We start from the raw sequence: 144,179 nt of genomic DNA on the forward strand, positions 1-144,179 counted from the left end.
AGACACCTTGGCTGACTATTTTGAGCAAAGGCTACGAATCGATTACTATGCACCACAGGTCAAATTTTTATACAATACAATAAAAAAAAGAGAACTAGCCGGAATAACCCTGCAACATCGACTTATTAACATTGTGGGCTCAGTTTTTAAATATCTATTTGGCACACTAGATAAAAATGATCGAGTAGAAATACAGAAGAAACTTGAGATCAACGCCCATAGCTCAGTAAAATGACATGAACTTAACGACGCTATGCTATTGACAGATGACGGAATGCAAAGTTCTTTTATTCGAACTAATACAGCTTAAGGAATACGCAGAATATTTGGAAATGGCTATGCAGCTTTCTAGACTCGGACCTTTTAACCCCAAGTTACTAAACTATGGGTGGAGAAAAAGGTTCGTGTCTAACAATACGCACCTGACATAGTGGATAAAGTGAAATTAGTTTTCGCGGTAATAAACTTATGGACAAGTCCAGAATACTGGCACATATCGAAAATAGTGACCCCCCAAGTCACTAACAGTGAAATAATAGTGAAACGAAAACATTTTCATTCAAAAATACAAAGTTAAGTTACTCAAACTGCGGCTCCGCTGCAGCGCTGCCCAGCTGCCACGCGATCGCACAAACAGCTGTTTGCGAGCTTAAAGCTTTTCTATCCCAGGGTTCAAGTTTTGGCTAGAACCCTGGTGATTTCGTGCACACTTCAATATGAACTCTTTAAGTGAAACCGCTGCGGCTGATGAACCATTGGATACTGCGTTTCTCTCGAGCCCCCAATGTGCTGCCCCGCAGCGCTTTCAAAAAATAAAGCGAAAATCTCGTGCTTCTCCGGAGACTGAAAGGAAAAAATCGAAATCAAGCATCGGCACACATGGGGAAAACCCTTCGACTACAGAACCTAGATATGGCGGCAATTCAAACCGATTTGGTTTACTTGCGCATCTCACAGCCGACAAACAAGTAGGCAATGAAATTGGCGATCTGTATGACCAGCCCAGTACCAGTCATCAAGCTGCTATTGCTGCCGCTAAGCGGGATGCAGCCTCCGCTGGTACCACTAGCTCAGCCAAAAAGGCACAGTCCAAACCACCTCCTATAGTAATGGAGGGAGTGGACGACGTATGCCTGATGATGCAGAGCATTGAAAACATAATAGACCTAGAAAAGGTTGAGGCTAGGGCGTCAATGAGCGGTGTCCTAAGGCTTTACGCGGCTGACGCTAATACATTTCGCACCATAGTGAACTGGCTCGAGATCGAAGAGTACGAGTTCCACTGCTACCAGCTTAACGAGGACAGGCCTTACAGGGTATGCGTGAAAGGCCTGCACCATAGTACGCTACATCACCAAATCAAGGATGAGCTGGAAAAGATCGGGCACAAGGTTCTTGATATACACACACCGCTTAGGCGAAACGAACCAGGTACCTCAAAAGCGTCGCCAGTCAACATGTTCTTCCTAAATATTGCTGCTGCGGCAAACAATAAGGAGATCCTGGCGGTAAAGGCACTATGTCATATGAGGGTACTTATTGAGCCTCTCCGCAAGCGTAATGCTATTGTCCAGTGCCATCGTTGTCAGCAGTTTGGCCACACAGCCAAATACTGCCGTAAGGCCCACATATGTGTGAAATGTGCTGGCGAACACCCAGCCAAGGACTGTACTAGGCCACGCATCGAGCTGTGCACTTGCTACAACTGTGGCGGTTAGCATTCTGCAAACTATAAAGGGTGCAGCAAGCTACAAGCGTTCCTGCAGCGATCCAGACCCAGAAGTGGAGTGGCTGGAAGAACAGAAGTAAGCGAGCGACCAACTCCACGGGGCTTAGCTGGAGCTAAGGAGATCCCCTCTTCTCGAGGCGGAATATCTTATGCAGATGTGGCTAGAGGGTCCGTTCACCACAAGCAACCACTGAGCCAACAACAGAAGCAACAGCAACAGCCCAATGATGGAAGTCCCAGTCGTCAAAGGAGCCGCAGCCAGACAAGGGGTACACTTCCGCGCTCGACGGATGCTAGCAGCAGCATTGAAGCCATCCTGCAGACGCTTAACGAAAACATTAATTCTTTGCGCTCGATTCAAGAGAAGCAGATGGAATTAATGATGATGATGATGAAGCAACAGAAACAACAGTCACAGCAGCAGGGGCAGATTCGTGCGACGTCACGAAATCGATGTATTACTGCTCAGCGAGACACACTGCAAGGGGGCAGAGACGCCTAAGCTATTCGGATTTGTAGCCTACTGCCAATGATCCGAGAGGTGGCAACGCCAAAGGCGGAGCAGCTATCTTAATTAAATCTAGCCTTGCCCACTTTCCGCTAACACCAATAGCCACTGCCAAGGTGCAACTTGCGCCGGCGGTTATTGAAACGGCACTTGGTCCTATAAGCTTTGGAGCGGTCTACTGCCCACCGAGATTTGCATGGACTACGGACGAGTTTAAGGACATTTTGGAAGAGTACCAGACGAAATTCATTGTTGCAGGCGATTGGAACGCGTCCCACTGGCTCTGGGGTGCAGGTAGGAGCAACCAAATAGGCATTGCGTTAGCGAATCTCGTCCTAAACTCGGAGGTGGACTCGCTAGCAACTGGAGGACCAACAAGATACCCGTACGGCAGTAGAGGCTCACCAGGGTACATCGATTTTGCACTGACAAAGGGTGTGCTGGGCATCTACGCTAACATAAGTGCGGTTGTTGAGCTTAGCTCCGACCACCTGCCTCTGGTAATAACGCTGGACGCGGGGGCAATATCCTACCCTAAGATGGAGCGGCTTATCACTAGGCGTACTAACCTGGAGGTATTCCAATCGCAACTGGAGTCCACACTGCCCCTCAACACTGCCTTAAACTCTGGACAGGACGTTGATGATGCTATCGAACTGCTCACCAACAATATCAAGGCAGCAGCTAGATTGGCAACTCGCAGAATATCTCGGCAGCCCGCGGCAGATCGAATCCCAATACCCAGGGAGATCCTGATGCTTATAGCTGAGAAGAGGCGCTTACGCACTAGGTGGATGAGGTCTCGTCACCCGTTGGACAAAACGGAATGGAATCGAGCGCTGAGTAGGCTCCGATGCGCGTTGGTGATGCACAAAGCCGCATGGTTCGACGAAAGGCTTGCCAATACTGGAGTCGAAAGCGAAGCGACGCATTCTCTGTGGAAGGCCACGCGCGCAATCAAAAGGCGTTGCACGAGGAAGGCGCCTCTAGTCGATAGCAACGGGACATGGTGTCGGACCGACTTGGGACAAGCGGAGGTATTCGCTGCGCACCTCGCCGAGCGATTTCAACCATTCAAGCTTGCCAGCCTGCAACAGGTTAAAGAAACTCATGACCAGCTGAACCAAGCGCTTCAAATGGATCTGCCAATCACGCCGTTTGAACCCTGCGAGGTAGCCGAAGTCATTGTGCGCCAGAGTAACAACAAAGCACCAGGACATGACGTCATCTGCAACGCCACATTGAAGGCCCTGCCCAGACAAGCGATCCTCTACATAACGTTGGTTTTCAACGCTATTGTGAGGTTGCAATACTTCCCTTATCAGTGGAAGCTCGGGATAATCTCCATGATCCACAAACCTGGCAAGCCGGAAAGGGAGCCCGCCTCCTACCGGCCGATCAGTCTCCTCCCTTCAATTTCGAAGGTGTTTGAGAGACTGATTGCTGTCCGGATTGTAAGGATTATGGAAGCCCAGGGGATTACCCCTGAGCACCAGTTCGGTTTCCGTGCTGGCCACTGTACTGTCGAGCAGCTCCATCGAGTCGTCGAGCAAATTCTGACTGCCTACGACAGTAAGGAATATTGTAACAGCCTCTTCTTGGACATTCGAGAAGCGTTTGATCGAGTGTGGCACATTGGACTTCAACTGAAAATCAAGCAGACGCTGCCTGCTCCATATTTTGGGTTGCTAAAATCGTACCTGGAAGGAAGGAGGTTCGCTGTGCGCTTTCATTCAGCAATTTCCACCGAGCACAACGTGGCAGCTGGTGTTCCACAAGGTAGTGTCCTCGGCCCCCTGCTCTACTGCCTGTATAGCTACGACATGCCGCAGCCGGATGTAAGCCTTTACAGGAAATCTATGCTGGCCACATTTGCCGATGACGTGTGCGTCACCTACAGGTCCCGATGCGAGCACGACGCAGCCGATGGTATCCAGGACTTTGCATACCGGTTCTCGGAATGGGCAAGACGTTGGAACATTGGCATCAATAGCACTAAATCCAACAACGTCTGCTTTACTTTAAAGCGGAGAACGCCACCGCCCGTCTACATCGAGGAAGCCCCCGTACCACAGTCGAACGCAGCAAAGTACCTTGGAGTGCTTCTGGATCGAAGACTCACATTTTCCAAGCATGTGACCGACATCAGAACGCGCCTACGTGCTAAGGTGGCGAAGCACTACTGGCTACTTTGTTCGCGCAGTAAATTGTCGCTATCCAACAAGCTGACAATTTACAAACAGATCTTAGCACCAAACTGGAAGTAAGGGTGCCAGATCTGGGGCTTGGCATGCGATAGCCAAATCAAAAGAATCCAGGCTATTCAAAATAAGGTAGCAAGACTCATCACCGGATGCGAGTGGTTTGTTCGAAACACCACCCTGCACAGAGACCTGAAACTCGCAACGGTATTTGACGAAATAAACAAGCACTCGAGCAGATACCACGGCAGGCTGGAGCGCCACAGAAATCGACTGGCCAGCGCTCTAAACAGATCTCGCCCACCAAGGAGGTTCAATAGAAGGCAACCGAGGGATCTCATTACCCGATCTCCTTTGACAAGGGTCCGCAGAAGCCGACGCTTATCTTAAATCCTATTTGTTATATGTGATTGTTATGTAATTGTAGAAACTACTGTAAATTCGAAAAAGCTAACCATAGTTAGCCGGCGAGCCCAAATGGGCTGAATTAATAGATAGAAGGACACAAAGGGGCTTCAAGACTTCCCCGTATGCCTTAATAAATAAATTAATAAAAAAAAAAAAAAAAAAAACTAAACTATGACCAACTTGAGGATGAAAACAGCCAAAATATTTTAAACATTAAAACATCCACTTGGATTAACTATAATGATAACCAATTAACAATCATATTCCACATACCCATTCACTTTTCGCTAATAAACACAACTAAAATAATCCCTTACCAGACACACAATCATATATTTAAAAAGGAAATAAAGTTTATAATGCCGAAAGAAAAGAAATTAGCAATGAATGTGTCAGCAACACTTAAAAACAATTTGTAATTTAAAGCCAGTGCTCATGAAAGCAATTATAAAATACATAGAAACACAATTGTAACCTGGAACTTAACCCAAACTATTCTTAAACAAAATGGCCAACATTAAAATAAAAATAGAAGGAAACAAAATGATAAGAGTAACGCAATGCAAAATAGAAATCAATAGTATAATTTTAAGTGAAAATCTGTTAAAACCAGAAATAGATTTGACACCACTATACACACCACTTAATATAACAAAAAGATGATTTCAGAGAACAACATTACACTTTACATACTAATGACCATTATAATGATTGTTCTTATTTTGTTGTACTTATATTTAAGATATGGATCATATAATCCATTCATGATGCTGTATGGCGAATTTAAAATAAGATGAAATCATCACCACAACAAATAGAAATGGAAGAAATTTCATTTCCCATACTATATCCATCAATCCGAGCCCAATAATAAGCAATCTTTTCTAGATTCTATCTTCTTGCATAACGCAACCGGGAAGTCATTCTAGCGCAGTTGATCACTGTAATACGGAGATATCTATAGTTTACAAAATACTTCTTTGGCATCTACATGATAAAAAAGTTCCATGTTGTCAAAAACTGGTTTGTAATTAGAGGAATTTATGATGAAACAGAAAGAAAGTACGATTTCATTGGCATCCATATAATATATCACATTAAAAGCGAAACTATATATTTTCGAAAAACTGGTGTATAATATTATTAAGTGGGTTTCTATGTGTACTGCGACCCATTATGATCTATTGTGTGTTTCCTCATATTTACCTCTGGCTATAATGACAATATCGTCAGCATAGCCCTGGCAAAGTATACCTCTGCGGGTCAGTCTGTCCAGCAACTCGTCTACCAGCAAGCTCCACAAGAGAGGCGAGAGGACACCCCCTTGGGGGCAACCCCTTGTGGTAGATACTGTGGACGACTGTCCTCCTATAGTGACCATGGCTCGCCTAGATGCCATGTAATGGATTTGTAGGGCTGGAATGTACCAATTGCCCATCTTAATCTCTCCGTTGTTACTATTAATTTTGCTTTGGCCCATTGCTTTTTCCCATATTGATTCTGCTTTGGTGTATTCCCATCCGTTTGAAGCGTGCTTCCCGGAAAGTGAGTTGCCAGTAGTAGCTCAAGTTTCTCCTTACTTCCTATAGTATATGAGTTATCCTCCGTTCGTAGTGCCTGATTTGATTCTGGCACTCCTTTGGAGATTGCTATGTGAAGTCTTGCGCATTTGTTTACTATTGCCTCACAGAAGGTTCTATAATTCCTTCGTTTGGCATTTCTGATCTCATGGTTATACATGGTCAGTTTATTCCGGTAGGCATCCCAGTTCCCTTCTCTTTTTGCGTTGTTAAAGAGACGCCTGGTCGCTTTCCGTAACTTCTACAATTTGTCGTTACACCATGGAGCATCTTTATCCCTCTTGGCTCGGCCAAGGGAGCAGTTATCCCTACACGCGTTAGTAAGACACGAGTTAATATCTTTTACAGCGGTGATGGTCGCATCTTTTCATTCATTCTGCTTCTAGATCAATTCCATGATCCACTTTGTTGTTTTGTCCCCTGTCCTGGGGCAGAAGATGGTGATGTTGTGTGATGATGGCAAGTCGTCGCCCATCTCTACCTCCAGGGATACACCGCTCCACTTACTGAGGCTGGGGACTGCTGATTGCAGCCACTCAGCAGTGGTTGCGTTGCGGCAGTCCACTATCAGGTGGCCCACCCTGAAGTAGATTCCTCCAAACTTGATTGGACAATCCCAACCGGAGAGGACTATTTCCTCCAGTAGTGCGTCCTCGTGCTGTGAGAGGTTCTCACTGCTGAGGATGACTTTGGGGTACCCCTCTGGTACGACCGCAACCTTAATGGCCCCAGTTACTGTCGCATATGATGACTTGCGTACCTCAGTTGCCTTTGCAGTCCTTGAGGTATTTGGGCCATCGAAAGGGAGCAGTCAGTGGCCTGCTCTTCTCCACCTTCTGCCTCTTAGCCGTTTCCGTCGGAGGTGTCAGGGTGGAGTTTGCCCGCTACAAAGCAGAGTTGGGCCTTTGTTCTAGCGGCTGCGGGGTCTTGGCCAGTGACAAAGCTTCTGCGGGTGACTTGCCCTCCTGAAGGTAACGAAGATACCACTTCGTTCTGGCCCCGCTCAGCCCCTTACGGTTAGGTTATCCCGGGCCCAAGGCTGACCAAGTTGCGGTAATGGGTTTTAAGCACGTCCCGCTTGGCCGGCTTGGACCACATTCGAGTGACTCGGTGTGGCTTGCGACATTTCCCGCAGTCAAGGCCTGCAGTATTTTGAAGTTATTTGGTCTATTGTTCATTTAGTCTATTGTTCATAGTGCCCACGAGTTGCAAAGAAATAAACGGTCCACCCGGGCAGAGATCCGCAGTACCCGGGTAAGGCTAACTAGACCGTGCGGACGCCACCTGCCCGGACTCTCCGTTGGCGACTGGGCTAGTTGTTACACGGGCCCCCAGCCTGGCAGACTTTCGGCACGGGTCGAATGACACCTTAGACCGGCCCGGAGGTGTGGAAATTTTTGAGATTTTCCAGCTCCAGCCCAACTACGATTAGCCAGTACTCTTAGCAGAGACATGACCTAACTAAGAGCCTGTTTCCAGCCGCCCTCGCGTGGAGAGTGTAGTTGCACTTCCAGTAGTGTGTCACAATTACGGCGCGTACCACCGTTGGTGGCGCGTTGATCCACTTGTGATACATACTGGCGTGGCGACTGATGTATATACTTTATGATTAAAAATAACATGGGCACATTTTCCTTTTATCGATTATTTTTATAGTGTTCCGAAAGCGGTTCCAAAATATATACGCAAAACAGCTTTTGGAATCAAACAAGTTTACTGCTACCTATGTGGCAGCTTTACCAGGTTTTACATAAAATTCTACAGCATAGGCAGACCAATATATACATTACTTTACAAATTAAGTTATTCTAACAATATTTAATTGATTTCTTTTCCATGAACAAATAATTATAATAATCTCGACGGGAGATCATGTGGGTGGAATCTTTTCAACCTTCTTTTTCTCGGGGGATGGAGAAGCCTTCTCGCCAGGGTGTTGGGGTGGGTCCTCAATACATCGCCTATCTTTGGAATTTTAAGATCTTTTTGTATATCGCTGGTTCTCATGTACCAGGGGGAGTTACATAGTGATTTAACTACTTTACTTTGAGCAACTCTTATTTTATTCAGATTAGTTCTGGCCGTAATTCCGTATATTTGCAACGCATACTTACAAATTACAAATCAAGATGGATTTATACAGGCGAACTTTATTTGCCAATGAGAGTTTGTTTCTCGGCGATAAGAGTCACGACATTTTTGCAGCCTTTGAAAGTACTGCTCGCTTGATCATAGTCGTATGCCTTTGAAACGTTAGTCCTCTGTCCAAAATCACCCCGAGGTATTTGCGACACTTCGTGTCGAAGTGTGGAGCCGAGCATGGAAATTCCAGAGCAGTTCAAAGGCCTATTTGTAAATGTGACGCAAGCACATTTGCTGAATTAATGCCGATATTCCATTCCGTTGCCCACTTCTCGAAGGCCGTCACATATTCCTATAGGCCCCTGGTTGCATCACTTATGCTTGTACTCCTGACCATTAGCGGTGTCATCCGCGTAGTTTGCAATAAGAACGTTTTCGTCTTCAACTTCTGTACTGCACAAGGAATCCGGCATATCAGAAGTATACAGCGAATAAAGAGTGGGGCCTAAAACACTGCCTTGGGGTACGCCTGCTGAGATTGTACGCGTAGACGATTTGTCGCCATCGACAACCACACTGAACTGTCTGTTCGATAGAAAGCTTTTGATAAGAAGAAATAGCTGTAGCGTCAAAAGGGTCTTAAGCTTACTTAGAAGACCATACTCTATCAAAGGTTTATTGTATATCCATAAATACAGCGGTTGTATTCATCTTGTCCTCCGTTGCCTCCAAAGCAAAGTTTGTCACTCGATGTAGCTGTTCTGGAGTGCCATGACTTTTTTGGAAACCGAACTGCCACTTTGGAATAGCTTGACTCACGCTTGGAAGATTGAGGATGCGTTCTAATATTACCAAAGACACTAGAATAACAAGATGCACACGATTTTTTCGCCGTGGCTCTAGAGGTGGCTCCAGGCTCTCTCGAGTTTTTGTTCGAGAGAGAAAGAGCGGAGAGCGCTACAGCAAACAGCTCTTTTCTACGCATACAGTGATAGCAGACAACTGTATGTGTGCATACGTGTGCTCATGCATTGTAAATTTGACAAAATATGCCCTTCACCTTAGAAGTTCGTTGACTTTAAATCTATATTATTTTTGATCAATTGACACCATGCGAAAAATTCTTGTTTTGCATTGCCTTAACGTTATTATTATTTAAATAAAGCTTAGAAATAGTAATAACCGAATCTATGTACATAATATACCAAAATAAATTTCACAAATGACTTTATATTACAATATTTGTCATTAGAGTATTCAGCTTGCGATGTGAGAAAAATTAATAAGGCAATGATTGTTGAGTGCTTGTGTCCGCACTTCGTGCCTCAAGATATGACTTTTGCAACAAACGGTTTTTTATTTATTTTATAAATTTTTATGACTTAAATTTTTAATACTTCGGAAAACTAAAGGCACCCTCTGATCTTTTTTTTAATATTTGTAAAATTGTAATAAAAAACAAATGTGTATAAAAAAATTTATTGTGGAGCATTAAGTAGTGTGTAAGTGTATATATATTACACATAATTAATTATAAACATAAATATAAATATGTAAAGGGTAGCTAATTCGAGCCGCGATCTTACGAAACGAATTTAAAAAACTTTGAAATTATAATAGTCAGGGCGTACATTTTTATTTTAGTTCATCATATTGCTACGAAATTGGCCAAAACTCCAAAATGTAAATTCGTTTCTTCGATCAGAATTGATTTCGGCCCAAAATCGTCTTCTAGCACAAATACGCACACATATACGCGTTCTCGTCTCTTGTTTTTACTCACACAAGCAAGCAAATTCTATTTTTAGATTTCTTACGCTCTCAGCGTAAGCTAGCGGAAAGAGAGCAAATTTGGCCTTCACTAAAAAAGTGGCGCGGATATCCAGAGCGGCTCGGCTATTGATCCTGATCAAGAATACAACTTAACAACTGAAAAGAACACTCGTTATATCTGAATCGGCAACTAAGTACTTTTACATAAATAATACTCTAGCCCTCCTACGCGGGACAGGGTAACGTATTTTATATATACTTTATATAGTCCGAAACGCTTACTTATACCTGTTATATAATTTTAATGAATCTTATCTATCCTTGGAAAGAGTTTTCAAGAAATGGAAACGGTAAGCGGTAACCGAGTAAGTAACCGATGATGTGACGGAATCGACAGGGAGGATATGACCCCAAGCGACAAGGTCACCTATGAGGGAAAATCAGAAATCAAACATTACCGGTCAAAAAATGGGAGTCGTGTGGACCTTGGACGGTGAAGGAATCTCGTCATACAATGGCAAGGAAGTCGAACGGAAATTCCGCGAACGTTGGACACTAAGAAAGCGCAACAAGGTAATTTTTGTGTAAGAAGGTACAAACGTCGTGGGAACGTCGCCGCTCACCGTAAATCCATAAATCTGGAAACCTTTTGTTCGATATTCAAGCAAATATACATTTTGTAAAACCCATTCTGAGTTATCCGCTAGTTCTATCAGATTATAGTCTTTACTTTAGTTATATCTGTCATTGTCTTTTACTTTTGTTATATCAGCAGGGAAGCAGCAGAGTGTTAGCAGAAAGTCAACACAACATAAGCAGTGTGCAATCTCTGATAGACGAAGACAAGATCGAAAAGAAGTAATGGGAAAGCGGGAGCCATTTAAAATACATGGACTGTCAGTTTCTGCTGAGGTGGCAAATCATTTATTTACTGAGTGGCCTTCAACAAGAGAGATAGGACTAAAAGTGATCTTGTCCAGCTCCCGGCGCATATGAGATGGCCGAAAACAAGTTTAAGAGGCCAATATAGCTAAACATAAACAAGTTCCAATTCTTAAGGAATATCGGTAGAAATTGGGTAAAAAATTAATTTTAATGTTCTAAGGTGTGGACGGGAAATATTTGGTCTGTTTTTATACGTCGAAGTGGGCGTGGACAAAATGTTTTCGGCATATATATATAAATGGGCAAAACAACTGATTTAATCCAAAAAAAGCAAGGACTGACAGACGGACATGGTCAGATCGACTCAGCTATTGATCCTGATCAAGAATATATATACTTTATATGGTCAGAAACGATTTCTTCTGCTTATTACTCAGTTTTCAACGAATCTTTTTTTTTTTAAATGGTCATTCTATTTATTAAGGTTTCAAAAGGAATCGTTCAGTAATTCCTCTGAACTTAACCTAATGTGTGATAAAGATAAATGAGACCAAGTGGTATCTTAATTATAAAGTACAAAAGAAAATGTAATATGTTATGTTATCCTCCGGGTAAGGAGATCGCTGGGGTGTACCCTCTTCAGTCTTCGGAGGGAGATGGGATCAGCTAGGATAGTTGCTAGTTGGTTCGGGTGGGCTATAAGCCTGTCGGCATAACGGCTGCTATGGAAATTAATCTGATCCCCAAGAAGGGTAACTTTCAGATCTCTTTCGATGACTATGTTCGTCACGTACCAGGGGAGCCCAGATGCGTGACGTGCAGCTCTCGACTGGACCACACGGAGCCTATTAAGCTGGTATTTGGCGGCAGTTCCCCACACCTGGATGGCATAACTCCACGTTGGAGCGAGAATGGCTTTGATTAAAAGAGCCTTAGAGCTCATTTGAAGTTTGCTGGAGTGGAAGAGCCAGTCGAGCTTTTTTAACTTCGCCAGTGACTTAGATCTGACCGACGTGATGTGGGCCCTCCAGGTCAGTCTCCGATCTAGATGAACTCCTAGGTAGCAGTGCGAACTAGCATTGGTGATAGGGCTTCCATCGAAGGTCAGATCACTGCAGGTTCCGGGTCGCAGGGAAAAAGTTACACAGGCTGACTTTGAGGAGTTAATGGCCACATTCCATTTGGCAGTCCATTTTTCGATTGCGTGCAGCCATTCCTGGACAGCGTTAGAGGCAGATTGCAGTGAAGGATGAGACGCCAGCATGGCAGTGTCATCGGCGTAAGTGGCCAGAAGCAGCTGAGCCGGGGGGACTTCGGCGTTGTTTGCGGGAGATGGCATGTCAGCAGTGTACAGGGTGTATAGGAAGGGCCCAAGAACACTTCCATGTGGAACTCCTGCGTGAATCTCTTCCAGGCTGGTTCGAGCATCACGCACAGCAACGTCGAACGTCCGATTAGAGATGAACGATCTCAGGATGGCATAGTAGGGAGCAGGAAGGAGAGCTTTCATCTTGTATAGAAGGCCCTCATGCCACACCTTGTCAAACGCTTGCTTCACGTCTAGAAAGACGCCGACCGTGTAGAGTTTGTGCTCGAAGCCATACGTCACCTGGTTTACCAGTCGATGTATTTGTTCAGGGCAGCCGTGGGACTTCCTGAAACCAAATTGGTGTGGAGGTATGTGGTTCACTACTTGCGGCAGTTCCATCAGGCGGGCTAAGAGTATTCTCTCAAAAATCTTAGAGAATGTTGATAGCAGGCTGATTGGGCGATATGCATCGATCTGCGTTGGCGGCTTTCCGGCTTTAGGTATCATGATGATACGTGCTCGCTTCCATTTCCTTGGAAAGTGCCCTAGCCTTAGCATGGCATTAAAAATTTTTACTAAGGCTAGGACTCCTTTGCGTGGCAGAGACTTCGCAGCACGGTTGTCGATGCTATCGTAACCAGGGGTTTTCTTGATGTGTAGCACCTTCAGCTGCATCATGACTTCCTGCGGAGTGGTATGCCTAATGGGGCGAGCCGGTACAGTCGGAGCGTCCAGAAAATTATTGATTTCTACGCGGTTTGAGTCGTCTGTTAGGTTGAAGGGCAAGAAGGTGGAGGTCAGGTGCAAAGCAAATGCCCTCGCTTTTTCATTCAACGAATCTAGTATAGCTTAATACTGTACGAGTAACGAGTATAAGCATTCAGCATAACAACAAGACAGGGGCCCCATTTCCGACCTCACTAGACTCGAGCTAGTAGTATATACATATGCCAGATATTTCTAAAACCCTTAAATTAAATAAGCCTATAAATGTTTTGAATTTTTTTATACACGTTATAAAATATTTGTTGATATATTAATATTATTTTATGTATATAAGCGGTTCACATTAGTTTTAAAGCAATACAAAGTACTAATCTACACTATTTTTACCGCCGTCCTTTATATTCAACATCACGATACTAAACATTTTTTATTTCTTTATGTTGGAAAAAACGCTCAAACTTGAGGTTAGCAAGGGGACTAACTGCCCATATAGGATAGTCACTTTAAATAATTGTGTACTTTATGTATATTGTTTTTCATAAAACACAAGGTGTTATTTTGTATTTCTGTATACGAAATGGATAGTGCACAGCAGTGTATATATATAAATCAAACTAAAGTATTTATAATATTGCAATCAGTTATGGTACTGCGATTTCCAAATAATTTATAATTGAAAACCCATTAATATTAGACGTCAGTAAGCCGTGCCAGTCAACGCATGTGGGAGTAAGAGTAATAACAATTAAATGTGAAGCGATCAATGTTTTTTCAGTCTCAACACAGCAGCTCTTTCCTATCAATGATATCACAGCGCCACGACACAGAATTTACTATAACTATTTTCTAATAGCATCTTTAGGCCACTATAAAATCAGTGCTGGCAACAGAGTTCTTGCTTGATGATTTTTAGACTTACAGTTTTTGCTTACACATCAACGAGCAATTTATACATTATTTTAAACAGTTATTGCATGCGTTTTACTCTGCCAAACATGTTGCGCTTGGCCTGTCTCCCTCTATTCAAATTAGCAACCGTTGAATCAAATATATTTTATAATGAATTTTTTTAACTTATAAAAAGTGTATATTGTGGTGAAAGTTGGTATTAATAATAATAGTTCAAATTCGATCTTTGGTTCAATAAAAACTATGTCACGTAGTCCAAATTCTCCGAAAGAACATCATTTGCTGTCTAAACTAATTTCAGAATTTATTAATTTAACAATTTTTTGTTAAAAAATTTTAAAGTTTATTCGCTGTTAGCAATTTTTTTACAACAATTGTCAAACAACATGGTTATGCTATTTTCATTTGCATCTAATATATAAACATATAAATAAAGAACAGCGTTTGGCGGCTGGGATATGTTTTTAATAATAGAGGGATAAGGGACAACTTAGGCAGTAAAAGGCAAATTTAAACCCATATTCGAAGACTTATGTCTATAATGAAACTAAACTAAAATTTGCACTAATGAAATGTGAATAAATGTGTATTTCTACTTTACGACATTTTAAATTATTTTAATTTTGGTTATGCTAATTTTCAATAAGTTATATCACAACAATAGAGACAAAGTGCGTCGGCGTGTGAAGGCTTGTTTCGAGTCAATCAAACAAAATACAAAGACATTATTTGGGATTGTGCCAATGCGGAAGGTACATTGGTTCAACATGAAAATACTCTCACAACACAACCTATATAATTGGAATATGCATTTGCACTTGTATAAATAGGGGAAGAGAGCAACACAAGCGAGTAGCAGAGTTTCACTGAGATCCAAGACAAAAGATTCGCCGAGCTGCTTATTAGTATTAACTCTTGCTGAGTGCCTTTTTTTTTCTTTGTACCAGGATGTCATAAAACGGATTATGGCTGATGGACTGCGTCAAACGCTTGATCCACTCCTGTTGATCTTCTTCCGTGGCAGCGGACATGCGGTACACCGTATGCTTGCCCTCTACCACCTGAAATATGAAAATATAACTAATTAAGCAGTACATTCTTTTTATCTTATATACTTACTTTGCCCTCAGAGTCAGTCTTGCACGCCTTGATTATATCAGCACCGCCCGTCGCAAACAGCTCAAAGCAGTGCGGTTTGCTGCGATCGTGAATCTCGCGCACCGATATATTCTCCAGCGGTATAATGCCGCGTGGTTCCTTATCCGTTGTGTATTCAAAATAGTATAAGCAATTGTCGTTCAAAATAAACCAACGTCGTTTCCACGATTTGTATCTTAGCCAAAAGAGAAAAAGCAATTCGTTGGTTAGGCAACCATCTTGGCATTATTTATCAACTTACCTGCCGCCTTGCTTCCACAGCCAGCCCTCCTTGTCGGGATTGAAGAAGGTGTGCATCAAATCATTGCCATCATCCTGTGGTATTTTAAATGGCTCTGTTCGAATTGATTCGTAAAGGGATTCCAGCAGGCCACGGGGCAAATCTCCGCCGTTGTTGATGCCACGATTCATCGATATGAATTGATCAACGGTGGGTTTGTCTTTAACCTGTTGAAAACAGAATTGTAGCTTGCATTGAAGTAAAGTTCGGTGATCAAAATCCAATAAAAATTTCGATAATAAGATTAAAAATCTCTTTAACTTTAGTCGCAAACCTGCAGTCGTTGCTGTGCAAAACAGCACGCATTCTAAACTTTGGACTCTGTCTTGCAGAGTCGGCATATGGACAACAACAAACAACAGTGGATAAGGTGCGTTAAACTTGCAATTTGTGCCCATTGGGCCCATCTGCCCATTAGGCTGGTGACTTGTCTCTCACTTTTTATTAACGCACAGGCCGGCGTGAGATAAGAAAATGTTTTCTATTTTTTTCGAGTTATTTTAGTTATTTATTAAATGGATAAAAACACACCTTCTAGTCCACCGCTCTCGGAAGAGCTGAACCGATTCGAGAAGATGAAAAAACTCGCTGGACATACTCCAGCAGAGATACGAGCTATGATTGCCTCAAGGCAATAAGATTCTTTTGGCCTTTCACAAAGAAGTCTTGGTAACACCAGCTCTGCTTCAACAGTAACTAATACAGTTACCACTTCCCTTGTTTGTTCAACAACAACAACGTACACTGTGGGAGCTTCGACAAGAACTGCTTCAGTTATGTCCACAGGTTATACTACTTCACCAGAGGTTTCCCGTCTAGGGTGCTCGTTTCAGACCATCCCCCCTTCTAGACGCAGGAAGCGGAACCCTACCGATTCTGGAAAAGATCCTACAATATTGAAAAAAAGCAAAGAAACCATTTTCCGTGCGTCTATGGGAAAAACAAAACAAGCTTCCCCATCAACTAGTTTGTGCAACAACCGTTTCGCCACTTTAGCTGAAGAAATAAGCCTTACCGAAGATATCGATACTGATGAGGAATCAATTGAATTTACCGCTGACAACTCAAATATTGACCAGCCGCGTCAAACGGCAGCTCCAAAACCTCCTCCCATATGTGTTCCTAATGTTAACAGTATCAGTAAGCTAGAAAGCACCCTCAACCAGGTAATCTCTGAAGAAAAATATGACATACGTACTTCCAGATCAGGAATCTCTCGAATCTACACAGCAGATGCAACGTCATTCAGAAGTGTGGTTCGTAACTTGACTGCCTTGAATTGCCAGTTTTGCCATAATCAACTCCGTGAGGAAAAACCATATAGGCTGGTGCTGAAGAACATACACTCAACTGTCAGAAGAGAAGAAATAGAGCGCTGCTTCACAGACAAGGAAGCTTGGCTGGAATAAAATCTTGGCTGGTGGAAATGACGACGAAGAAGCCATTATCGCACAAACTAGACAAAATCTGTTCTTTGTAAATCTTAAGCCGACTCCGAATGTGGCCGAGTCTCTAAAAGTAAGCCGTATTGGAAGGCACAGGGTTACAGTGGAGAAGGCTACTCGCAACAAGGACATAGCTCAATGTTACAATTGCCAACATTTTGGCCACACCCGCAATCGCGTTCATTTAAGCCCAGTTTGCGGGAATTGTGCGGGTGAGCATCCTACCGGTCCTAAATCATGTGAGACATACCTAAACAATCAATCCGTATGTGCAAACTGCTCGGAGAATCACCCTGCAGTTTGAAAGGCTGCAAAGTCAGAATAGAATTGAGTAAAAAATTAAAGCCAGGGCCTAGACCACCCAACTACACCATTAACAGAAATAATGAAATCCGCCATGTACAATACGAGTCGTCGTCAGCTGTCAGAAATGGAGTCTCCTATGCTGACATAACAAGAACTAAAGCTGAAAAAAACTACAGCTTTCCTGCTAAGAACACAAACACTCTAAATACTGAGGAACAATACAACTCTAACAGGAACCTTGACACTCTCGAGAAGGCAATCTTGGACATTAACGCCAGATTGGATCAACTTTTTAAATTAGTCATGGAAACAATTGAGCCCAACAAAGCTTTTCGTGATCTAGTTCACGTTCTGATTTCTAAAAAATGATAGTCTTAAACTTAAAAATCATGTACAGAAGAATGAAGAACTTCGACTTTTTCTTATTGCCCACTTTACAGACATCATGCTAATTATTGAAACTCATATGCGCCATGGACGAAAAGTATACACTCCTATGAACAATATTATGCCAATCATCCAAGTAACACCGCAAAAGACGGTTCTGCAATCTTCATCAAAGCCAATATTCGCCACAGTCAAAATAAATCAACAATGCGCACTGATTTACAAGTCACCAGTCTCGATGTACCAACGAATGGTGGTATTATCAAAATAGCTTCTCTGTATCTTCCTCCAAATAAGCGTTGGACTAAAAGCGACTGATCACATTGGGCCCCAAGTGTATAGCAGGAGGGGATTACAATGCTAAGCACCAATGGTGGGGCAACCTAAGGGTATGCAGTCGAGTAAAACGACTACAAGAGGCCATCATAACTAGTTCTAGCGAAGTTCTAGCTACAGGTGAACCTACCTTTTACTCATCTAACACTAGACTGACGCCAACAGCTTTGGACTTTTTGATCGTAAATGGGGTGCCAATAAATAAACTTTCAATTGAAACAAAATACGATCTATCTTCTGATCACCTACTTATAGTAGCAACATTAAGGCACACTCCCCAATATAAATTCAGAAAGAAATTCTACTAGCTCCCGGCTCCTCTGTCGAAACATTTAGGAATGTCCTAGACAGAAGCATTAACCTAAACATGGACATAAATTATCCAGAAGACATCGAAGATGCTATAGTGATGTTCATGGACAAAATTCACGTGGCTGCGACACTTGCTACACCAGGAAGCAGAAATTCTCTTACCCAGAGTAGACGCAGTATACTTCCACAAAACGCTTCAGTTCTCATACATCAAACGATGAGCTAGACGAGAATTTTCCAGAACAGGAGACGCACGCGCCCACAACATTTACAAAAGGTTATCAAATCGTCTTAACAAAGTTCTGGTGAAAAACAAACAAGACCACTTTGACCAAATGCTGGAAAATGCAAGTCCTGATGCATCGCCTAATTACTCGCTGTGGAAACTCACGAATAACCTTAAAAGACAAGTTATTCCAAAGGCTTCCATCACAAAATTCGGCTGGTGGATGGTGCGGCTCCAGTCAGGAGAAGGCCGATATCTTTGCAAACAGGTTAAAGGATATATTTAAGCCATCTTACTCCGGCAGAACAATAGCGCTCTAAGGCTTTGCTTTCCAAGCAAATGGAAATCAGCAATCATAACCATGATTCCTGGAAAGCAACCCACTGAAGTAGATGCATATAGGCCCATTAGTCTTCTACCCGCGCTAGGGAAAATGTTAGAAAGGGTAATACTAGAACGCATCCTCAAACTTCCAAGCGTGAGTCAAGCTATTCCAATGTGGCAGTTCGGTTTCCGAAAAAGTCATGGCACTCCAGAACAGCTACACCGAGTGACAAACTTTGCTTTGGAGGCGATGGAGGACAAGATGTATACAACAGCTGTATTCATGGATATACAACAAGCCTTTGATAGAGTTTGGCATGATGGTCTTCTAAGTAAGCTTAAGACCATTTTGACGCCACAGCTATTTCTTCTTATCAAAAGCTTTCTATCGAACAGACAGTTCAGTGTGGTTGTCGATGGCGACAAATCGTCTACGCTTACAATCTCAGCAGGCGTACCCCAAGGCAGTGTTTTAGGCCCCACTCTTTATTCGCTGTATACTTCTGATATGCCGGATTCCTTGTGCTGTGCAGAAGTTGAAGACGAAAACGTTCTTATTGCAAACTACGCGGATGACACCGCTAATGGTCAGGAGTACAAGCATAAGTGATGCAACCAGGGGCCTATAGGAATATGTGACGGCCTTCGAGAAGTGGGCAACGGAATGGAATATCGGCATTAATTGCAGCAAATGTGCTTGCGTCACATTTACAAATAGGCCTTTGAACTGCTCTGGAATTTCCATGCTCGGCTCCACACTTCGACACGAGACCTTCTACAAATACCTCGGGGTGATTTTGGACAGAGGACTAACGTTTCAAAGGCATACGACTATGATCAAGCGAGCAGTACTTTCAAAGGCTGCAAAAATGTCGTGACTCTTATCGCCGAGAAACAAACTCTCATTGGCAAATAAAGTTCGCCTGTATAAATCCATCTTGACCCCAATTTGGAAGTATGCGTTGCAAATATACGGAATTACGGCCAGAACTAATCTGAATAAAATAAGAGTTGCTCAAAGTAAAGTAGTTAAATCACTATGTAACTCCCCCTGGTACATGAGAACCAGAGATATAGAAAGAGATCTTAATATTCCAAAGATAGGCGATGTATTGAGGACCAATGCGAGATTATTATAATTATTTGTTCATGGAAAACAAATCAATTAAATATTGTTAGAATAACTTAATTTGTAAAGTAATGTATATATTGGTATGCCTATGCTGTAAAATTGTATGTAAAACCTGGTAAACTGCTACCTATGTGGCAGCTTGTTGAATTCAATTAATAAAATGTACAAAAAAAAAAAAACATAAAAAAGAAGTCTAGACTAAATTTTATAAATACGAACCGACGGTTCCTATAGGAACAACCAAAAAAATTGTTTAAAAAAACCAATTCCTGGACAACTGCAATTGAAAAAGGATTTGGGGAATTTTAGAAAATAAGGACGAACAGACGACATTTTTACATATATCAACTCGGTTGTTAATACTGGAAAAGAATAAAATACGTTATTGGTTGCCAATGCCAAACTCCTAAATATATTCGATATACTCTGCAAGGGTATAAAAAGCTATATTCCTGATATAAACCTGAATTTGAAAAAAATATAGTGGAGTAAATATTCTGCTTTTTTACTCTTTACTGCGACTCAGTCAAAATGATGATATCCGAATTTTTAAGATTTGAAATATACAAGTTATTCTTGTATCCAAACATATTAAAGTGCTTACAGATGGATTGTGTAGTGAGGTATTTAGCATTATAATTGCGAAGCTGAGCACATAGCATGTGTCCGTGTTGGTGAATATATCTGGATTTAGTTGACAGTAGCGCTGTGCGAAGGTCTCCATCATGCGATCGATCTTTTGTGCCTCGCCGGGCAGGCGAAACGACCACAGAAATTGTCTGTAGCAAGGAAAACGAAGAGAGAAACAATGCTATTAGCGATTGTGGTAATAATGTGGTTGTCACCTACCTGAGGGCTTGTACTAGAATGAGATTGGTAAAATCGTGAAGCGCCACAAAAGCCTTGAGCACATCTTCATTAAAATCGTTTTTTTCGCCGAGGTAATCGCCTAGAAATAAGTATATTTTTAAAGTGTCTAATGGTTTTTTCGTATCGAAGGCCGTAGGGCGTAGGGAATCAATCACTGTTATTTGCAATAATTTACCAATGGCTGTTTTATTCAGTCCCTCTCCCTTATAGAGAAAGTGAGCAACGTCCTGGGGATCATGACGTAGCAGCCTGTTTTCAACGAGATACTCAATGCCTAAAAAAGTAAGACAAAATTGTAAAAATATTAAAATATAAGTTAAGTAACCATGTCCGTCTGTCCATATGAACGTCGAAATATCTATCGATATCCCAGAAAAATTATGAAATTTCGCGTTCGCATTCCTAGTTGCTGAGTAACGGGTATCTGATAGTCGGGCAACTCGATTTCCAATTTTTTAACTTCCTAAGATCTAGACGTTCATACGGACAGACGGAACTGGCTAGATCGACTCGGCTATTGATCCCACATTAGGAATATATATACTTTATATGGTCAATAAATCTTACTTATCATGAATCTTATTTCTTATCAATGAATACTATACTCTTTTACTCTTTTTAATAATTTATTTAAGCTAATATAAATTATTAACTCCACAAGCTAGCATCGCATAATACTTTCCCCACCCTACACAAGGTGATATAAATGGCACATTTGCATCGAACTTTAGCATTCGTGACATAAGAGATACCGGTTTCTCTTTTCAATGAACTTTAATTATACTTTTAAACGATTTTTAACACGTAGATTAATGTTGAATAGCTAAATAAAAACCAGTAACATATTTACGAATGCGTTAATCCAGACTTGAAAACAACTTATTGACGAAACAAGCGTAAATTCCTACAACTAATTCGAAATAATGTTGGTTAGTTTGCAACCATTTATTTACCTTTTTTTGGGTCCATGTTAAACTTTTTACGGCCAATGGACATCTGTTTATCTTTATTGGAATGCTTGCAGTCTTCGGGCACATCCAGCGCCTCCATTTCTGATACAACCTCGCACAACTCATCTTTAATTTGCTGAAATTTTATAATCAAAATTGTACAAATTATAATAATATTTTTAATGAAATTTAGATAGAACTAGGCAATTCAAAGTTAATGAATGTAAAATGTTTTTCATAATGTGCAAGTGTCTGCCGGATGAAGTAAAATAAAAAAAAGGGGAGAATGACATAGTTGAGTTCCCTGACTAATAAAATAATGAAAAAATATACAACGATTTTTCAAAAATGTGGGCGTAGCTGTTTTATGGCGTTAGAGTGGGCGTGGGAATCGATGCAAATCGATAGAAATTTACAATAATAATAAAAATATGAAAAAATATCAACACAACACAGCGTGGCAAGATGGGTCAACAAACTGGCGGTGCGTCTTTGTCTCTAGAACCTGTATGCTGAATCTCAACCTTCTAGCTTTTATAATTTCCTGAGATCAAACGTTTTAAGACCATAAAAGTAGAGGCTTGATCTATATTTTCTTAACGATGTACTATCGAATGTTTTTTACACTTTCCTTAACCACTGGGGGCATGTAACATGTAATTTATTATTTATTTGAATTCAAAGTTTAACATAGTAGTACCAAAGACATTAGAATATTTTAAAAATAATTAAAAATTAGGCACTAAGTGCGGTCATAAGCACCTAAGAATCGAAGTCTACTCTAATTTTTCACACGTCGCAAGCTGAATACTCTCTCTAATGACAATTATTCTAATATAGTCTAATTTTAAATTTATTTTGTGATATTATTTATATAACTTCGGCTATTAATTTTTTCAAGGTTTATTCAAAAAATAATATCATTGCGTTAAGCAATTCAAAACCAGAATATTTTACATGGTACCATTTAATCAAAAATAATATAGAATTAAAGTCTAAGAACTTGTAAAGTTAAGGGCATATTTTGTCAAATTTACAATGCACGAGCATACGCGTGCACAGTTGTCGTCTGTCACTGTTGCGTAGAAGAGAGCTGATGGCTGTAGAGCGCTTCGCTCTCTCGCTCTTAAACAAAAATTCAAAAGAGCCAGGAGACACCTCTAGAGCCGGCCCTAAAAAATCGTGTGCAAAAAAATCGTATGGCGTTACGCATCTTGTTATTCTGGTGTCTTTGGAAGAATCATTTGTTATGGCATTAAAAAGTATAGCCAATAAAATCCAATTTTTAAAATTTAACATTGTGAAGTCTAAATCGGTGTTGTCCCACTTTGCATACCTTTGATGGTCGCCTGAGGATGACTAGATTGTCACTCTGTTCAGTATTGATGTCATTTCGCTCGAGAAGCATGCGGCAACACTCGCACAGATTCGATTGCTGGCTCTCTCGCTTGCTGTCGTTGTTATTATTATTTGAATTACATTTGTTGGTTTTGTGTATGTTAGAGTTCCGCTCGGACTCACTTTGTGAGTTGGAGCTGTCGTCAATGAAGCGCATTTCGCCGATATCGGGTGTAAGCGGTGAACTGTTTCTCGAACTAAGATCCGTTTCCAGAAACAACCCGCCAGTTTCAATTTCATTCTCCACGTCAAGCATGCGACCCAGGGAATTAGAGCGCGATTTGCGGGGGGATCGCCTTGCGATTATTTCGCCATTTTCATTTAAAAGCAGTTCCACGGGTCGCGACACAATTAACGTTCTTGTTGTCGTTGTGATGGTTGTGTGCTTGTACTCCGTTCGCTTGCTTAAGAGTTCCGTGTTGGGTTCATCGCAGGGTAGGCGCTGTACCTCTGTGACTTTCGTGGTTACATCGCTGCAATTTACGGTTTGGGTGCTTAATGTGGGGCTGGCGGGAGGTGGGCTGTCCGGCGCTAATTTCGTGATAGTATATGTGGCCACACTAGTGTAGGGAGCAATGGAAGGGGAGCGGGGCTTGGGTGGAGGTTTCAGCGCGATCACAATGTCCGACTTAGGCGTGGCCTTAGTAGGGCTTTCATTTCTGTCCCCTCTTTTCGTTATAGAATTGCATGAGCATCGAACGCAAACGCTCCTAGGGCTACTATCACTACGGCTGCCCCTTTCACCTAGAGGCCAACGATTTTCTTTAAAAGCGGCAGACGATACATTTCGGGTGTTGACATAGAAAGTGCTGTTGCTTCGCCGACTTTCAGGGAATTCCGATTGAAATAACTCCACACTTAAACCATCGCAACTCACCGGCGTCGTGGATAGGTCAAGGCAGCTCCTTTGCAACGGCTGCTTTCTGACAACACTTTCACTTCCTCCCAAGCCGGAGGAGCATTTCTTGTTTTTGGGCTGCCGACGAAGCGAGGAGAACCAGTTACTTATGCTGGGACGCTTCTGGTGGAGGGATGCCATCCTTCTTGCACAATTTCTCACTTCCTCGGAAAAAAAATGCTGCACTTAAGCATGCCTCTCCATGGTGCCCCGCTGAAAATTTTATAGATCTAAGTTTAAGAGAATCTTTTCGGTCCAATTTCTTGAGGTAGTCAATTTACAAGTACAATTCGGCGTTTTTGGCTTTCATACCCGATACTCATTTAGTAAGGCAAAATTGGCATTTAAATAACCTACCAAAATAAACTAAGAGTAAAAGAAATGGTCCAACTCCTTACGGCAACCTAAAGCATTCGGAGTCTCTTCAGTACAGCAGTTGTATTGCTGCTCGCATATCTCAATCTCTATCGCACTTCCATTAGCTGGGTAACAAATACGTTATTTGTCATTGTTTAATAATTAACCGTCATTCGGTAAGCCAGCTTATCCTTTAAATTACAATAGAGTCTAAAGTATTGCGATCACCATCTATGAACCAAAGCTACTTCAAAATAATGGTCTGGGTGTTCTGGGTGGGTTCAAGATATGTTTCCTGCATTCTTTCTTGGTGAACACTGGTTAAACCGAAGACCCTAGAATATTCTAGTGTCTTTGGTTAAACGAATGTATATTGTTTATTGGACAATTTCATCGACACAATCACAAAGTCATACATCAAATTAATGCGATCAGAGATGGCAAGTGTATTACTTTTGTACCCAAAGGCACCTTGATTTCCGTTAGTTTTGTATATTCTTACAAAAGCAACCTGGTGGCACGTTTGCTTACTTTTTTTCTGCAGACATTTCCCACATCTCATTAAAATGGCAATGGGGAAGGGGGTTCAGCTATGTATTTTTCACTGAAATTTGAGAGTATTGTGACCAATCTACAAAAATATTACCGACCTGAGACTGACTGCGCCCTTTTGCAGATACCTAAATATGTTCTGAGGCTTTTAGTGTATCAACGTGGTAGCAACAGGTACTCCCAAACAACAACTGCGCTTTTAAATAGATCGTGTATCTTATAAAGCCGTTTTTGTATATATTTGCTAATTGTGTATTTCGCTTTCGCGCTCCGTTTTTGACAGCTTATTGTTCTGGCACTTCTCGATTCATAACAATGTAGGTCAATTCAATAGGCTTAATCGTCTACGCGTTGGAAATTCAGCATACCCCTTAAAAATGTAAGATATTTTGGGCGTTAGAGTAAGCGTGGAAAAAAGTATTTTGGCAAAACCTGAACCTATTAGATAAACCGGAATTTTACTGGAAAGCGTGTTAACTAATGCTTGAAATATGCGCCCAGTTTCTAAATTATACAACGATACCATCTACGAAAAATTCATTTTTGTATTAATTAATTACTAATGGATATACATATACATATAATATACATATGTTAGTCGAATATAACATATATTTAGCACTTGACCATATTGATGCTCAATAACTTTTATCGAAAAATGTTTAAATCTCTGCGTATTTTTGCAGAAAACGTTTAGAATTTTTACATTTGAAAGCGATACCAAGACAAAGAGTCGAGACAAGGCAAGACCACATAATCGTAGTACGTCCCGGTCCCCAGCCATCCGCTTCCGCTGGTCGTTTTCCATCTTTCTAGACGTGAGATGTCTGCAAATGCTGTTGGCCGAAGTCATTTGAACTCGGAAAATATACGAACCGGTACCGGTTTTCTTTCCTCCCTTTATAATATCTACCATTCCATTTTTTCGGTGGAATTTCTGCCATTTTCGTTGGTTGGTTGATTCTTGGTTCTTTTGTCTGACTTGTTGTATGTTTCTACATAATGCTCCCTGACTACTGTTTGCTGGAATAGATACCTTAATTCTTTACTTATATTTTAACTCGAATTGTTTATAAATTGAATATTTTCCTAACTAGGAGAGAAAAAACATGAAACCATTGTCTTTTATTAAAGTCAGAACATGTGTGCAGCGTAGGTCCTGGAGATTATACTTGTACGCCGTATTCTCAGGGACCTTCTGCGCATATCTAGCAGGGGCGCATTCGTTTGGCTCCCTCACAAAAAATACATCTTCATTTCGAAGGCAGCTGTTTCCACGTTGACAGCTTGTTCGAAGTTTGTTCTGAAGCATATGTATTGGATTTGGAAACCGCAAGAAGTGTCTGGCATTATTACGGCCTGGAAGGAGCAGCATGAACAGCAGTACTGCGTCGCGAGTTTACCTTTGGGATAACCAACGATCAAGGCCAGTTGGTCTGGGTAATTCCTATTCCCAGGAACCAATACTCCTATTATAGAGATATGTATTCTTATGGCTATACTATACCATAATTCAGTATAAAAATTCTAATTCTAATTCTTTTCTTCGTTACCATCAAATCCATTTTTGTCTTTCTTTTATTTATATATATATATTATATATTATAATACTATTATATTATTTATATTTACGTATTCCAAGCAGCTAAGCTTTCTTTGGTTTAATGGAAACCCGAAATCGAGGACTTTTAGGATGAAAAGCATGGATTTAGTAAAGCGCTCGAAGCCCTAAAAGAACCCTTGACACACAAAACGGCTATTTCGAACGGGGTACAGTAAAAGCCTCTGAGCTTTCTTTCCCTACTACTCTTTATTGGTTATCAATTGTGTAGGGTAAATTAACAAATACGAGTTGGGCAATTTTTTTTTTGTTTAGTTTTTTGTATAAATGCACATTACATAGTTTCAAAGTTAGTTTCAAGTTAGTACCTGTACCTGTTTCCGCTAGACAGCAAAATCAGACAAATGAGAGTATATAAGCTCAAAATGAAACTTTAAATTTAAAAGTAAACAAATAACCAACTTGCATTTCTAAACGGGATAGGATGGGGAACGAGGCAGCAATAGGAAGGAATTGCAAATGCATTTTATAATCTGCAACTAAAATCACACTAACAAACGCCCAATTCGATAACGCTATATGTAATTTTTATTTGCAAAAGGCCGGGAAGTAATTTTAAAATTTAAGATTATACAAAAAATCTTAGCTAGTTTAGTTAGCTAACTTATTTAATTATCTGCAATCGGTAAAAAAGAAAACGTAAGTTGATGTCATGGCACGTGATTTTTCTAAGTGCATATTGAACAACGTTTATTATTTAAAGTTGTGATTACCTCATACAGAATTGTCAAAATTGTAACATGCCTTCGCCTATGCTCACGTACTTAATAGATGTCACTCATCATAAGTACACATGTAAGTAGCGAATACTAAACTTGTTATAGTCAAGCCAATTAACAATTATAGTTCGCAAGATCTGAAAATTTTACTGTTTATGCTGAGTTTCAAACTTGCTATGATAAGACATCAATGTTCTTATTTGGACCATTTACTTTTAGCAGGACAATAGAAAAAGTGAGGTTTACAGTGGACCAGAGTCAGTCGAACAAAAACCAAGATAATATAAAATATTTAATGTATCGTAATTAGTAGATTTGTATATTTCTATTCGTATCCTTTGTATTTGTATATTTATATTAGGAAAGAGAAATGGATATACATATGTAATTTCATTTAATTTTAAATGATATTATTTTCGCTCAAATAAGGGACCCTGCGACCAGGGACAGAATTAACTGAGGAAACAAGGGGCACTTCAACACAATGTAATCGAATTGCTTAAGTTTTTTGACAATTAATGCCCTGTTATTCTCTCTTTCCGAAAAGACCCGAATGCAATTTGAAATAGTTTCCATAGAAGAGAACAGACACACAAAACCGAATGTGATCATTGTAAAAAACAAATAAAACGACACTTAGTTGCGTCTTTCCCTTTAAGGAGGCAAGTTATGGATGTTTCACTGTACGTACAGAGGTGGTAAAATGTATTTAGATAAAATACATAGTAATATACTCCAACTGCCGATGATAACACGTTAATGTTTTTGATTGGACTATTTGCCAGGTACATTCAGTTTACACATTTCAAAACTATTTTCTGCATTGGAAATTTTTGTATTTGGCTCCTTAGTCTTAAGTAAGCCAGCTACATAGCAGTTTCTGTGAATACAGATTTAAAATATTTTGTACATATATACATAAAACAAAAAACGCAAGAGAACATTTTTGACAACGTTTATTACCCGTTTATTACCCGTTACTCGTTCACTAGATTCGTTGAAAGGTATGTAACAGGCAGAAGGAAGCGTTTCCGACTATATAAAGTATATATATTCTTGATCAGTATCAATAGACGAGTCGATTTTGCTATATCTGTCTGCCCGTCTGCATGAACGTCGAGATCTCAGGGACTAGAAGGTTGTTGACCCATATTGCCCACTCTAACGCCCACAAGCCGCACACAAATGCCACGTCCACACTTTTGAAAAATGTGTTTATATTTTTTCACATTTTTATTAGTCTTGTAAATTTCTATCTATTTGCAAAAAACTTTGTCACGCTCACTCTCATTTTCTTATTTTATTCCCCCATATCTATCGATATCCCAGAAAAAATATACAATTTCGCATTCACACTAGCGGAGTCACGGGTATCTGATAGTCGTGGAACTCAAATTTTCTATTTAAGAGTTTCAATAAAACTATAGCATTTGCAATTTTCCTGTCTTTGTATTACCGAGAAACCTTTTTATTATGTACTTCCTGCAGTCCCCTGCATAACAAAATATTTAGTTTATATTATAAAAACGAAGATAAGATTAGCGATTAAGCAAACCATGCGGTAGCATAACTCCACTGTCAACCCAAAAGGCAAGTATTATTTTCGGTTTTCCCTGTAATCGGTGAAAATCAAAGTTCACTCGCCGCACAATTCACACTCCCGACTATTTTAGGTTACATGTACACAATTGCCAGAATACAGGCTGAGTACTGTACAATGGCCCAAAATAAACATAGACACAGGCTGGCCGAGCGCGCCATTTACATTCTTGGCACCATTACCGAGGAGAGCAAAAATGTTTGCAACACCAGGGGACTTTTAACCTCACCATTCCCTTTTCCTGACCGGTCGGTCTGAGTGTTTTTGGCATGCTTTGTTGACAGGCTCGCGTTCAAAAAACAAAAAGGAAGACACCATAAGAAAGTTGCTTCGGCAAGCAGAAGCTTATAAAGCCTTGAAGAAATTATAAAACGAAAACAAATGTTGTGTACCGAAAAATAACACTTTCTAATAAAAAACAAAAGAGATTGCTGCGCTCGAGTTCCCCGACTATCAGATACCCCTTACTCAGCTACTAGGAATGCGAACGCATTCGGTATACCGATAAAATTGGCAAGAATTATAAACTGGGCGTTAGAGTGGACGTGGCAACATGGGTCAACAAACTTGTGCTGCGTCTTTGTCTCTAGAATCTGTATGCTTAGTCTCAACCTTTAAGCTTGTATAGTTCCTGAGATCGAGACGTTCACACGGACTGACAAGAATAATATATACCTTATATGGTCGGAATTGTTTCCTTCTGCATGTTACATACTTTTCAACGAATTGAATATACCCTTTTACTCTACGGGTATAAGGAAACTATATTATTTTTTTTTTTTTAATTCAGTCATTTTATTTTTATCAATATAAAACATAAATTATATGTATGTTGTTAAAAAACTTGTGTATACCATCAGAAACATCGGCCCTAATTTTTCCCATTCATTTTTTGAATATTCCTATCAAAGCTATATGGTATTGTGCTTAGATTCAGCATGAACTATCAGCAATAAGAAGTAGACTTTTAAGAAACTTTCATGCAGATAGCTTTTAATCTAAGGCAAGTTTGTGTACAAACGGAAGGAAATGACTACATCGACTTGGATGTGTAATGATAAAAAAATATCTCCAAATTTACATAAATATATAAAAAAAAATTAATGTGTTAAATAGGACAGAAACTAGTAGTAGTGAATCTTAAATCATCACAGTCATAATATATTTAAGGGTTTGTTTAATGTCTTTGGTTTTTATTAGAGGACGAACAGCTCCTTTGCTTGAAATCAAAGATTGGGTGCACTATCACCACTCCATGGCATCGACTGGATTGGCGGCACAGCAATGTTTGGCAAGTTAAGTGGAATTTTTTGGAATATTGACCTGTTGAAACGTCTAAACAAGTCTCAGTTTAAGACATCACTTTCAAAATTATGATAAATACAGCTGTGTTCATAAAAATAGCAGTGCGAGGGAAACTAATAAATAAAAAGGTATTTTTCCATGTCTCTTTTCTGAATCGACTTTTTATTTTACTTATTTTTGTAAAATGGAATGTGTAAATATGGAACAAAAGAAAATCATTCATGTTATCCTATTTTTATTTACATTCCTGAGCAAATTCACTATTTTTATGCTGTTCATAAAAATATCAGTGTCTGGTTTTGTCCAATATTTTCTAAAAAGTTAGTTTGGTTAAGTTAATTCGCATATTTAAAAGAGCAATAAAATAAAAAAAAAAAATAAATAAAAAAATATATATTTTAGCGGGTAGAGGCTCCAAGGAGAAAAGAATGTTAATTCTTAAGCTAAGAAAGGACGGAAAAACATATAAGGACATTCAAAAAACCCTTGAATGTTCTGCCAAAATGGTATCCAATGCCATTAAATATGAATGGAAGCCCGAAAACTGTGGAACCATACGTAAAACCACATATATAGAGGATCGACGCATAGTTCGTTACAGCAAAGTCTATCCTTTTGCAGCCTTTAGGGACATAATGTCTGAGCTGAACTGGGGAATCAGCGACGTTACAATGCGGAGACTACTGAATCAAAATTTAAGTGCGAGGAGTCCACGAAATGTTCCCCTACTTAGCCCAAGGCATATTAAGGCAAGGTTAAGCTTTGCTAAAACTTATTTTAACTGGCCAGTCCCCAGATGACGTAATATCATTTGGACTGATGGCTCAAAAATAGTTCTATTTGGTGGAACTGGTTCACTACAGTATATCTGACGACATCCAAACACGGAGTACCACCCAAAACACACACTCAAGACTTTCAATCATGGTGGACCTAAAATCCTGGTATGGGCTTGTTTTTATACAATGCATTGTATTGCAACGTATATAGTTAATATATGTGTAGTTGTAATGTTTTTGTGTTGTGTAACATCCAATTTATGTGTATTTTAACAGATAATTCTAAAGTGTCCCCTGAGTTTCGTGGAGTATAACTAATTTTCTGACAAAAGATAAAAACGTCAGATTGTACCTTTAACTATTGTCTTTGACGGTAAAGTAATATCTTTTGTTCATTTTGGCTCGTTTTCTAACAATTTTATTTTATATAATATGCAAGTTCGAGTTCAGACAGCGACCTCCTGGACAGTTGGAGGCGTAAAAATAGGCAAATAAATGATGTTTCAGATTACGTTTATTCCGCAATCAACAACAATAATCTGGAATCGAAAAGACAGAAAAGATTGGCAAAAAATAGTGCATTTTGAACTATTCATTAAAAGAAAACTGCCCGAGTGTAACAGACAACTAGACCGATATACATATATTGCCAAACATACTAAAAGGATGGCGTGTAACATAACAATTCTTGTTAGTGATTTTGAAAACTCAAAGACAGCACAGCAATATATAAGCACCAGGCTTTTAAATAAAAACCATAACAGCGACATATATCCGCCCTATAATGATATAATATGTAGTGATCCAAGCAAAATTACAGTGCCGACCAGAGAGTATAGAAGTAATGGAAAATACTGCTCAAGTACTATTACAAAATCTCTATATCACCAACGATCCATAAAGTACTTGTCCGCGGATTTCAAATCAATAATTCCGCGTTGGTTCTACTTGGATTCCTAGGCGAAAATGCGAATAAGGCCCGAAATAAACTTTACAAAAGGGACCGACTATTACATGCCAGGAAAAATAGTCGAATCAATACGATGAGTGATATTTTCCACAGAGCGATTGATTCCTCGGACCCACTATTATCAACAATTTGTTTAAAAGAAGGAGACCGAAAAAATAGGAAAACACCACTACCGAAGGCAGTATAAGTCTTTTGAAAATACAATCTGATTTTAAACCTGATCCAACAGACAAATATTGGATTCACATTCTGATTTTGATTCGAGTTCAGATTCGGAAATTTATAATGTAGAACTAGAAGAAGAAGAGGGCGATTATTCATAAAACCATATATCTATACACATTTATTATATTTAAAAAACAATAAAATTTCGTTGACTCCTGAGTCATACCAGTAGTTAATATGGGAGGCAAGAGAGGGCGTGGTCGCACAGACTCCAAATTGTACAAACTATTTGCGATTTAACAACAAAATGTACAAACTTTCAATCCTGTAGCTTTATTTTTAGACTTTATGCCAAAAAATTCGAATTCAGGACCACAGTGCAATGGTATGATTCCATAACATATGAGTTAAGGTATTATAGACCAAAACGCATATGTCAGTCAACATACTTAGTGATGTCTTACTGTCATATTCTTAATATATTATGTCCTTAAAATGGTTATTCCAACAGGATAATGATCCAAAACTAAGAATTGGTTCATCCAAAATAGAATAGATGTAATGCCGTGGCCAGCACCATCTTCCGATTTAAACCCGATTGAAAACCTCCCCCCACACGTTAAACAATATGTGTCGAAGAACTCACCGACGTCTAAGGCTCAGATTTGGCAAGTTGTGCAGGATGGATGGATGATAGTCGAAAATTCCCCCCAAACGTTGGCAGGACCTGGTGGACTCCATGCCGCGTGGATGTAAGGTTGTGCTGGCTAACAAAGGCTATCGAACCGAGTATTAGGCTCTAATTAACACATTAAAAAGAAATACTAAGTTCGTTCTAGGTAAAGTTGAATTTTGTTAGTATTATTTTATAGCACTGCTATTTCAGTGAACACCAGAATTTCTGACTATTATGTTGTTTTAATCTATATTTTCGAAACTATTGAAGAAATAAAAATTAAACATTTGTTGAATTGCTTGAAATTAAATACCTAATGATATTATGAAAAAAAAAAATGTCCATTAAAACTGAAAATCATAGGAATTTTTTATCCTAAGCTTGCAGGTCCCAAGCACTGCAATTTATATGAACACAGCTGTAGATAACGATCTGGGATGGTTTTGACTCTATATTATGAAAATGTGCCCCAAATCATAATTGATGAACCACTGTGCTCTACCATTCACATTCCCCAGGTATTATTAAAATTTTTTTAGCTGAATTAAAGTATGTATATCTTAGTAAGCCTAAATGCGTTTAAAATTTACATTAATTTCTGTGACGACGCTCCGGCGCACATGGACACTGTAAATGATCATGAGGCTTACATTACTTGCCATTATACATATTTGCGAGGAAACGACTGCTTTAAAGTATATATGTATGTTTATTCTTGATTAGGATCACTAGCCGAGGCTATTCGACCATGACTGTCTGTCTGTGCGTATAACGCTGTGATCTCGGGAACTAGAATAGCAAGAAAGTTGGGACTATGTATGAAACGTTCTAGAAACGTTATTTTCTTTCAAAACTGCCAACAATTTAAACTACCACGCCCACACTTTTAAAAAATGTTTTAATTTGTTTGATTTTTATCCTTTGTGAGTCCATTTCCAAAAAACAGACAAGAACGTGAACTTGGGAAAAACCGGTTGCCATCAAATCAGCGAACAAAACGAGTTGTATGTACAGATAAATTACACAGTAGCGACATCACGGATTGAAGATTCACATTGTCAACACACAAAGAATGAGAAAAACAAAATACATTAGTATGTATGTATCTGGTTGTGTAGCGGGCATTTGAACATATCAATCTATATATATACATATGTCATGAGTAATATGTGACGCGCATTGTTTTGTACTTGTAAATTGCTTGGACAAGATAAAGAGGTGAAACTTTTGTATGCATATTTACATGGAATATTCCGATGATTCAAATGGCAGTCTCCAAATTATTGCATTTTGCGCTGTCAAGCGACTTCTGGGTAAAAATTATTAGTTATTCTCTTAAAGTTTAATGACGTGTTTTTTCCACTATCAGCACACAAAATAAGATAAGATAAGGTGACACTTTTATCCGCTAGCTCTTAATATTTCCATATCAGCAAACTTATTTATTACAAATGGCCAGCGAAAACAAACCAAAGGTTATTATTAAATATTAATATTAGATTATTTTTGCAGCAAAGCCTTGGAATTTCATCACTACAAACAACAGAATCTGCGTGCTACAATATATTTTTCATTCCACGTTTTGTGTGTGTGATTCATGAAATTGTTGGCACTTGAGAAGTGGAAAGAATGCGAACGAAAAGAGCAAAGAAATTAATATTCAGGTTTAGTTTAAAAGGCCGCGCACTCCGACGGTCCCGTATCCGTCACCTCAACATGTTGCGAAGGCTCTCAGACTCAGACTGAGGGAGACCTCGAACAAGTTGTTTTGGTTCGGTCGTATAGGAGTTGCATATAAGAGTTCGATGCAAACTACTAGCCCGCAATTTTTATTGATCTAAAAGAAAGAGAGAAAAATGTTCTCATTTCAAATTGTGTGCTTTAAAACGACGCCGCTCACAACAAGTGTCTTTAAGAGTATAAAAGAGCAAGACGGGCGTAACGTATGTACATATATACATACATACATACATATGTGCTTTCCCCCGGCTTAAATATTTGCCCAAAACAGCAACTTATCAGCGCACTAGCGCCATTGGCTTGATGCAACTTATCATGATGCAACTAAGGCGAAGAAGAGAAGTGCACTCGCATTCAAATCAAAAAATGTTTTACCTACATCCAGCCTTATTACATTAATGCACTATCAGCTATGAGTCACACAAATCAAAGTAATTAGAAAATATTTGTCTATCACACAAAAATATAAATAAATAAAAATAATAACCATAATCAAAATACACAGAAATGTGATTTTTGTTGATTTCAGTCAGAAGATTGCACGCAGTGAAGAAGACATTTGCGTATTTTCCTTTCGCAATTTCTGCGCACACAAACGATACATTCAAAGTGTAAACACAAAACATATCATTGCAATCCATTAGTTTAAAGGCTTTGATTACAAATATACTAATTATTCTAAAGGGGATAAGACAGTTTTAATGACATAAATTGTTAGAAAAACTATATTAGGATATAAAAGTAATGCAGCGTTTCCGACCCTATAAAATATACATATAGTGACGTATTTGGGTGGTCCAAACCAGCCACTTCTATTATTTCAAAGAAAACAGTAATGCACTCTAGTAATTTTCCATAATGTATCCCAGCTGCGCAGTAGTGTTGTGTCGTTCGTGAACGAACGAACTAAATTGAACTATTCACCAAACTGAACGAACGAACTAGGTCTGCCTTTATAGTTCAATATAGTTCGATAGTTCAATTTAGTTCACTTAGTTCAATATAGTTCACTTAGTTCACGTCGTTCATTTTGATCTCTTACCCTGATCGTTCGTTCGTTGTTCACTTAGTTCGATAGGTCGGTCTGAGTTCACTTAGTTCGATAGGTCGGTCTGAGTTCACTTAGTTCGATAGGTCGGTCTGAGTTCACTTAGTTCGATAGGTCGGTCTGAGTTCACTTAGTTCGATAGGTTGGTCTTAGTTCATTTAGTTCGAAAGTTCGCTTATCGAATAAGCTGATTAATTTTCGCATACATTTAAAACTACGGTTTACAAGTTTGTGCGTATCTATGGCTTCAAAACGAAAGCATAGCAAAGTTTGGAATTTCTTTGATTCAGTGGATGAGAAGAGTGCTAAATGCAAATACTGCAAAACTGTGCTTAGTGTGGCTGGTGGATCGCAAGGAAACTTATCGCGTCACCTTAAAAATAAGCACCCAGCAGCTTTGGAGGAAACAAAGCGCCAAACCAATGAAAGCCGACAGGAAGCAAATGTAAACATAATATTTTGATTTATTCATTTAAGTAGGCTTACTAAATTCTTGATTTCTTTTAACATAGACTCCTCAGATAATTGGACCCCAACAGCAAGTAATAACTTCGTTCATTCAACGACCACCGGCTGCCGGGAAAGCTGAGAAAATTGATAGGCAACTAGTTCGTATGATTGCAAAAGGTCATCATGCATTGCGAATTGTAGAAGAGCCTGATTTCAAGCAGCTCATAGATGATGTGTCTAATTGCCCCGGATACAAGATGCCCACTCGAAAAACGCTGTCCAACGTGCTTCTTCCAAAGCTTCGGGACGAAATTGTTGGTAGCGTCAAAGAAAAAATGGAGCTGGCATCTGCAGTTTGTTTGACAACGGATTGTTGGACCTCTCTTGCAAATGAAAGTTATATTGCTGTAACAGCTCATTTTATTGAGAGTAAGGCAACTGTTATGAGCTCACATATGATTGCATGCGAGGCATTCGTTGAGCAGCACAGTGGTCAAAATCTGTGCGCATTTTTTCAAAAAATAGCAGAAAGATGGAGTATAGAGAACAAAATATCTGCTGTGGTTTCCGATAATGCTGCAAATATTGTCAATGCCATTAAAACAGGATATTGGCCACATATACCATGTTTTGCACATAGCTTGAACCTAATTGTGTAAAAAGGACTCCGCGAAATCAGCGTTGTACAAAACAAAGTCAAACTCATTGTGGAGTTTTTCAATCGTAGCACTTTCGGCCTTAAGAAGCTGAAGTCAACTCAAACCCAATTGAACTTGCCCGATCTCAAATTGATTCAAGATGTGTCAACTCGTTGGAATTCAACTTTTAAAATGCTAGAAAGGCTTGTTGTGTTGAAAGATGCTCTTATATTAACACTTTCTACTCTGCGTTCTGAATTAAACTTATCTCAGAATGAGTGGGCGATAGTAGAAGAGTTACTGCCTATATTAAAACCATTCATGGAGGTAACAGAAGAAATATCAGCAGAAAAGAATGTAACCCTTTCAAAGGTTATAGTTCTTGCGATTTTGCTACAGAACTGTTTGAATAACAAAACGCCTAAGGATAAATGTGTTGCTGCACTTGTTGCAGTTCTAAAAGCTGAGATGAATCGACGATTTTGCAAGCTGGAAAGTAACGAACTCTACGCAGAGAGTAACATTTTAGATCCTCGATTTAAAGGTCGTTGGTTCAAGTCAAAAGAAGAATACGAAAAGGCTGTTTGTAATCTTAAAAGGAAAGTAACTCCAATTCGTCTCAACAGCGAAAATTATGAATTCGAATCACCTGCGTTTGAAACTAATTCAGCCAATCAGAGTTCGGTTTGGTGTGATTTTGACAGTGAGTTCAAGAACACGACAAAGGCTGCAAACACTACCGGTTCTGCCGAGAAAGAGATGGAAAAATACCTCGAAGAGGAATTTATACCGAGGACTGCTGACCCTTTGGTTTGGTGGGAACAAAGAAAGAAATTGTATCCGCATCTATATTCTTACAGCCTTAAGCGACTATGCCTTATGGCTACATCAGTTCCTTGCGAACGCCTATTTTCAAGTGCTGGGGAAATCATCCGAAAAAGACGGATGCTACTAAAACCTAATAAAGTGGAAAATCTAATGTTCCTTCATAGCAACATGTAGATGGATCACAGGTATAAACATAATTTTATCATATGTTATTGAAAATGTTCCCTAATAAACTTCTCTATTCTCTTTTCAAAAATCAAATAAATGCATTAAAAATAATATATTATCTGTTTGTAAACTCTTTATTATTTCTTATTATTATTATGTATAAGTGTTTTTGACATAAATTGAATAAATAATATTAATTTTCAATGACAGCATTGTATGAAATAAATTCATAACATTTTTTTTTTTTTGAAGCACCTTTAAGCAAGTTTAAAAAATGAACGATTGAACTAAATGAACGACCTAGTTCATTGATTTTAAACGAACGAACGAACTTATTCCTCAAATTGAACTAGGATTACCCAACTCTACTGCGCAGCATTCGTTTATCTTTGGCAGCGCAGCCGTTCTTGTAAACATCCTAAAGCCTGACCTAAGCAGATTTGACTGCCCTCTTTCAACGCTACCTAATCTTAAGAACCCAAGAGCGAGGCTCTCCCGAAATACAAATATTGTTCAAATACTGAGGCTTCTCCTCATTCCAATTTGCATTTGATTTTTAGTCTTAAGCTGAGATCCAAAGAATAAAGTCGTGAAACTATTTCTCCTAAAAACTATTTTTTATTTCTTGGCGTTGTCCTTAGTCAACTGACGGGACATTAGTTCGACTCAAAAATAAAACAACAATTTTACTTGCGCAGCCGGTAGGATACAAAAGTATACGAAAAAAGAACCTTCGAGTGGAAAATAAGTTAAATTTTATAGTCCAGTGCTCGAAACATCTCCCAAAATAAATTCGTGAAAACTCTTCAACTTGGATTATAATTCCAATTCGGTTATCCAATAATAAGTGGAAGTGAAATACGAAACAAAAACATTAAGTCCAAAGGCAACTAAGTTTTAAAACAAACATATAAAAATAAAAAATAAAACACAAAATTTAAAAATTTTACAATAAAAATGTCACAACCAATTATTGCGCTGAGCGACAACAACCTTGCCGAAGCCCGTCGGCAGCTTAAAGACATTATGCCATTCAAGGGTGATCCAGAAACCCTTCACACCTTTATCAGCAGAGTGGATTACGTAATTTCGCTCTACCAAACAAATGATGTCCGACAACAGAGGATTCTACTGGGAGCCATCGAAAGGAACTTGGACGGACAGATTACACGATCTTTGGGACTTCCGAACATCGAAGATTGGCCTACCCTTAAAGCAAGACTCATCGCGGAATTTAAAATTCAAACACCAAACTACAAACTTCTGGAGAACTTCAGGGAGACACCATACAGAGGAAGCCTAAGAGCATTCTGGGAAGAAGCGGAAAGACGACGTCAATTACTAATTTCGAAACTACACCTGGAAGGTAACCAATCGGATTTTCTTATTTATATTCAGGCTATTAAAGAATCTATTAAGATACTGATAAGGAAACTACCAATACAATTATTCACTATTTTAGCCCATCACGATATTACAGACTTAAGATCCTTAATTACCATTGCACAAAATGAGGGAATTTATGAAGAACACATTAATTTTGAATTTTATAAAAACCCAGAATATCGTAATAAAAATTCAAATTCTAATCAGAATTCGAAAGCACAAAAATTCAATACAAATGTTCAAACTCAAAATCGACCAAGTTACTCACAATATTCCCAACCCTTCCAACCTAATTTTAATCAATACATTCAACCATTTAGACCTAGCTATACACGGCAGATGACTAATAACCCACCAATGTGGCACGCACCTAATTATTTCAGACCCAACCAATACATAAACACACAACCCATTATTCAAAAAAATCCTTTCCAACAATATCCCAACAAAGCCCAAAATCCCCAAACAACGCATTTTAGAGGAAATACAGTTGCGGTAACAATAATAGCACCATAAGCACATTTCGTGTTTGCCCCATCGTTTCTCTATTTTCTGACATTTTTTCATAATTTTTTTAACTAATCTTAAATACTGCAATGATTTTCAATCGTAATAATAAAATTGGTAAAAGATCTAATGGATATTTTAAAAATAGTTGGTAAAACAAAAAAAACCTTCAAGTTTAGGCGGTAACAAAAATAGCACTGTTTCTCGTATTTTGCTAAAACTAAATCAAAAAATAAAATAAGAGTTCAACAAATGGATTATATCTTAAGAACTATGCTTAAAGAATATTAATATTTGGTTGCGTGACCATTGTAGGCAATGACAGCTGCGCATCCTCTTGGCATGGAGTCCACCAAGTCCTGGTACCGTTTTTGAGGAATTTTGCTCCATGAATCCTTGATCCTCGATCTCCCATGAAACCAAAGTTCCTCGTTATTGTTGGGTTTGGCTTCAGAAACCTTTTTTTTACGTCCGCACAAAGTTTTTCGATTGGATTCAAGTCGGGTGACTGAGCAGGCCATTTCATTACTCGGATCGATTTCTGCTCAAATCACTTTCGAGCTCTCTTGCTCGTGTGTTTTCGGTCGTTATCCTGTTGAAATGTCCCAAAAAAACGGCATTTCATCCTCGGCATATAGTGCCATCACATTTTCCAGGATATCTGTGTAAATGTGCTGATCCATGATGCCTTGAATCATATGAATCGGATCTACTCCATAGTATGAAAAGCACGCCCATACCATGATGTGTGATCCCCCGTGCTTTACCCTCTTAAATGTGAAGCGAGGATTATATTCAGCTCATGGTGGACGCCGAACATAAGACCGAGAGCCTTTCCAACCAAAAAACACAATTTTGCTCTCATCTGACCACAAAAATGTGGCGCCACTTCTCCACAGGCCAGTCCTTGCGTATCTTGGCATATTCGATTCGCTTTGCCACATGCTTAGCAGTCAAAAGCGGGACTTTTCTGGGACTGCACACATTAAGGTTGTTTTGTCTTAAGTGTTTGCGAACTGTTTCCACGCTGGCAGCTATCTGGAGCTCCTTCTTCAGTTCCGTCGCCGGCTTAAAAGGCTCCTTCTTGCTTTGCCGAACCAAGCGCTTGATCTCCACGTTGGACATAGAGGACTTTCTTCCACGTTTTTCGTTATTTTCGACAAACAGAAGTGCGTTGCGGATCATTTTGTTTGAAAAACCAACAAACCGTCCCATTTTAGCGTAGGTTTTACCTTCAGAGATAATGTTTTTAATCAAATTCCTTTTTTCGACGGTAGAATGCTTTCCCCGACCCCATAACTAGAAAATTTTTGGGCTTCTTTCGAAAAAAATTCAATTAAAACCTTTAATGCAACTCCTTTTTTCAAAATTTGTCGAAAAAAAACCCAAAGCAACCACTCCTATTAATTTTATTCAGCAAAAACGTGGTCAGTGCTATTTTTGTTACCGCCTCATTTAGCGCCCTTTTGCAGAAAGTGCCCAAAAACAAAAAAAACCGTTACATTGAGAGAGTCAAAATTTCTTGCATAGAGAGACAATATATGGTACTTATTATTCATGCAATCAGACTTTAAAAAAAATAAACATCCAATACCTTTTTTTAGGAAATCAACTTTCCACCTGCAGTAGTGCTATTATTTTAACCGCAGCTGTACATACCCTCGACTACAACAAACCTCTACATATAAAAATACTAACTTCCCGATTACTAAACGACTAAGACCATCGGACAGTGACCATCAACCTCTTAGATGGCTTCATAACTTAAAGGAACCGAATGCTAAGTTAGAAAGATGGAGAGTTAGATTAAGCGAATACCAATTTAAAATAGATTATATTAAAGGGAAAGAAAATTCAGTTGCCGATGCATTATCAAGAATTAAAATTGAAGAAAATCATCATAGTGAAGCTACTCAACATAGTGCAGAAGAGGACAATAGCAACCTTATTCATTTAACAGAAAAAACAATAAATTATTTCAAAAAACAAATAATCTTTATTAAATCCGATAAAAATAAAGTAGAGCATTCAAAAATATTCGGTAACTCCATTACCACAATTCAATATGATGTAATGACACTTGAAAAGGCCAAACAAATTTTACTCGATCACTTTATCCATAGAAACATTACCATTTATATTGAGAGCGATGTAGATTTTGAAATTCTTCAAAGAGCACACATAGAATTTGTTATTACCACCTACACAAAAGTAATTCGCAGTCTTTTCCTATTAAAGAACGTTGGTTCATACGCCGAATTCAAAGAAATCATACTTCAATCACATGAAAAACTTTTACACCCTGGTATACAGAAAATGACAAAATTATTTAAAGAAAATCACTCCTTTCCAAATAGCCAACTATTAATTCAGAATATAATAAACGAATGCAACATATGCAATTTGGCCAAAACAGAACATAGAAACACCAAAATGCCTTTAAAAATCACACCCAACCCGGAACATTGCCGAGAAAAATTTGTAGTAGATATTTATTCATCTGAGGGAAAACATTACATCAGTTGCATTGATATTTATTCTAAATTCGCTACACTTGAGCAAATTAAAACTAAGGATTGGATAGAATGCAGAAACGCATTAATGCGCATTTTTAATCAACTAGGTAAACCCAAATTACTAAAGGCAGACAGAGACGGAGCTTTCTCCAGTTTATCTTTGAAGCGATGGCTTGAGGAAGAAGAAGTCGAATTACAGCTCAATACAGCAAAAAACGGGGTAGCAGACGTCGAAAGATTACACAAAACAATAAATGAAAAAATTCGTATAATCAATTCATCTGATGATGAAGAAGTAAAATTAAGCAAGATAGAAACAATCCTCTACACATACAACCATAAAATTAAACATGACACTACTGGACAGACACCTGCTCAAATTTTCTTATACGCTGGGCATCCAATATTAGACACTCAAAAAATTAAAGAAAAGAAAATAGACAAAATAAATGAAGACAGACAGGAATTTAATATTGACACTAATTACAGAAAAGGTCCACTACAGAAAGGCAAATTAGAAAACCCATTTAAACCAACCAAAAATGTAGAACAGACAGACCCTGACCATTACAAAATCACTAATAGAAATAGAGTTACGCACTACTACAAAACGCAATTCAAAAAACAAAAGAAAATTAATAAACTCTCAAATAAAATGTGAACAGCCAAAACATTTTAAACATTAAAACATCCACTTGGATTAACTACAATGATAACCAAGTATTAATCATATCCCACATACCCATTTACCTTTCACTAATAAACACAATTAAAATAATCCCTTACCCAGACTCCAACGGCTATCAGCTAGATTACAAAGACACACAATCATATTTTGAAAAAGAAAATAAAGTTTATAATACCGAAAATAAAGAAGTAAAAAATGAATGTGTCACCAATATTATTAAACACTTAAATCCAATTTGTAATTTTAAGCCAGTACACACGAACGAAATAATAAAATACATAGAACCAAACACAATTGTAACCTGGAACTTAACCCAAACAATTCTTAACCAAAATAGCCAAAATTCAATTAATAAAATAAAAATAGAAGGAAACAAAATGATAAGACTAACGCAATGCAAAATAGAAATCAATAGTATAATTTTAAGTGAAAATCTGTTAAAACCAGAAATAGATTTGACACCACTTAATATAATAAAAATAAATATTGTAAAACACGACATTGTTGAGATGATTTCAGAGAACAATATTACACTTTACATACAAATGATCATTGTAATAATCGCACTAATTTTGTTGTACTCATATTTAAGATATGTATCATTTAAACCATTTATGATGCTGTATGCAAAACTTAAAATAAGAAAAAATCAAAATCAAAACACACCACAACAAACAGAAATAGAAGAAACTCCATTTCCCACACTATATCCATCAATCCCAGCCCAAGTATAGGCTTCTCTTTAAGGGAAGGGGAGTGACGTATTTGGGTGGTCCAAACCAGCCACTTCTATTATTTCAAAGAAATCAGTAATGCACTCTAGTAATTTTCCATAATGTATCCCAGCTGCGCAGCATTCGTTTATCTTTGGCGCAGCGCAGCCGTTCTTGTAAACATCCTAAAGCCTGACCTAAGCAGATTTGACTGCCCTCTTTCAACGCTACCTAATCTTAAGAACCCAAGAGCGAGGCTCTCCCGAAATACAAATATTGTTCAAATACTGAGGCTTCTCCTCAATCCAATTTGCATTTGATTTTTAGTCTTAAGCTGAGATCCAAAGAATAAAGTCGTGAAACTATTTCTCCTAAAAACTATTTTTTATTTCTTGGCGTTGTCCTTAGTCAACTGACGGGACATTAGTTCGACTCAAAAATAAAATAAATAAAAAATAAAATAAATAAAATAAAAATGGCTTGGTATTTCCTTTGGGGTTTACATACTTTTAGTGTTCTACTGTCTGGTTTTGAAAGTCGATTCTATTTATTTGCCCATTATTTATAGAATTGTTTGCCTTTTACTCGTAAACTCGTTGGAAACTCGTACATCTATTGTCATAAAACCCGAAAACGAATTTAACTTTTCTTTCCGTCTGGATTTTCCCATTCTTAGCCGACGCGAACGAAATCAAACTTCACAGCACCCAAATATCTTTACCCAAGTTAACCCGAATGCTAAACTCGGCTAATTGTCGAAAAATTAAAACTGAATCGGATGTGTAGAACAAAATAAATAGGTAATTTTGCGCTGAGCTAAAAATTATTATTCCTGGCAGTCGGGGAACAAAAGAGGGAAAGGTAGGGGACGATGTGTTAATTGCATATCTAGAATAAAATAATAAATTCCAATAGTTAGGAGAATAAATAAAAGTGTAGCAACGGGAATTTGGTGGAATCAGAAAAAAATATTACAAGATTTCCACTTACGTGCAGATGTGCATAGTAAAATTTTGACGGTTAACAACACATTACACTAAAAGTAGTTTAACATTATTAAGGTAGATCAAGTTTTATCATTATCCATAAATAAAGCCGGTTAACAAGGACTCGCACTAGAAAAAGTTTAATTTCAATAATTTCATCAAATGTTTATTGTAACCATTAATAATTTAATTGAAAGAATCGGAACACACACAAATTTATAAATGACTTTTCAGCACACTCACCTTTGCGTTTTCTCACAATCTGACGATACAAGCACTTGCATCAGTACAATGACAAAAAGGCAACTGTTTAAAAGCCAATAAATAAAAATTCGTGCCCTTTAGATCACGATTCTTGGCACACCTCGAAGAACCATAATCATAGCACGCGAAAAAATCGTTCATTCGCTGTTGGAAGACGCAGTTTTCTTGTTCTGGCGAACCGATCGTTACAGGAGCGATGACTTTAATATTCTAAGTGAATTCCAAAGGGACAGGATTAAAGGATTGTTGGTTTCGACTGACCAAACCTTTTTTTTTATTTTGTGATGACCTGTATTTGTATATTTGGAAATCGAGTGATTGAAACATTATGTCTTGACAAGACTTTAAATATACTACCAAAATTATCACTGTGTACGGCAGTCCAAGTACAAGTAACAACTTGTAATGAGGCTGGTGAGGTGTAACATCAACCACAAAAAATATTAAGAAGTTCTTGCTAAAAATTATTGACACCTTTGTTAAAATCATAGCAAGTATTTTGAGAATTTTTTCGAAATAATATTTTTTGTCGGGTCCTCTATCAGCAAGAACATGTTTAGTAAGAGAACTTTAGTTCTATCTCATTTAAAAAATTATTCTACAGCCATAACTGTATTTATGTTGTTTCGATATTTAAATTTGTAAATTTCTATCGATAAAAATACGTTTTGCCACGTTTACCAAACATACTTTCTATAAATGTTTTAATATTTGTTCGTTTTAATAGGAATACTGAAAACATTTAGTCTACACCTTTTCTCAAACCTTTTTATTCATTTGTTAGACTAGTTCGCAATTCCACTACCCGCGTAAAGGGTATCTGTTAGCCGAGAAACTGGTCTATGGCGTGCTCTCTTATTTTCAATTTCAAAGCAGTTTGGTCCATGAAATTCCATAACTTTTGATGCAACGCTATAAAAATGAACGTTTGAAAGTTATTAGGCAACTAAAAACACTCCTTCCCCAATGCAGAACAATTAACGCTTTTCAGTAATAGTTCTTGTATGAAGCGTATCCAAACGCAAAATAGCTTGATAGAAGAAACTTTAGTTCTACCACATTTGGAAAAGTCCTCTAGTTTATCTTGAAAATTTCACACTCCTACAACTTCAGAACACATGGCACCAGAGAAGCCTTTATCAAAGACACTAGAATATTCTAGTGTCTTTGCCTATACATATGTATGTCGTTAAAAACTCATTTTCAAATGCTTTTTTTCAATCGTACAAGATCGTGGGGGTGAAAAACATGGTCATTGTATTCAGGTACACTGATATGACCACTAAAATATATATATATTTTTTAAAACTTCTGATATTAAACATAAAGAAGTCTTAAGAAGTCACGATCGCAACACCAACATAAAATAGCTAGAATTGCCACTAGCCGCCAGATCACATGACTTCCCGCATTAAGCCGTTAAAAACAACCCAAGTAGAAACAAAACTTAATTGGTATCGCTTGTAGGTATTCATAAAATGGTATAAATACATATATATGCACATATGATGATTTTTGGGATATTTACTTTCGATCATTTGCCAGTGTTGTCAATGCAGTATTTCCCAAATTAATTTCAGCTACATACATAAGGGATTTTTCTGAGCCCCAAAAAGACTTTTTATCCTTTTCTTTATCGGTTTATTAGAATTTATATATTTTAAGGATGTGTCTTGTAGTAAATTCAAAGCCTGCCAAGCCCTCCTTGACGCCAAATGACTCAAAAAGAAGCTGGCAAAAACTCGACAAAAGAACACCCAACATCACGTAATTGTTTTTCTGCATACTACTAGTGTATGCGAATATGTTTTTAAATCGTGGTTTCCAAAATCAAAAATGTATGTATATATTGATGGTCAATTACCTGTATTTCGAGTAAAAGTTCCTGCTTCTTGCGTCGCAGCTCAATCAGCAGTTTTTGCTGCTCCGGTGTAAGTTCTGCAAGAACGAGGCGAATCAATAATAATTCATATATTTGTTTCTGGGCATTTTGTAAATTGTATCGCAGCAACAACAGTAAAAAAAACACCAGAGCAGCATTCCAGGCATACGCACCCAACACACATACACACGTGCATGCACGAGCTGTTTGCGATGCGATGAAAGCATCTTGTGGGCTACGTCACAAGCTTAGGCCGATAAATAAACAATTTTCGGTTGTCGAAACCACAATGGCTTGCTAATTGTGCAAATTGGCTTATTAGCGTTACCAAAGCTCTTCGGACTCAATTCTGATGAAGGCCAAAAACGAGAACACATGCATATGCACACTAACATTTCACCTAGCACACAAGTCCATACATACAAATGTTGCTTGTTGCTTCTCTTATTTTGTAGTTGTGGGTATCCCCATTTGTGAGCTTAATAAAATTATCATCAATACAAATATTCGTATTCTGTTCATGCTAGGCAATATCCTTCGGGCAAGCAAAAGTATCTGCTGTTTACCTGGCATTGAGAATTCACTTCGCCCCTTTGAAATGGCTCCGTACGATCTGTTGTCGAAATTGTCCATTGCGCTAATCATCGCGGAGCTACTGAGCTACTACACACACTCTCGCGCACACGACACACACTCTAGTTGTACATTTTTCACCAGCAGTTGGCTAATTTTTAGGGCTTTTCATTGAACAATCAAAGACGAACGGATAATAAACAAATCAACACCAAAAAAATTCTATCGCCATTTTCTTTCAGGTCTCCACTAGCGATGTGCTGAATCCAGCTATCGGTTGAGTGAACAACTGAAAAATATGAAGTGCATGCTGTCTTAAGCTGGGTGTTACGCGAGCTCCGTGTGGCAACTCTTAAAATATCCTGATTCCACTGCATCTTGTACCCTAACTTGAGAACTGTTTAATCAGTAGAATCACGGGCTATTCATTTACTTACAACAGAACATTAAATATATTTTAGGGATACACTTTTTCAGAGACTAGAGCTGGGCATTTTCTTATCTATTTCAAGACAAATAGGTTGAAAAGCGACCATTTGTTACATCCATTTTTTGGTGTCAAATTGCAATCGTCTACCTAGAAATTATTGAATAAATAAAAAAAATAGGTCAGACCTGATCGATTCGTCAAGTAAAAATATATGCTGTATAGGGTAGGTATAAATAATATAAGATAGTAATAAGCTGAGTAATTTTATTATGGTGTTATTTGCGGGAATCGGCTATAATTTAAAATTCTTAAAAAAAAAAAAACAATACCACCAATACTTACTGACCATTTTAAATCTGTTAAAAATTTCCCTGAACGAATACGTATTTCGTCATAACTCCATTGAAAATATCGTCAGGAAATTTCCACATCATTTGGTTTTTTAACGTCACAAACACTTTGGACTTGGTGGCAACGCTGCCAGCATATGTGTGCGATAATTTTTACATCCCTATTTTAAACCGCAGAATTCTAGAAAATTCCACTCGCTAGCCATAGGAATTGCCCGAATTAGTGCAAGCTAAGACTGCTGGATCAAAAGTAAACCAACATCTTCCAGCTTTTCATACAATTAAAGACAGTTTCATACAATTATACAGTAAGAAAGCGATGGCCAAGTGGGGAGAAGGAGATCCGCGCTGGATTGTGGAGGAGCGGCCCGACGCCACCAACGTGAACAACTGGCACTGGACGGAAAAGAACGCCACGCCATGGTCCAAGGACCGCCTGCATCAGCTATTTCAGGGTTTCAAAATAGGCGAGTATATAAGAATTTGTAGTAGTGTAGAACATACATAGTATTTATATCCTAACCTAAAAGTAAACTTCTCAAAACGCAGGCCAAAGCGACATTGAGTGCGCCGTGGACTCCGTGGACAAATGCTCCGGGGAGGCCACCGTGAACAATCGCAAGGGCAAGCTCATATTTTTTTACGAGTGGGAGCTGGTGCTCAAGTGGTCTGGAAAGCTCCTAAAAAACAGCAAGCTGAGCCACAAGGGCAAGTTAACCATTCCCAATCTCTCCGAGGAGAACGAACTGGCGGACGTGGAGATCACGGTGACAATCGACGAGTCCAACGACGAGTCGGAGACCCTGAAACAGTTCATGTACAACGTGGGGCGAGACCGCGTGAGGCAGCAGCTGGCCTCCTACATACGAGAGTTGAAGGAGGAGTACTCCAAGAACCTGATCCTACCAAAGAAGGGCGACGAGGCCAGAGCGGGAAATCCTGTGGCGAATTTTAAGGATGCCAACAATATCCGTAATGCAGCCCATAATATCGGTTCAAACACCTCGGTAGCGGCTTCTAGGCTCAAGAACTCTGGCATCGGCTGTAAACTGGACGTTCGCACTCTTTCGATGACCGAAGAATTCCACTGCAGCGCCAATGACCTTTACAACGCTCTCACAAAGCCGGAGATGGTCACTGCCTTTACGAGGTCACCTGCCAAAGTAGATGCCTCGCGCGGTGGCGAGTAAGTTTTTGTCCCTGGTCGTTTAATTAAACGATCGTTTGTGTCTTGATTTAGTAATCTTGTTATGAATAACCATACATTTCGCCCCTGACCCTTGTCTTCACTTCTTTATGGTAACTAATCTTTTGTCTTTCATTGTAGATTCATTCTTTACGGAGGCAATGTGCTCGGAAAATTCGAAGAGCTCGTCCCGGAAAAAAAAATACAGCAGAGCTGGCGTCTGAAAAACTGGACATCTGGTCACTACTCACACGTTGTCATAGACCTGGAAGAAACTGTAAGTTACTACGACAACGAAAACTAGATTTATTACTACACGAGTAATAGACTTTTCAATTTTCTCAGATTGACCCGCATAATGTAGTACTCCCTATCAGTCAATAAATAACGAGTATAAGACAATATTCCTAACGGGCCTCTCAATTTGATTTATATAAAAAATTCCTTTTGTGGAATTTATTATTATGCAAAAATGTAAACCCTGTGATTTGTCTATTCGTTATTTATTGGTTAAGACAATAATTAAATTCTTTACAATACGTCGGACTGAAACTTATAAGTGGAATGATTTTAGTTAAATACATTTTTGAAATGTACATTCAGTTATACTATGCTACAGAATAAAACCTGAATTACGTTTAGTGATGGAAACCAACAAATTTGGTTAAACACGATGTAAAAGCTCGAATCTAATCTAAAAATGAATTCCTAAAGTAAGGGCTCTGCGAAAAAGGATGAAAAGAATGAAAAACTCCCGTAGAGAAATATGGTCTACTAGATTCGTTGAAGAGTGTGTATCACGATGAAGTGAACTTTTCCGACCCTTTATGTATAATTGATCGGTATCAGGACGTCGAGATTTTGACCACTCTAAAACCCACAAAACTGTCTGGCATTTTGAAAAATGTTTTGATTTTTCTCTTGTTACTATTTGCCTTGCCAATTTCTATCGAACATCAAATATATATAATTAAGAAATGCACTTTTTTACCTCTACTAGTAAAGCTAATGCACGATGTCCGTTTGTCAACCGTCTGTTCGGAGGCCATGCAGCTTATTGATCTTTACCTTTCTCATTTTTAAAATATATTATTAATACTCCCAGAGTAACGACCACACTTTTGAACAATTTTGGAATTTGTTCTCAATTCATAGAACTCTCTCTTGTTAAATTTTGAGCTCTTCGATCCCTTCTTTAGCTTCATTTTTGTGACCTGACTAACCAATGATGGATTTTTTGACGTTCGGCAGTTGCTATTTTACATTCTGTATGCATTTTTTTAAATTTGCAAGCGTTCTCGTTATAGATTCCTGGAATAATGCTTTCAGTGCTATCACAAAATAATATTTGCTTTGAAAATACCTCACATATAACGCTTCGTCCTTCCAGTCATCCAGCACAATGATGTCGCTTAAGCAGACCGGGATACCAGCGTCCGAATTTGATGCGATGAAGACAAACTGGTACCGATACTATTGGCATAGCATCAAACAGACCTTTGGATTCGGTACCTCAATATCTGATGCCTTATAAGAGGACGCTTCTAGTGCGGATTGCACAGAATGATTGAGGGCTTGGTGGATGGCGGATTATCGAAGGATTATTATTTGTATTCACCATAGAGTACTGCGAGAACTTCATTTCCAATCATAGCTGTAATTTCTGTTAGACCTTGGAGGCTTTTTCAAATCCTCTTAGGTAATGCTTTATAACGATCGAACTGGAAAGTCGGCGGCTCGCTTTAAAAACACATTACTTACAAAAAATCAAATACAATTCAGGCATTCGACATTGATTTCACACATTGAGAAACAATAAACGAAAATTTAAAACAAAATGTTTATAATTTTGAATTGAATATTAATAATAAACTTGTTCTATTTTTAAGGATATAAAGCTTTATAAGCTTTAAAAGCCTGAAATTCAAAAAGTTATATTTTTATGATCGATTTTCATACCATTTCGTATTCCAAAGAGGAAAGCATGGCGTAGGTGGGAATGAGTATAAAAGGAAGAAATTTGCTGAGAATATATAGAGGCCACATAATGAAAGAGTTTTCCATTCATAGCGCTATAAAATAGACATATATATTTTTTATCATGTTCACTTGCCAAGTGGATTCGTTTATGTCCGTCTGCCTGTCCGTATGCACGCCACATTCATACATTCCGAAACTGAATGTATTCAGAATCAGTATCAACGGCCGAATAAATATAGCCATGCCCATTTTAGACATATATATAATATATATACTTGACTTTAGAATTCTCTTGTTTTTTTTTATTTTAATAGAACATTATTAGGTGGCGCAACTAACAAGAACTTATTATCAAACTGAAAATCGGGAATTTTTAATATTTAACCGAGCGAGACTAAACTGCCTCTCGCTTGGAGCATTCTGTTAAGCTCCAAACTAAAGGCCAAACTAAAGGACTTCAAAAAATGTTTATTAAAATTAAGATCGAACTTAAGCTGATACGTATGAGTCTTCCTATTATCCAAATGCACGTGTGATATGCATTTATTTACAACCAATGACGTTCTTGATAAAGCCATGCCTTTTAATCGGCATCTTTTTATTAATTTTTTATAAGGGTTGCATAATTCCAAGATTTCTGGGATTTTTCCCAACGTGCATAAATGAATCTCTTCCTGTATGTTTTTTAACAGTTCTGTATTGAAACGAATAATCCAGAATTAACATCAATTCATGTTTTAGTTTAAGGAAAGGATATCTGGGGAAACGTTATAAACTTTAAACTGGGTTTATAAGTTTATTAATTTGATCAGAATGTTGACAAAATATATTATAACTTATATTTAAAAATAATACTTCGGAACAACGTTCCCTAAAATATTTTCTCAACCGGCCTGTGAGTCTCCAAGTGGTACTGGTACTCTTTGTAGCTGTTGCTCTTGAATATTTCACCGGCTGCATCATCGGAGCACTTAACGCACTGGTAAATGAACATTCCAGGATGCTTTCCCGTCTTGATGATGTGCTTACGTAGGTTATCTATGGTGCTGCACTGGAAGTCGCAGTGGGGGCATTGGTGGGGTTTCTGGCCCGAGTGGCGCAACGAGTGCCGTCGGAGGTGACCCTTGATGCGGGCTCTGAAATCGCATTGATCGCACGAAAACCACTGCTCACTACTCTTCTCCGTGGAATGAGCCGACTTGAGGTGCCTGCGGGAAAAGAGAGGATAAACTTGAGCGAAGCCATATTTAAAATCTTAACGCTTGATTAGGCAGTAAATTCCAGTGGCGGCTTGTCCCGCCACCGCAGTCAGAACTAATTGCTAATTTCGCATTCGAATCACACGCTCGAAATCAAAATACGAGTAAGTTGGCAATTGCCAATTGCCTTTCGACTCAAGAAGGAGAAAAGGAAGGCTCATCCAATCCGGTTGTCTTAGATGTTGATCAGTTTTTCGGTTAGAAGCGGAAGCCTATATTGGCCAATCGAGAGGTCTGGTCAGGACGACTAGCCAAGGAGCTACATCTGAGAGGGCATTCGTATTTCTTATCTTTATTTTCTTATTCTATGGCTGTGAATGGATGGCGTTTAAAAAAGGAAGAAACGTCATCCAATATCCGTAAAATAGCTAATAACATTAGCTGTAGGAAACGTTATTTAAAATGATAGTTAAACATTTTACATTATTTTAAAATTATTTAATCGATTAGTTTTAAATTATTTTATTTTAAAAATAAAAATACAAATATAGTGATTCGAAAATTTAACGTATCTAAAGGACCAATTATCCTAAAGCATTAATCATTTTGTTTGCAATAACTAAAATATTACAATTATTTTTCCTGAAAGATTGTCCGGGTAGTAATGTACCAATAGGCTCTACAAGGAAAGAAGAGATTCCCGCACTCACACGACTTTAGTTACGCACCTTCAATTATGCCCAATACTGTAGCTGTTTCCCCAGAAGCCCACTAAAGCGGCGTCCTTGCAATTGTGTGTGTTGGATGTCCACTCCACTTATCAGCTACTGTCCAAACCGAGGTCTCACAATTAATTGCCAATGTTTTTTGTGGGCCCGCGCTGCTGGAATCGGAATCTGTGTGAAATCTCAAGCTTCGACTGAATAAACTGAAGTCCGAAGACCAAGGGAAACAGATGAACGCGACTCGGTAGGCTTAATTAGCGGCGAGTAATGGAGCCTGAAGATCGAACCGCCAGTTGTAGGAGGCTTTCTACCACGATCTGCCCTCATCCTTCCCTATATACCACTGTCGAATGTCGACAAAGCCGCGAAACGCGTCTTGCAAATCCAAGGCGGGACTGCAGACCGATCGCTTTTTTGGTTGCGCTTTGAAATTCCAGGATTACCACCGCTGCCTTTTGATAGCTAATTGAAGATCTCGGATGTGAGTTAAGCACATCACAACAGTTTTCTGTCCCAGTGACTGGATTCCTGGGCAAGATTTATGCAAGACCCGATTTTCGGCCGAGGACAACCTTTAATACAATTAATACAGTATGTAACAAGTGAAGCGTTTTCGTTTCTTAAAAAAAAAAACAAAATTATAATATATTTATAATCTACATACATATAGAGTACACTCGTACTTCCACTAGCTATTGGATAGTCGAGAAACTCGACTGTTTTCTTTTGTTTTTATCTCGTAAAAGGTGTTTTTATTTGATTAACTTTATTTTAACTTTTTAAGTTAGCAAAACGCATTACCTTTTTAATAAGAACTTCCAAAACTCGCTAGTATTCAGTCAACAGTATTTTTTATACCTAATAATAACTATGGTAATCTTGAACATTCTTTAGAAGTCATGTCGGTACAATAGCGAGAGCTTGCTTATCGATCTATTGCTTTGGAAACTAATGTATATAATTATGATAATATTTTATAACGATCAGATTGTTAAGCAATTTGGCCGAACATTACAAGACATCCATAATAAATACACCATGATTAACTCCCGGAAGCTCAAAAAGTAATATCAAGCGGTATTAGAAAAGTCAATTAAGGAAAAGTGCGGGCCATTGTAGACCAAAAGTCGTGCGAAGAGTTCATCAACTACAAGTACCTTGTTCAAAGCAGGAAAGATGTTATTCATGAAAATGTTGCGAAAAATTTAAATTTTAGATAACGACTACACAAAGCATTCCTACAAGTTGAGGCAGCGTGTGCAATAATTTGAATTTCCAAAATATTGCTAGCACACCAATTGAGCTAATGTCGGACGAAGCACTCGAAGCACCACACACGATATAAGGAAGGATACAGCACAACTATAAATTCCAATCCACGCCTATGTAATATATTCAATGCGCTCTTTTTCAAAAAGTGGTACTTTGCACCTGTTATAGACTTTTTACCGAATCTGGTATATCCTATATTCAATATTTGAATAAGCCTTTTCGACCACTGTGCAGCGGTGGCATATAAGAGAAGTCATCGTCCCCATCAAAACGATCGGAAAGCCGACGACTACCATCCCCTTCACCTTGGCCTTTGTCCAAAACGCCTTACAACCTGCAATCTGCAGACCTTTTCGGTTCGTCCCTTTCCTCCTTTCTCGGTCATCTCTGGGACGGCCAACTGAACAGTGGCTTGCCAACAGTGGCACTACCATATTGCCGGCAATTCGACCCTGAGCTGATCGTCGCAGATGATGGCCGCAGGCAAACGGGGAGCAGTAGAAATATAAAAGAATTCAATGTGCATATCAAAGGCGATCGATAAGTCACGATTATGTAGGGAAGGAAGGAGCTGCGACTTTGGCGACTGTCCTCCTTCAACGGATCGCCACACACCCGTTCCCCTGCCAACTGAAAATGCACCCTTCCAGTTTCCATCAGTTTATGCAATTGCTGTTCAAAGTCCAAAGTCCGCAATTATAGATGACATTCTTGCGCTTGTTGCTATTTCTAACCCCAGGCTCCTTCTTGTTTAATAAATGCAAATTCGTGCGGATAATGTCGCTCGTTTATTTTGATACCTGCAATTGCCTTCAGCCAGCTTTTTCGGATCGGAAGATTAGTACTCGCAATAGAACGACTCTCGTATAGTGCGTTTGTAGGGCATATTGTGGGAATAATAGATATGCAGGTGGAACATCAAGTTTGCGGGGTAAAACCTTTAAAATTCCTAGCTTCACATTTTACAAAATACTTCAGCATCACCCTGTTACCGTGTTAACAAAACTTAAAATCGGCAAGCTGAGCCATGTTTTCTATATGTTATACTAGTATGTATGCAGAATGGATGGAATCATTTAAACCAATCACTTACCTTTTTAGGTGCAGCTCGCTCTTTCCCACATAGCTGCAGTTCATCCGCGCACATTTGTGACTTTCCTGGGAGTGGGAGACCAAGTGGGTTTTCAGGCTTTCCGGCGTTCGCCCTGCATATGAGCAGTCCGCAAAATGGCAGCGATAATTGCGCTGAACTGCCTTCGTGTGGCTGATCTCATGAAGTTTAAGGGAATACCTGAAAAGTTTAAAATGCAGATTAGGGACCAAATCACCTTAATTCAGACCATAAGCAGTAGTCTGTCAGATTTTTAGGCCCTTCCCACTGTTTTGTAGAAGCCGGAAATTTTTTAATTACATTAAATCAAGGAAAAGTAATTCGCACCAAAGTCACGTTTTATGGACGGCAAAGACAAAAGGCACGTTCGAATCCAAATCCAAAAGCCACCCAGACGAGTTTCATGCCACGTCCACGATTGTCCAGCCGCAGCCAAGTCAAAAGGATCCGCAAAACAAAAATGCAAACTTTCGTAGGCAAAAGTTTCTGCACATCAATTACGCCTAATTAATCGAAACAGCTAAGGGTAGCCCTGGTTCCTAGTGAGCGCTTCGAAATGGAGCAACATCAGGATTCAAATAAGCCGGCACAGAATTTTTGGGTAAAGTGGCTGTGCTGCAGTTGAAGTGCTTTCATTTTTAAAAAGCTTGTACACTTCACGGTTTTGAGTGCTTTTAAATAGCCACTCTTAGCTATTACTAGTATAAAAATATGAAAATGTATTTTTTCAAATGTGTTGCCTCGTCTCGGCATGCATTGTGGTAATTTCCTTAGATCATTTCGTATTCAAGGAGAAAACAGATTTCTCTTAATAAGGCGCGACATTAACAAAGTTTCAATCTTTAATCTAAGTTCTCGTTTCGAGACAAACCCCGAGCTACGGATTTGGGAGTATGCGGCCTTCTCTTGAAGGGGGACGGACAACATTGTCATGCATTTGTAATGATGCCATCGCGAGTTTGAAAGGAAGGGGAAGACAGGGCCGTCGGTGATATGTGAAATGTCACTTTGTATGGAGTTTGAATAGCAACGACAATGACAACGACTCTGGCACAACAGGATGACTAGGAGGCAGAGCTGTGGAGCTTGGTTGTGCAGTTGGATGAGATGCCAGATGGTGGGAGGCCACTACTCCTCGAAGGTTGTGCCAGACTTGACAAAAGGATGCCATTTTACCTGCACGGTTTGCCGTAAATTGGTCTTGTTTCTGTTGCTACCGCTGCAGGGATAATGGGAGGAGCAAAGCGGACTCGGGGAGGGAATAGCCCCAACATAATGCTGAACGAACAAAATTATCTTTTGCTGGGTTCGTTTTCCCAGCTTCCATTTGTGTTTTCACCTCCGACATTAACTTTTATTTCCTCAAATGCATTTTCTTCTCGGGAAGTTCTTGAGTTTCCCTAGCCATAACCGTCTGTCTCGTTAATACGTGTGTCCGCCCACAGAAAAACAGAATAAATGTTCTCGGGTACAGACCGTTCAACATAACGGTCTCAACTGGATTGCAGCATTTGGATTAGCTCATTGTTCTCGAAACAATTCAATTATGGCTTACTCCACATATCAGGCTATCAGCGGAGCGAACAAAATAAATCGTTAGATACTCGTATTTATGTAATCTAAGTATCTAAAGATTTCCGCCGTCCTTCCAATGAAACCTTAAAATAATTTACACATTAAATGCCTGCAGTTTGGTGTGCACATATAATGCGCATATATTTACAAGCCAGCTTCGTTGCCAGGCTTAATTTCCAAAAGCTGTTCAGAGGCGAATCTCCCAGAGATAGGACACCATATCCTGCAGCTTCGTTGCCGATTAGTTGACGAGAACGTCTTGCGATGAAAACTTTGCCCTTTTCAGCGCTCTTTTCCAGGCGTGGCACGGGCTGGAGTTGAGCTGTCATCAACACCCCCGCAAAGTGCCGAGGAGGAGTCGGAGCACAGCATCTGCAAGCTAGGACAAAGCGTTGGCTCTGTCCGGGTGTTGTGTCAACTTTTGCACGCCATCCATTAGAGAGATGCTCATGCCCTCAGCGGATGCTCCTCTCGTCGCCAACGAAATCGCTGAGCCAACATGTCACGGGTGCGGCAGGTGCGAAATGTATCCTGCTGCTCATTGTCGGCTGCACGAAGATGCAGGATGTTTGTGGTGGCAGATGGAGGCGGTGGAGCCACAGGAAGCCTCCAAGAAGGACTCCTGTCTTTGGCTGTCTTAGACAATCGCATGTGTAGTTTGGCGCAGCTGAATGTTTGCCCAGGCGCGCTCGCATTGTTGTTCCCCAAACTCGCATAAATATTTATGACAGCGTCTTTCTTGTCTTGTCTTGTCTTTTGGGCGAAAACTTCTGGGCCGCGGGGCGCTAGTCGAGCCATGGGGTGAAGGCTTCCGGTGTCAGTCACCGGGAAGTGGGCACACACTAGTTGTGCCCACATGAAATTTTCGGCGAAAAACGAAAACCAAGGGCTTATAAAATGCATAATTTTTTAAACCAAAAGTTTTCAGAATTTAAATTTTGGCCATAATTTTTTTTGGCCATTTGGATACTTTGCTGAAATCAGAACCTATTGAGTCATGTTGTATTTGTGCAATTTTCCTAAAATCATCAAGCATCACTGGCAGACGGCCACCCACGCCCACCATAGCCTTTCTTGGCTGTTCTCATGTAATGGGTACGTAAGTCCTTTCTTGACTCTTGTCCTGGCTCACTGAAGCTGAGAGTTGTTTCTCGCTGGCGCGATATTAGCCGGATTTGATGCCTCGGCCGTGCTGCATGTGGAATTAGTTGCCACGTTGCACCCCCAGCGCACTCGTGAGGGCGTGGCAACATGTATATACCATGTGTAATTAGGGAAGTGCTTTCCTTTCTATTCCCTCATTTGGAAGACCCTTCGGCGCTTATCTGGCAAACTTGAGCGAAACGAAATTCTTTGCAGGAAATTAGCGTTAAATGTCACCCTTGCACTTGTCTAGCACCACACCTCCGGCTCCATATTAACCCCTTTTAGCGCTACATGTGTGTATTTTCTTGACTTTCTTTGGCTTTATTATTGCGTTGTTTTATGCCTCCAAGTTTTAAATGTTCATTTTGTTCGTCTACTTGGATTAGTACGGTGGCGCGGGCAATGGTTATGGATTTGCGAATTGTCGGCAATAAACGGGGTAATTGCTAAGATATACTGACTATTCAGTAATACCCTTTTATGAATTCTTATTATGTTTTAACTAGGCACAGTGATCCTACAAAGCTAATACATTTTTGGTCTGTATCACTAACCGCACTCTCAGTTAAAACAAGAGAGAATGACTACTTACAAGAATAAACAGAGAGAAATTATGAGAGAAACATGAGAGAAATTCGTTAGAAATTATGAAAAAATTACCAAAAATTTTTCAAAAATGTGGGCGTGGCAGTTTTGGTCGATTTTAGGGCGATAGAGTGGGCGTGGCAACATGGGTCAACAAACTTGACCTGCGTCTTTGTCTCTAAAATCTGTATGCTGAATCTCAACCTTTAAGTAGCTTTTAAAGTTCCTGAGGTTTCGACTCGGCTGTTGATCCTGATAAAGAATACTTTACTTTATATGGTTTGAAACGCTTCCTTCTACTTTTCAACGAATATAGTATACCCTTTTAGTCTACGAGTAACTGGTTTAAGTATGCAGCCAAGAGAGAACTTGTATAAAGGAATGCATCGACAACTTGAATGTATGGTGGATTACTTATCTTTCAATTTTGGACTTAGACCGATGCGAGTTTTTAAATTCCCGCATGATACGTTAGACTAGCACCAACAATCAGTTAGGACTAAAAACAAATGCTGAAAGAGCCAGCTCACAACACTTGCCAATGGCCATCAACAACTAGCTGGAATCCACAGTGAGGTGGGTGATTGGGACTGAGACATCAGACCGAGGACTCGAACAACACGTTCCAGTGCCAACCGACCGCAAACCGAACAATGTCCGACTCAATTTCGCAGATTCATAAAAATGAATGAATGCAATGTGGCAGCAGAATCCCTAAATCCTCGAATGGAGCGGGCTGGCGTCATTGGAAATGGAAAATCAAGTTTGTAAAATTGACTCTCAAGTGATGGAAGTTGGGGAGAGCACGGGTCGTGGGTGGTGGCGGTCGGGATCACTGGAGAACGACGGCACCCATTAAAATGAATTGCACTGCACTTTGTGCCATCAACAGAATCAACTGCCGGCAAACGAATGATGCACCATAGGAATGACGTAAAATACAAAAATAAACCGAATGGAAAAAGGAGGAAGGACCAACTGAAGAATAGCGCACACTGAGGAAGAAGGAAGCGGACAGAGCGGCGAGGGACACGACGACGAGGGAGATGGAAGAAACCGACTCCAAATCCGAATTCGAGTCCGACTCACAGAGGCAGCCAACAGAACATTGCACGCTATTTCAATAAAAGTGAATTGCCCGACGCGGCGATGGCGACGACGTCGTCAGCGGACGCCTCAAACTTCAGCCGCCGCCTCCTGGAGGACCATCCCAACTCGGAACTGGAGAAAGAAGTCGCAAAGGATATCAACCAGCGATGGAAACGTGACACGAGGAGGACACAAGTGCATATTTTAGTAATAGAGTACAAGTTTTCAACTAGTCGCATTTGAAAATCTTTGGGCAATTAGAAAAAAATTCATGTTGGAACCAGGGCTATTTACAAAATCAACAAATTAAATTTTAGAACATCATTATGAAATTGAAATGTGTTTGTACTTGTATATGTAAAAGCAAGAAGTAACTTGGAAAATTGAAATTCGACTTCGAATTTTTGTCAGTCTATTCAGAATTGTGATATACCATCCTTAGGGCTTTTATCTCCAAGAGTTGCCAGCTAAAAGGAACGACCGTAAAAGTTGAGTTAGCTGGAGTCTGAAATTCCGGAAGCGTGTGTAGCGCTCCACTGTTGACATGACTGACGATGTCGTCGTCGTCCTTCCTCTCCCCGTGGCCTCCCTTTGCATTCGGCACTGGCGTACTGAAAGTTTCAGAGCTCAGAGGCTCCACTCCGCGACACCATCCGGCAGCTTTGCTGGCCACTTGGTCTCGTTAGTCGTAAAAGCAAAGTATCTACATCAAGCGAGCACAACAATAACTTCAAATGAGCATTTTAATAAATTTTTCAAATAATCGCTTGAAAAGTGGAAAATTCTCAACCCCAGCGGAGAGGTTGCACTTCAACTTAATGTTTGCTTAAGGAATTAGTTGGCAAAGGCGAAGTGCACAACTTCGAAAGTTATGAGTAGTTATGAAGAGCAGCGGAATTTGACGATCCGATTAGGATTTGCCAGTCGCAATAGGTTCCTTTGAGATCCCATTACAAGAGGGAAAAATAAGTGTATGCGAGAACTAAAAGAGAGCATAATGTTTTCCGGTGTTGTGATACAATCTGAAACCGCTCTTAAAAAACACATGCGGGACAGAATACACGCTTGATGAGAATGTTAAGAGCAAATGTCATTGTATTAGCATTAGACAGTTATATAATTCTAAAAAACACGCCTTAACATTAATCATAGTAAGAATTCGTGCGTATGGGGAAAACGTAAATACAATCATACTCGTAAAAAAACAGAGAGAACGCTGTAATCATTCGGTCGACTTTCAGATACGCGTTGATGAGTTCAAACAGCGTCATGATTATTACGAAATTTAACAATTAACAAATCCAAACTTAGGTATTCAAATTACCCGTAGATGCAGCCATTCTAATAATGTTGTTTGAGCGCCCTAGGGGATTAGTTCGGGATTACAACCGACCAAAAATGTTGTTCCTTCCGCTCCCTTAGTTCCTTAACCGTAAAATATGAATTTCTTGGAGTGGGGATATTGCAGTTTTTGGTGAAATAGCCGCAAGCTTGATTTGCAAGCGCAGGGCATACCAATACCATGTGGCTGCTCTCCACGCATGGAGTGTCCTCGCGCTTTTTGGCCGGAATGCCCAGCACTTAATGAGTTATATTTTGTTGTATTATTTCGGATACTTACTCTCACATACTGCAACAAGGAATTTTTAATTACTCCAACGCAACCCATTCGCTTGCAGGGTTTTCATTTGCAGGCGTTTACTAACGGACTTTTCTCGACTTTCTTGTTGTTTATTTAGGACTTATTTGAATGCAAACTATTTGGTCGGGTTTTGGAAAATACTAAAATTTGTGACATTTTCATACATATGACCAGCAATTTCCGTAGCAGCGTGTCAGCTTGTTACAAGCCTGTGCTCTTACGAATTTCTAATTAGCGGTCTTAATTAGGGTTGCCAAAGTGCAGGAATATACCAAAAAGTTGGCGAACAGTTTAAGTAAAGTTAAAGTGAAGCCACTTTATTAATACTTACTTTTTGGCCAGTAATTTTCCACATGTCCCACACTGATATTTGGGTGTTGATTGTTCAACATCTTTCTCAGCATATTTTTTCTTGTCCTTGTCACCTACTTCGGCATGCTTCGCGATTACGTGGTTCTTAAGGTTGTGTCTTCTAGCAAATTTCTGAAGGCACTCCGTGCATTCAAAAATTTTTTCATTTGTATGGTTCCTTAGGTGAGCGCGAAGAGAGTGCTTTTTGAAATTCTTCGGGCACAAGGGGCACTGAAGAACCTCGTTTTTTCCAATTGTTCCGGATCGTGTGTGAAAAATTCGGTGATAAACTAGATCGGACTCATATTGAGATTGGAAGCGACATTGATCGCAGGAGTACATTGATTTCTTTTGAGCTTGGGATGGATCAGCGGAGGTTGATGTGCTGGCCAGGGGTTGACAGCTGCGGGCGTGACGTCCGAGTGCCTGAGCTGACTCAAAGCTTATTCCACAGCTCAAACACAAATGATTATCCGAGGAATGAACTTCTGCTTGATGTTGGGCTAATCTTTGAGGCGATTCAAACGTTTTTCTGCAGTTCGAGCACTTTGCGTTAACATTCCCACTTCTCTTGGAGGGTGGACTAGGAACTGTTTCTTCTAGGACTTCTCTTAGCATATGTTCTATTTCGTTTTCAGGTTGTGGAATAGACTTTTGGGGTCGGGCTTTTTGCCTATGTACCACCAAGCTTCTATGACGACGCGCATCCAAAGAGTTGTCGAATTCCAAACGGCAAATGGCACAAAAATACCTTGCCAAGTGGTGTTTGTGCTTTTTATGACGTTGAAGAGCTAAGCGAGATTTCTGTGAAGATCCACACAAATTGCATCGAAACCTACTCTGGTATTCATCGGCTGCAGTCCCTGTAAGAGCAAAACCTGGATGCTCAGAGATCAAGTGTTGACGTAGTTGTATGTTGTACAAAAATTCCATTCCACACCTAGAGCACTGGATTCGTCTTCTTTGGGCGATACATATGGGAACTGATCTATTAAGGGCTAAAAGCACCTCTTTATGGGAGGAACCCAACAAATGCAGCAACATGGAATTATTGGTGTTCGAGTTAAACTGGCAAAAGGAGCACCAAAAAGTCCCCCCCAGTCTCTTGGTCAGCTCCAAGTGCTCTTGGGATTGCCAATGATGAAGAAAGGTCTCCTCAGTGTTGGCATAGAATCGACAAGGCATGCACTGAAATGGAGATTGCCTCACTATGCTTCCCATTTGCTTAAGTATTTCCTGCAAGCAAGTTTGCCTTCTAGTTCGACTCTGCTGCTGGAGTCTTCTGAAATGATAATGGGAGATTAAATGCTTGCCAATCAAATGTCTTGCCATCGTGTGCCGGCATAGATCGCATCGCAGAAGATTTGCTCTCCTCTGTCGTTTTGGTGGCTCTGGTTCTTTTTTGTCAGCATCGTCTTTTATTGAGAAGTCGTTGCTTAGGGTAAGTTCCCTGCCCAGTGTAGCCTGCTCTAATTCGCACTCTGCTTCAGCTCTTTTGATGTGGTAGCCACTCCTCAAATGTTGGTCATAATATAAGCGACTTTTCAGTCGCCTGCAGCAAATGTTGCACCAATAACTAGCTCCCGGTTGGTCCAGCTTGGTAAGATCCAAATTTTCGCGGTACTCCAACTGTTTGCTACCCGGAACCCATTTGCCCTTGGTATGGTTTGCTGGAGGGTGAGTGAAGTTTTCTTCGGGGGGCTCATCCCAACTTGGCGAAAGGCGTTCTATATGCGGGTGTCGTAGCTGCGGCCGCTGTTCTGGTTTCCACTTACCACCTGTGTGACTGGCGGGCACAATGGGCGGTGAGTGACGCCTTGCATCGTACTCTTCCTCATCTTCTTCCGCATCGAATTCCTCGTGTTCATCCTCAACATCCTCCTCATCACTCGCTTCTGGGTACTCATGGTCAAAGTGAAGCGGCTTGAACACAGTTTCATCGTTCTCCCTCACTGCTTTCAGTAGGGGATCGCCAGCTGGCGCGGACCAGGACTCATTTTTGGTTCGCTCTTGACGGGCCACCGATCCTATTTTCCCACCCGTGGCAACGCTCTGCAGTTGTAGGGACGAAAAGAAGAGATCGGCTCCAAGTTCGTACGGGAGATCATAGGCTTCAGTCAAGGACTTTGAGGCCTTTCCGCCATGACTGGCGGCAGTTTTGTGGAGGTAACTACTTGGAGCCTCCGGTTCCGTGAAATGGAACCCATCATATGTATGATCCAAATTACTGCTACTGATAATCGTCGCCGAAACATGAGTGTCAGTGGAGATTCTTGTTCGTCCATCGCTTTTTGGCGAAGCATTTTGCTTTCCTGTTATAAGACAGTTCCGTTTTCTATGCTCAATATATTTTGAGAGTCCGAGTATAGTTGCGTTGCACCTGATGCACAGATGAGTGTCCTCGAGATGGTCTTCGTTCATGGTTATCTGAGGAAACAAAATACAATATTCTGAATCAAAAATCTGCACACCGTTACTCAGCTGGTGGAAATGCGAACACGAAGTTTCATCATTTTTTGGGGTATCGATAGATATTGGGGAATGAAACAGGAAACAATTTTAAAATTGTTTAAAAGTGTGGGCGTAGCAGTTTGTGGGCGGCTTGTGGGCGTTAGAGTGGGCGTGGCGAAAAGTTCTCTGCTAAATAGATGAAAATTTTCAAGACTGAAAAAAAAATTTTAAAATATTGAAAAAAAATTTTAAAAATGTGGGTGTGGCAGTTTTCCGTTTTGTGGGCCGGCAACATTGTCTATGTCTATTTCTGATTGTTCAATCTCAACTATCTAGCTCTAGCTAGGACGAACAGGGCCATATTGATCCTGATGAAGAATATCTTTTTACTTTACTTTATTTGGTCGAAAACGCTCCTTTCTGCCTGATAAATTATTTTCAACGAAAATAGTAACGGGCTTAAAAAGCAATGGTAAAGAATTTTTGTTATGCTACATGGTTTACATGTGTATTTTCGGATATTATTTGAAAGTTTAAATACGTAACGCGTAAGCTTTTTATGCTTTTAGAGTACGCCTTATAATTTTAAAATGTTACAAAATAATCTAGAATCTACGGCCGTTTTTGAGGCCCGGCTTTGCCGAATATGTAATCATTTTTCGACCGATTTGCAGTGATCCAGTCCAGTCCCAAGCTTTCTACCCAACTCCTCTTCAAGGGAGCATTAAATGAACTCGCAGTATTTTCAATCCGCTTCATTCATTGGCTCGAGACCTTGCGTCACTACAACAGTCATGGCCACCGCAGCGTTGACATGGCCGTGTCCGTAACTCACGTCCTGTTCTGCGAGCTCCACGTTACGTATCCGACAGTCGTCCGCTTGTCCTGTGTGTTGCGGCCTGTCAGAAACGAAGTTTATGGCGTCTGTGCTGCATTCGTGTAAGCGCTCTGCCGCTGTCTCTCTCTCTTCGTGTCCTGCTGTCCCTTTCCGGCCCTTCAGAGATGCTAAATGTAAAAGTGTCATTTCCGCCACATGTGAGCGCGATGAACGATGCGTCGAAGTCGACGTTGACGCCAGGAACGAAACTCCAATGTTGCCGCTGTCCTGCTGCTGTGTTGTCGTCTCGGTTGTTAATAATTTTAGCGCACAATTGCAGCGACACCAATCGCTGGCAGCAGTTGGCGGGAATTTATCCAAACGAGGCCCATGTCTGAGGTTAAATACGAAAAACATAACAGTTCCGACGCAGAGCCTCGTTCCCATTACCGTTTCTACGGCCGGGCGAAATGGATTCATGTGGGAATGCGGGACATGCGATAGGGCTTATATGGGGTGGGCCATACCGAACATCCGCGATTGTCGCCCTCATCCGTCTAGCAAGAAAGGGCCATATTGGCCACATCCACCATCCATGATGGTGCTGTGAGTGATAAGCGAACATTTGCTTAACAATTAACATGCTGGCAGGCAGCAGCACATGAGGCGCCCAAAAATATTGCCTATGTAGCTTTGACAGCAGTGGCAATTTTATGGCGATAATTAGTTGAAGGTGTGGCGCCTGAAACTTCTAACTGCGAATATTCGTTGGTTAATCGTGTGTTAAGCATTTTGTTTTTAAATTGATGTTCATTAGCGGGGAGTAGATTGTATCCTCTAAGCGATACTGATAATGGTGGCAGTCGCCATGGCTATATTTAGGAATTAAATCATAAAAGCAGTGCCAGTGCTGAAAAGCAACATCCCATTATTTGCATTTGTGACAACGTACAACACGGACGACGCCAATTCAAACGCCAGCCATAACCCTAACCCAAACCCAAGCCCAAAACCAACCCAGATCCAAGGAAATCCGCACCAGAAACATCGCCAGCCTCTGCGTCATGAACAACAATAAAAGCAATGGGGAATAGCAAAACAACAAATAACATGACAATATTGTTGCTGTTGTTACACTAATGCTGTTGTTGTTCGAGGACGTCATCGGCAAACACTGCACAACACAGTTCAGGAAGAAAATCGTACGCGACGATGCCAATGGGAGCCACGAGGAATCCTCGTGGTTGTTTGATTCGAAAATTGAGTTTAAGCGGGACAAATAAAAATAAAAATAGAAAAGATCGTTGAACAACAGCAACAGCCAGCAAGGCAAAGCGCAGCCATTAAAAAGGAGTTATCACCCAATTTGGTACCACAAGCGCGAAATAACGCACACATATGTATATATGAAAAGGGGGACCAAATGGCTGTTTGAATGTACAGCCTTCGATGTCAGTTGGAACGGAAAAAAATGTAGACATACTGTACAACAGCGTTTGCTGTCAAATCCAAACAGTCTGCACCGTGAGTGGACAAGTTGGTCCAAGTGGGCTGGTGGACTTGATAGGGACGTTCCTTTTAAGTGGATAGCAAAGTCTCTAATTAATAGTATGAGTATTGGCATACAAATCGTGATGCATTGAAACAGTTTTTTTCATAATTGTTAAAAGATACCCCCTGCGCAAAAAAATATTTTAAAAATCTTATAATTCAATTCTAAACGTTAAAAACGTGGCAGATCTTTTTTGCGAATCGAATAAATGGGGAAAATGAACGCCTTTGTTAATTTGCTTAACTCAAATGTATAGTATGAATGCTTGCAAATAAAAAATTACGGCCCTTAATCCGAATGATTCTTTTTGGCGTCACTCAACCGAAGTGTAAAAATAAACCACAAAACGAAAACAGGTCAAAAATACTTAATTTGATGGAGCTTAAGTGGAGTGTCATAAATATATCGATTTAATGGTACAAAATGCAAAAATTCATTACCATACAGGCAGCCTTGCTGCTTGACAAACGTCATCAAAAAATTTTACGACCACTCTTTCATGAACGGACCAAATAAAAAAATTATATGCCACATAAGCCTGATGACCGTCCAGCGAATCGCTATGCACTCAACAGGTACCGCCTGACCAACCCAGATTCATGATACCTGGCTCCAGATCCTGAGTCCTCGTGGCATCTGCGATGATGTCGCATCTCTTTGCCGGCGACTGTAAAACAGCGAGGGGGAAACTCGATTGGAAATTAAAAATGCCTGGCAGCTGACGAGGAGAAATACGGAGATGCTAATAATAATAAATTCGGAGTCGTAAATTATGGCACATCGTAAACGAGAACATGCTAATCGATTGCATTAATCCGATAATGACGGTAATTAGTTCCTTGTTTCGGTCGCGGAAGAGTCTTTGGATCTTTTTACATATTAAAAGAATATTTAAAAAAAAGGGAAATTACTTAATATTATAGAATAAAAACCATTTCCGATACTCACTTGAGTAGAAAAACAATCCAATCGCATCAATATCATCCTGATATACATATCGAATCTATCCTCGATCGAGCCATTGGCGATGTCAAGACCAGACAAACGAAATCGAACCACATGTACGACTGGATTTAAGTGCAAATCGTTAACAATAATTTAGCTAGTTTGCATTTAAGGCAAGAATGATCGTACATTTAAACGCTCATATTTCACGCCGCTCGTTCGATCTGTGCGAAGCAGCAACTCTGAACGGATTCATAAAGTATCTTACGCTTTTATTGGTTTCTGAGTTACAAGCTGGCCGAGTGGGATCTTTAAATCTGATTTCCCTGCGTCTCGCAGCAGGTACAATGCAACAATTTGGCGGCAACTTATGACAGAAAACCCGTCGCAAATAAACTCAAATGGCACCACACTAAAAACTGATCTTGGCAGCGAGAAGTTATTTAGCTTTTGGTGCTGAACAACCAGGCGGCTTGGACGAAGCGGCTTGGACGAAGCGGCTTTCGTACGTACCTAAATTATGAATATTACCAAATGGGTCAATTCGAAATAAATATGCAATGGTCTTGGCGATCCCTAGTCTCTCGAACGAGCCTCTGCGAATTGGCCAAATAGAGTTGTCTCTGTCGCAATTTCTCAGTGGGCTGATTCCTGGACAACACTCCCGCGCTCCCTTGCTGGCCAAGTTCCTCGGATACTTCGTCTTGCAATGGGGCGGCTTCGCCTCTAGTATCGAGCATGCATCTTGTAATCTATGCGCAATTAGCGGAGTACATCAGATTTAGAGTTCTGATTGCTTTTGCCTCTTCTTTATCTGCCAGTGAGTCCGACCGATATTGGCCGTAAATATGATATCGAATTTGTTATTATTCTCTTCCCTAATCTGTCGGAGTGGCTCATCATCCGAATGTTTGGGAGACAGTCAGGAAATGCATTATATTAAATGTCACTGGCACGGCGGTGAAATTGTAAAGGGAGTAATTATTTAATGGACGCATGGCACATTTGTAATCGCTGTAGACTTTAATTCATGAGATGAGCACAAGAATACTACAGAATATTAGCACTACAGAATAAAGGTGTAGCTTACGACTACTTTTTATACCCGTTAGTCGTACAGAAAAAGGTATGCTAGATTCGTTGAAAAGTATGTAAAAGGCAGAAGGAAGCGTTTCCGACTATATAAAGTATATATATTCGTGATTAGGATCAATAGCCGATTCGATTTAGCCATGTGCGTCTGTCCGTATGAACGTCGAGATCTCAGGAACTATAAAAGCTTGAAGGTTGAGATTCAGCATACATGTTCTAGAGACAAAGACGCAGCACAAGTTTGTTGACCCATGTTGCCACGCCCACTCTAACGCCCACAAATCGCTCGACTATAGCATTCTCTCTTGTTTTACCTGTTTCGGCAGAGCTATTTGCTTTCCTTCTGGTATTCCGTAATTTAAAAATACCGCAGTTTTTGGGATGACCTCTGCCAAAGGCGCGCCACCATACAGCCGTAGCGATTAGCATCCAATTCATATAATAATATAACTATATGCTATATCCATTCATTAATGGGCACGGAAGTAAGTCTATGCATCCGGCACGTTTCCTCAGGCTTCGGTTTCGATTGTGGCGATCTTATGTCACCATGACTGTTCCGTGGGCATAGATGATAACTCCATGTTAAGAGGCTAAAACGCGTGGGTTCATTTTTAACTTTAAACTGCTGATAGTACTTCGGAGGCTTTGTTTTTCAGTAGCATAACTGGGCGAGTGTGATATATTTTTACTTCAATTATGTTTGTTCGCAATATTTATTGTCGTCCTATTGTCGGATGTCACAAAATCCTCGATGATGACGCCTTTTAAACTCGCCTGGCAAACCACAAGGGAAATCGCAACCATAACGTGTTTCATTGTTCATTAATTGCAGTGTTTCTCCGACTTGGAACGCGTAGTGTTCATAAAATTAAATTTTATGTTTCGACAACCATCTGAAGGAACATTTGAAATAGGGAAGTCAATTAAAGCCCAGTGACCCGCTGGCTTTTAGTAAGAAAATCACTTAAGCGCGTTTACCGAATTTACGACTCAATGGCGACTTTTAGGAGTGGGTGGGGATCGTTTCCGTTTTTACGACCTGACAGCTCTTAGAGACCTATAAATATGATTTAGGGACGTAAGAATAAGGAATGCCCTTATTTTTTACCCTTGCGGAGGGTATATCGATATCAGCCAGTATTTTGCAACGCACTAAAGAAGACTGCTGCGATGTAGTCTCTCATTTTTAAAGTTATCTGAAGAAAACCTTTTCTTTCTATTGGCGGTACTTTTAGCATTCACCGGATTTTTACTTAAAGGCTTTGATAGACTGCTTTAGACTAGACTGGAAAAGGGCTTTTGTTGTTTGATCGCCAAAATAAAACATTTCGAAAATTTTTGTAAATAAAGGTGTTCTGAAATACCCGAATATAAATTTTTGTACACTTTATATGTTAGCTTATGCATATGTTAATAAGGTAATCTCCCAGGTGAAGAACAGAAACTTATGGTATGATTTGCGTACTGGCCAAAAGGGCCACAAATCAGTCCCAAAAACATTTTAAAGAATCTATAAATTTTTGTTTAGTTGACGCCGGCTGCACATAAAAGAGGAATTAAAAAGACGTAAAATCTTTACCCATCTATGGAGAGTCAGCACCACAAACACAACTAGGCCGATAAGGTACTGACCTGGCTGGAGCGGGGAGCGGTGCCATCATAAAAAGCATAATTACGGGCATTTGTGCTAATGTGACTCTCTGACCGCAGGCGTTGGCTGAACACTTCTTATCACGGCGGTAGGTTGTGATGTGAGGAAGGACGTGGCGGTCTGGGAAGGGAATACTGCACGCTGATGCCAGACGCCGCACAAGGCTGAGCTCTCGCATAAATCACTCATTATGAGGCGTAATTAATGCGACTATATGGGAGCTTCATTTTGTATAAATCATTAGATTAAAACCAATGCCTAGCATTCATGGATTCTGTAAGGAACAGATGTTGGGAAATACTCAGTATCGGCAATTTGACTGAGCTTCGCCCATGTTCACCCAGATGGGCTAATGATGTCATTCCAAGGAAGCGGATAATGTTAATGGGGATAAATAAGACAGAAAGGAGTTAGGACCGAAACAAAAGCCACAAAAAGCCTATTTCTATCGATTTTAATGCGTAAACACGTTAGGGAATACATTTTAATGTAAATATATGTAATACCGATCGTCATCCGCAAAGAGAGAGAACTAGATAGAATGCTAGGATGGACAGAAGGCATGGCCAGTTAGACTCAGCTATTGACCCTGATCAAGAATATATACATATACCTTGTACGATGCAAACATTAGAGATTAAACTCTATGTAAAAACAATCGATGTAAATAGCCGAGAGTTTTTCAAGATGAGCCCTGCACTATCGGCCGGCTTTAAATATTTTGCTGGCTCAAAAACTAAAAATTGGGAAATGGCAATATAGTTTCCTCAGCCTTGGCAACCACCCACCATTCTGCTTAACCACGCAATTTCTGCCCATTCTGTTCACATGCTCATTTTGAAGACTGATACTTTTACCTCACGGTTAGAGGATGGCCATTACCCATTACTGGCAAAACCATCACTAACTAATTAGTTGTCGATTCTTGCGTGTGCGTTTACTGCGAGCCGCTTCCGCTGGTGGATCAGTCGAATTTCCCATTCCAAAACTGAGATTCGGAAAACCATTAGAGCAATTGATTTTAGATTACACATGTAGAGTCCACTAACGCAAATTTAAATGAACATATATTAAGCCGACTTTAACGCCAAGTAACAATAAAGCTTAAACAATCGATCTATTGGCGATTTATTTTATATTTTAACTCAACTATATTGCCAAAAACTATTAATGTAATATTAGTTTACAAGTTATAAATATGAGAATTTTAAATAAGGTGAGTAAGTGGTGGCTTAAGGACAAAAGCAATACCTTTCAATCAAGTAGTTCCTAATACACTGCGAGCCATTTCTATGGTCATTAACGCGTGTTATATGCCCGTCTACAGCTAGCTTATATCCTGTATACCTAACGATTCCTTCAAACTGACCCTCGCCCGGAGTAGCTATCAGTCGCACCCTAAATTCCGACTGATGATCATCTGCGATGCGTCTCCACTTATCGGCAGTCAATACCCGGTCCAGGTATAAAGTTTTGCAAGGCGGAGTGTGTGTGTGTATCATCTTATTGAGGTTTCGAATAATGAGACGGGCTGCCCGCAGAACATAGCCATCTGAAGTCGAGACATTTCTAGGCTGCTGACACAGGCAGTTCGCCGTGGGTATGGCGGCCAAGAAACAGTCTCTATGGTCTGGAATTGGCAAGAAAAGACTTATTCCCCGCGGAATGTCTTTGCCCATTGTCCATATATCCACTCTGCGCTGCTGCAGTTGCTCATCTTCCAGGGAGGTCAGGTTGGGTAAGTTGTGGAGAGTGGCGTGTAAATCAAACGCGGTGACCAGACGACGATTGTTACTCTTTAAATTGCCTATGGCTTGCGGATATCGTTCTTCCAGCCACCTGGGGTAGCAAAGTATCGCAAGGGGCTGACTCTCCTCCACTTTGCCCTGCACGGTTTTGTAAAACCGGCCCTTATTTAACCCGTGGTTGGAAACCACCAAGAGCACCGTGTTCTTAAGCAGACCACTCCGTCCTATGGCTTTGAACATTTTCAGGAACGGTTGGTCCAGCTTCCGTCCATAGTTAAACAAGTGATCGATGCCCTGGGTCCACCAAAGGAACGTAAAGAATCTGTGCTCTGTATGATGAGGAAGCATCTTGAATAAGAACTCCCTAAGCACCATTGCGTAATTGTCCTTCTCGTTGCAGTGCGTGCCAAATAGTCCGTCCGTTCTCGTTTTCAGCCACATCTCTAGAAGAGCAGGCCGTAGGTAAAAGTCTGTTGGCGGCTTCCGAAACCCCTTCACGAACAGACTCTTGTCTATGTTATCCTCTCCCAGGCCCGTTTCGTAGCCGGCTTTTTGAAAAACCTTCCAGATAAAAGGACAGCTGTCCAGGCTGGTGAGGTTCGCCGAAACGTCCTTCAATTCCTGCCCACTTAGACCGCTAAGCAACGGCATTAGACTATCGAAGCCGTCGTCACCCAACCGATGGAACCCCCTAAGTTCCACGTGCGGAAGGGATAGCAGAAAGTTGGCTGTGCGAGCCATGCTCCTGTGGAAATGCATTTGGGAAATGGAATCTAGGCCCACGATCAACACTGACAAACTGCCGACGTCGGAAGCCAGCTTCAGAGGGGGGAGACCCTGCGCGGTGCGCAGCCATTCGTCGGTCGGATGAACGTAAAAATGAACTCCGTTGTAGATGCTCGTAGCGTTGATAAAGCACTCGGCCCTTATGATATCCGCATGGGGCTCAATTGTATTGTTACCATCCGTTAGCAACTCGAATTCTCGACTGTACAAGTAGCGATTGTCGAAATCGGTGTGTCGCTCCATGGCATAATACATGCACTTAAAACTTTCTAAAGTCTCGACGCCGTACCTCGCTTTAGCAAACTCCATATTCACTTCTGTCCTGAGGTAGTTGTAGGTGCAATTGCTAAAGGACGTCAGGTTTAGGTTGCTGCGGCAAAAGTCTCTACGAAGGCCGCGCCACAGGAACATTAGGTCGTGGTCATTGGGAACCATAGTCAGCATACGACAACCCTTAGTGTCCACAGAGTATTTCTCCACAAGATGGTGCTCCTCGAAGACTATGTTATCGACCACTACATCGTTATAGTAGTAAATGAAGGAGAATATAATCAAGCTATACAAGAAGCAGCAACGTATACTGCAGGAGCACATTTCGCTTATTCCATAGAAAACACATCGAACTATTGGATACAATATTAACAGCACATTTTTTAGGAAATATTTGTTCTGGGCACGCCTACTCTAATGCCCACAAACCGCCCAAAATTTCCAAGCCCACTATTTTTTAAATTCCTTTTTTTTCCATTTTAACATTGTTCTTGCTAACTTGTATTAAAACGCCAGCTGGTGTTAAACTTTTCGTTTTCACTCCCACAAGATAAGGAGCGGATATCTGATAGTTCAGTCTATATTAGTTGTATGCATTATATGAAAAATAACAAAGGGAGACGCATCCTTATTTTGTGATGTATGTTTTTACGGACATTTTTTTTGTAATACTCCGTAGGCTCGGACAATAAGTATAGCCATGAATAGAACGTATTACCATACATTGGTTTTATGTCAGAGCTTCCTTTCGTAATTACTCGATTCAAGCTGAGCTTCATTTTAGTCACCCGTTTCTTTTTAAAAGAACAATAAACTTAAAAGTGCACCGTGCACAAGGCATTCCCCTTCGCATTCTAAGCTACAGTCCACTCCAATCCAATCCTAGCTATAAGCAAAAAACGTTGCTAGCGGAGACCGGGGCAGTGGCGTTAATTTATCACTTAACCTTCTTTAACAGCCAAGTTTATAATTTCGATGGCGTCCAGGGCCGACCAAAGCGAGAATGACGATGAAGCTGGCAACTGCGGCACTTCAACGACGACTGCCCATCAGCGAAGCTCCGGTGGGGGACATGGAGCGGGGCACTGGGAGAAACAACATGGCCAGGAAAGCAAAGACGTTCTGGAGGACAATGAAAGCTTTTGATTTGTAATAAGTAGCCAAAAAAGCATTAATGTCTATGATTGGTTCATCGAGGAAAGCCTGTATTTACTCTCCTTCCCTGCAGATTATGTATAATGCCTTTTTTAATGATTTTTTACAGTGTAGTGGACCCAACTCCAATAAAATAAAATAACAAACGATTGCCGGGATATATATATTTTTCCCATTGTACACTTAGCCGACTGCTTCACCCTGCATCTGTTTTTCCGACCTCACAACCCCAGCACGTGTTTCCCTTAGTGACGTCGTCGTATTTCTTTGGCTTACGCATTTGCTGAAAAATCCCACTCCTACACCGTCTCTGAAACTCTGCTCCTGGTATTGTCCTTTTTTGATGGCTTACGCTTTGGCCAGTCCTTTTTGGAAAATGAAAATGCAAACGGAATATTCATGAGTAGATTACAATTATTTTCGGTGCTGTCATTTTCATTTTGTTCACAACTTCTGCCCATTTCATCTCGGAGTTCTCTTAATAGGTATCATCAGGCTTTAAAATCTGGAAACAAGGCGAAACTTGAATACCGTTGATATCTATAATCAGATATTTAAAATATTAATATAACCATATGTAAATTATATATACATACAGATATAACAACAGAGAACGCTACATTCGATTTCTCAGACTATCAGATACCCATTACTCAGCTAGTGGGAACGCAAGCACGAACATGTATCACTTTTATTGGGTACAGATAGATATTGGGGAATGAGAAAATGATAAAGAAATGAGAAACGAGAAACAAATTGAAAATTGTTTAGAACTGTGGGCGTGATCGTTTTCGGTGTTTTTTAGGAGTGAGAAGGGGCGTGTCCAAAGTATTTGTGTTACCGATATAAATTGGAGAAGAAATATCGAAACATTTTTCGTAAGTGTGGGCGTGACAGTTTGGCGCGTTAGAGTGGGAGTGGCAAAACGTTTTTTGGCAAATCGATATAAATTTACAAGACTAATAAAAATATGAAAAAATATCAAAACATTTTTCAAAAGTTTTCTTCAAAGTAACGTAAGTAAGTGCAAGTAGGTAAGTACACCTTTCCTAGATCAAAAGGATTGCTAACTAAACACTTTGATGAAATTTAAAAACTTCCGACGCTGTAATTTCGGAAATTGTCCCGAAACTGCGGAGCCCACACTTTTAAATATTATCTAGCCAATTTTTTTCGGTACACCAAAAACATTTTGGCTACGTTCCCCTCTAAAGTCCACAAATCTTCCAAAACTGTCACGGCCACACTTTTGAAAAATTCTTTTTTTTTTATATTATTCTTCTTTCTTTCAAATTTCTATAGACATAACAAAAGTTGAAATTTCTCGTTCGCACCTCCACTATTTGGGTAACGGGTATCTGATATTTGGGGAACTCGACTACAGAGTTCACTCTTGATTTTTCTACGAACTAGATCAAGATCTTTCTGCCAAAAGGGATTAAGACCATGCTCGTTTGTCGTGCTTATCATGCGTGTTGTTTTCTGCTGCTCCTGTATAAATTGTCCTGCTTTCTTGCATAAAAATTTAATGATACAAACACTCCGGCACCGACATGAATCAACCGATGGCAGGCAGACAGCATCCCGGAGAGGGATGCTTGCAAATACGAATGGATACCCCCGTCCACGTCGCCATAGCATTTTAAACATTTTCGAAATGTTATAAAAACGCGTAAAGGGATTTAATAAATAACTGTTACTGCTCCGGCCCCGACCATTCGCCTCTCGACCCCGCTACCCCCTTTCGATGGTGCTCATTTGCCTTTTCCCGCCATTGTACCGTATTTCAAAATGTTGTTTTTTCGACTTTTCATGCAGACTTTTCCTTTTTCTTGTGCATCTGCGTGGGATATGTCCATCCCACTCACGCTCAGGCTCTCGCTCTCCCTTTCTCTTTCTGAGCGGAATTATGTTTTATCCTGAATTATGGATTTTGTTTTGTTGTTTTCTGTCAAAATCATATTTTCTTCACTACCAACCACCCCCACACTCTCTTGCTAACCCAAGCCCGGACTCATTTACATACTGAAAATTTCGCTGAGGGCAGACTGAAAGAAATCAGTCTAAGCGGTCAGCCAAATAGATTTTTAAATTGGGGCTATGGTAGGCATCGAAGAAAGATATGTGTATTCCTGGGAATTAAATTTCAATTATATTGCATCTTAAATAATTAATCTTTCTATTTTAGATTAAAACCCTTTCAGAGTTTCAGTGTAATATTTTTGGGCGAGCTCAGACCTCAGTTCAGTTTTCATCTACAGCAGCCTTCTCTCGCCATTAATGAGAATTTGTTTGTATCGACGTAAGTCGGTGGTCGAAGGGGGTTGAAGGGTGTTGGGGTGGTAGGTGGTGGTCGGCAGGGGATTCCTTTCCTGCTTCGGGTTTCCGAAGGCCCGCCTACTCAGCTTAGTTGTAAATTTAGAACAACAAGCAATTGGAGCTAAAAGTTTTGCAAATAATTTCTACTTAACATTTAGAATTATTTTCAGCCGGATATTAGAAATTATGAAAAATATATCACAAAGGACAAGAAAGACAGTGGCGGACTCTCGAAAACAGTGAAATGAATACGTATCTACACTTTTGTGCTTCCCGTGCCATTTTCATTTTCAACGAATCTAGTGTATGTACCATTTAATTTCACAAGAGGTACAGCCCGATCCGAGGTATTTTAACAGAATATATTAGAACAGAAGGCAAAATAGAAGTACTCGGCTGTTGATTCAGATCAATAATCTATATCAAAAACAGAGAGAATGCTATAGTCGAGTACCTCGACAATCAGATACCCGTTACTTACCGTAAATTTCACGGAGTTTTAGGGCGTTAGAGTGGTCGTGGCAAAGAGTTTATTTGTAAATCGATAGAAAATTAAAAGGCTAGTAGAAAAATTAAATAATATCGCATTTTTCTAAAGTGTGGGCGTGGCAGTTTTGGGCGGTTTGTGGGCGTTAGAGTGGGCGTGGCAACATGGGTCGACAAATTTGTGCTGCGTCTTTGTCTCTAGAATCTGTATGCTTTATCTCAACCTTTTAGCTATAGCTTTATAGCTTTAGCTTTTTAGCTTTAAAGTTCCTGAGATCTCGACGGACCTCTGGATCGACTCGGCTGTTGATCCTGATCAATAATATATATAATTTATATAGCCGGAAACGCCTCCTTCAGCCTGTTACATACTTTTCAAAGAATCTATCCCCTTTTACTCTACGAGTATCTTTTCGAAATTTTGCGTTCACATTCACACTAGCTGAGTAACGAGTATCTGATAGTCGGGGAACTCGACTATAATAGCGTTCTGTCTTGTTTTCTATTGTAGCGTGGAGAATGATTAAGTTCAATATATTGTTTTTATGGAATAAGAGCAATATAATAAGAGCAAGCTCAAATTAATTTAAAAATTTTATTTAAACTTCTCAATAACTTCTCTTCTATAAATAAAAACAGTTCGAATAAACTAAAAAATAATAATTACCAACATAATAATAATATAAAAATAATGGTTGGGGAATCTAAGAAGTGGCATAGTTCGAAATTTAAATTATACTGCAATTGTATTATTACTTTGGCCAAAAACTAAACAGTATTTTTGTGTGAAGTGGTTTTGTTTCATAAAAAATGAGATAAACAAGTATAGCCTCCTCTACCAAATGACGCCCTATTCACAGAATTGAATGTCGCAAAACCTACATTTATTCACCCGCGCAGATCCAGCTTAACAACAGCTTCCAGTTGCACAATTCGATTGAGGGCTTGGGGACATAAACAAAATATCAGGTGAGCCTTTGTGGACGACAAATTAATGAGAAGCTCATTAACGTACTGAGTACGGATTACTGATTTGATTGAAGGTCCTTTGGGCTCAAGTACGCCCACAGACGCAGTCAGGTTAAATAATCTGACAAGTTACACACATCGCCACTGGCTGAATACATTCATGTATATATATATCTCGCCCCTATTTGCAGTGCGCAACGCCAACAACAGAGCGGGAATATTCAGCGAAAAGTGTCATTATGTGTACACACAACGTAAAACGACTCCACCTACAAAAACTCCTCCTTCCAGAACATCCTGATCCGAAAGCCAAAAACGGCAACGAACCGACGGCGCAAACAAGGAGAAAATGTGTACATACAACAATCTCGTTATGTCGGCATTATCCTGAAGAATTCTGGTTCGTCCTCGTCACTTGCAGCGCTATAAATCACTCACACGCTTGGCCCATTTCCCCCTGTCGCTCTGTCCCTTTCACCCGCTATGTCTGTCTTTTTCTGGCCTGCTCTGTCTATCACATTGTTGCTTGTTTTGTGTCCCAGTGTGTTTGTGTGCGTTTGTATGTGAGAGGCGTGTGCCCCGCTCTGATGTCGTCCTGCTTACACATAGACGTAGTGCCTTTGTTTTAGGGAAATCTTTCCAGCGATTAAAAACTTGAAAACACTGAAAATAAACTCAGGTAGATTATGTAGGGATTAGATGATGATATTATTACTGATAATAGCTGATAGTCAGCTTATTTGGCTCACATATTATTAAAAATTTAAGGGAAACTTAAGGGTATTCCCAAGCCCAACTGGATTTTTCCAGCATTCACACATTTTTGTTGTTCAGCATTTTTGTCCCTTGGTTTGCCAGTAATTCACCCCGCGGTGACATTTTGGTGTGACAGACAAGACGTGTCCTTCGTCCTTTTTGCATTTTTCTCTGTCGGGTGTCTGTGTATGTGGTAAGTTTATCGTTTTAAATGTTGATACAAGCCCGGGTCGTGGTCCGCTGCCTGTCCTTATCCCAGTCCGCATGGGGATAATAGGATGTTGAGTAAATATTTAAAAACTCCCCTCGCACACTCGGTTCTAACGGCACATGCCCCTCGGTCTATTGAGGAATCGTAGGCGACCTCCAAAGTTTGGGGCAAAAACTTTGCCGGCTGTGTCCGCTCTCTTGCGATGGGTGAAAAAGTTTAGGGTGTGTGAAGCGAAACGACCCGGCGCTGGCACCCTCTAATCCAGTCTTTGGCCCCGACTCTTCGGCCAGGACACTTTCTGGCATAAATCATTTGCATTCAAAATGAGACCAATGAGGAAAGCCTGCGAATGAGCGTCGAAGATGAATGCCGCAGAAACAACAACAGCACCACCAAGGGGCCGGAAAATCCTTTCAATTTTCGCACACATTCAATTTTATTAATTAAAACAATTTTTTCTCCCTTCTTCTTTTTCTGTTTGTGATTGGAGGAGCTTGGGCAATTAATTCCAAACATTCAGGACGCTTTTTCTTTGTTAAGTTTCGGCATTTTTTGTGGTGTTGTTTGTTGTGGGCGCAAATTATCCTCCGCTTGCCTTGCGCGAAATAAAATATCACAAACAGGGGCAGCCCCCATAAATAATGGGAATTTATGCCAGCTGCAAAAATACGCACCCGAACAGCATCATAGACCTGAAACAGAAAAGGCAAAAAAAAAACTGTTCCTCCGAAATTACCATTCAATCATTTTGTAATTACCAGCTCCAGAAAGGAAAAGAAATAGGTTGCAGATATCTTACTTCATTTATTTGTGCCAGTTCTTAATTTCGCCCATCTGTCCTAATAAGCCTTTCATTCCATTTCATTTTGCATTTAAATTGGATTCTTTTTCATTACGGTTATTTGAGAAGTGGCCCAGAGGAGATTCAAGTTCATTGATGTTAATACCTGTTACTCGTAGAGTTAAAGGGTACACTAACATCGTTGAGTTGGAGCGATTCCCTGTAAGGTGTGTATAATTATGGATCAGGATCAGTAACCGAGATGTCGGGAACAATTAAAACCAAAAGCATCCAGATTCTAGATGCTCGTTTTAGAAGGAAGTGCCACACGCAATCTAACGCCCACTTACCGCGCAAAAATGTCACGACCACACGTTGAAAAAATTGTATGATATTTTGCAATTTTATTGTTTGTCTTGTCCATTTCTATCATTACAAAAAAAGGTATGCACTTTATTTTCACATGGCCAATTTTTAAATTTCTCGCTCTGCCTCCCACTATCTAAGTAACGGGTATCGGAAAGTCGAGCAACTCGACTGTAGAGTTTTCACTTGCCTCGTATAAAAAAAGGAATGAGTCGGCTGTTAAATACCCAGTACTCTTCCAAAAGTACTAATCCTATGTCTAGAGGTTTGCTTAAATTATGTTTTGATTTTATTTGGATAATTTTTGGGGCTTAGGCAACAATGAGCATCAATTAGTAAGTGTGAGAATTGGTGTAGCCTTACCAGTATATGCACGCTCTCTTAACAAAATTGTTGTATATATTTGAGTAATAGGCTTGGAAGATATCATATTAATTCTGATTAAATCAAGATATAATTATAATCTTAAAGCTAATCGTAAAAATATGGAAGTATTAAAATGTATGCGGCAACCAAATATTAATCGCTGACATTTTACAGAATATCCACTGGGCGCCAAATCTCATTCGGACAATTTTGCAATTTTAATCAGCTATCTTTATATCGTTACGGGGGTTGGCCTGACAGACCCCATTCAGGCACTTTCGCTTTGTTTTTGTACGGCTCCTTTGCTGCTGTCTGTCATAAATCTATCAAGTTTAATGGCCGCCTCAGCGCTGCACATAATTTTATGTATTTTATGCTGCAAATTGTTAGCCAGCGCGCACACAAACACAAATCAGGAGGAACAACCCTCGGAGAGCCACACAGCCCAAGGAAAACCCACCAGCCACCCACCGAACGGATCCACCCCAGAGGAAAGGCGAAGACGAGAACACGAATTTCCACGCACATCTCCGAAGACTCACAAATTTCATAAAGTGGCAATTCAATCAATCAATTCTGACAGGGGGTGGCCATTGGGGTGGACTGCACCCAGTCTTGGCCATCTTAACCGCTATGCTCACGTACACAATCACACAACTCAAACTGATTTTGCTACGGATTGGAGAAGTTGGAGGGGGTGAAGCCGAAAAAAGAAAGAAAACGAGAGCTATGGAGGAAAAAACAAAAAAGGCGAGGGAAGTATTCTTAAAATTCCTTTTGTCTTGTTTTTAACAGCCGCGCTTTTTCCAGTATTTTGCTTCGAAGGCAACGGACTTCTCAGTCATTTAGTAGGTTTAGACCTCTGGCAGTTTAAATATATTTTAAATTGTCTGCCGAGGGGCGCCCTCATCCACCCGTATGAAAACACCACCCTTTTTGTAGGCACTTGCAGGACTCGCACCTCTCCTGTTGTCCTAAATTATTTGTGTTTCTAATTCGCTTCTGCTTTGTTATCCGCTTTTCGTCCTTGCTATTGGGGTATTGGTTTTGGGCATGGGATACATTTTGAAAATGGAAAAGGCCATGAAGGACATGGCTGACAGAATCGTTTAAACAGATATGTCCTTTGCAAAGTACATGGAAAATAACATCATGGTACAACAAAATTTCTAAGGCAAGCTTTTAATACAATTTTTATTAATTTTCTATTCTATTTTTCAACAAATTAATTTTATACTCATTACGCGTAGAGTAAAAGGGTATACTAGAATCGTTGAAAAATGTAGAAGGAAGCATTTCCGACCATATACAGTATATATATACAGTATATATATTCTTGATCAGGATCAATAGCTAAGTCGATCTGGCCTGTCCCTCTGTCTGTCCATTCGTATTGATATTTGATATTTTTTTATATTTTTATTAGGCTTGTAAATTTCTTAGCTGAGTAACGGGTGTCCCTTGTTATTTTCTATATTCCATTTCTGAAATGCTTTTAAAACAAAAACCATTTTTAGCAAAAAATCGAAATCGAAAGATACATTTATTTGTAAGAGTCGCAGACGAACCATACTCACGACCCTAAACCCTAATAAATGACCAAATTGTTGAACTACAATTCGCAGTATGGATCGCAGTCGATACATTTTCGTCCGCAGGTATATTAACAAAAGAATCAACAAACCACAGCCGTTGCTGTTCCGTGCGTTTTCCTTTATATATACTTTCAGAACACTTCCCGTTTCTGTGAGGAACGATGGCCAGCGAGCGTGGCCAATCTGACACGGAATTGATTGACATTCCAATGGAGTTTGGTGAGTGAGTGAGACAAGGAGTAGCCATATCCTCTGTGTTGCATTCACTTTGGTTCGAAAACTGGCCTTGCGCAGAAGTTTCGTAAATATTCTGCTCTACAAAAAAATAAATCATTGACAAACTTTACAATGTAGAATTTATAAGTAATCGGCTTACAGGGAACCTTCCCTTCCTATTTTTATATATGTTTTTATGACCATATTATTTTCTATCAGATCTTAGGTTAATATTCTTACCTGTTACTACTTAGTTGGCCTGTATGTATGGAAACGTGATATGCGCGTTTGTTCACGTGGTTAATCAAATTCCTCAAAACATTTTATGTTGTTTATGTTTCATAAAAAACTTGTTTTTGCATATTGATACAAGTTGGAGAGAGAAAAAAGAAAATGAAAACAAAAGAAAATGCTATAGTCGAGTTCCGCTACTATCAGATGAAATGTCATCATTTTTGTGTCTTAGCGATATTTATTATAACGATATTGGGGAATAAAATGAGAACAAATTACAGAATTGGCCTGACCATTTTGGGCGTTTTGAAGGGTTAGGACGGGCGGGGCATAGACAAAGTGTTTTTGGTATATACTTGTAGAATAAATAGAAATTGGCAAACAAAGACATTTCTATGTCTATGCTTAACTTTCATAGTTCCTGAGATCTCAACGTTTATAAAGACGGACATACATGGCCAGATCGACTTGGCTATTGATCTTGACTAAGAATATATATTATATATATATACTATATATATATATATATATTAGTGGGTAGAAAACAGCACTGCTCCCAGGAGAAAAGAATGTTAATTCATAAGCTAAGAAAGGAAGGAAAAACATATAAGGACATTCAAAAATCCCTTGAATGTTCTGCCAAAATGGTATCCAATGCCATTAAATATGAATGGAAGCCCGAAAACCGTGGTACCTTACGTAAAACCACAGATATAGAGGATCGGCGCATAGTTCGTTACAGGAAAGTCTATCCTTTTGCATCCTTTGGGGACATAAAGTCTGAGCTGAACTTGGGAATAAGTGACGTTACTATTCAGAGATGACTACTGAATCAAAATTTATGTGAGAGGAGTCCACAAAAGGATCCCCTACTTAGCCCAAGGCATATTAAGGCAAGGTTAAGCTTTGCTAAAACCTATTTTAACTGGCCAGTCCCCAGATGACGTAATATCCTTTGGACTGATGGCTCAAAAATAGTTCTATTTGGTGGAACTGGTTCACTACAGTATATCTGACGACATCCAAACACGGAGTACCACCCAAAACACACACTCAAGACTTTCAATCATGGTGGACCTAAAATCCTGGTATGGGCTTGTTTTTATACAATGCATTGTATTGCAACGTATATAGTTAATATATGTGTAGTTGTACAGTTTTTGTGTTGTGTAACATCCAATTTATGTGTATTTTAACAGATAATTCTAAAGTGTCCCCTGAGTTTCGTGGAGTATAACTAATTTTCTGACAAAAGATAAAAACGTCAGATTGTACCTTTAACTATTGTCTTTGAAGGTAAAGTAATATCTTTTGTTCATTTTGGCTCGTTTTCTAACAATTTTATTTTATATAATATGCAAGTTCGAGTTCAGACAGCGACCTCCTGGACAGTTGGAGGCGTAAAAATAGGCAAATAAATGATGTTTCAGATTACGTTTATTCCGCAATCAACAACAATAATCTGGAATCGAAAAGACAGAAAAGATTGGCAAAAAATAGTGCATTTTGAACTATTCATTAAAAGAAAACTGGCCGAGTGTAACAGACAACTAGACCGATATACATATATTGCCAAACATACTAAAAGGATGGCGTGTAACATAACAATTCTTGTTAGTGATTTTGAAAACTCAAAGACAGCACAGCAATATATAAGCACCAGGCTTTTAAATAAAAACCATAACAGCGACATATATCCGCCCTATAATGATATAATATGTAGTGATCCAAGCAAAATTACAGTGCCGACCAGAGAGTATAGAAGTAATGGAAAATACTGCTCAAGTACTATTACAAAATCTCTATATCACCAACGATCCATAAAGTACTTGTCCGCGGATTTCAAATCAATAATTCCGCGTTGGTTCTACTTGGATTCCTAGGCGAAAATGCGAATAAGGCCCGAAATAAACTTTACAAAAGGGACCGACTATTACATGCCAGGAAAAATAGTCGAATCAATACGATGAGTGATATTTTCCACAGAGCGATTGATTCCTCGGACCCACTATTATCAACAATTTGTTTAAAAGAAGGAGACTGAAAAAATAGGAAAACACCACTACCGAAGGCAGTATAAGTCTTTTGAAAATACAATCTGATTTTAAACCTGATCCAACAGACAAATATTGGATTCACATTCTGATTTTGATTCGAGTTCAGATTCGGAAATTTATAATGTAGAACTAGAAGAAGAAGAGGGCGATTATTCATAAAACCATATATCTATACACATTTATTATATTTCAAAAACAATAAAATTTCGTTGACTCCTGAGTCATACCAGTAGTTAATATGGGAGGCAAGAGAGGGCGTGGTCGCACAGACTCCAAATTGTACAAACTATTTGCGATTTAACAACAAAATGTACAAACTTTCAATCCTGTAGCTTTATTTTTAGACTTTATGCCAAAAAATTCGAATTCAGGACCACAGTGCAATGGTATGATTCCATAACATATGAGTTAAGGTATTATAGACCAAAACGCATATGTCAGTCAACATACTTAGTGATGTCTTACTGTCATATTCTTAATATATTATGTCCTTAAAATGGTTATTCCAACAGGATAATGATCCAAAACTAAGAATTGGTTCATCCAAAATAGAATAGATGTAATGCCGTGGCCAGCACCATCTTCCGATTTAAACCCGATTGAAAACCTCCCCCCACACGTTAAACAATATGTGTCGAAGAACTCACCGACGTCTAAGGCTCAGATTTGGCAAGTTGTGCAGGATGGATGGATGATAGTCGAAAATTCCCCCCAAACGTTGGCAGGACCTGGTGGACTCCATGCCGCGTGGATGTAAGGTTGTGCTGGCTAACAAAGGCTATCGAGCCGAGTATTAGGCTCTAATTAACACATTAAAAAGAAATACTAAGTTCGTTCTAGGTAAAGTTGAATTTTGTTAGTATTATTTCATAGCACAGCTATAATAGGATATCTGCCTATTATGTTGTTTTAATCTATATTTTTAAAATTATTGAAGACAAATTTGTTGAATTGTTTGAAAGTAAATACCTAATGATATTATAAAAAAAATTTTACCATTAAAACTGTAAATCATAAGAATTTTTTATCTTAAACTCGCAGGTCCCAAGCACTGCTATTTTGATGAACAAAGCTGTATATACATATATATATATATTGATATATATATATCAAAATTTTTTTTAAATTAATCTAGTATACCATTTTACTATACGGATATATATTTAAAAACTTTTTGTAAAATTGTGGGAATACATTTTTAAGCGGTTTTGTGTACGTTGAAGTGGGCAACATTCAGCAAAAACCCTGAAAGCTCAATAATTCAACTTTTTTAGTTTCCGAGATCTCGACCATCAAACGGACCAACGGGGTCTCTCTATGTACCTGTAACATACTTTGCAACTAACGAATTGTATCCTTTTAATCAACATGTAATAGGTATAGAAAAAAACAAGATTTTCCGTTTAATTATTTATTTAATAAAAATAATATATTTAGGGAGATGCAAGCCTAGTAACATTTTGTGAATATCAAATAATAATATGTTAAATCATGTACATGTACGTTAAATGTTCGAAAAAACTTAACAAAGGTGAAATTTTTTCGTTTCTCTGTATTCCTGGACGCATTGCCGATTTACCTATATTTTTTATTCTTAATATTTTTTTCCGATTTAATTTGTTAAATAAAATTTTTTTCAGAAATGGCGACATAAGAACAAATTTCACAATTGCAATTTGTCTCACCAATAAAATTCGAAGTCACTCATTCACCATTCGAAATCACTCAAACGGGCGAGAGCGAAAATAAAAACCAGTCGCTCTCTCGTGCTCACGAGACAATAACTGTTCTTGCTCTTTCCCTTGTCGAATTTTCGAAAACAGACAGAGGCGTTCGGATTAGGTTTTCGAACTAGAAAACTATTACTTACAAATGTGATAAAATTTTGCAGTAATTAACAACGAAATATTTATTTATTAGTTCTAAACGTACTCACAAAATATAGGTACAATATTAACCACTCATAGATCCCTTCAAATGGTTAGGCTAAAATGTTTCAACCCCTTCTTGAGATGTACGCCACTGACCTTACAACCAACCAGAACAGCTGATTTTTGTTGGCATGCAAGCCAGCCATGAATTTAATAGATAAAAGCAACCAAAATGGATTTACCGAACAATAATTCAATAGTATTTACCTTAGTTCAAGTCGAAACATAAATATGTTCATTTTATTTTATAATTTTGGGGTATATATTACTAACCTGTGGATCGGATTGCCAGTTGAAAGGTTGGATTAAAGGAAATAGTTTCTACTCATTAGTGCAGAGCTCTAACGCTGTTGGTGACGCGTATTTTCATTTCAATTCGATAGAACAAACTGTACAAATATACTGTATAATAAAAATTAATTCACAGCGCACTTTTCACCAGCAAGCGTACGACGCACGCGACGAGATGCTTCTCTCCCACAAAAAGTTCGAAATTTAAAATCGTCTGTGCAACTGAGCTCTCTCGCTCTTCTCTCTCTAGAAGTTCGAATATTTGAGTGGTTTTTAAGTTCGAAACACACCAGAGATTTGCTATTTTTCTTTTGATTGCACTTAGTGACCTTTTTCATATATATGTACATTTATTGAGCTATAATACTTAACGGTTAAGATCTATTGGGGTCTCGAGGTTAATACGGACGGAAAGATTGAGATGGCTATTGATCCTAATAAAGAATATTCGGATCGCTTCTGTCTAGCTTTTTTACTCTACTCTTTTTACTCATTTTACTCTCTTTTTAAAATATTTGAAACTGAAGAATATGTTTTGTAGTTGCCACTCCGTTTATGTCCCAGATATGTATTTATATACATATGGACATACAATATTATTTTGTAACGAAATCCGTTAGTAACGGTAAAACGACCAGATTTGGAAAAGGACTCTCCTCTGTAATGAATAACGTTAACATAACGTTACTATATGTACATATGTCTTAATCGTGTAATCACAGGAAAACATTTCCCACATATTCTGTATTATCAGCATTCAGTTGTGCGAATAGAAATCGGGGATATCGGGCAAATCCATTTATATTGCGAAATCAAAACCATTTTTCCGTGTCATTGGAATCCTCCACTAGGGGAGAACTAATTGCGTGTTCAGCGCAAAAATCTTTTCGATTTATCGCCTCAGGTTGATTTCATGCCTCACAAAGACACCACACAGTCGCTGCACATCCACATATTGATGCAGTATCCAAAGGACCGAAATGAGAGGTTGGCTCCGGAGGGGAACGGAGCGAATACCCGCTGATTTATACGCTTCAATCCCACATTTTTGTTTCTTTGGCTGCCATTTAGCTAAAATATTTCATATCCGAACTGCATCGCAGTCTCGAGCCTTCGCTCCTTCGTCTTCGTTTGGCTGCCAGGCATAAGAGTAGAGCGGGACGCACTAATGGCAGAGAGTGGGAGCGAGAGAGTACGCAATGGACAGCCGCTTCCCCGTAATTATGCGATTTGTTATTCGAGATTTGAGGCGACTGTGACTGGGCACCATGTAGGCGAGGAGGCGCTGAAGAAGCAGCAGTTCCACCGAGAATGATTTAAACTGCGATTTCAATTCTGGCATTTCTGATTCGCCCAGTGTCTGGTGCAACTTGAGGCCCCCCATTCCATCTCCTCAATCCCCCGCGCGACCCCTGGACACCGCGAGCTGAATTCGAACCGCCGAGATCTGAGTATCCCAAATGATAATGCTGCGGCCATTGCATGTGCGATGGGCAGTCAGAGTCGGACGGGCGGACTGACTCCGGACCAATGGACAACATTCATTCGCTGACTGACTGACGTACTTGGGGGCTGACTGATATGGGTGGAACCAAAAGGCTCCCAGAGCGGCGGAGTCTTCTTGCTGGACGCCCTGCAGCAGTCATTATAGCCAACGAAAAATATTGGTTATATATTACAGTTTCTCAATATTTTACTCAGATTCCGAAACCAAGCGTGAAACACGAGTCATCGCTACCCTACCTTACATCAGGAGCATTAGGACAGTGAATATACATATGTACATAAGTATACTAGATTGTAAAAGTACTAGATCAAATGAAGCATATCCGTTGCCCTTCGTATTCCCACTTGCTCATCAACGAGTATCTGATAGTCGAGCAGCTCGACTACAGCGTTATAACCGTTACTCGTAGAGTAAAAGGGTATACTAGATTCGTTGAAAAGTATGTAACAGGCAAAAGGAAGCGTTTCCGACTTTATAAAGTATATATATTCTTAATCAGGATCAATAGCCGAGTCGATCTAGCCATGTCCGCCTGTCCGTATGAAGTCGAGATCTCAGGAACTATAAAATCTAGAAGGTTGAGATTCAGCATACAGATTCTAGAGCCAAAGACGCAGCGCAAGTTTGTTGACCCATGTTGCCACGCCCACTTTAACGCCCAAAAACCTCACAAGACTGCCGCGCCCACACTATTGAACCAATTTTCGAAATTTTTTCATAATTTTGTTTGTCGGTTAAATTTCTATCGATTTGCAAAAAAAATGTTGGCACGCTCACTAAATTCGCCCAACCGGTCACGCCCACACTTTGGAACAATTTTTAAATGTTTTCTCATTTTATTCTCCAATATCTATCGAAATGACAGAAAAATTATGAAATTTCGCGTTCGCATTCACACTAGCTGAGTAACGGGTATCTAATAGCCAGAACTCGACTATAGCTTTCTCTCTTGTTTTGAATTGATATCTGCTAATTAAAGGCAATGTGGAAAGTCCTCGTTTCAAGAATGTGAAAGTACCCAAAATGGCGAATAAAAGCAATGGACGTTTTAATCTGTCAAAATGAGTCGCTTCAAATGATTTTAAGGCTAAGTATTCAAAAAATATATAAAAAAAATTAAAATTAAATTAAAAATCAAGCACCAGCATTTTTGCTTGAGTGCTTGACCTTGTATGCGATCTGTTGGCCGGGCATGATTGCATGGCCTTCGTCTTCGTCTTGACTTTGGGCTTAGTCTTCATCTCCATCGCCGTCCATCGGCATCGTCCATCTTGGCCGGAACATTGTCAGTTGGTTTCGGTCTGGCATTGGGTTTTGGATAGGGGCTGGCCTTCTGAGATTCGTTAGCTCTGGGAGCAGGGATTGAGGGCATAAATCACTCCCGCGGCTGGACGATCGCGGATCGAGCGTTGAAGGGGAGGGTGACGGTCCCCCTTCCTTCAGAGTCTTCTCCCGTTGATTAATAATTAATTTGTGTTGCCTGTTGCCAGTGATTGCCTGCGGTTGCGTTGTCTCTCGCTCAGCTCACCTGACGACCTGACTCCTTTATAATGAACGGTTTGCGCACCAGTGTGTGTGAGTGTGTGTGTGTGCGACTGTAGCAGGACATTCGTCGTACATCATCCCATCCCAAAATGCGCGCCCAGTGCTCGTCGTTCGATGCCCGGCATGATTGCTTTAGCTCACTGATTGCTCCTCCAGTGCATAAATTCGCTGACTCCGAGCTGGTTCAAAGGAAATACAAAAGGAAGGAACACTCAGACGGCAGCGGCATAAATTAAGCGAGTGGTGTTTATACACTCGACAATAAATCAATTAGCAAATTTGTTATTATTATGTCCATAAATCTTCACATCCACTAAAATCCTGATTAAAATATTTTGAAATGCTCGAACGACACCAGAGGATCACTATTTAGTAATCGCATCGCGGATCTTCATTGTGCAGGCTTCTAAAAAGATGAGAACTGGTGGGCGTGGACCGACTATTTGTATTTGATTGCATGCATGTCGAAAATCGCGGATTTACTTCGCAAAAAGGGCCTGATTATTACTAAAGCGTCCATTTAAATGAAAAAAGCATTTGCTGTCCCTTTTCATTTCCAATACCATAATTTATTTTGAAATATAAGTTATTTAGGTAATTGAAGTTGGTAATATTTTTTTCTGTCAATTATATTTAATTCTGTCAATTTTTAGTTGTGTGGCTTACTCAGTTCCTGATTATCAACCAACCAATTTGGGGGGCGCCATCTGTTGCTGCTCCGATAAATAAATCGACCTTCGGCCTCGAATGCGTCACTTAAATTCTGACAGGTGACGCCCACAACTTCTGTGCTTATGCGCCATTATTAACACGTCATAACTTAGCACCAGCCGCAGCCATAAAGGTTATCGAGGGAGGAAACCATCGGGCCACTTAGTCTGCGCCAGGCTCCAAAAGTTGCCATCAATCAACGCCGAAAGTCCGTCCAAAGGATAAGCAAATGACGGGATGCAAGTGAGTCCTCCAAAGGGACGACAGGTGCCTGGTGGCGGGATGGGAGGGGCAAGTCGAACCTCACCCCTCAACCTCAATGCCGCTTATTTATGCAGAGCGCGCGGGCAGGGCGAAGCCGCAAAGTGATTTTAAATGGGGCCCATACACCAAAACACCGAAACACCGAATCACCGAAGCTCTGAAACCCTGAATCCGGAGCCGGAGTCACAGGCCGTCAAAGTTCTGTTGATGTAGTCGTTCTCGGGATGTTGGCCATGGGAGCTCGGCAGACTGGGTGAGCTCCCGTTGCCGAGCCATTAAAACACGTTGTCTAAAAAGAAAACAAAGGGCAGCCACATGGTTTACTTTACCATGCCATTGGAAAAGACTGTTAATTGAAAAGATTGGCAAAGAAAGAAAAAAGGGATGTGCATTAATTTATGAAATTGAGACGGTGTACATTTTAGCATTATTGATTAACGAATTGATCTTTTCAATAGAATATGAATATTCCACACAAATCTAAGACACTTGATAGTGGTACAAGCGTGCTATGTAGGCCAATATATGAAGCATGCCTGAATCTGGCGCCGAATCTATTGTAACACAGACAAAAATCCATATTAGCAGTTGAACATATTCAAAAAATGTCCCCAGGAACCGTGCTTCCAAATAAGATGCTCTCCCACGATATGTGCAATTTTCTCAGCCAAAATAGCAAAGGAAGAGATACAATGAAATCATAACGCTACAAAGGACGTTTGCCTGGCAAAATTAAGCGAGGTATGTTTTGTCTTCCGCTAGCTGGATTCAATTCAAATTCAATTTTAACGCAGCCGTTTCCCCGTTGCAAAAGGGTCCGACCATCGAATTCAATTCGCAAATGCTGCAACTATACTGCGGACCAGGATGAAATTATGGCCAGATCCTTTAGCAGTTTTTCCAATTTCGTCGCTTGGGAATTGTCCTCTTCTGTTGTCGCTCGCCTCCGCCGCACTCCACTGCACTGGCCCATAAAGCGCTGAAAATGCTCCATGGAGTAAATCTAATTTTGCAGGACAAGTGACTGTCATTGATTGTCGATATTTAGGAGCACGGCAACGCAGCCGCCATGATGACCAGAGGAGTGTCCTGGCCTACCCCATGTGTGTGTTGTGGCTCACAGGATTGTTCCAATCGTCAATCGTGTTGCGCGCCGGCCAGCTGCACTCAATTGGTGACTTTGCGGAGACCACAGCAAATGAAGCACGGTGGGTCGTGAATTATGCAAGTCATTAAGCTCTAAGGTATGGGGTATATATAAATTTATAACTTCGAATAAATCTTAATAAAGATCTGATGAACTGCCTCGTGTTCTGTGAGCTTTGATTCAGTTGTGTATAACAGTATTTCTTCCAATTCCACTTGATAAGTTCTTGATTACACCCACCGTACCAAACCAATCCGACTTTGCCGATTAGTCGTCCTGGCTTAAAACGCATAATTTCATACCCGATTGGACAACAGCGGTGTTGGTCAACCCAACAACTAAGCCACCCAACTCAATCCAATCCAATTCTGCATCCGATCCGATTCGCACTCCCGGCCAGGAGGACACCTTCTGAAGGCTGTACACTGTGGGCGGCATGTGTTCAGCCGTCCGAGTGCGCTGGAATGTGCGTCTATGTTTTTAGAAAATAAAATTGCATTTTCATGAACCTTTTGGGCTTGGAATTTATCTGGCGCACAGATTTCTCAACGGCGACCAAATGGGCAGGACACGCACGATGCATAAAGCGCATAAATAGCTGCTCCCGGTACGGCCTGCCCGCCCCCACACCACTGCAGTCCACCGAAAGTCGCCCAACCCCCCTGGAACATGGGTCCGGACATGCGTGCATATTTACGAGTCGACTGCGGCAGCATCAGCTGCACCAAAAACTCGATTGCCCGGTCAAAGGACTGAACATAGTCCTGTGGCCAGGAGGCCGGGGGTTTCAGGAGGGAGTCCGTGGCCGTTAGCCTCCCATTTGGCGTCACAAAATAATTACCAGAGCCAGGGTGATTGAGTTGGTAAAACGTTGCACTCGATTTTGATTTTTTGGTCAAGGGTTGGGGCATGCGGGGAGAATTTATGTGGATGCCATTGGTAGCTCCAAAGTCTCCGTAGTCGGCTTTTAAGCTAATTTCTGCAGCATCCTTTGGGCACGGACCGAAAAACCAGACCGAAACACATTTGAGTGAGTGAGCAAGATTTAGTGGCATGCATAAATGCCAAAAACAAAATGCACCAATGACACACCCCCAATGCGTTTTGCGGCATGGCCATGAGTGGTATATGTGTGTTTGGACTTTTTGGGAACCACATCCAAACAGACCATTTACCATGGAACAACTCTGGCTCCTGAGCAAGTGCAGCAGGGAACCTCATGATTTTCCCATAAATGCCACGGCAACAAAGATACGACGAGCACCAGAGAAGACAAACGAAATGTAGCGCGTTTTGGCAAAGCAACAAATAGATTTAACTATGGTAGTATTACGTCATTTTTAATTTCCACAAAATCATTTTTTATCTTTTATAGATCAACTTTTCTTCCTACATGTTTGTTGGGACATTAATATGTTGGAGAAGAGGTGCATTCTATTTATACCTTGGGAGTCTAGTTTGGTATAGAAAAGTTACCCACAGTTTTACCCAGCAACCATAAGAACTGTCAGACACTGATATTGAAACTGTAATTGGAACAACAGAGTTTTCAAACCTATATAGACTGTCCATCAGATCTATAAAACTTAAAATGCTAGAAAGTTCAGATAAAGCATGCTGAAAGGTTTTGATGTTTTTGTGTGGTTAATTGTATTGCCGATTTTACCATATATACCCGATACTAGATTCGTTGAAAAGTATGTAACAGGTAGGAAGAAGCGTTTTCGACCATATGAATCCCTATATAGCCGTTTTGGTTCGCTCCGCTGCCTCACACCTACTATATGGAAATCACTTTTCAGTATCATTTGTCAGCTGTCCAACCGACGTCATTCCGTTCAGTTCAACTCGACCATTTAGTGGTTGTAGATGTGTCACCATCAACCTGCCAGCCTTCGAAGCAATTTAATCAGTCAACGTGCTTATTGTCGCCAACCAATTCGGCAAGTGCATCCTGCAGTTGGCTTGTCAGGTCCCCTAGTGACGTTGCTCCGCTGTCCGTCCACCTCTCATTTGATTTGTCACGCGTGGACTTCCCACCATATTGACACCCCTTTTTTCAATAGTGCCATTGTTTCGAGCCCGTTGGACTCCTCAAGTGACTATAAATCAGTTTGATTTATTTACCTCGGCTGCTCATCCATTTCTCGATTGTTGTCGTAGTTGTCGCTGCTTGTGGTTTCTCGGTTGTTGCTTGTTGATGTTTCATTGCTGGATGACGCTAGTTGTCCCTTTTATGCGTGCTTCCAGCTCTACCAGCTCTTTTCAGAACTCCCAGATATCAGAGAATCATCTTCCATCTTGCAGTGCCAAAAGAGCGCATGAATACTTCTAATCCAATTTAGCCGCCAGTCTCTGCAAGTGCCTGTATCGTGACTTTTGATTTCAAATTAAGATTATTCCCTGTGGATCGCTGTGGAAGTCACAGTTTCGTGTTTCGGATCGATGCAAGACTATGGTTAATTCGTTGGGGTTCAGCTTGAGCTATGAGCTGCCTTCAATTATATTTTTTGAATAACTATTAATATATATTGATTTGATGACACTAATAAGCAAAGTTAGTATGGCTTATAGAAGTTATAAACATGCTTTGAACAAAGCGTCGAAAGAAGAAAGCATTTGTAAAGTTATATATTATATTGTGCTATTTTTTGCCATTCTTCTATTTAATTGTTGATATACCATATATGTAAAAATCGAAATTGTTTGTAAATTTATTAACTTTTTTGTATTTAACTGGATGCGTTGCCAACTCAGTTGCAATCTTTTTAAGCAAGGTTTATCCTGACCCGCAATTTTGAAAGCTATGGCATGCGCGTCAAAATACTCAGCCCCTTTGTCCGAGGCTGCAGAGTTAGTGACATAATTAAAAAGTGTCAGAGTCGTCTATGACTTCAATTACACAGGCGGACTACTCGACCGTTCCATGAATGAGAATGCTCGACATTAACAAGCCCCCGCCGATCCCCATTTTCAGATTCTTCTTAATGAATTGCGAAAACTATCTGCGCAAAAAGACGGGAGATGGGGAGAGTCTGCCAACTGGGTCACTGCCTTGTGAGTTAAAATGCATAGAAAGAGAGGGAAACACCACCGAGAGCTTGACGGAAGAGCGGGATGGCTGGCAATGGAGACGAGTGGATTGAATGATTTATTTTTGACAGGTTTTTAACTTGAAATTAAAACGGTAAATCAATTTTTGACAGCGGAGGCTGCGACAAAGCTGCCAACAGCTCTTTTGCTAATGACGATGCTACCAACACCAGCACCACCGTGTGTGTGAGTCCGTGTCTTTTGAGTGGCGTTTGACTGTACCGAAATAAAGCGACAACTTTATGCCAGAGCGTTGTGGATGAGAGGACTGTTCGGGACGAGTGCCAAAAGTTGGCGACAGTCGCTGACGAACAAGAAAGAAAGAAGCTGTCGCAACAAATGTTGCTGTCTCTGAATGGCCTCCTCACGCTTTCTCTGTCTCCGGAACCGAGTAGCTCTTGTCCTTGTCGCATCTTGACTGATATGCTTTATGGCTGTGGTGTGGCCTGGCAAAATAAATAAATTCACTCAGCGTTAAGCAAATGATGGGTCGGGGAAAGAGGCGCACATGATATGGATATTTACATAAATGATTCTCTGCCCCATACCCACATTTTGGCCCGCTTTATACGATGGCATCAAGGCCATAAATTGTCTGACGCTTAATTCTCTGTCATCTGAACTGTAATAAATTAATATAAATTTCTTGTCAACCAGCTGCGAAAAAAGAATTGATCAGAGAAGGGCCTGTAGGAAGAGTTCTATGTATTCTTCCTCTTGTATCTGTAATGGCAGAATATTTGAAGACAAGTCAAGTAGAAGTTGACAGAGGGAACAATCAATCAACGCAATATATTAGAAGTTTTACTTTTTATTTAACAAATTGCCCAAATATGCATTGAAGAACACCCAGTAACTGTGGGCAGACAAGCCCATTCTGATTAAAAGGTTCCTGCAAGTATATTAAAAATTATTGACAAATTATGATTTCTCAATTTAGCAATTAAAAAAACGTACTTTCTTAGTTTATCAGGCTGAATCTTAGTGTAAGCCATTATACCCGAACTGGTTCAGGTTTTAAGTACATGTAAGTGTACTTGATACCTGTGCGGAGACGGAGTCCATCAATAGTTACAACTCGAATTCCGGATGAGACAAGTTGAAGCGGAGTGTAAGTCAAGAGATTGTTCACACGGTCCAGCTCGAAATGATAATTGATGCATTCAAATCGCGGTGCGAGCTGTGATTGATTATGACAGGTGTGCCCAGTCATGTGGAATCAGAAGTTGAAGTCGAAGTCGGTGGTGAAGCGAATTCCGATGTCTGCCAATGTGATCGGACTTGATTGACAAGCAGGTCAAGTCAATCTGGTATCGGCATTAAGACTTCCGATCCGACATGGTCGTGGGGAGCAGACGATAGGAATACTGGACCGACTGGCGACAAATTTACGCTAGGTACGACAGATCCATTAATTGATGTAAACGCAGCCGCCCCATGAGCTCCATAGAACTCCAAATCAAGCGACTTCGTTGCGTGCGGTGGACTGCCACTTTTGGTCGATATCGAATATAGAAGTGATTTATGTTTATGTTTCGCACACACTGCCATTTGCATATATGTATGAACAAACATTCAGACGGGTAGATCGCGGCTTTTCCTTTCACGTAAGCCTAGCTTTCTAGCCTTCAGTCTTCGGCCACTGGATGTCAGTTTCCCAAACGAGACAATTTATAAATGCAGCTGCGACTTGCAAACGCATCTCTGAATGTATTTTGTGGTTGCATAAAATCGAGGTTTTCAGGCAAATAATGTATTCTAACAAAGAATGAACGTTAAGAAGTGAATTTGATTTAAGCACATGTACCACGAGGGACACAAAAACGTACCTTCTAATTTCAATGCATCATAAAAATTGATAACGATATTGGTGTATTAATTTTTTAATAGGTAACACTAGGTAAAATAGTGACACAAAATATCGTAATATATCATGTAATAATCGAAACATGCGTACACAATTATGTAAAATAATTATGTTGTAATTTGCAAGCATTGTTTTTTTTTATTAGCATTACTATTACCGAATCGGTTTTTTGCTTATCTATAAGAAGTTCCTACTGTCGGTCTGTTCTTAAAAACTCCATTTTCCAAAAGGCTAAAACTCTCGGCTAATTTTGAATTGTGTTCATCCATATTATGCTGAATCTCTCCTCTTTCTGGTGACAGCAATCCATCAGCTTTTGGGGGTTGTTTTACTGGGGTCGAAGTTTTTTCTATAGCAACCCTTAAAAAGTTATTGATTGTTGTCTGCCAGTAGAACAGAAGTGTATATTTTCAGGCCATAGCAAACATACATTTTGCTTTTTTTTTGGAAATATTGTGCAAACCACGTGTCTCTCTACTGCAGCAATTAAAAATGAAAACGTGTTGGCTTAAGGACAGGAGTAAGTATGGGTGCCTCAATTATGTGGAATAAAATGTTGAAACCCATTATGGACCCAAATCCAAATTTATGAGGACCATATCGCCCCGTATCCAGTTCCTAATTACTGCACATGTGATGCGCCTCATTCCCAACTCTGTCACATAGTCCCGCTGATCCCGCTTGCAAAGCTTTACAACTTGCCATTGCTTTCAGAACGCTCCTCGTTGGCCCACCCCTGGGAAGACATCCCCGGATTCACTGGCGATGGTCCAATCCTGAAAACCCGAAACCCCGATTCTCGGCAGCTCAACGCATTTCTGGCTGGCACTCGTCTCATGTGCGGGTGTTGCGGACATATTTATGTCGCATTTGGGAACATTTCATCCTCATAAATATTATTCATGCTCTCGTTCATTTTTTCGAGGGTTGTGGTGCTGTGGGCCCCAACCGGTCTCTAAAGCCCAACACCCCACATGGATTGCTGAGCTTTCAAAAGTGGAAAGGCGCGAAAAGTTAGTTATTGTTGTCGACTGAGCATGTGAGGAAAATATCGAGGATCGTACGAAGGCCTTTTCTTTCTGGTGTACCACTCGAATGGTACTCCCTCGGCGTTTCGGCCAGTAAATTGTCAAAGCGACAGCTACGAGGTAAGCGCAGGAAAAGAAAAAAGAAATAAGGCGATTTTCGACCATCATCGGTTTTTTGTAGTCCTCGGCATTGGCATTGGCATCGGCAATTCCTCGGGATTGATATAGTGTTGCGTGTGATATATCGCGGTCCCCTCGACATCTTGGCTTTACTTCACGCTTATCGAAGTTGCTCTTTTGGCCTGGATCGGTTCCCTCTTCTTCCACTTTGGCGTTTCAATTTTTTGCATTTATCCCCACATCTGTTGAGATGGCATCAGTTTGGCACTCACTCAGTCAGCCTTACACATCGTGTTCACTCGCGAAATGTCTCCTTCACCCTCACTCCGAAGTTCAGACTTTGCCATCAACTTGGATTCATTTTTCGCAGCCAATAAATCACCTGTCTCAAGTTCAGCTAAAAGTTTCACACACGTCATGTGCGTCGGAGAGAAATCATACATTCTGGAAGTATATACAAATTTAAATACTTAAATAATTTTAATAATTACTTAGCACTTAGAGCGTTTTCTGCCCCTCTATGTGTGAACTACAATCATAAATATGCATTCCTTTGAACAAGTTATAAGCATTTTAAACGGAAAACGTAGTGTATCTTAATTTGTAGAATTGACTTCTATACTGCTGCGAGTTAGAGGTTTTTTAATAGTCACACCCACTGTGGCCATGTCAAAGTCAGTCCCAGCATCAATGTGGGCCCAGTCCAGCTAGAGACTCAAATTGGATTAGGTTTGGGGTTCGTTCGGTCTCCGGAGATTCGGTTCGATTTCGACATTTCGGCAGAAGTTGTGCTTTAAATTGCACTGACGTCAAGTTGGCAGCCTTCATGATTGTGTCCCTTTCACTGTTGCCTCTCTGAAAGAATCACTGCTCATCTTCTTGGGCTTGGGTTCCGCCCCGCGCTTCGTCGTCGCTTCCTTTGGTTGGCTTGCAGGCCCGGGTTGATTGTAAAAAGTGCGAAAGCGAGACGAAAGGCTTCTTATCTGGCGGGGCCCATCGATAGATGTCATCTTGAGTGATTTACCGTCAACTGGGAATGTTGTCGTCAATGAATCTTCCCTTACCCCACTTCGAGGCCTGCTCTTCTTGTGATTTATGTATGTATGTATATATTTACTTTTCGCTTGGCCCGAGTATCTCTTACATCAAATACATACATGTACATACGTGCACATACATGCGCAGAAAGCTATTAAGCGGAGTCAAACGCCTGGCGCAGGGCGATGCGACACTAGCTCGGACTTCAAATGAATATAAATTAGGAGAAGGAGAAAGTGCAATTTCGGAATTTATTGAACAATAGTGGTTTCGGGGCTTATATACGGATCTAGATCTAAAAGAATCAATTTTAATCTTTTATAATAATATATATATAATATTTGATATAATATATTTAATTATATTTAATTATAATATATGCAAATATATGCAGCAAGGGGATGCCAAGTGGCGGTGAAGCCGTAGGATTTACCGTGCTCAAGCCTCGCCAAAAAGGCTCCGGCAATCGGACCATCGATTCAAGAACCAGTTCGGTGCCCAACGAACCCATAAATACGACTAAGTCGCATTGTTTAGTCTACCGATGTATTGTAAATGTCCGAGGAAATAAGTGGGGGCACAAGCCAGATGAAAGCAATTTACATGACGATTATTGTTATTAGCATTGACATTCCGCTTAACTGCAGTACTGGACCCCAGACAATTGCAAACAGAATCAATTAGACGCCTATATGCCCGATAGAAACACATGTCAGGGGTAGGCACTACCCCTGCAGATATAAGTACGAGTGTGCAATTATTCATATTTGCGCAGATGAATAAATTTAAGACGCTTGGTGGCGCTGTAATAGAATACCTTGAAGGACTACCAACACCAAAAAAATATTCTTATACTTGTACTTGTAAGTATACTTATAGATTGATTAACGATATTATTTTTTGATGATAAGTACAGCCCATTCACATTTTGGTTTGGAATGGCAAATGTTGCATGACTGTCGAGCCGCCAGCTGAGGAAATATCTGCACTTCCTGCAGCTATTGCCCAGCTCCCGCGCCTGTTGCAATTACTCATAATATCGTTTAAATTATCGGCACTCACATTGGCCGGACTTTGTTGTACGTGTTGTTTTGTTGTTTTCTAGTTTGTGCGCTTGTAGGTTTTGTACCCCTGCTGATGAGGTTGTTGTGGCTCTTGTTTTAGCTGTTGCAGTTTCAACCCAGAAGCGTTTTACCATCAGAGAGATCCAGAGGTGCAGTGAAGCCACCTTCACATCACGAGCACGCAATCACGGTGCCGCCATACGATGTCAGCCACATGCAATGCGAATAGCAGAAGGCACCACATGTGGCCACTTGGGCTCAGGGCTCGGTGCAGATCTGCGCATGTGAATATCTGAATCCTTGGGACTAGATCAGAAAGACAGCAGCGATCCATTGGTTGTGGGATTGGTTCTACGAGACACCAATAAGGGGTCTTCTATGCAGTATTTATTCAAATTGAACTTCTTGAATAACGATAATAAAATACCTAACCAAAATGTTAGATAACCCAACTTAAATTGGTCAACGTACATGTCAAATTAATACGAGCATTCACAAGCCTGGATATCCATTATACCGTTTATCTGTATGACTCAGTTGGCCAGTTGTCAAAATCAGAAGACCAAACACGGATTCGAATTAGGCCCACGTTCGGAAATCTGGACAACATACCTTAAACCTCTACCTCCAACTCTCGACTTGCATGAATTACGCAGAGGTAAATTTTAGCCGAGGATGCAACTTGCGAAACGCCGTCACTTGCAAAGTCAATTTAATGCAAAATGTGAAATGTTTTCCATCTTTTTTGATTAGCTCTAAGCTAATCTTCTCGACGATGCTTCCTGCGCTGCAGTGACGCTGGCCTGACAATGGGGAGCAACGGAAGGAAAGCTATTCAGAAGGATTCTTTAATACGAGTCTGTATATTTTTCAGCACAGAGTCCTATCAATGGCCAGCTACAACAATGGTAACAACGATGATTGCCCAGTGTGTGGTCAGGCGCCAAGACGAATCCGTTCCAGCACACCCACTTTGAGATTTCGGAGAAAAAGTGTGTTTATTTAGAATATGAAAAACCGAAAGTAATCGATTTAATAAACTGTCATCAGCATGCGACCCACCGGGTAATATTGTATTACCGCTTGTCTGGTCCTCGGTCAGGTCATCTCAAGTCACGATAATTGCACATGTATTTCAAAACGAGCAAGTCGAACAGCTAGACAATCTGATACCCATACCGACATCTGTTGGTATTTTTATAAACTTTTAATTCAAAGTGCTAAGTTCGCTTTTAAAAGTTCTGATTTCAGAAGTTCCCAAGATCAAATCGGCTAGTTATCTCTATGAATAATATATATACTTATGCTATAGTCAAGTACACTATTGTATCCCACGAGTTATGAGTATTAACATTGACTTGCTTTGGACAACAAATTATGTAGTGTCTTTCCTCTGCAGATAGCGCACAACCATGGTAAAGGAATGTTTTATGTTTTATTTGAACTACAGGCAGCATCAGAAATTTTTAAAATTTTATTGCTTGGCGGAAAATTGTTAAATTTTTAAGCGATTGCCTTTTGGAATTAGCTTGTGCCACTGTGCAGCTCAGTAAGATGAGGAGGAGGTGGACATCTTCAATGATATCTACGTGGTATCTCGTTAAGCGTTTCCATGCTAGCATCAGCAGCAGAAAATTTCATGTATGCTCTGTGAAATCCTTTATGTTGATTACATTTCTGGGTTTATTTTATTAAAAATACTCTCGCATCGCATCGCATCGCAATGCAAGGATAACACACACGCCCACTCACACCGCTATATGTGGAGAAGAAAGAAGGGAACTGAAGCGAGAACTCTGGCTCAGTCAATATTGGCAGCGTCTGGGCCCCTCTCAGGACATCCTGGCCGTCGTCCTTTCCATCGCACTGTTCCGACTGCCAAATGCACGTTGCGTGTTCGGCTGCAAAAATTTGCAATGCAGCCATCCCCCGGTCAGGTGGGCATCGATAAAACCCCAGCTCAACGGTTGCAAGTATGATGAGTGCACACAACCGCACGAAATGTTGCCTTGGAAGTTGAAAACCGGGGAAGGCGGGAATGGGAAAGAAGTGGAAGCGTCGGTCGAAGAACAGGATTGCACTCTGAAAAGAATTAGTTCGCTGAGCAATGGCATTCAGCATGACATAAATGCATATATTGTGACCATTGTTTTATTACAGGGTCAAAACGCTTTCTACAATTTTACAATTCAATTTTTATTTTTCAATTTTCCAATGTCAAAGAACTTTTGCAGCCAGCCATTCCGTGTGTGCGCGGCGAAAAAGGAAGAAGCCCTGTCAGCTGCCACGCACTCAACACTTCCCGCATCAATTACGTCATGTTAATCCAAGTGTCCACTATATGTCCGCAAAGTGACCGACCATACATCACCCACCAACGTGGGTCGTGGTTGGTGCAACATTTTCTGTTGCAATGAGCACAAAAAAACAGAATGCCAACCCGCCGACATTTCAACTGTTTTGAAGACCCCTTCCGCTTTCTCCGCATCATTGCTGCACTGCTGCACTGCTGCACTGCTGCAGTGCCAGACAACATTTCAATCAAAGGGGCAGCGATGGGGCTTGTGGCGCCCGCTGTGAAGCGTCCAATTCGCAGCGTCAGCGTAAAATGCGTTTGTGTCCACATCCTGTCCATGGCCATGTCGACGTCCACTTCCCCATCCGCCATCAGTTGCGATTCACTCACTCTCACTCACTCACTTCATTTCAGTCCTGCCTCATTCGCATGCAAAGGCGGGTGCGAATGAAGAGCAGCCACGCCAACGACAGAAAGTGCGGCGTGGAGGGAGTAGCAAACGAAAAACGGAAAAAACTGAGTTCGATTTAATTAAAACCAATTTTCGACTTTGAGCACTCCTTACCTTGTTTTGGCTTTATACGAAGACTACCAGATACGCTTTTTGACTAATGGAGGTGGAACGTTAAATGCTTTTTAAATGGTGTATTATTCAAAGACTCGCAACTCATGCTTTTACTAAGCGGTGTTCGAGTGAACTTTTAAATGAAATTGATTGATTACTAACTCCAGTTGATAGTGAATCCATTGTCTAGCGCAGCTCCGTGTTGTCGTTGCTAATGGACCCAACAGCAGTTGAGTCCGGAGTCGTTTCTGTGCAAACTGTCGGCATTGCACTTCGTTGTTTGCTCCGGATAAAAATAACATGTTTTACATACTGATATATGTTGATTTAACCAAATCCTACGTTTTTTGCTATGTAAGGCAGATCCAGGGAGCAAACGCCTTTATTAGTCAGAATGATTAAGTCGATGAAACGTGTCTAGAAAGTTTCATCAACCAACAACAATAATGCGGATTATAAAGAGCGACCAATGAAAATGCAAGCAAAATGTTTCTTCGGGGAAATTTCGGAAAAATCCTACTCCGTTAGCTAATTTCTAATTCGCCTCAGAACTTGATTGCTCATCTATGTGCAACGTCTTTAGAAATGCTATTTCTAAAATTATATGTTCTATCGCTAAATAATTTAAAATATGCTCACAAATGTACGCACACAAAATTTCATCAATTAGAGTTCGTTGTATCGTTTTACTTTCCCAATAATGCTTTAAAATATTCAAGTTGTTTGCAAACACTTTTCCATATTAGGGCGTTAGGGTGGGCGTGGCAAAATTTTTTCAAGACAAATAAAAATGAAAAAATATTAATATTAAATATTAGTATACCCTTTTAGCAAAGCCATTATTTTAGTGTTTCTTTGCTTTTACTCTACGAGTAACGGGTATAAAAATATCAAAACCTTTTTCAAATTAGTTGTCGAGACAGCTTTGGGACTCTTTGTGTGTTTTTTGGCAAAACGAATAAGAAAATAAAAAAAAAAACATTTTTCAAAAGTGTGGGCATGCTACATTGTGCTGTATTTAATTACTTTAAGGTAATTCTGATCGTTACTCAAAACTTAAAGGGTATAGTATGTAACAAGTAGTAACAAGTAACAGGACAAGTAACAAGTAGAAGGAAGCGTTTCCGACTATTTAAAGTATAAATATTCTTGATCAGGATCACTATTTAGCCATATTCGTCTGTCCATCCGCCCGCATGAACTTGGAGATTCCTTAAACTATAAAAGCAAAAAATATGCAGATGCTAATAATATCTAGCCTGCGCATGTTTGTTTTAGTACACTCTTTAACAAGTTTTCATTTTTTTATTTTATCAATTGTGTTGCTTCTTGCTATTGAAATGACAAGAGCATTTTGAACACAATGCTCTAGATATTTTATTTTATTATTTGTTTTGCCAGCTTTTGTCAAACACTTTTTAAATTTACATTTGAAATTTCTACGGAGCCCACTAGGTGAGTAACGGGTATCTGATAGTCGAGGAACTCTACTATAGCATTCTTGCCTTTTCGGAACCGTACCACTATAAGAGTAATTATTTTTTTAACAGAGCTGCAATACCGAAAACAAACGGGCTTTGCTTAATCGAACTTTTCGCCCAATTCGCATATTATTTCATGCACTTCGCCTTTCCCATCCGCCCGCTGTCCACGCACCCGCTCAGTTTCAGTCTCTCCGCAGGCCATGCTGACTTGGCCGTGCAGTGCATTGAAATCCACTTCATTTGGGTGCGATGGCAGATCCGATTGGCAATGGGCAAAATCAGAGTGACTGCCTCGGCCGTAGAGGGAGACGGGAAATGGATGGGCGAAAGAGACGGACGGAGCGACATGCACAGAGCCCGAGCACATTGAAGGGTATTAACAGTCATTATTCAATGATATCTGACTGCGGACACTGCAGGACAGGGACATCATCATTCGTGCGGAATGTTCGGATTCGCATTCGCAGTTGAAAATGGATCGATTTACCACCCACCCCTGGCCACCACCGTTCCACGAGAGGATCAACAGACACTGGAGAAAAGGATGAAAAGCGCGGATGAACTATTTTTTGAGTGACCCGCTGATTCTATTAGTCTGCTAAGTTTGTAATGCTGCCTAATTAAACGTAGTAATTTGTAAAACGAAAAGTTGTAATACTTGAAATTCGATATTAATGGTAGAGTAGCGTGTATCTCAGACGACTTTTATAGTTTCGTGTCAAAAAAATAATACTAATTTATATTTAATTTTAAGGGAGTTGTATAGAAATATTATTTTGTTTATACCCAATTCGATTTTTTTGCGTGCAGGACTCAAAGTTGGATGTCCTGGAATGTGCATATGCATATCCTTAATTATGATTATTGTTATTTTCGACTCCAAACGTCGCATTTAATGCAAGCTGAATCTCTCACCACCTCTCCCGCTTCCCACCGATTTGCAACACCCCCCGCCGGCCAACGTCTGGCTCGTTATGTTGTCATAAATTTGGCGCTTTGGTGGCGGCCAGGATCCAAATGGCGGGCCCAAAATGACGTCTGGCCCATTAAAATATCGAACGCAGTCAGTCGACTGTCAGTCGACCCTTCGGCCGTCAGTGGCCCGCACCACCCTTTTCTTGGTGAAGTGCAATATGGGGCCATTTCAAAAATACCATTATTTCCCCCACTCAGTCCTTCGCCATCGCGTCAGATGTTTTTCGCGCAGAGCTCGCCATTTCGTGTGATTTGTGTCCCTTTTCAGAAGCGGCAAAACCAACAGCCTTAGCATCGGCAACTACAGCTTCCAGTCACTAGTGGGCCGATGCTGACAGACACGGTAATCTACTAATTTTTGAAACCATCTGTCTGTGCAAGCGAGCAAAGTAGAGCTATTTACATATGTCGATAGCATCAGCTGATATCGAAAACTAGGATTGGACTCAACGACGCTAAACACTGAACATTTGCCCTTTCAGAAGGACAACTTTTCGGCCCCAAGTCTCTGTTGTGAAAAACTGGCTGTACTTAGATTAAAAGGGTTGTTGGCTCAAGCAAACGTTTTAATTCTCCCCAATTTATATGCACTCGTAATTCTCCTCCCAATAGGTGCACTGGCATCAGGGAGATGCTGTGTTGAATGGTTTCGGGAGGGCTTTGATGCTTGCTTGCACGACTCATTGAACAAACATATAAAAAATCATTAGTTTTTAGTGCGGCTGCCAAACAATCAGAAAATTGCCACTGGGAGGGGAGGAGAACCCTTTTATCCCGGGGATCCGGTTGCGGAATTGTTGCTTTCAAGCCATGTTCGATTTCGGCTTTATTTTTACGGTTCTTCCGAATTGTTTGCACTCTGTTCCTTTTATTTTGCGCCTCATAACGTATTCAAAATCAAATTGCCTTCACCATTCGTAAAACACAATACTCTTACATGCACTTTCGAACTGAGCAGAAAATTGAAAATAAAAAATCATTTTCGCCCAATAAAATACTGTGCAGCTCTAACGCCCCAGCTGAAATGGTTGGGGTCCAGTTCCTGTAGTTGGACTTTCTTATGGGGCTGGAGTGTGGTAATGCGTTTCGCGTGAATTGGCGGCCACTCTCTCCCCACCGACGATATGTTCCCTTTGTTTTTTTCTATCAAAAACAATGTTTTCTCGCCTGTTTTGCGTTTGATTTTATTCGATTTTCATTCCAAAAGCGAACCTTTTTCCGATTTCCCAGTTGTACGGACGGTGGTAACCACCCTGTTAAGTGAAACGCTTATAATATGGGAATTAAACATATGCCAACCGATCCCCAATTTCCAATTTCCAAGTGTAAGATTGAAGTGTCCGCAAACATATCCCAAAGTCAAATTCCGATAGTTTATTTATGATGAACCGAACCCATGGTTGAAGAAGATGGGTTTTTATACCTAATATTTAGAGATGCTGCATTTTTAATTGTTTAATTCGCAACAAACCATCTTATTGGTATTTCTATTAGTAGAAAATGAGAGTTTATATTTCATTGATTTCTGTTGAGCTCTGCAATCCGAAAAACTTGTGCATATGCATGCATGTGTACTATGTCCGACCTTAACTCTCTGCTCGGATCGTGCTGTCAGCTCCAGTCAGTCGTCATATAAACTTTCATTGTCCTTCTGTGTGCGCTTTTCTTCGCGTTTTCCGGGCAGCAGCTACATATTCTTGCTACGTTATTTGACTAACTGCCTGACGTGTTTTCCTCACGCCGGCAATATCATAAAATTTTACTATTATGCGTTTTAGCTGCCTTCCAGCATTTTAATACAATATTTGTTTTCCTCCGTGCCCGAACACAGCGAAGGGTACGCTAGAGGTCCTGTGGCAGGACGGGCGGGCCTCTGGAATTCATGGACATGCAACGGCGTCTGAGCAAATTTACATTCAAATGTGTTACGCTCAGATGCGAAAAGCGTCTCCTCGTCGCTGGAAAAGTACCTCAGTGCAGCCAATTCCCCGGAGCAGCATATGTTTGAGAAATGCGGCAAATGGGGAAATAGCCCGTGTGGAAGGAGCGGGTTTTGATGAAATTTCAAAAAATTTCCCACTTAGCAGCGAAATGACTGACATTAAATTGATTTGCAAGCGATCTACATGACGAACGGAATTGTGGAGGGGAAAATTCCTATTGCGACGTGAGGGAGGATATTTAGCAAAAATCAGAATTCCTTGCACATTTGAGCATTTCATTTAGAAAGCAAATGGGAGTTGTGGAGGGTGGTGGTGCGCCGGATTGGGGAGCTTGGGAGTTGGAAAGCGTGGAAAATATTCACGTTTCCTTTGTTGCTGCTCCTCATTGGGCTCTGGGTGGTAATACAAATTTAAAATTATGCTCCTCCTTGTTGCGCAAGCCCTCCCTGCTCATTTATTCATTCCATCAGTCAGGTGGTGTGCGTGTGTTTAGTCCTTGTTTCCTCTCCACTTCTCTCCTATACTTTCATAAATTGTTCCTTTGCATTTTAAGTGGACCGAAACAAAAAAAAAATAAAATAATTTTTTATTTTATGTGTGCAACATGGGAAATTATTCTCACCGTTTCAAATATGTATTTAACATTTTCCGATTCATTTATTTTGAGGGGCCCTTTAAGGCTTGACATTACCAGGTGTAACCTTTGTTAGCTTAAACGCGAATTGCTGTGGGTGAAACTGTTGACCAAAATGACACGTCCCGTTGGGATTTGATGTTATTAATTGATGGTTGTTCCAAACTGGCAATACCTATAATAAAATGAAAAAGGTTAAAACATTATTCAAAGTTGTAGGCCTGAAAGTTGTCGGATTGTGGCGGTTAAAATAAATGCCAGATCACAACACAATAGCATTTTTAGATCATAATCACCATTCTTTAAAATAGTCTAGAATACTCGACAACGGGCACACTGAAAACGGACTGAGCTGTAGCTTTTACGCCACACTCTCCTCCTATCACGGAAAAAAGTAAGGCGCTCAAAAAAGAACTCAGCTCTCTGTTTTGATGTTTCAACTGATGGAGGTGATTGATCGATCGGTCGACAGTTGGCCAAATGTCGGGGGGCCTCCGACTGATTATGCCGCGAACCTACGCCGGCAACTGCGCTGCGTCATCCAAACACACGCAACGGGAAAGGAGCCAGCTAACCAGTCAGTCACTTGGAAATGCGGCAGCACTTTTGATTGATGGATGGTGACGATTGCGGCTAAGCGCACACCGCTCACCGACCCACAGATTCAGATAGCCACCTAAGTGGGTCGACGAACCACTTCATCACAGAAATCAAGAGGCAGTGTGCCAACTAGGGTATTTGGGGATTTGTGATGGGGTCAGTGTTAGAGCAATTCTCGAATGCTCGTTTGTGGTATTTAATTTAGCGGATCGATTTTTAAAGTTACGATTTTATTGGTTTCCTTATATGGAGTAAGAAAGTCGCCAGTTCTAAGGCGCATTAACGACAACAACATGAGTAAGCTTGTTGATTCCAGTTGCTTTTTTGCCTCGATCATTTGCCAAAAACAAAGTCGTGCTCCTCAAATCCTCGATAAAAACGCAAAACGGTCAGTGTCAGTCCTTATCCATGTACCAGTGAAGACTATCACTCGGCAACTGCGATGATTTCATTTGGAGTGGTAGAGGTTTTAAACTATGACTTCACACATAGTGAATCCCAGAACTGAAAATCAACGTTCCCATTGCCATTGTGCACATCTTTTTTCGTTGAATTTTTATATATTAATCAACAGAAATGCAGCTTATCTATATCAGAATTTTAAGTTTGGTGCGATTAGCAATCAGATCACAGAATACTCCTTATTGGCACTCTCGTCCATTTAACAGTGTGACTTCCTTACACATTAGTTACATAATTGCTGGACCTGGAACTCAAAACTGGAATTAGGACCACATATGTGTGTACATCGAGGTTTCAGGGCCGAGAGTACGATAGCTCAGTGTTGACGCATATATCGTCTAATACCTGATAAATCTGTCAGTTTAATGTTTAAATTGAAATCTCTCACCACGAGATCGTCCGGCTTGAAATGCCAGCACTGAGTAATTGCTGGAGATCGGGAAGTTAGAGTGGAAAATGGAAAGCCACGCGACGGGGCACAGCAAACTCAGCGCTGGGCCAATCAAGAAGTCATCGTCTGCGTGGAGAAGTGGTAGGGGAGAAGACGGGAGAGGAAAATCCAAGCAAATCCATGTAGAAACAAACAAACAAATCCACCAGATGCATTTGCTCTGTACAGATACAATTTAGATAATTTGTATCTCAACATTGTTGTCAGGCTGCGAGCGCTGACTGACAGATGTTTTGATTTGTGGGGGCCAAGAACACATTTGCCCCATTTCTTGGTATGCGAATGAAGTGTATTTGTATGCGGTAAATGGTGAATGCTAGCTGGTATATAATATCCCCGAGATGCGCACCAGTGCCTCTTGAAATCAAAACAAATATCGAAAGATGCCAAGCACCCAATTAAACCGCTAGCCAGCGAAATCAGTGAGAGATTTATGAGCAATGCTCCTGGTATTTATGGCCCACTCTTGAATTCCATCTCCAGAAAGGATGGGGCCACTCGCCTGGGAGTCACTAGAGCTCAAGCCCATTAAAAGCGCATAAAACTCGAAGCTAACTAAAACTTTAAACACTTGCATGTTTGTTCTTTTCGCAAGCGGGTGAAAATAAATATATCCCCAAGGGGGGAATCAGATCAGCAATCAATACCTGGCGGGCACTCTCCGAGAAGATTGGGATTCTGCCTGGCCAATTAACGCCATTAAATCTTCGAACACCCATCGCGATCCATTTGGGGGCAGCCAATTGAAATGCCGCACGGCAATCGGCATCGCTTTTTTTATAATGCCCGCAATCGATTTGAGGTAGGGAAATCCCATTACGAGCTGATGTATCACAAGTGCGTTCAATTTCAGAAACTATTAGATTCTGAAATAGAAAACTGCTCTCTTCGCCCTGTCGAGTTTGTTATTAGGTCATCAACAAAATAATAAAAGAATTAATTAAAAATAATAAAAACAAGGATATAGTCGATTTCTTCGACCACAAGATGCCCATTACTCAGCCGATCGCACAATAAAATTAGGGAAAAGGTAAAAATCAAAAAACATTTTATTGTCTTGGGGGACTCGGCTAGTGATCCTGGTCAAGAATATATGTTTATACCCTGTATGGTCGGAAACTCTTCTATCCTATATGTACACATGTATATGTTTTTATGCGTTATATCGGTAATTAGGTATATGTGTAGGCGTATGTGCTTGATCATATATTTAAATCTGTAAATTGATTGTTCTAGTTAAGCATTTTATTATTCAAAGCGGAAATCTGAAAACGAAAGAACGCATAAATCTATGGAGAACGCCAGCATGGGTACAGCAGTAAATAACACCACTGGTTAATACCTCCGATTTCAATTGTGTTTGAATGGCCCAGGTCAATTGATCACTGCCACCACCACCACCCACTTAGAGCTCCGTGTTTATATGTGCGCCCACAAATCAAGGTATAACCTTAAAACAATAACCCATTCATACATCTGCGTCACAGCGAGACAGTTTATTTGCTTAATTTTGTTTTATAAACTCACCTGCCTCGGCACTTGCCTTTTTTGTGGAGACATCAATCAAGCAGGAAGCAGGGGAACGCCGGCCGCAGAAATCGAAATACTAGCGCCGCTTTTTGTGGAAGCCCAGAATATCACCTGCGAAAAGGAGAACGCGTGGCTCAATCAATTTTCCGAGCGGTCGCAAACCAAAGCTCGCTGAATGAAAGAGCGATCGTCGGTGATCCATCCATATACCATCCATCATAATGCGAGTTAGGCCCGAATCGAGAATTAATCCGTCAAAACCGGCCTGCGCGCGGCATATTGCCAAATTCACAATTGATCAATGGGCCTTTGCTGGCGGCAAAGCGCGGTCAGCAGCGGTAAACCTTCGCCAGGCTTTGGCCACTGGTCAGCAAAGGCAAAGAAACGGCTGATGGTCGGAGCCCCAAAACAAACGAGGCAAATTAAGTGGTTTAAGGCGCTAAGACCGTTGATGGATGTGCCGCTGGCAAATGCCATATAAAGATATACCAGTGCATGTTATCAATTACAAAGAGGCAGCGCCCACAATCGGACCAATTAGCCAGTCAGGGCAGTCAGGCCAGTCAGCGGTGATCAAAGGGTTTCGCGCCGCTTTCAAATTTGAGCCGTTGCCGCTCCGCTGGCGCCCACCACCCACAACCCACCCACCCAGCGCTCGAGGAATTGCGAAAATGGGGTGGCCACCTATACCCTTTCTATCCAATCTGACCTTCGATCCGGCAGCCACTGGATTTGCATCTGGCGGCGCTATTGGCACATTGACCGAACAGCCCGAAAATGAATGGCACCGGCTGACGTCATAGTTATGAACGGCGGTATCGGGTCAACCTGATAGTTTTCCCCTTGCTCGACATCGTCGTATCGATAATTGGCGGCGCTATTGGGGGATTTGGATTTGGATCCCCGACTCCCACCCGACTGGGGGTGTCCAAATTACAGCCAATAAGTATGGTGTATTATTGGAGCATCGAAGGGAAAGAATTTGTTAATTAATACAACCGTGAAATAAGCACAGAATTAATATTCCTGGAAAAAGAATTAATTATTTGTTATTTATTGCAACGATCTATGATCATTGTAATCCTTAAATCACAAAAGAAAATGAATGCAATCAGCAGCTCTTACCAATTTCGTGCTACAAAATGGTGTACATTCTTTCAAGTTCTAGAACTTTTTGAATATTTATTTTTCTGTTCATTTTTATTTTATTAAGAGCGCAAGAAAAGTACTCGTACTAAATAAACCACACTATACATTCATATTTAGTCCCTTCATATATGTTTTTCTCTTTCAATGTCTCAGGCATTGACAACTAACTTTTTGAATGCTGCTGATCTATCTACCATAAAATATTTATGTTTCATTCTGCGTGTTGAGCAACTTTGGTCGACGAACCGGGCCAAGACGGTTATCGCATAAAACATACTCAGTTCGGAGGAGGGAACACATCATAAAGTCGAGCGAGCACTAAATAAAATCATATCACAAATTTCATTTCAGGCTTGTCCAAGCAGATTGAACGCGATCGTAAAGATCGGACCTGCATATGTCGATGATCATTTGTACAGGCGTAGCAAGCCCCATTCTGGGGCGTAACCAGATGGGCTTTGATAAAAAGCCAAACATATTGGAGACATTTTGAGATTTTACGACCACACTAAACACGACATCGGGCAGCGTCAGAATCGAGGGGGAAATACTTTCCCAAGACTTTCACATAAATAAACAGCAGGCCGAAGATGCACAGGAAGGGCTCGATCGCCGAAAGTGACGAGCGATTGCCGCCTGCGAGTGTCAATATAAAGTAACAACTTTATTGAACCTTATTTATTCGAGGGCGACCCAATAAAATGGGCGACTTTATAATGAAGCTCATAAATAACGCTTGGCCCAATAACAATGCCATCCAAATCGAGTCCCGAAAGAAACCTGACTGAAAGCCAACTTACTTCAAACCCCGAAGAAAGGCGCAGGCGCAGCACGCAGCCGACATCGTCATCCCATCGACGCTTCAAATCGAGGATGTGGATGTCCATGGGATGGGATGCTGCTTTTTCCTTGGTGTGAGTTCTAGCAGAGGAGGGGGAACATACCAGTTTGGCGAACATACCATTGTGTTGATATTTCACAATGTTACCATGAGGTATTATAATATTGTAATAGAATATTGTAACTAAGTAAGGTTTTCACTATCCCCAGCTTCACATTAGCATTTGAACCTGAAAATTGAATTTTGGCAATGCCAGAGTCAACAGCGGTCCATAACTTTCAAGGCCACTTTTAAATGAAACGTCGGAATGTCCTAAACTCCCCTTCCCTGTTGCGGCGACCTCCCCCTTTAAGAGCCATCGGCTTTGATGCCGTTTAATAGTGGAGCTTAACAGAACCGCTCATAAGTTTGCAGCGCCTGGCTTTTTGTTGATTACGGCTTAACTATTTTCCGGAAGCGTCGATACCATATTTTGCCCTAGAGCCGTTAGTCCAAGCTGTAAACCATATGAAAAGGCCCGTACTATTTTATCCTCACTTTTTGGTTGCAAATCGTGGCAGTATTGGCTGGTGTTTTGCCGATTATTTAGAGGCCACTTAAAGCTAAGTGGTGCATTCTATGTGTCAAATCAGCCTATTGCCTGATAGGAATCCATGTGACACTTTCGCTTTCGTTATAATTTGAACAAATGTGTAAGGGAGCAAACGTTGTTCTTTGTGTTCCATTCAAAATTTTGATTAAGACGACGCGGGAGGAGAAACCAGATTTCGATTTCGATTTCGAGTTGTCATCAAGAGCCGCTCTAAGATCTCTAGTGATCAATTTGTGGAATTTTTCTGGCAGAGAGTGGCGGTATAAATTTCACATTTATAATTAACAACTTCTGAAGCTTTAATGTGTTTCTCTTTCGATTGTCTTCTTCTTGCTTGGGCTTTTTGATTTCTCACATTTGTATTAAATTTATTCGTTGCCGCTCTGTGCTATTCAGTTTTATGATCTTTGCTAATTATAATTTATTTGATTGATTTATGGAATGAATAAATATTGGCACTGGCAGTCGCAGACGGGTTTCGCAATAAAATCGATACATACAAAAGTTTATCAAGTGACCGAAAATGTTTTCGGCCATTCCACACGTGGCTCGCTCTATGGATAATTATAATAAATTTTGTGAATTCCGAATATTTCGTAGCTCATCAAAGTAATATGCAAGCTTAAGCTGATATTTCTTGGCCGAGACTTACATCTCTTAATAGTTCAAAATTGGCGTTGGCTGAATTGGGCGAATTATCTTATATCTTTGTGCATGTGCACATATGTATGTACATAAGTATATCTTGTAGGTCCGTAGGTGTATTTGGGATCATCTGCTTTGTTGTCCGCACATCCGCTCGCTCAGCCACCGAAAAGAACGGAAACAAAAACGTTGACACTCGGACTCTGATGACTGCCGCTCGCCACCTACTTCGATAATTTAAAATAATATTCATAAAATAATATTTGCAGTTTTAAGCTTTCTTTGCACCTTTCAGAACATCCTTATTGAGTGGCTAAGCTGATGATGCCTGTTCACGCTATATATACATACATATATACATATTGCAGGACATTCTGCGTGACAATTGTCTCGGATGATGTAGCTTTAGTGAATTCGAATTCCAAATAATAATTTATCCAACGAATTTTAATGATCGAAAGCATAAAAAATTAATGTGGCGCAGCAAAATCAATAGATGACCCATCGCGAAGAGATCTCTCTCACAGTGAAGGCAGGAAAAGGAATATTAAATAAAAATTCCCAAATCAAATTATAGAATCGTAAAAGTATTTATTACCACGGGGACCACGAGGACTCAGATGGGGATGATACTGGAGCCCCAGAAGCAATGCTCCCGCCCCAGCACCTCTCTTTTAGGCTTGAGTGGGTCCACGTGATTTCATTATTATCGGTTAATTGGTGGATCGTTAAATCTTTTACGATTCGTTTCTCAGCCTTTAACGGAGCCCGTTCTGGAAGCAACAAGTGCAGCGAGGATTCCCATTGGATGAAGACTCAGTAAACAATAAAAACAGCGGCAAAAACAGAAAAAAACGAACGAGTTTTTCGCCATTTTTGTGTTTTATGGCTCCACCAGGCATTCGTCAAATATTGGTAGATTTTAAGTGTGGATTTTGATAATGTGGGCATTTCGTCCACTAATGGATCTTAGCCACAAATATGCGAAACATATTATCATGTCATCATTAAACAAATTAACGAATAGAATGAGCACCCTTTATAATAGAAGTCATACCTAGAAACAAAAATTGGTATGGTTTAATAGATGCTAAACGGTTTTTGGGCGTCTGATTTTCAGACCAGCAATAGAAAGAGGAATTCCAAAGATGGGAGAGTACTTTTCGAAGAATCGGGCAGACGAACACAATAGGACATAAGAACCGATAAACATGGGTATATCGAGTCGGCTGTTAATATCAAGAAGATATTTGTACATACATATGTACAAATGTACTTTACACTAATGCATGTCTCCCTCACTGAGATGCTAACTTCTGACAATACAATATACATATCCTCTGCATGTTGATCAAGGGAAGATTCGGTTTCCTCTTGATTATTTTATTGAAAAGGTGTTAAAATTGAAACGAAAGTTACTAAATTATACGTATGGACATGTATATAAAAATATACATGCAATAAGGTCTATACAAAGAAAAATATTGTTGATGAACTAGTATTTAAATAATATTCAATGTTGACATCGTTTAGACAATATAAAGGCACTTATTAAACCAAATGTACTCAATTCGCCTTTATACTTATGTACATCAATGTTCTAGACAGTCTTACATTCACGCATACACTAACATTGACACCTTGGCATGGAAACTAATATAATCGCGTCATTTTGGCATATTTTCAGAGGACAGAACGGCCGGAGTGTCGCTAATTCAATTGTTTTCGCAGCCAAAAAGAAAAATGGAATAGGTTGATTCCAAGTGTAAATTGCCCCAAGCCACTTTTCCACGTTTTCACTCTCCTTCTCGCTCGCACAGCAATGCAACGAAACAAAAGAAGCGAGATCCACGAAGGAGTTGCAGAAAGGCGAACAAAAGTTGACAGCAGATGGCATGATGAAGGAGAGCGAGTGGGAAGAGGCTAAAAGTGACGAGGGCGAGAAGCTCAGAGAGCAACAACTACTGTTTATTTTGAAAAAAAATAAAAACAGAGCAGGGACAGACACAGTTTGAGTGGCTGCGAGTAGGACGGCGCATGCGAGTGAGAGCATTTCTGTTAAACTGTCATAAATCTCAATTGTGATGGAATCGGATTCGGAATAGGGACAAAAGAAGGGTGCCGAAACGACAAAACAGATTTCACACACTTTCGGAGCAAGCGAGACGGAGAGGTCCAACAAAGCTATCTCTTTCCCTGGCGATTTCCCCTGTTTCAGTTCCAAGCGTTCACTTGCCAGCACAGGGGAAAGTCTGCAACTGCGCTCTTGTCCCTCTCTCTCTCTCTTCTCTCTCGCGCTCTCTTGTGCCTAGCCATCGGTTTCGGTTTCTTTTCGCCAAGAGTCAGTCAGTCGACAAGAAACCGTTACTGCGTACGATCGTGCGAAAAAGCTCGGCGCACTTGGAAAAATCGTACGGTAATTAGTTAGCCGAGTGCCGGCGAGTGCGAGCGAGAGAGTAGCACATTTAATCACGCTGACAGCCAGCTTGTCCTGCAAGGGTGTGGGTGGCACACACGGCACACACAACACACACACAACTGCGCAGCCGTCGCCTGAACGCAAAATCGAATCAGAAATTGCCGTCGCCAAAACGCGGGCTTCGTGTTTGCTCGTCAACAGCAGCGCAGCTTCCAATCGCTGCGCGTCCGTCGCGTAGCTTCATTTTTTCATCCGTATCAATCAGTGACGGCAGAGCAGCAGCGCCCCGTTGTTGTTGTTTGTCAGCTTGACAGCGGCGGCAGCGCAGCAGCAGCGCACCGGCAGAGCGCCGTAGCAGAGCCTAGTGACGAAGGAACCCGGCCAGCGGGATTCAATCGCCTTTGGACTTTCGTTCGAGTAGTGACGACGAATCCGGATGAGAAGACGCACGCATCGCGACCCGCGGTTCCGCCAGAACAGTGAATTCTCAGTTTAAAACGCGTTTTTGGGGGAGGATAGAACGAGTGTTTTCCAGGGCGCCATCATATCTAGTCAAAGAAGCAGAGGTTTAAAACTCTCGAACGCAGATGCTCGATCAAGACTGAAACATACGAGAAACATACAACTACAAATGGTTCAACAAAGTATACGTAAAACTACCACAAGTTAAGCAAAATATACCACAAAAATATATTTATTACCAAAACTAAAGATAAACTATTACAAATATTTACATTAAACGGTATTTAACTCACCAAAATTACACTACATACATAATGTAAAGCCAGTTACTTAAATCAACAAACCTTAACGAAGTATACGATTCAATGCAATTAATAAATTAAATTTAAATCAACACAAATTAGGAATTAAAAATACAAACGCCTCGAAACGTCATTTTTTGTCTGACATACGAAAGTTTCGAAATTACAAAATCCAAAAAATACAAATTAATCAGTTATACGCTGCAACAACAACAAGTTCTATACTACAACGTACCAAGTGCAAAACAATAGATTATATGATCATTGTGTCAAACTTAAGTTAAGTTTCAAAATCCAACTGAAATCCTCGTTGTTTGCTCCAAAAAGAGCAAACCATCCAAGTTCCAGCAAATCGTCAAAATTCAGCAAAATTTAAACATGTTACACGAGGCTCTGATGCTCGAGATCTACAGACAGGCTCTAAATGCCGGGTAAGTGTTATATGGAAGATTATTTGCATAGAACAGTGAAAGATATAGAATTAAGAAACAGATTCACATGGTCTTATTCAGGGCATTCAAAAAAGTGACTATTCTGGGTATGACGGATGAATGTGCTGAACTGACTGAGATTTAACTACCGAAGGGCATCAAAGTTTTCCTCATTATGACAGTGAAATATTGAATTCTCAACTAAAAGTGCCAATGCTCGAAATATTCGCATATGAAATGATTACATTCATCTTATTCAGTTAATTTTATTTTTTTGCAAGTGCTTTCAAGTATCTGGTTAAATAGAATGGTATATACCAAATATATACGGCATACACATATTGAAAATAGAACGGCTTCAATCAAAATCAAAAACCATTGTCATTGTGAGCTGATAGCCGAACTTGTTCAAATAGTATTTCAGACTCTCAACCAAATCGGCCAAATAAATATATCAAGAAACTATGATTTCAGGGCAGTTGATGATTGGCATTGGCGGTTCGGCGTAGTCGCACACCTGTCGTTATAAATTCAGCACCTCGCCAATAGCGCGCCCATATATCACAACACCCACCCGCAAATCGAACACTACTGACTACGAGTCCGAAAACGCTGATGTGCAGACCCTCGGATCGGGAAAAGCAGAACTTGATTTAAAAAAGGGTGGTAACAGAAAAATTGCCATAGTTCGATGATGGGATACTAACTTGGGTGAGCGTTTGGGTATCTGTATCTGGGTGACTCTGAAATTATGAGTAAACAAGTTCAAGATATCTTTTCGCACTCGCTCTCGAACAGTCACTCGAGTGAGTCTGAGTCTGAGCAAATTAACTGAAGGCTGAAAACGGGTTTTATGACACTATATTTGCGGGGGCGAGGGTATTTAGGGGTGCATCTGGAGTATTAATAATAAAGTGCGACAAATTGTCTCGCTCTCGTTTGATTTGCATGCAGATACACACGAATTTTCAAGATTTTCCAAGGCGATGACGTAGCCGAATTGAATAAATCATGCGAAAAAGTGAAAAACTCAAAATGCGCTACGCTCTGCTTGCCATCTTTTCCATTCTCCACCCCCTTCCCATTTCCCCGTGTGCGCCTATTACCAAAGAGATTTATGTTCACAATTTGCCGCTGGCGTGTGCGTATGCGTGTGGTTGTATCTCCGGGTGCATGTGTGTGTTTAGTAATATTTACTCTGTTACCTTAACGGATGCGTCGTGCCTCAGATTTGGTTCAAGAGGGACAGTGTGTTGATTTCGGCACAAAAAGATATGCTGTTATTAGTAACCTTATAGTATAGTATAGAAACGAAAGAATATGGCAAAAAACACTTTCTTTTTTGTGAAATACTGTCCTAGAAACTTAGAAAAAAGTATTCCAGCTCCAGAGTTAAGCATTCGCTATAAAAATATACTAAACAATAATTCTACTATTGAAGTGCTTGTCTTTTAATATACAAAATTCAGATTGGTCAGCTCACATTTACTTATATTCTCACCTGAGGTCCAACCAACTCTACAATATCATACCAATGGGCGTACTCCCACAGTTTCAGTTTTAGTTTTAGCCAGAGCGTTACGGGGGCATATCAATATGCAACTCTCTCGATTATTAATGAGACATTTCAACTTGTAATTAACTGCACTTGCTGGAGTTGCGTATAAATCATTTTGATTTAAGCTTAATCGAATAACGAGATTTCAGATTATGATATGCTGGCGGAGAAAACTCGTTGCCAAGTATTTCATACTAGTCAAGCAAAATAATGGGGAAACGAGCCGCTGAATGGGTTGTATGCGGGCTTAATCGCCCCTTGCAGTCCGGATAGCTAATTAGCGGTGAGTGATTGCGCGGTGTGTGTAATAACTATCTTTGATATGCTGTCACCTGGCAGGTGACTGAGTTCAAAATAAGCTGCACATGAATCAGATTTTGTTCCGACGCACCTTAAGATACCATCAATATTGCGCTAGGCCGGATTTGTTAGTAAACAATCCATCAATTAAACACTGACTTTCTGATAGGGCCCAGTGACAAAACTCCCCCGAATAAAACAACTTAATGCCGGTTAAGAATTTCATTTTTCGGTAAACGATCGCTCATCGCACAATAGCACATGACAATTACTTGATATTGGAATCTTTGACCAAAATAGGCAGATTTTACAGGCTGATTTTCACGTTCAAATATTGATTAAGGTTATTGATTAAGTTCGGTCATTTCCGCCCGCCTCAAATGCAAACCCAATCAGCAAAGCACAATGCGCCCACACACAAATATATAGTTCTTATATAGAGCTATCATCAAAAATTTATAACCTTTGCATATACTTCAAAGTTAATCAGACAATCATTCAAAATAAGCTAAACGGAATCGGCTGAATTATGTTTTTGTGAAATATTTTCTAAGCAAACAATCGGTGCTATAAAAGTTATAAGTGGTTTTGATTTGAATGTTACACACTTGAACACATGTAGGAAATAAAGTTTAGAGATTCGGTTTCTCTGCTGGCAAATTATTTTCCCTATTCTTTTTTTGTTTTTTCTGCTATGAGGGCAATAAAATTTGTTTATTCCATCTCTATTTATGCACATTTTTCAGCAGCCCAATTAATTTATTCAAACCATTAGGAATTTGTGGCCGGTCAGCCAAACGATAATTGCCTCCAAGATTGTCAAATACTTGAATCTCTTCTCGGATTCCGATTTTTGATTATGATCGGCATTGCTCATAACGCACGCTAAAGTCTCGAATTAATCGCCATTGTTTCATTTGGATTTTTACAACCCACGATGGTGGCGGAGGTGGGGGGCGGGCGGTTGGGTTGGGCGCGAGAGTTTTATTTTTTCTATCCGCGTTTGCCTTATGGCGCTCAGAAATTTGAATAACAAATCGAAATGTTGACATATGTTTGCCATTGATGGCATTGTAGGTTCCCCTGGCGGCGAATGATTTAGCACAGAGCGAAGCCAAATAAAAAGTAAGCCGGGCCATAACGATTTCCAATGCTTTTGATTGCTTATCTACCGGTCTCATCCGGAGAAATGTTTGGCCTGCGAAGTCAGTCGGTTGCCGAAAAGGGGCGAGATAGCTTTGTCGTTCAAATTGTTTTCTAACTAAACGATCAGCTTATTATATTTTATCAATATCAATATTTTTCAACCTAACACACCGTATAGTGCAACCAATATCAAGGCACTTACTGCAATGATAAGCATCTATTGTTCTTAGGAGTTCTTATTTTGGTATAATCAATCGTGGGTGCGCGGACTTAAATCTGTACTATAGTCCTTAGCTTTTATTTAAGCAATTGCTATTGCAATAAAATAATTTAATTTATTTTCAGTTATATTTTTAAAGTGAAATTTAATAACTAATCTTCAAATTAATTATTAAAATGACCATCTTTGTATTTGCAGAGCTCTGCCCACAGCTCGACCACGTTCCACTGAGTCGGCGAATTCCAGCGAACGGTGTCCGTCACACGACTCAAACTCCTCGGAAAATGGGGGTGGTGCTGGCAGCGGAGGAGTAGGTCATAGGTTAGACGCAGCCGCTCTATCCACCGGGGTGATGCCCGGAGAAGGGCCCACCACTCTGCACTCATCATTTCCGGCAGTTCCGCAGTCCCTGCCCGCCCAGCCGCCCTCAATGGAGGCGTACCTGCACATGGTGGCAGCAGCCGCCCAGCAGTATGGATTCCCTTTGGCCGCTGCTGCAGCGGCTGGGGCGGGTCCACGGGTACCACTCCCACTGGCTAATGAGGCGGCGGCTCCATTTAAGCTTCCCCCACAGGCTTCGCCCACAGCATCGAGTAATAACTCGGAGGCTCTGGACTTTCGCACCAATCTGTATGGAAGGGCGGAATCGGCTGAGCCACCTGCCTCCGAGGGCGAGGAGGAGGACTTCGATGACGGTGCCAACAATCCACTCGATCTCTCTGTAGGTACCCGGAAACGGGGTCACGAATCGGAGCCTCAACTTGGTCACATTCAGGTTAAGAAGATGTTCAAGTCAGACAGCCCACCCGTGAATTCGGTGGCTTCACCCTCAGCCAGTCAACTGTTGCCAGGAGTTAATCCTTATCTTGCCGCTGTGGCAGCTGCCAATATTTTTCGAGCGGGTCAGTTCCCTGACTGGAATAGCAAAAATGATTTGGTTGTGGATCCGCTGGAAAAGATGTCTGATATTGTAAAGGGTGGAGCGAGTGGAATGTGTACCAAGGAAAAAATGCACTCATCCAAGGCCACAACACCACAGGCAGCATCTCAGCCGCCAAAAAGTCCGGTTCAACCAACACCCAACCAAAATTCCGAATCCGGAGGAGGGTCCGGAGGCGGTGGTGCTGGTAGTGGCGCAGTGACCAAAGCGAGGCATAACATTTGGCAATCGCACTGGCAAAACAAAGGTGTGGCCAGTTCGGTGTTCAGATGTGTGTGGTGCAAGCAGAGCTTCCCCACCCTGGAAGCCCTGACCACCCACATGAAGGACAGCAAGCATTGCGGCGTGAATGTACCACCTTTTGGTAATCTGCCAAGTAACAATCCCCAGCCGCAGCACCACCATCCAACTCCACCGCCACCGCCCCAGAATCATAACCTCCGAAAGCACAGTTCAGGAAGCACTTCCAATCACTCACCATCGGCAAATGTGAAGAATGCATTCCAGTATCGAGGGGATCCACCGACGCCACTACCACGAAAATTGGTTAGAGGCCAGAACGTTTGGCTTGGCAAGGGTGTGGAGCAGGCCATGCAGATCCTTAAGTGCATGCGGTGTGGAGAGAGCTTCCGATCTCTTGGCGAAATGACAAAGCACATGCAGGAGACCCAGCACTACACGAATATCCTATCCCAGGAGCAGAGTATATCTATCAAATCAGGGAATGCCAATGCCAACTCAGATGCCAAGGAGAGCCACAACAGTCTGAGTTCCGAAGAAAGTCGCACTCTCAGTGCTGTCCTCACCTGTAAAGTGTGCGACAAGGCCTTTAATTCTTTGGGTGATTTGAGCAACCACATGGCCAAGAACAACCACTATGCAGAACCGCTCTTACAGTCTGCGGGACCACGAAAGCGACCAGCTCCTAAAAAGCGCGAGAAGTCCTTGCCAGTACGGAAACTTTTGGAAATGAAGGGCGGATCAGGAACGACGCAAGAAGATCATTCAAACGAAAAATCCTCGGTGCAAGGAAAACCAGGCTTGGGACCTGGTGGAGGCGACAAAAACGATGCTGCCCTTTTTGCCGAACGCATGCGACAGTATATTACAGGGGTAAAGGCCCCAGAAGAAATTGCCAAAGTAGCTGCTGCCCAACTCCTAGCGAAAAACAAGTCCCCAGAGTTAGTGGAGCAGAAAAACGGCGGCAGCGCAAAGGCTGCCGGTGCCTCGTCTGTTTTGAGTGCCATTGAGCAGATGTTTACAACCAGCTTTGACACCCCACCCAGACACGCCAGCCTGCCAGCTAGTAGTCCATCCAACTCATCCACCAAAAACACCTCGCCCGTAGCCTCCAGCATACTGAAACGATTGGGGATCGATGAAAGTGTGGACTACAACAAGCCATTGATTGATACCAATGATCCCTACTATCAGCACTACAGATATACAAGCAGCGAAAGGAGTGGCAGTGAGTGCAGTGCAGAAGCCAGGCCTAGATTAGATGCACCGACTCCCGAAAAACAGCAGCAAGGGGGAGGGCATGAGGAGGAATCTTTAAAGCCAGCAATAAAACAAGAAAGGGAAGCGGAGTCGAAACCTATTAAAATGGAGATCAAGTCTGAGTTTGTTGATGAGCAAATTGAAGCCGAGGAGTCATCCAAAATGGATGCAGCTGTGGTGAATGGAAGTGCCACCAATAATAACAATAATATTGTGGAAAGGAGTTCCCCGAAAACGCCGTCTTCGGCAGCAAGTCCTCAGACAAGGTTGCTACCTCCCCGAAGCCCTGCCGAGAGTCAGAGATCAGTTACTCCTAAATCACCCGCTTCTAGCCACAAATCGTACGATGGGAGTTCGGAAGGCACAAAGAAGTTTCCAAGTGATTCGCTTAACGCATTGTCATCTATGTTCGATTCCTTGGGTAGCAGTGGGGCCGGTGCTAACTCCAGAGCTAAGCTAGCAGCCGCAGCTGCTGCTGGAGGATCAGAATCCCCAGAGAACCTCACCGCCGGGGGGAACTCCTTGGCGGCCTTGCGACAATTCTGCGTAAAGAAGGAGAAGACCGCCTAAGTCCGCGAGCTGAGACGAAAAGCGAAACCGAATCATTTGCCTTGTTTTCGTTGTTTCGAGCAAAACGCATTTTCAACATTTTTTGGTTTGTCAGCGCCTTGCCTTCGCCCCGAACCTAAATACCCTCCCCCAGCGCCAGTCGGGGTTTTGAGCTCAGGGTGGCTGTGGCCTGGTGAACCGAGATTCAAGTCAAAGTGCCACGGATAGAGCCACTGGATGCATCTGTCTGTAAAACTATGGCGGGCATGATTTGTTTTAACTGGACAAAGGTACAATTATAAACAGAAGAATCCGCCTTGGAATCTAGGAGATTTTGCGATGATTGTGACGATTGTGTTAACGACTGTACAGAATGGTAATACAGCGAGTATTAGCTGCAGTGGGGGTGCTATCCTGGCCCAACACGATTCCTGCCGCGTTCAGTTCCACTGGCCCTTCAGCAAGCCCTTAGGCCTACTTTTTCAAGGTAAGTGTTACAGAAGTTTTAATGGTAGTTGTTTCATTTTAATCGAGGTTTTAATGTTTGTAGATTTTTTTGGGAGTTTAAAATCAAATTTATTCAAAATTAGACACGGATAAAAACGATTTACTAAGAATTCCTTTCTGTTTTACCATTTTAGGATAGAAATCAGAAAGCGCCATTTGAATTCCTTGAAAGACTGGTTCTATCTGCTGATCGGAGGTTGAGTGGAAACTGGACGAACCTTACACCCGAAAACACGAGTCCTTGTTGGGGCTGTCACATGATAAGGCAAAAAGATATAAAATTGGATAAGAAAACATTGTGATCAAATACAAGATAAAAGTTTTTATGCACTTATTAAGAGATTATGTATTGGTGGGGCAAAACGGGCCAGTCAGATCAATGGAAACAGTCCTCCTTCGCCTCGGGGTCTTTGGGAACTTTTGGAACTACCAGCATAAGCAAAAGCGGAACTACCACAATCACAGCCAGGGGATAGAAAGAACATCGAGAACATCGCCATTATTCCCGCTTTCTGAACTATTCTCGACGGTTGAGGGGCTGAAGACGCAGTGGAAAGGGTGCTTGATTGAGCAGTGTTGGCTGAATATAGTGTAAATTGCTGGCCCGGTCCTTTTCCTCATGAGCTATTTTCACATTCTGTGGCTGAACGTTAATATCCGGGTGCCGGATGTGGCTCCCGATGGGCACCCCAGATATCAAAATGTCTTGATACTTACGTTGTTGATCTACAGTGTATATATCGCCCTTTTCAGGTTCAGTTTTGTATCGGGTACCAAGATTCTTCTCTCAATACTGCAAATTAGAGCGTGTTCTTTTTCCCCAACTTACTAGTTTCTGTGTACCTGTGTACCTACAACAACAATATTATATATATTTAGAGCTTGAAATATTAAAGTTTAAATATTATGATTTCCTATTTAAATGTGGATTAGTTAATTTAAACGCGTTCATTACGGATTATAGAACACCAACATATTAATTGGTAAATCAATAGTAATTGCATACTCTATTCCATGTGTTAAAAACTTCGAAAATTCTCCAGTGTTTGAATGGCCGAACGAAGGCAAAATTTAAAATGCCGCCGGCAAATGATCGTTGTTATGACACAGAAGTCGAAATGCATAGTCTAATAATCTATACGTAGAATGGTCTCGAAGAACCCCAAGCTTTCATTCAGGGTCCCTTTCTGAATGAAAGCACATGTGGACACATCGAGCGGATTCTCCAGCTAGGTCGTAACTCCTTAGCTGCAGGAGCCAAGCCACATTTCCAAGAGCTCCTACAAATTTGCACTTGAGATGAACGTTTTCGGCTTCTGTGCCGCTCCAATCACGGCAAGCAAGTGCAATAATTTTGGATGGCAAGATGGTAATTTTGCAAGTAGCCCGCGAGACCTCAACAAATGTTCATCGGCTTGGAGCGTGCGCTAGCAATTTACCAATATAATTTGAGTCGGCCCATGGGACTCCCAAATCCAGATCCCGCACAGCAATGCCGCTGGTGTCGTCATTATGCAATTTCGTGTTCATCGCTTGATTTAGCGCCATTGCATCGCTCTCGTATCGCCCCCGTCGCATTTGTTGTATTAAATTTTAAATTTCCCTACCGCCCGATCTTCCTTTCTCTGGACTTGGGTCTTTGTGGTTGCCATGAAAAAGACTTGTTGCTGTTGTGATCTGGATGTTGCTGCTCCTGACTGCGCTGAATTGACAGCGCATGCGCATGAACACTTAAATTATAGTTTGCTACGACTTTGGCCATGTGTATTATAACGCGATCGGGATCGGGGCTGGTGAGCTTGCAGAAGCTCGGCTGATTCGGATTAAGATGCTAGGATTACTTCAAAATCAAAGTGATACGGAAGAACAAAGCGGTGCCAATGATTAAAAGGAGATCTCAACGGGGTGCGCAAGTGCGGATTCACTTGACTTGACGTGGTTGACGTGATTACTTGCTATCGAGCTTCAAAAAAATAAAGAAAGCCTAAAAACTCTCAGAATCCAAAAAATAAAAAAATTCGAACATGTTTCGGTTACTAAAATCGGATGTGCGGTTCAACTATGAGTTGCATCTGGTTCTTTATGTAAAGACGACCTTCCGCAAGGCCTTTCTGCAGCCTAATGAAATTCGTACTAAATTTACTGATTGGCTGACGAAGTGAAACTAACCTGATCTAATATAGAGCTTTTATCAATATTTCTTCTAAGTTCTATAAATAATATTAATCTAATCTATATGAAAAAAAGACGAACACAATGTGATCAATAACGATCAAAAACAATTTGTAAATCAATCATAGGATTTGATAGCTGATGACTGATTTACGATGTAAGACTCATGTCTGTGCCGTAAATCCGCATGCGCAATTATTATCCACATCATTATTGTCGCTATCAGAAGGAAGAATTGTGGAATGACATATAACTGGCTAATCCTTATCCGTATCGCCAAATGGGCCTACGTATTGACTGGAAGAGCTTTGGACAGTAAAACAATTTTAGCGATTGCAAGGTAATCGTTTAACGACTTCGTCGCCGATAGGACATCGATATACAGTACACCTATCTGCAGTAAATCACAGCGAACGTGCCGAACTTTCAAGCAAATGACCTCGAATGCACGCTTCCCTGAAGACCCTTCATAACTGATTTGCTAGGAATTGTAATGTGCCCTGCTGACCACACAATTCATTCTACAAAATCGGGGTCCAGTGACGCCCATAAATTTAAAAGAACCTTTGTGTTTTATGCGGAAAAAAGATACTTTTAAATATTCATGCGTGATATTTGTCGCAGCGACAGGATCGCTTTCAGACCCAACGATCGATTGTTTCTTCCCAAATCGCAACAGAACAACGACAGCATCCCAACCCCATGTCAGTCAGGCAGAACAATTGTTCAGGGGCCAGCGAGGCAGCTACACAATGGGTCATTTAGGCCGGACTCACTCTTGCTCCTGCCTCTTTTGCTTGGCTAACCGAAAACGTTGCCCATCATGACAGCCAACAAGTATTGCACGATCCCCACATGCGAATGCGAATCCGACTCCGATTCCGATTCCGAATACGGGGTGGATCCCCTCTGGCACCTGGGGGTGTTGTCCTTCTGAGTGATTTATTTAGTTTGTATCCATTCCTGAAATTATTGGCCCCCAACTGCAAAATTGTTTTAGCTCTGGTCGAGATGACTTATCCCTACATGTCCTAACACATTTCGGTCTTCCGTGAAAGATCATTTCACAGAATGTTAAACCGCAAAGGCAAAGGCTTTTATGCTGATTTTGACTGGGACTAATTTAAGTGAGATCTTCACAATCAATACTTCACAAAGATCGGATTTCTTGAAATAGTTCGATCATCGTATAGTATTTCATAGAAGGAATACTCCTATGATCCACGGGATCATTAGATCCCGACACGGGTAATGTTTTCCGCACAGAAATAACTTTTATTTAAGCGATCTGATGTAAAATCCAAGTATTTCGGCACTTATTTCGGCCACTAGGAGCTCCAGATATGGTCGACGCGTTGACGATGATGAGGCAGCCAAAAAACAAGATGGAGCGGAGTGAATACTCGCGTGGTTCCACGGACTGGCTGCATTTTAAACAAGTTCAGGATGCAAACAATGGATCATTATCCGGGCACGAATACTAAAATAAAACCAAAGGCGAAGCAGATACAATCGAGCGCAATCGCCACGGCATTCCCATAGGTTACACGGCCAGATGGGAGATGCCATAGGTCCAGGCCATCCCATCCTGTCCAAAGATCCCGAAGAAGCCGGACGCCCAGATAGTGCGACAGAGAGAGAAGCTCCGATGGCGATGGCTCTCGTTGTTTATTGATTACACGCTTTTGGGGAATGTGCATTGCATTGGGCCACGGTGGGCTACTTCCAGCTCGCGACTCTTGGCCATTATGGTGCGGATGCCAGCGGCTGCAACATGCGCCTGTCATGCGATCGCCGCCAAGAACATAACATCCATTACACAGCAATCGACTGCAGAAGCGGACCGGCGACGAGGACGCATACGATTGTGAATGCAATTTGGAGATCGCTCCTGCCAGGGTCCCAGCATTGGGCTGGAGCTGCGATATGAAATTCAATGCCACATTTGCCCCATGAACTAGAATATACTGAAGCGTTTGGCAAGGTGTTCAATCGATGAAAGCTGGATACTCTTCCTGGGGTGATAATTTAAGAAAAAGCGCTTAGTTTCGAAATGTATTAAAGTTTTAAGGCATTAAAAAGGCGTCAATAGATAGATACGCATATACATGTAAGTATCAAAAGATTTCACCAAACAATCTCAGGAAAATGTGCGGACATTATCACAAAGTACAATAACAAAAATATCAATGCAGGAAAAACCCTAAAAACCCTAGGCGGAGTTGTATTTAAGTGGCTATTCGAACAACAGCACTTGAACCTTCTGCGTCATACAGGTTATGATATTAAAAGATAGAGTTTTATCCACGCTGTGGCAGAAACAGCTGCTGATGCTGAAGCTGCTGATCTCAGCGCCTGCCTCCCGTTCATTTAAATACAAAAATATCAAAATTAGCATTTGTAACAATGGCGAATTGGCCAGAAAGTAATGGCACTGACCTGCCCGACGTTCATGACCAAGGCATCGGTACTGGCATCGCAGCAGTAGTTGCCAGTTCGGCTCGTAAATCAGTCGCTGGGCGGGGCAGTGGGACGGACCAGGCGAAGGCGGGAGTTGGGAGTTGGGAGTCGGGAGCCGGGAGCCGGGTGTCGGGGATCAGGGCCACTTGGGCCGTGCAGACGACGAGGACTACGAGAATAAGCGAAATTCCTGCTGCACCCGGGTCCGGTGATCAAAAACGAAACTCAGCTAGCAAGAGTGTGTGACGATAGGAACATTGGCAACAGAAGCAGCTACAGGTCAACTGGCGACGACAAGCGAGCAGCGACAGATCTTGGCCATTTTTATTTAACCGGCAAAAGGCCAATCCGGGCCGCGACTGCTCCTACAACCACTGACATTCAGCCGCAGACTTACTGATCGTCGTAATCGAATATGAATTCTAGCCATATCTGTGCATGGGCACCATGGATCTGGGATATCCATCCCCATTTGTATGTAGAGGCACATGCAACTTGTTTTGGCCTGCTTGCATAACTGTAAATCGAATTAATACGAGATGGAATTAACAACATATATACCAACATACAACCGCAAGCTGCAAAGTGAAGGTACTCCACTTCCGTCCACTGTTAGAAAATAAACAATTGCTCAGTTCTTCTGCGAGCCTAGGAGAAGTATTCCATAGGCAACCAGCGAGCTAAGACAATAATCCATAAGTATTGACATTATAAGCCGGCAAGTTATGATCGCGCAATCGATGCATTGACTTGCAGTACCGCTTATGCGAGAGATGCCCTTGGGTGGGGAGGGGAGTGCATTCGATTCGGGGTTTGGGGGCTTGGGGGGTTGGGGGTTTGGGGCGAATTGCATACATAAGAGGGGGCATGGAGGACCGTAATGGACCCCACTGGTGTCCGTTCGAGCATTTTGCACTTCATTTAATTTGTAAGGCAAACAAACAGGGGCCTATGCTACAAGTGGTAGGGGGGTTTTTTGGGCGGTGGTGGGGAGAGGGAGTGCTATGTGAGGTTGCTGAAACGGGATGTGGGGGCGCCACATCAAGCGCACTGGCCGCTGGGGGCGTGGCAGCCGCGGCCAACGCCGCAAAGGCTGCTGCTCGATATCAGTTTCATGGAACTACAGTCACGATTTACCAATAACGTTGCTTAAATGCGCTCACCATTCGGTCTGCAACTGCAACTGCAACCGCAACTCCGTCTGCTTACTTTGAATCGGGGGCGCACTGTGAAAGGGATGTGGCGGTACAGTGGGACCCGGCTGGCGGGGGCACCAATTGTAAAATATTCGCTTGCAAGATTTGTTAGCGGGATAAAAATAAGATTGTTCGTTTAAAGTAGCTGCTTCTGTGCTGGCATTATCCCCTTTCCGCGTCGATTGCATTTTTTGTTCGATCTCTGGCCGCCTCGAAATTGGCTTTGTTTATGGTATTGTTTTATCGTGGAGCTAAAGGACCAGCGGGTTAATTTCTAAGCGCTACTTAATTCTCGGTTCTCGATTGCCAGCCAGCATGTACGAATTGCAGCCGAAAGCTTATCAATCCCGTTTTGATTTGGATTCTTTGATTAGATGTTTGTGTTACGGTTGTAACGAAATTGTGTTGTGTGTTTCTGGAGCCGAACAAGCATTGCGAATTGTTTTTTGAGAGTGTCACGAACAGAAGGAGTTGTCGATACGCTCGATCGCCGATAGTTGGCGCAACCAGGAGAGATAGTAAGCTGGCCAGGGAAAGGCATTTACATTCATTACAAATTGGGAAACTGGTGAAAGTTTGGCATTTGGGCCTGGAATGCAAAGCAAAATCTGACAGAACCGCATAAGGTGTAATCCCAACTCAATCAATTGTATAACTTATGAAGGGACTATCTATGGACGTTAAAATTTCATCTCGCGGCCATATCGGCGGGGATGTTTCGACCCCATTTAGTGCAGAAATCATAAAAACCAGCTGCAACTGAATCGTATGGAAGCCTCAAGTGTCTCAGATATGTTAGCGAACTAAAAACGACAAGGACGAAAAATAATCAAAAAATATAAGCGAAAGGAAGGCCAAGACATCCTTTCTTCCTGTCCTGCGCTCGAGGACTGTCGACGGCTGAGAGCTGCCAAAACCCAATCCGAATGTGTGTGCGGTGAATTGTTTCAGAACGGCAGGAGGCTGTTTTCCAAAACGGAAAGCAATGCCAAGCGAAGGCACACCGCAGCGAAGTGAAGCGAGAGAAAACGAATTTTTCGTCTATTTCGATGGCAATAATTCAAAATCTGAAGACGGCTCGATAGTCATAAATCTGTCAAAAATCCATTTCTTTCATTTTATCCCAAAAGCAGCACCGCCTGGCGTTTCCTTGCCTTGATTGTGTGAGCGCCTGCTTGCTAAGCGTATCTTTCAGATACACAAACTGGCACTTCAAAAACGGGCAGAGGGAAAAGAAAATGAAATAGTGTCCGCCTGTCGCCGTCTCTTTTGGGTTCTGTTTTCAAAAGATCCACTTGAGCCAGCAGCCTTTCCTCCACCCGGTATGATTTTTCCGAAATACGAAGACGAGAAGAAAACCCATCTATCCAATCAACTCGAGCTGAAACGCAACTGAACTGAAAGTGCACCAAAGTATCTGGTAAGATGCTCGTTTGCTCACTTCAATCCAAAAGATTCCACCCCTCCCGCCACTCACACAGACCGAAGCAGTTCAAGATGACGGAAAACAGCCATCGCACCATATTTCAGTCAATTAGAACTGTCATAATTCATTCCTCGGAGCTATTTTGTTTTACTGTGCTGCCGATCTTGCTTTTGGGTTATTTCCTAAGAACGGCGCAATAGTGATCTCTGCTCGTAAATTCAAACATTTTCGATCTCGCTGAACCCCAAAAATATAAGAAAACTGTTCTAAATGGCTACGTATAAGCACAAATGATGTTGGAGATGGCGTTCCACCAAGTGGACTGTATGATGATGTGAAACAGTACGTCCAATTACGGAAAAAGGTAAATATAATCTGAGTAACGCTTTAGTCAATTGCCTCGACGTGACTACATACACATACACTACATACACGACGTGACTACATACATATTTATGTACATTCATTTGTGGTACTATGTACATATGTTCCTATCTACTGGCCAATGACCTTGCAAGCCTTGCCTTTCAATCCGAAACTTTATGAACTGAATTACATTTTTGCTTAATCCTTGTTTTGACGTACAAAAATAAAGCTGATTCATCTGTAACCGCTTGAGCTCTTGGGGTATTCTCTGCAGAAGTTCATTTTCAAAATTAAAGCATAATTAATGCAAGTTCTTTTAGTAAAAGTACGTTTACTCTAGAACCCCTCCCTTCCCATTACTAATATTTGAATTACCACTGTATTATGGCTTCCACTCATTGTGGAAGTCAATTATATGTATATATGTACATATATGCAACTATTAAAGTTGTCACGCGTATCGCCCGCATATAATCCAGCTCGTTGCATAATTCATGTGGCTCCAACTTACTTTAATACCCTTCCATTCATCTATACCCCCAATGGCTGCCTCCACTTTCCGTCTACAAAAAGGACTGGCTATCGAAATTGATGCCGCCAATTAACAGGCGTTGAAAAACATTGCGACCAAATTGCATAAGCCTCAGGACGGAACATAAACTGCTGTGTCGCGGGATCTGGCAGTGGGTGGTGGCAGATGAACACCCCTCAGTCACGGCTCTCCACATCGAAACCACACGCATATCAGCACTCCAAACATCCGACACAATCCGATGTTGATTACCACATAAAAATCCAGCAAAAGGACCTGACTCCTTCCGTCCACTTGCCTGGGTCAACAATTTTTGATTGCCTTTCTGTGTGAGCAAGCGCGGCGTGAAAATTATTCCTAAAACAAATACAAATTCATTTGAGTGGATTTCAACTGCGACACCCCGCTGCCCCTCTACCACTCTACCCCTCTACCCCTCTACATCTCTACCACGAAGCCCCGCGCGCCGCCCGCAAATCCTTTTGGTCCTCTTTGCAGTGCATTTTATGCGTTGCGCCAGCTAATGGGCAACGCTCAATGCCGCCGACGCTGATGATTGTCCTGCAATTTGTGTCCTGACCGAATCGAACTGCCCGGCTTGGGGACTTGGGATGCGGTAATGCGAGGGGCGGGCGGGGGGGGGGGGGGGGGGGTGGGGGGGGTGGGGGGGGGCGGAGTGGGGGCATGAGTTCGGTTGACGCGGGTGCCGCGGGTGCTGGCGGGCCACTTTGCTGCCCGATGCGTGCGTGCTGGAAATTGTCGCTGTTATTGCCTTTTCGAAAAATTATTCCGCGTTAATGGCAATTACCACTTATGTATGTCCCGGCTGCAGTGCTTTGGTCCTGCTGCGATGTCCTTCCCCGTCCTCCGCCTCGTCTCATGCGCGAATGCAACTCGGAATTATTTTGAAAGAAATGATTTCCAGTTAATTTATGTTAAGTGTAGTTAAGTGAAAATTGTGTTTGAAAATTAGCCAAACGCATGGCGTGGTTTATGCGGCAACTCAATTAGCTATACTGCTCTAATGCTGCAAGTACAGTACACGGCTGATACTGACGGCCAGATGCCGCGGAATGGCTTATTATGCATGGAATACAATTTTACCAACGCCACATTTTTCCATTAATCAAGTCTTGTGATCAATGGACAAAAATAGCAATCGGCAATTTAAATCGAAGCAGAAGCCTAGACACCCAGAAGTTTTCTCTCGGGGTCACCATTTGATGGTCTAGTTATGTGCCTAGTTTTCTTTGTATTTTCATTAATAATTGTTTTATTTTCTGGATATGGCTCGACTTAACTGCAAGGGTTATGCAATCGTTAACGTGAGTTTTCACCAAGCCGCACCAAATCCTTGGCTTATTTCAAAATGGAATGCACTTGGCAATTTCTTTAACTTGACTTCGTTTTTAGAACTATCCCCATCGCGATCTTGCCACAGAAATTTTGGGGCTTCGTCTTAAGCCGCAAAGAAACATCAACCAAAAATTTGAAGACCCAACTCACGAGACTGGCCTTGGGTGGGAAAGGTTGCAGTGGGTCAGAGGTCATGGCGAGTGGTGGGCGTGGGATCGGGTGCCACTTAGCTAGGGGCTTCTGCCGACTGCCACGTCTCTGGAAAAAAGGGCGGGTCGGCATCTACGAGTGGAGGAGGGGACTTGGTGCCAGTGGAGTGAAGGCAAGTGAAGGACCCAGGCAACAACAATGGCACGGGCAACGGAGAGCGAAACAGCAACAATTTGAGTGAAGGCGTAGCGACGCTTTCGAGAAGTAGCAGCAACGAATCAGCAGCACAGAGGGATCCAGGATGAGGGGGAGCAGCCGACGCAAATGTCACCAAACCGAAGCGGAGACACGATAGCTGCACCGAAAAAAATTACTAGGTATCATACATAGCTATTTATCCGTTATCAAGACATTTGGAATAAATTAAATACATGCATACAAACGTATGTGCACATGTACATCTGTTGATGTCTCATTCTATGGTAAAGTGACCACCCACCCACGTGAACAACGTACAAATGATATGATTCGGTTCGGTTGTTGGGCTACAAAGTTAAGCACAAAAATACATATGTTGATATCATAGGACGTTTCTTTTCGTGCACCACAGTTAAGAAAAAGTAACATTTATTATAGCAACAACAACAGCGTGAACGAATCAGAATAGCTATAGCAAAACAACATTAATAGAAATAGGAAGCAATAATAACAGCAACTATCCAATACAGCAGCATTATCTCAAGTGTACGGCATTTTGTTGTTGTTGCCATGGCAGCATCTTCTGCTTCTCTTCGTCTTCTTTTTGCTCTTCTTGATGGACAGAACAATGGGAAAAGGGGTGGAATCGTTGAACCAACGCACACAAGCACACCCTCTTTGTGTGTGCGTGTGTGAGGCACGGGCTTCGATTTGCATTTAAAGAGAGCTCGTGCAAAGAGGGTAGGGGAGAGACGGAAAAAGAGGCACAGAGCACACAGCAAAATGAAATTGACAAAAATGTCGACCGAGGAACATAAAAATTGATGGATTCTTCTTCAACGCTTTGTGAAGGGGATGTTGTAGGGAGAGGGTGGCTCGGTTTGTGCGTTTGAGGCGGTCGATTGGATTGGCATAGGGCATGGGTGTGGTTTGTTGGAGGGGAGGGAAGAAAACTCGTTTTGCGATTCGTTTAGCTTTCTGAGCTGAAACAACTGGCTTTAAATTAATAAGAGCTACTATATATATGTATGCACATACCCCGGTAGCAGTATTTTTGCCTGCCTTGACGTAAATTACGTTTTCATGCGACTCCCGAAATCAAATAAAATATTTCGATTGGGCTATTTCGGTATCATAAACAAACTAACTCTATTGATCTTAATATACAGCGAGGGGTCTCCTTTGCGTGTATGGATATGTGAATGTATGTATATGTATAACTTTCACCTGAGAGTATGGGAAACCATCTGAACTCAGCAGGTGGACCTAGAGCACTGTCCTCAATTGTTTCAACTCCGATACCCGCACTTTATGCAGTTCGCTTAGTAATGCTCGTGTCCATGTGTGTTAATGCACCTTCTGCTCTCCCTTTCGCACTGGGTGCTGGTGTCCCTCTCCGTCTGCTGTGTTCGGGCTCGGGCTTGAGGTTGAGTTTTTTTTTAGAGCGCATTGAGCTGTCAACTTCACGTCTCAGCAACTTTTCGGTTTCGTTTGCCCCGAAGTTGTTGCCTCTTGGAAGCTGTTGCTGTGCTGCTGACGGAATCTGGCCAGAGCAAAGACCAATCAGGTCGGTTGCTGCCTCCTTTCGGCCAAAAGGATTTCCACTTGCAACCTCGCTCACACAAAATGGCAACCATCTAGCTCGGCTACTTGCAACATGTATATGTATGTACGAAGCTGTAGCTATATTTGCATCTGAACTAGAGTATCTGTATTTTGTCTTTCTACCTTTTCAACTATCCCTCCACAATTGAGTCACATGAAGAAACAATTTTTCAGAAGAGTCAAAACTTGAAAGCTCGACCATACCAAAACATCGTTAAGAGGGGGTGACAAGCTGTCCCTGGCCCGATATGATTTAATAAGGAGTTTCCACGCGCAATTAATCTTGCCTCTTTCTTTCGAAGCAGCCAAGCCGCGGGTGAAACATCGCAAGAGATGAGGACTATTTCGGTTATGCGGCGCGAAAACCATGGTTTTTATTTAGGAATTTCGAATTGCAAGTGTTGTGTAAGAATATTTTTAGTGGGACTGTAACTCGACTATGACAATATCCCATTTTCCTGTTAGTGAGATAATTTAGGGATTTTTTAGTTCGATTTTTTTTAAAATCAAATTCTGTCGTTCAATGTAAATCAGTTTTTGTCTTATGTCAATTTTTGGGAAATATTGAAAGTTATCTTCGTACTGCATAAACGGTAGAGGAAATACTTCTACCTCACCTCATTCCGCTCCATTGAGTGAACACTCAAACGACTTTTTGCCCTTACTCCACGTCTAGCTCCCCTCATAGTTTTACCATGCCGACATCTGACATTTCAATTATTCAAAAGAGAAAACAGAGAAGGCTCAGAAAGTCCTATGCCAAACACATGTTGGATCGACATCTTCCTTACCAGGTTCTTCTGGGCGACATTTTGTGAGATTAATACGGCAATTGTTCCCATCATCATTTCATTTCCATTCTCCCTCCTTCAACTCACCCTCTCTTTCGTCCCTTTCTCCTCTCCATCGTCGGCCTTCGATAATAATGCAATTACGATTTGAAAAACGACGTCTGACAGTTTTGAATTTGTCATGGTATTTATCAAAGTCCTCCCAGACCGCGCCATGTGCAGAGCCCACAAGATGAAGACGAAGCTGAAGATGGAGGTGCGCCAGAGAAAGGAAACATCGAAGATTCAGAAAATCCCAATGGGACTTGCAACCTGCCTCTGCCGGGGAGTTCCAGATAAAATTAACTTGTCACTGTGATCGCAGGTAAATCAGTTCCATTTATGTGTAAGTATTTTCATTTGTATCTGGCATCTTTGCCCGTCCCCATCTTTTCGCTGAAGGTTAACTTTACGATAGCGAGATGATACAAAAGACTTATTAATAGCTATATTAAATCAGCGATAAAAGGGAGACCATTTCCTTACCGCTGCCAGTTTAAATGGATTTGCTGGGCCTTGTGTAGGATCTATATCTCATGCAGATCATATATCCACCTTGGATACATTAAAGTTTCTCAGATTAGGCAACCGAATTATTTTCGAGAGGCCACGAATTTTTGGATAAGAACTTAATTTCCTGATATTTTATTAATGATTGTAACTAAGAGTTCAACTAGCGACGCCGTCCCATTCGCCCTTCGACCAGCCGTTATGGGTGAGCCATGTACGTGAAAACGGCCAGAAAAAATGGCTTAATTTGGTTACACATCTTTAAATGACATGAAATATGGAAGTGCAGCAAACAAAACAAAAACTGAATCGGGCAAAAACAACGGCCAGTAAAATAATAATGGCAAAAAGGGGAAACCGAAAGATAGTCGCATTTACAGCGGCAGAATCATCTAAAAATCTGTGACGCAATAAAATAGAATTAATGGAACCGGAATTATGCGACTCTTTTGGGGCAACGTTCACAGGCAGACAGACTGGGAATGGGATTGGGACAGGACATTGTCCAATGGTAAATATGTGTGTGTCTGTCGCATCTAATATTAATAAATATCTTCAATCTGCTGTCACAAAGTGCAAAATAGTTATGGTACGATACGCAATTAAAATATGGCTAAAAACCAAATGAGAAAAAACAAGGGCCAGAGGAGAGCGGTGGAACGAAGTGGCGGAGAGTACAAATACCCCTGACAGGTAATAAAAGTAATTTATGCGCGCTAAGGGTTGTAAATGCGACATCAGGAGGTGGTTGCAGATTGGAGTTGGAAATGAACGAAAACACCCAGCGCTCGTTTTAATGCTGATGACGATGACACGACGCCAGCGCAGCAGTAAGGACATTCCCTTCCCCCAAAGCCCATGCCCCGTTTCCATATTTCATGCTCGCTATCAAAGATCACAAATCAAATTATTATACCGCGTGATGGCCCCGGCATAGCGGTATTTAGTCTTTCCATATGGGATGGAATGGCTGTTAAGCAGCAACCACCCAGCAGTCGGAAGTGCAAAAAATGTCTAAAATTACTAAATATGGTATGCCTTACTTATGAGACTTAGAAATACTCAAAGAAGACTGGGAAAGACTCGAAATGATCTTATGGGATAGAGTAATTTATTATACGAGTATTGACTATCTAAGTTGTTTGTTTAGAAGTGTGGAAACGTAACATACGTATATATATATATCCGTTACTTGTACGGTAAAAGGGTATACAAGATTCGTTGAAAAGTATGTACATATTTATGAATGAAGTATATATGTGTATATGAACCTGTCCGTCTTTCCGTCCGTATGGATGTCAAGATCTCAGAAAGTATAAAAGCTAGAAGGTTGAGATTAAACATACAGATTCTAGAAAGATAGACGCAGCTCAAACTTGTTGACACGCCCGCTCTAACGCCTACAAACCGCCCAAAACTGCCACAGAAATATTATGAAATTTCGCTTTGGCATTCCCACTAGCTGAGTAATGGGTTTTGAATGGTCGGGGAACTGGACTATAGCACTCTCTATTCTTTTCTCCAAATATACCTAATAATCTCGCTAGTTTCTATTGATACGCCAAAAGCTGTTTCTCACTCCTACTCTAAAGGCATATAAGTCGCAAAGGATATCGTTGCCATAGAAAAAATCGGAAAATAAATGGAAAATATTATGTACTTTTGTTGTCTTTATTTATAATGTGGTTCACTAGTTTCTTGACTACATGTTATTTCAGGTTGGAATTGATCAAAATACGACGATTATATTATGCAGAATGGTGACCCATTGTATAATTGTTTTAAATTGTAAAATTTTCTTATTTCTATATAACCAAGTTTTATTTTGAATATAAAAATTCCTTGCTTCTGGTTGATTTTATCTTAATGCAAATTTGGTGCAGCTTGATGGTTTCAGAAATAATACTGAATGATTTCAATAATATCAGTTAGGGATATATGCGGTTTGGCTTAGAAATCGAATTTATTTTGTTTACTCGAGGCGTATATTATTAATTTAAAAGTTGGTTTGGCACGATTCGAAAAAATATTCTGTCGTGGATAAAAACATCAGTAAGACGAATAAATTGTTATTATGATGTGTGCTCATCTTGATGCCCAATAACAATAACAATAAAATTTCGGTTGCGATTTGAAGCCAAACTGCCAGGAAATGTGCATACAAGCTGCCATATCTAAAGCAGCAACGAAGGACATTCAACGCCTGAATGAAAAAAGAAGAGCAGGAGAGAACAGGATATTATTTTTAGGATATCTGTGTCCAATCTACTGATTTATTCGGTCGCACGAATCGGAATTATTTTATTCAAAGCGAACAGCCCTAAATAACTGAGAGCCTGACTTAACTGACTGCCATTTTGGCCCTCCGCCCTTTTTTCGGTTTTGGCAGTGCCGGCGACGTCCTTTTTGCGTTTAATTTTATACAATTGAGTGATTTATACGTGTCAGAAAGTAAAAAAAGAATTATGACTACCCGGACGACCGGGGGAATAAGGGTCGTTTTCTCGAACCCCGAAGGAAGTGTTTGCCAAAAACTCGAGTTTGAATGGTGGATGAAATTCACCGCCAAGTCCCATGGAGAAGACCGAAAGGAAAGGCTGGGAGACGGAAGGCGGCAGAGAGAGAGGGATAGAGAGCGAGACGAGCTCGAACATGCTGCGTGGCCATTGCTCTGCCTCTTGGGTCCTTCGATACTCTGGCTGACAGCCTGTCGCTTCTTCATCGTCATTTTCGTAGCCGTTCTCCGTCAGTCGTCGTCGGCCATGATGGAATCGTCAAAGTGTGAGTGTGCTTGTGTGTCTGTGTGGCCATTCCCCATGTCTTTCTAGCGAAAAACCCACTTAAGTTTTCTCGGCTTCCTCCGATGCGGGTTTTCATTAAAAAGTTTTCTGCTTTTCATTGTGATGAAAGCAATAATAAATGAAATCTTCCGCAGCAAAGTGTGTGTATTTCTCGATTATTAAAACATTTAAAGGGTTTTAGATATTAAGAAATTGGGAAAGTTTTTGTACAGATATTGTTCTAACAAAGACTGAGAGAGCCCGATTGAAAAAAGCTTCAATAAGTGTGGACGGCAGTTAGCGTAGTAACGAATGACACCAGACAAGACGTCTACTATGTACATATGTATATATACAAAAAGAAATGAAAATCTGCTGTCGGAGGTCCGATTGATGCACTAATCGAAAGGTGACGCAACAATTAAATACTTTGATTTTTAAAACTGGGCCTAATGGTTCCTAGTACGTATTTAATGACAGACTTTCCGTTTAAAAACATGTCCAGATCGTTATTTAAAATTCTAAAATATTTTTTCTTTTCGATATGAAAAACATATACTAGCTTAGCGAAAAAATAGCTATAAAAAGCCTAATTTTATATATGTAGATGGAGTCTAGTTATGGTATTGATGTACGCAAAATTAAAGCATATTTGTTAAAATATAATAATTCGATAGTATGTTCAAAGGTATAGCATCTTTGAATTTGAAATATTGTTGCAAATACATTGTTGAGGAATTATATTATATTTTTTTGTACGTTTTGATGAATATATTTAATATGTTCTGATGATGTTAATACTTACCTTAGTCTCTGTATCCCTTGAGATATCCATACTTTTGGTACAAATTAGTAAAAAAAATCGTTGTAAATAAAAAAGGCTGAATTTTTTCATGTATACATTTTTATTTATGTTAATAATAATCGTCCCATATTTAATATCTGAAACTTTTGAACATCGGTATCGATGACAGATAATAGATAAATAATAAATATATAAATAAATGGATAACAGATAAAAATACAACCAGTACAAAAATAAACATGTTTTATATATATTATATAATTAAGAACTTGGTTAATCGAATTACCAAATTCCAAAAACAAAACTAATTCAAAGCTGTTCGAATGTCTCAGAGCTGTTAGGGGCCAGGGTGAAAAATCAAAATTTATGACTAATAACTAATGATAATTACAAACATGCAGCAAATCATACGCTAGATGTGGGAACGAACGAACCGTCGAAGAAGAAGGAGCCGCAGACGAAATCTCATGGACTGAAAAAAATAAATTTGATAATTGACTTTCCACCAAAGGAAAAGAAACCGAAGGAACCGAAAAATTTATATTGGCTTACACAATCGATGAAACACATAAATCTTAAGTGAGGTAATTTAGAAAATCCAGCCACCTTAAATAGACAACTGCAAAACGGAAATGCACATCATAAAAATATTGAAAATTCTCTGTCATTCTTCTAATATGGTCTTTTTGGACATTCTTAGAAAGATAAAAGTCGGTGCCGGTTGGCCGCCGTTCCAGTGCATTAGAGATCGCGTTTAAAATGGTACCCCGATGGGCTGTCAAGGCCGTAAATCTAGAATAGGGGCACTCTTTGCTGCCCTCTCGTGCAGCTCATGTATTTTCATAATTTTCATATTTCTCAGTGGCTCGGCAGCTGCGAGCCTGCGCAAAAGTATCTGACGGATGCGGCGTATTCGATTTCGTTCTGCCAAATTAGACGGGTCCCGTGATTTATGTCTTCCTTCTGGCCCTTTGGCCGTTTGGCCCTTTTAGCCAGTCCTCGTGACTCGAGCGTTGCATCAGCACTCCTGCGGGGTGTCCTGTTTCGTAAATTTGTCACATTTTGCGTAAAAGAAAGCGCAGCATGTGCTCGAAGGCGGGACACCTACGTCTTTGTCACCACCAAGGGTTCCATTCGCTGTCACGGTTACTTTCAACTATCTTATCTTTCAGCCCCCCCCCCCCCCTCAGGAGGGCTTATAGTTTCGAGGTTAACTTTGTACTCCTCTAGTGCTCTATTTTCGATTGAGCCCGCTCTGTTCGCCCTCGCGTAAATCATTCAAAACTTGAAATTTTTTCTTCATTTTATATTGGATTGCGAGCCATCGTTTCTGGGAGGGATGCGGACTAGCCAGTGTATGTTAATTTTTGGATACGGAGGCACTTTATTAAGATGAAACAGCGCCACCACCAGTGCTGGCTCCCAAGGTGGATTTCCACTGTCAAAACTTGATTAGTTGCTTTCGATTCCCGCCTCCTTTTCTCTGTTTTCTCCTTTCCTTCTGCTGTCATTTCCTAAAGCGATGTCAATATCGCCCATCATAAATCTAACCAAAAGGGGTTACATTTACACACAGTCACTCGCATGGCCTTAAAATATATACTTTTATTCAGTTACATACGTAAACACAGCCATAGGACGGTGTAACGGCATGTGGCTAGGCTTATTAAAGTATATATAAAATTAGGAAAATTATTAAAAAATTATTTAAACAATCTGCATCGTAACTCTGCAAGAAGCCGATCAAGAAAACATCTGTCCATAAACTAGGATCTCATTTAAACGAGTATCTTTTTAACTGATTTAAATAAAATTATAAGCATAATATCAAATGAATGCTTTCAACATAAAAAACTTTAATAATATAAAACGATTAAGCAATATAGAACGATTAAATTTGAATCATTTTAGAAGAAAATGTTTGCACAAGCGAAGAAATTTATGTATATATTAATACGGTTATATCAAAGACACTAGAATATTATTATTCTAGTGTCTTTGGTTATATCGTATCTCGTACTCGTACCTCAGAAGCTATACAAGCTAGTAAGTTAAGATTGCCACACCCACTCTAACGCATACAAAATACCCAAAACTGCCACGCCTAAATACGAGTATTTGAGAAAATCTATTTATTTATTGATTTCATTACTTGCCTGGCCAATTTATATTGGTCAAATTTTTCGTTGGCACTCCAAATAGCTGAGTGAGGGGTATCTATTAGTCAAAAACCTCAACTATAGCATTATAAACATTACTTTGGTCATTCGAATTTCAAAAACAACAAAAAATAAGGCAAAGGTGGCATATAATTACTAACAAAATAACTAAGCAAGAGGGAATGCTATAGTCGAATTCCCCGGCTATCAGATACCCTCTACTCATCGCAACCTTTTAGCATTTAAAGTGCGGTTTAATGATTAAATTGTATTCATTGTTTTTGAACAATTTACCAGAACAAAGTAAGACGATTATTTGATTAAATCATTAGCGATTTTTTAGGCATAAAAAGGCCTTCTGAGGAAGAAGAAAAAGAAAGCAATTATCTAAATCCTGGTGGACGCCATTGGGAAAAGACTTATAGTCACCCTGAAAACGAAGAACATCCGTTTGTGTCCTGGTCCTAGGGATCGCATTGAAATATAATTGCGACTATTTAATGCCATTAAAGTCACTCCAACGATTAATGACTAATGATGGTCGGCGAGGGTGGGTTTTCCAGTGGGTGTGTGTGGGTTCTGTGCCTGGGATTGATAGAATGATTTAATGACGCCAATAAATAGACGGACAAGGGAGCAGGGACGTGCGACACATTCGAAGTGCTGGGCGACCCGCATGGATAGTCCAGAAAACTAAAGATGGCCGCTACATTCCCATATGGTCTCTAGAGGCTTCCATCGCCCCAGTAAAATATGACCATGTAGAATTTTCTATGATGTTAAGATATTGTAAAGCA

At 40.7% G+C, this 144,179-nt stretch overlaps 6 protein-coding genes across 15 annotated transcripts; 3 read left to right on the forward strand and 3 right to left on the reverse strand.

The window, feature by feature from the left end:
- Positions 1 to 13,497: 13,497 nt before the first annotated feature.
- Positions 13,498 to 47,511, reverse strand: LOC6619309 (cytohesin-1). Of its 7 annotated transcripts, none has more exons than XM_032727696.1 (9): positions 34,120 to 34,629; positions 24,112 to 24,345; positions 21,840 to 21,972; positions 21,062 to 21,160; positions 20,866 to 20,965; positions 20,621 to 20,795; positions 15,510 to 15,715; positions 15,230 to 15,443; positions 13,905 to 15,171 (listed from the first exon to the last, which is right to left on the reverse strand). In XM_032727696.1, exons 2-9 carry the CDS (start codon positions 24,271 to 24,273, stop codon positions 15,019 to 15,021), a joined length of 1,242 nt encoding a protein of 413 aa, XP_032583587.1. In that variant the 5' UTR covers positions 24,274 to 24,345; positions 34,120 to 34,629; the 3' UTR covers positions 13,905 to 15,018. The 7 variants fall into 7 exon arrangements, with proteins under 7 accessions (XP_032583586.1, XP_032583587.1, XP_032583590.1 ...); XM_032727698.1 differs by lacking the exons at positions 24,112 to 24,345; positions 34,120 to 34,629 and adding exons at positions 46,673 to 46,746; positions 47,257 to 47,511 and having other exon boundaries at positions 15,019 to 15,171; XM_032727694.1 differs by having other exon boundaries at positions 15,019 to 15,171; positions 23,173 to 24,345; positions 34,120 to 34,649.
- On the forward strand, positions 35,505 to 37,812 carry LOC116803623 (zinc finger BED domain-containing protein 1-like). Of its 2 annotated transcripts, XR_004363692.1 has the most exons (3): positions 35,505 to 35,722; positions 35,955 to 36,109; positions 36,177 to 37,811. XR_004363692.1 is itself a non-coding variant. In XM_032727704.1 (2 exons), the coding sequence occupies exons 1-2, from the start codon at positions 35,906 to 35,908 to the stop codon at positions 36,771 to 36,773; spliced, it is 801 nt and encodes a 266-aa protein (XP_032583595.1). In that variant the 5' UTR covers positions 35,738 to 35,905; the 3' UTR covers positions 36,774 to 37,812. The 2 variants fall into 2 exon arrangements, 1 of the variants encoding a protein (XP_032583595.1); XM_032727704.1 differs by lacking the exon at positions 35,505 to 35,722 and having other exon boundaries at positions 35,738 to 36,109; positions 36,177 to 37,812.
- Positions 47,512 to 48,158: 647 nt separating the features above from the next.
- On the forward strand, positions 48,159 to 51,067 carry LOC6619310 (activator of 90 kDa heat shock protein ATPase homolog 1). Of its 3 annotated transcripts, none has more exons than XM_002043491.2 (5): positions 48,159 to 48,293; positions 48,353 to 48,510; positions 48,593 to 49,229; positions 49,371 to 49,506; positions 50,620 to 51,067. In XM_002043491.2, exons 2-5 carry the CDS (start codon positions 48,363 to 48,365, stop codon positions 50,761 to 50,763), a joined length of 1,065 nt encoding a protein of 354 aa, XP_002043527.1. In that variant the 5' UTR covers positions 48,159 to 48,293; positions 48,353 to 48,362; the 3' UTR covers positions 50,764 to 51,067. The 3 variants fall into 3 exon arrangements, with proteins under 3 accessions (XP_002043527.1, XP_032583594.1, XP_032583593.1); XM_032727703.1 differs by lacking the exon at positions 50,620 to 51,067 and adding an exon at positions 49,575 to 49,903; XM_032727702.1 differs by having other exon boundaries at positions 48,162 to 48,293; positions 48,335 to 48,510.
- An 823-nt stretch (positions 51,068 to 51,890) lies between these two features.
- Positions 51,891 to 87,011, reverse strand: LOC6619311 (zinc finger protein 585B). The gene is made up of 4 exons (XM_002043492.2): positions 86,935 to 87,011; positions 61,885 to 64,331; positions 55,499 to 55,696; positions 51,891 to 52,417 (listed from the first exon to the last, which is right to left on the reverse strand). Exons 2-4 carry the CDS (start codon positions 64,323 to 64,325, stop codon positions 52,081 to 52,083), a joined length of 2,976 nt encoding a protein of 991 aa, XP_002043528.1. The 5' UTR covers positions 64,326 to 64,331; positions 86,935 to 87,011; the 3' UTR covers positions 51,891 to 52,080.
- Positions 69,087 to 87,021, reverse strand: LOC6619312. Its single transcript, XM_032727701.1, has 2 exons — positions 86,935 to 87,021; positions 69,087 to 74,879 (listed from the first exon to the last, which is right to left on the reverse strand). The coding sequence occupies exon 2, from the start codon at positions 73,541 to 73,543 to the stop codon at positions 71,648 to 71,650; it is 1,896 nt and encodes a 631-aa protein (XP_032583592.1). The 5' UTR covers positions 73,544 to 74,879; positions 86,935 to 87,021; the 3' UTR covers positions 69,087 to 71,647.
- A 29,845-nt stretch (positions 87,022 to 116,866) lies between these two features.
- Positions 116,867 to 124,445, forward strand: LOC6619313 (protein teashirt). Its single transcript, XM_002043494.2, has 2 exons — positions 116,867 to 118,117; positions 121,540 to 124,445. The coding sequence occupies exons 1-2, from the start codon at positions 118,065 to 118,067 to the stop codon at positions 124,349 to 124,351; spliced, it is 2,865 nt and encodes a 954-aa protein (XP_002043530.1). The 5' UTR covers positions 116,867 to 118,064; the 3' UTR covers positions 124,352 to 124,445.
- Positions 124,446 to 144,179: the final 19,734 nt, after the last annotated feature.

This window comes from Drosophila sechellia, chromosome 2L (genome assembly GCF_004382195.2).
Source record: "Drosophila sechellia strain sech25 chromosome 2L, ASM438219v1, whole genome shotgun sequence".
Lineage (NCBI taxonomy): Eukaryota > Metazoa > Arthropoda > Insecta > Diptera > Drosophilidae > Drosophila > Drosophila sechellia.

Coding starts and splice junctions, on each gene's coding strand:
- LOC6619309 (XM_032727695.1), bottom strand. CDS start 24,273: ATGGCATCCCTCCACCAGAAGCGTCCCAGCATAAGTAACTGGTTCTCC. Junction 21,973..23,172: donor TCCTCAGGCGACCATCAAAG/GTATGCAAAGTG, acceptor ATAAAATTTCAG/CAAATTAAAGATGAGTTGTG. Junction 15,444..15,509: donor CTGTGGAAGCAAGGCGGCAG/GTAAGTTGATAA, acceptor CTTTTGGCTAAG/ATACAAATCGTGGAAACGAC.
- LOC116803623 (XM_032727704.1), top strand. CDS start 35,906: ATGGCTTCAAAACGAAAGCATAGCAAAGTTTGGAATTTCTTTGATTCA. Junction 36,110..36,176: donor AAAGCCGACAGGAAGCAAAT/GTAAACATAATA, acceptor CTTTTAACATAG/ACTCCTCAGATAATTGGACC.
- LOC6619310 (XM_002043491.2), top strand. CDS start 48,363: ATGGCCAAGTGGGGAGAAGGAGATCCGCGCTGGATTGTGGAGGAGCGG. Junction 48,511..48,592: donor ATTTCAGGGTTTCAAAATAG/GCGAGTATATAA, acceptor CTCAAAACGCAG/GCCAAAGCGACATTGAGTGC. Junction 49,230..49,370: donor GATGCCTCGCGCGGTGGCGA/GTAAGTTTTTGT, acceptor CTTTCATTGTAG/ATTCATTCTTTACGGAGGCA.
- LOC6619311 (XM_002043492.2), bottom strand. CDS start 64,325: ATGAACGAAGACCATCTCGAGGACACTCATCTGTGCATCAGGTGCAAC. Junction 55,697..61,884: donor GGAAAATTACTGGCCAAAAA/GTAAGTATTAAT, acceptor TAAACTTTTCAG/GTATTCCCTTAAACTTCATG. Junction 52,418..55,498: donor AGCGAGCTGCACCTAAAAAG/GTAAGTGATTGG, acceptor CTTTTCCCGCAG/GCACCTCAAGTCGGCTCATT.
- LOC6619312 (XM_032727701.1), bottom strand. CDS start 73,543: ATGTGCTCCTGCAGTATACGTTGCTGCTTCTTGTATAGCTTGATTATA.
- LOC6619313 (XM_002043494.2), top strand. CDS start 118,065: ATGTTACACGAGGCTCTGATGCTCGAGATCTACAGACAGGCTCTAAAT. Junction 118,118..121,539: donor AGACAGGCTCTAAATGCCGG/GTAAGTGTTATA, acceptor TTGTATTTGCAG/AGCTCTGCCCACAGCTCGAC.